Here is a 127638-nt window from a genome sequence, read left to right as displayed (position 1 = left end):
TCTAGAGTGTGGATGTAAACCTGCATGCAATGGTGAGCTCCTGAATGTGTTAAGGGTGGGGAGTAGCATGATTAGAGGTGTCCTTTCAAAAAATGGCTGTGATAGCCAACATGGAGGAGGAGTCAGGATCAGCAGCTGGGAGACCAGTTGTTAGATTTCAAAGTGTGGAGAGATGGGGACATGAGCCCGGGTAGAGGAAGCAGAGGTGGAGAAAAGAGGAGATAGTGAGAAGCAAGAAACCAAAGAATGGCCCTGACCTGCTAGGAGAAGGGGATGTGGGGGAGATAGATGTGAAGCCAGGCGTCTAGAAGGGTGAGGCATCATTACCTGGGAACTGAAAGGCAGGAAGTGCTTTTAAAAGCAGGACATGAGGCCAAAGGTCCTTGAAATAGGCTACCCCACTGCCTTTCTCTCAGCTTGGTTAGGCAATGAAGCCCTAAGCCAGAGCCATCTGAGAATGGGCCCTACCCTGAGGCCCGGCAGTTCTAGGAGTTTCCACAATAAGCATTTCCTTCTATGGGATGGTCTCACTCCATCCTCCCAACCACCACCATCTATCTGATACTTTCTCTCTTGCCTATTGTGCTGCCAGCTATAGCCAGAAGCACCACCACCCCAGCTACCCCATCAGGGCAGCCATGGACCTCTACCTGGAGATAGTAATGGGCAGGCGTAGGAAGGCCTGGTGGGAAAGCAGGAGGGTGGGGGGTTGGGAGTTGACATGGAGACCTTAAACCTGTGCTGGGCCAGCAATTTCCATTCCCGTTTCCCACATACCCAGCATCCACTCAAAGTATGTAAATACTGCTTGTTACTCACACAAAATTCCAAATCACCACCAGTCATACCCACAGGGATGCACACCATGTATACACAGAATCAGGAACACACTGCTGGTAATACAAAGGCACACACTGTTGCTAACACACACACATGCAGAAATGTACATTGTTTGCCACCTAGAGAAAACTGAAGTTATTAGACTCACAAGGACATTGTCGTCCATATGCACACTACTGGCCACACAGGAAACATCTCACACAAGTACCCAGATTAGTTCTTTGCACACAACGAGGCACGTCCACACTCACACTTTACTGGGCACGTTTTTGTGTTGGTTTCTCAACAGGAGAAACAATCAGACCCTATCAAGAGCAGACTTTGGGCCTAACTGCCCTGGCTTGAGCTCTAGTCCTATTTGCTGTCCTGCTCTAGAGGGACAGGATCAACTCCCTGGAAAACCAGCAATAAGTGGGAGCAAGGCTTCCCAGTGGTAGTGAGGCTCAAGGTGAGTAAAACTTAAAGAGGCAGGAGAGAGAGAATCTCCTTCAAAAGCATGGACCTCGTTCCACTTACTTTTCCAGGAGTGTTCTAGAAGCTGGCAGCTGCCACACCCCTTCCTGTTGGGCCCCGGGAAACCAGAGTGATGGGATTTGCCCAAGGTGAGTCAGGGTCACTATCTTCCCGATGCCTTTTGGCTATTCCTAGGGTAAGACTCCCCCTCTGAGTGAGATGGAAACCTAAAATGAAACTTTGCTAGACTTCCCGGATTGAAGCCTCATCACCATCACCCTCAGCAGCAGGAGCAGCACCAAATCCATCATCATCATCACCCCTCCTGAGGCCTGGTTTCCCCTTGAGGTTGGAATGCACGGCTTTCTCATGGGCAACTCACCTTCTCCTCACTGGGCCTCAGGCTCCCAATTTACCTACCTTGGAGGCTGTTGAGGAGCAAAATGAGATTAAGCATCTACAAACCCTGGCATGATGCCTGGCACACGGGACGCTCAGTCCCTGCTACTCGCCTTGCCCCTTCCCCATCTTTCCGAGTATCCTCTCCTCTTGTCCCTCTCCCATCCTGGGGTCCAGGTTAATTGGAGTGCAATATTTGCATAGACATGAGATCTCACCCCGGGGAAATTCCCCCTGGTGACCAGGCTTCCTTTCTGAGGTCAGGCCGCGTCATCAGACACTGCTTCTTCCTCTGGAGTGCGTTCCAGCCGCCTGCTGGTCTCAGCCCCTGTCATCTAGCAGGTGTAGATCCAGGCTCACAGATCTAGTTCCATCCTTTCACCTTGGGTGCTGTTGAGGAAGGTGGGGGTATAGAGGGTGGGCTGGGGCTGGGGACCAAACACTGTGAGGTGGTACGTGACTGAGGAGTGGAGGAAAGCGCAGCAATCGAGAGGTGGTCAGGAAGCCTGAATTGTAGCATTGGTGCAGTCAGCAGCTCCCCGCCCAATCTTACACACTTGCCTTCCCCTCCCTGGGCCTTAGTTTACCCATCTGTTAAGTGAGGCGGTTGGCCAAGATCATCTCTAAGATTTGTTCCAGCTCTGATGGGGCTAAGAAGTCACTTCCTTTGCACAATCTTGCAACATTTGTCTTGGATCCTTTTCCTTTGACAAGAGTCTTGCAACATCCCGCCCCGTGTCTGCTTCCTTGGAAAGCACAATTTTGCAAAACGCATCCTTGAATTCCATTTTTCAAATGCTGATAGAAGCACATGGACCTCTTCTCCCCATAGTGACTTACTTCCAGTTTTAATTTTTCCTTTTGCATCCACTATGTATGATATTCTGTGACCCACAAAAAGTGGGATAGAGCTCTCTTCTCTCCAGATACTAGAAGATTTGTTGACCTCACGGTCTTTGCCCCTGGAGCTGAGAAAACACCCTTCCCGGTACAAAAAGAGGAACGAATGGACAGGACCACAGTGGCACACGAACAGTGAGGTTATGGAACTATCTGCATTAAAGCCAACTGTGAAAAGAGCAGCATCTCTGGCAGTGGTCCCCACTTTGCCCGTTTGAATCACCTGGGCAGCTTTTTAAAAATACCAATGCCCAGGCCACACCCCTGGAGATTCACAGGGTTTCTCGACCTTGGCCCTATTGACATTTGGGACCAGAAAAGTCTTTGTCGCAGGGATCTTTCCTATGCATCATAGGATGTTTAGCAGCATCCCTAGCCTCTCCCCACTAGATGCCAGTAGCACCCCACCCCCGAGTTGTGACAACCAAGAATGTCTCCAGACATTGACAGATGCCTTCGGATATTGTCAAATGTCCCCTGGGAAGCACAATGGCCCCTGGTTGAGAAGCACTGCTCTAGCAGGAGAGTCAGGCATTAAACTGCACCAATCATCATTTTATTACAGTTGCTGTGAGAGAGAAAGAGAGGAGGCCTTGAAAGTGCAAAACAAGGGATCTGTCATAGCCTGGAGAGGGGCCATAGGGTTGGTGAAAGTCAGAAAAACTTCCCAGAAAAGGTACATTCAGGTTGAGATATGAAAAATAAGTAGACATTGGTGAAATGCATAGTGGAGGGGAGAACATTGCAGCCAGAGGCCAAGGCATGTGCAAAGCCCCTGTGGCAGAAAGGAGCTGGCACACTTGAGGAACAGAAAGCTGTCAAGTGTGGTTGGTTGAAGTGGAGTTGGGAAGGGGTGATGAACAGAGGCCAGACCACACAGGGCCTTGTAAGAGTTTGTCCAAGGAGCAACCAGCAGCCATTGAAAGGGGGCAGATCTGAGCTTTATGTAAGGGAGAGCTGACTGACAATGCAATGGACCACCTGTGAGGTAGTGAGATCCCCCTCACTGGAATTATATCAGCAGAACTTGGGTGACCACCAGCGAATGGGGAGGACACACTTGCTCTGGGTGGGCTATTAAGCCAGTGGACATTTGAAAATCGATGATTCTATGACCTCTTCTAGCTGCCTGCCCTCAAAGTTTAGATAAGAAGTTTACTTCACTGGCTTGAGTGGGTCTTTGCAAAAGTCATGAATTTGATGTCTGGGTGACCGGGAAAGTACAAGCACAACCATTACCTCCCACTGGTTCATGGCAGTGAGTTCTCATTGGCTGCCTAAATATAAGCATGTAGTTCTCACTTTGGAGTTGGAAGACCCAGCTCAGGGAGCTGCAGCTTCTCAAACTCCACTGAATACCAGGGTCACCCAGGGAACTTGTTAAAAATATAGCCTCTAAGAAAATGTTCTGCATTCTACTTCTGTGAGTGGGTTCTGGGGTCTTAAAAGCTAGCAAGCGGCCATCTAGGATGCATCAGTTGGTCCCAACCCACCTGGAGCAAAGAAGAACAAAGAATACTAAAGACAGAAGGAAAATATTCCAAGAGACAATGAGGGCCACATAAACAAAAGGCTCCATTAGCCTGAGACCAGAAGAACTAGATGGTGCCCAGCTACCATCAATGACCGCCCTTGACAGAGAACACAACAGAGAGTCCCTGACGGAGCAGGAGAAATGTGGGGTACAGAATGCAAATTCTAGTAAAAAGGCCAGACTTAATGGTCTGACTGAGACTGGACAAACCCCAGAAGACATGGCCCCAGGACTCTCTGTTAACCCAGAACTAAAACCATTCCCAAAGCCCATTCTTCGGACAAAGACTAGACTGGACTATAAGACATAAAATGTTATGAAGAGTGTACGTCTTAGTACAAGGAAATACACGAGACTAAAGAGGCAGCTCCTGTCCAGAAGTGAGATGAGATGGCAGAAAGGGATAGGAGCTGGTTGAACGGACACAGGAAATCCGGTGTGGAACGGGGAGCATGCTGTCACGTTATAGGGATAGCAACTAGGGTCACATATCAATGTATGTATAAATTTTTGTATGAGAAACTAACTCAAGCTATAAACTTTCACCTAAAGCACTACACACACACACGCACACGCACACACACACACACACACACACACACACAACCCTCTAGGGTCCCACTCCCAGAGAGTCTTATTTCTTAGGTCTCTTGTGGAGCCCTGCAGAGTACTTGAGCTAGGTCCTAATGGTGGGAGGAGTTCTTGCCCTTGGGGAGGTTTCAACAGAACTGGTGAATCAAGAAACCCACAGAGTTCAATTCATTCATTCACTAAATAAATACTGAATGGCTGTTGAGAGACCAGCCCAATGCTTTTTCTGCAACATCAACAGCAATCCAGAGATACCGAGGTAGGAGAGGTGCGACTGGATAACTAAGTATCAAAGGAATGGTCCTGCGTGAGTTTCCCTGGGTGTATCTAAATTTCATCCATCTTTTAAGGTCCAGCATAGGTCTCATCTCCTCCAGGTGAGCACTGGAGGTGTTACCTGAGTTTGAACTCCAGTTGTGCCACTTATTAGCTGTTGACTTAAACCACTATGACCCACAGTTTCCTCGTCTGTTAAATGGCAGTATCAGTCTTGTAGAGTTCTTATAAGAAATGCATGAGGTAATGCATTTAAGAGCTTAAAAATTAACTATTAGTGTTAATATTTCCTGACCACCTTGGCCCGCCTTGATTTCTCCTTCATCTGAAATTTTGGATTTCATTACAGTGTCAGAATGGAAGGCCCCTTGGTGATTATCTAGTCTGATTTCTCCATATTATAGAAGAAGCTGAGGACCAGAGAGGGGAAGAGACTTGCCTAGCGTCACACAGCACAGTAACCCTAAACGCAGCTTTTTTTTAAATATAATTTTTATTGTGCTTTAAGTGAAAGTTTACAAATCAAGTCAGTCTCTCACACAAAAACCCATATACACCTTGCTACACACTCCCAGTTGCTCTCCCCCTAATGAGTCAGCCTGCTGTCTCCCTCCACTCTCTCTTTTCGTGTCCATTTCACCAGCTTCTAATCCCCTCTACCCTCTCATCTCCCCTCCAGGTAGGAGATGCCAACAGTCTCAAGTGTCCACCTGATCCAAGAAGCTCATTCCTCACCAGCATCCCTCTCCAACCCATTGTCCAGTCCAATCCATGTCTGTAGAGTTGGCTTCAGAAATGGTTCCTGTCCTAGGTCAACAGAAGGTCTGGGGGCCATGCCCACTGGGGTCCTTCTAGTCTCAGTCAGACCATTAAGTCTGGTATTTTTATGAGAATTTGGGGTCTGCATCCCACTGTTCTCCTGCTCCCTCAGGGGTTCTCTGCTGTGTTCCCTGTCAGGGCAGTCATCGGTTGTAGCCGGGCACCATCTAGTTCTTCTGGTCTCAGGCTGATGTAGTCTCTGGTTCATGTGGCCCCTTCTGTCTCTTCGGCTCATAATTACCTTGTGTCCTTGGTGTTCTTCATTCTCCTTTGATCCAGGTGGGTTGAGACCAATTGATGCATCTTAGATGGCTGCTTGCTAGTAAACACAGCTCTTTTGAGGCCCAATCCATGGCCTCTTCTTTCTTGATGTCTATCACATGGCCTGAGTAGGGAAGGCAATTTCAGGGGACCCATAGCTGGAAGAGAGGAGAGGTGAGAAAGAAGGTAGAAGAAGCTTATTGCTCTTGGCATTTCAGTGGGGAAAGCCCAGAGCTAATCCCTCAGGATGTACAAGTGTTCCTAACTGGAGATTCTTGTCATGTTGGTCTGGCTCCTTGAACCTCCTTAGCCCTTTGAGGTCCCTCACTATTTAAGACTCTTTGGGCAAGAATGCGAGCCCTGGTGGTGCCATGGTTAAGCGCTATAGCTAGCTACGGCTGCTAACCAAAAGGTCAGCAATTCAAATCCACCAGCAGCTCCTTGGAAACCCTGTGGAGCAGTTCTTCTCTGTCCTATAGGGTCGCTATGAGTCGAATCAGTTCAAAAGCAATAGGTTTTGGTTTTTGGACAGGAACCAGTCCAAGCCAGGTACCCTGATTTCACAGGGGGTCTATGATGACTATGGCCTCTAGAGAGAAAACACCACATTTAGAGAGGCAATAGTAATCCAGGAACATCAGGGCTGAACTATACCTATGAAGAATCTGAAACTATGTTTCCTCAAGGAAGGGACAGTCTTAAATTTCATGGAAGGCTCTGGCTGACTCCGGGGCTGATACCAGGCCACCAAGAGGCTTCACTGAGGGAGCCAGGGACCAGGTCTCTCTCCCTAACTGCTGTCTCCTGCCCCCATTCCAAATGCTTGTTTCTAAGCTGTTGGGGAGGGGAGGGGAGTCAGGGAGGCTTTGGGACTTGGAATTAGAGGGCAGAGAGGGGAACGTGTGGACTGTGTAGTTGTGTGAAGGCGTGCTTTTACTCCCTGGGGAGAAAACGGTCCATGTGCAGGGAGGGGATCATGCTTTCCCCTCATCTAGCTCAAGGGTTTGTGTCATTTGTCCAGCAGAACTTTTTGCAATGATGGAAATATCTGTGCAGTCTGATACGTTAACCACCACATATGTGGCTACTGAACACTTGAAGAGTGGTCAGTGTGACTGAGGGACTGAGCACTGGACCTGGAGTCGGGAAGTCCCTCCATTTACTCACTTGATAAGTCACTTTCCTGCCTGGCCTTCACTTCCTTGTCTGTGAAGTGAGGCCTTTCGACCAAGTGGTCTCCCTAGCATTCCCTTGCAATCCCAGTCTGAGGTACAGAAGCAACTGAGTAAAGGCTGAAGTCACTGGACACCTCCTTTCCAGGGCTGAATGTAGCCCCCAGCAACCTGGCCCTGCTTTTAGCTTCAGGCCCACCTCTATTACTGTTCCCTCACCCCTCTTCAAGCCCCATGCTCCACTCAGAGTGAACAATTTTCGGTTCCCTGAATGTACTCTCTCTTCTCTTGCATATTCTATTCCCTTTGCTGAGAGAATCCTTGTTTATGCTCTTTCTTGGCGACTCTCAGGTCTCCGCTGAGGTGTCACTTCCTCCAGGAAGACTTCACGGGTCCCCAGATGCTGACCAGATACCCCCTTGTCCAGGCTCCCGTAGTTCCTTGTGTTTCTCCTGTCAAAGCACATTTCTACCACACTTTATTGTAATTACCTATTCATTTCCCTACAGCTCCCAGAGCAATGCTGTCCAATGGAACTTTCTGTGATGTTGGAAATGTTCTGTATCTTTACAGTCCCAGGTGGCTACTGAGCCCTTGAAATGTGGCTAGTGCTATTGAAGAACTGAATTGTTAGTTTTACTCAATTTCAACTAACTTATATCTATGCAGCGACATGTGGCTGATGGCTACTGTATCTGGATAGTGCAGCCTCACAGTCTGTGAGCTGAGAGGGAGGAAGCAGGTCTGACTTGTACATTCCTGGATCCTCATATGTTGTTTGTTGCAGTTGAGTCAATTCTGACTCATGGTGACCCCATATGTTCAGAGTGGAACTACTCCATAGGATTTTCAAGTCTGTGACCTTTTGGAAGTCTGTCTTCTGAAGTGCCTCTGGATGAGTTCAAACTACCAACTTTTTGGTTAGTAGTCAAGTGCTTAACCATTTGCACCACCCAGGGACTTCCCTGTATCCTCAATGGTTTATAAACGTTGCTATAAGAATGAGGGAACTCTGGGTACCAAGGATGGTAAAGAAAGACCAGCTCAGCCAGATAGCTCCCACCCCAACCCCTTCCCAGGCATCTTCACAAAGGATGACGACCTGAGGCCATATGTTTGTTTGTGAAGTAGTCAATAGTTTACAAAGAACATCGCAAACCATCATTTAATTGCCATCAGAGGAGGCAGGCAAGGCAGGACTCTGTCCCCATTTTACAGCAGGGGATCGCTGAGGCTCAGGATAGGGAAATGACTTGCTCAGGATCACCCCCTGCTAAATACAGACTTGGGCCTGCTCCCAGACCCGTTGGTCTCTAAGGTGTCACCCAACCTCCAAATAAGACCAGGCACAGAGGGAAGGAGTAAGTTCTTCCTTCCCTGCACAGAATCCACGAGAATAAATGGAAGTAGAAGGAATAGGGATGGGGGCAGGAGGATGTGGTCTGAGCATCTGGGGCGATTTCCTCTGGGCTCTGAGGACTGGAATCCCCCACCTTAGGTAAAAGAGGAAACAGAGGTCTTTGGAAGAACCCAGGGAAGCAGGCCAGTTGCCCCTGACTCTGGTCCCAGTTCCTAGTCCTGCCAGGGATCTTCAGGCTTCCAGCTCTTCCCCAGAGCCCCCTCCCCTCCCTAGAATTCACGGAGAGTGACAGCCAGTCTGGGAGGTGACAGGTGGAGAACTGACAAAGGGCCCTGTGCTCTGCCAGGGGGCGGGATGGGGCCTCAGCTGGGCCTTGTGGGGCTGCCTGGCGGCTGGCTCCTCTATCTCGGGGAATTCCCCTCCTGCCTAAAAGTCAGCCCAGCCCAGCCCTCCTTCCTGCAGAAGCGCAGCGGGCAGAGGAGCCTTCACAGGGACAACAGCCCCCTCTACACACACCCGCCATCTCCGTTCTTCCCCAGGTGAGTGACCCAGACGGACAGGTGGGCCAGGACTACGGGAAAGTCCTGCTTGCACAGGGATTTCTGGCTACCCAACCCTCCCAGCTCTGTGCCAAGAGCCACCTGGTCTCCTTCTTTCCTGCCAGCTGGGGTCAGTTGCTCCCCCAGCCCAGCTTATTCTTCCCCACTCGGGTCTTGGGCTCGGGCCCCCTGTCTCCTTGCCCGGCCTCCTTCTCCTGGTCTCTCCTTCCATCTCTCGCTTCCTCTTCCTGCTCTCCTCTTCTTGTCCTGTCTTCTCGGCCAATCTTTTTCTCTCCAGTTGCTACTGGTTTTCCCAAAGGGGAGGAAGTGAAAGGTCTATTTTTGTCTTATCCTTCCCTTAAGAGAAGACAGCAGGTTTGCAAGTGTAATCATGGATGTGTGTGTGAGAAAGCGTGCCTGTGTCAGATTGAGGTGTACACGTGTATGTCTGTGTGAGTGTAAGTTCGTCTGTGAGCATGTTTATGTGTTGTGTGTGAGAGTGTGTCTGTGTATAGAATCTGTGGGTGTGTGAGTGTCTGGGTCATTATGTGAATACATGGGTGTTTGAGTTTTTGAGGGTGTGGGTGTATGTTGGGCATTTAAGAGGTCTAAAGTAAGACAGGAAGAGACCAGGTGGGTATCCACCCCTGCCCACCTTGGGAACAAGTTGCACTGCTTTACTCCTGGCACGGCTTGGCTGGACTCAGTGGCTGAACCTTTAACAGTGAGTCCAAGGCCATGGGAGTGGGAGAAGGGCTGGCAGACTGTGGTGATGCGGCCTCCTTTTTGATCAAAAAGAGTCCCGATTTCCCAAAGCTGGCCAGAGGGCCTGCCCAGGGAAGTCCCTGGCTAGGAGGGGTGAGGAGTGGAGGCCAAGCCTGCGGCTTCTGGGCTGGAGAAGAATGGAGGGAGAGCCGGGAGGGGCCCCAGAAGAGGATTCCCGGAGACAGGTGGGAGGGGCTGAGAAGATTTCTCTCTGTGCCCTGTTAGGGCTTCCCAGGATTGGGAAATGCCCTGGATCCTTTGGGTCTGCCTCCCACAGTGTCCAAGCTGGGCCTGGCTGACCTTTTTCAACCTCCATAAGGATGACAAGGGGTGTGCTTGGAACCAAACCCAGGTCCAGGGTTGATACCCCCACCTGGGGACAGGGAGGCCAGAGGGAGAGAAGCTGGAGCAGGGGAGGCCCAGGGCTCCTAGGAACTGTGGGAGGGGCCTGGCTAGGCCACGTAGTCAAGAAGGCCGGGAATTTCCCCCAGTGTCACTCTGCCCTTTCCTCTCCTACAGCAGTGCCCTAGAAACCCCAGAGTAACAGGCAGGCCCAAGGACCTAGGGGGAAAGAGTTGGAATGGAGAAAGAGGAAAACAGGAAAGAAAGACACTGGAGAATAAATAAGGAGGAATACATCCTAGGTCTGGTTCTGCCAAGTATAGTCTGGGAGGTCTTGGATAATTTGCTCCACAGCTCGGGCATCATCATGATCCTCACTGGACAAAGGAGATAAACAGCGCCTGCCTACCTCATAGGGTTGATGATCATAATTATCATTTTTTTTTTTTTTTACCTTTCCCTGAGCTCTTATTACGGGCCAGGCCCTGTGGCATTTAATTCTCACTACCCCATGAAGGGAAATCCTGGTGGTATAGTGGTTGAGAGTTATGGCTGCTAACCAAAATTTCGGTGGTTCGCATCTACGAAGCGCTCCTTGGAAGCTCTATGGGGCAGTTCTACTCTGTCCTATAGGGTCGCTATGAGTCTGAGCTCAATGGGGTTTTTTTTGTTTGGTTACCCTGTGAAGGGAAACCCTGCGGGTGGGGAGGGGGTGTGGCCAGTGGTAGTTCAGCAGCAGCATTCTCACTGTCCCCGAGGGAGAACTAGGCTCGATTTCCAGCCAGTGTACCTCATGTGTAGTCACTACCTACCTGTCAGTGGAGGCTTGCTGTGATGCTGAACAGGTTTCAGCAGAGCTTCCAGACTATGACAGACTGGAAAGAATGGCCTGGCTAATGAAGACCCTGTGGATCAAAATGGCGTGATCCCATTGTACCCCGGTTGCCATGAGTTGGGCGCTGGCACCAAGGCAGCTAACAACAACGGTGGCAACACCCTGGGGACCCGGCACTGCTGTAAGCTTCATGTTATTAATGAGGAGACTGAGCTGCAGAGCTGTCACAGGTGTGTCAGGGATGGGATCTAAACCCAGGTCTGTCTGCGGGACAGAGTGAGATTGTGGATATAAAATGGTTTAATTGGCCATAAGGTGGTAAGGTACTGAATGATGTTAATCTTGGTGTTGTAACTAGTTATTCAAGGTGTGAGTAACCCAATTGCCGTCTAGTTGATTCCGACTCTTGGCGAACTAAAAATGCTTTCCCAGGCTGAGAGAGGGAAGCTGGGGCCAAAGACTCTAATCACTTACTATGTACAAAAAACACCATGATTACCTAGTACAATTTCAGTCAAAACCATGCACTTGAGATATATTATCTCATTTAATTATCACCAAAACATCTCTTTCATACACATACACACCCAAAACCAAAAAGCACCTAGAATCCACTCTAGGTTTTACATTCCTGAGACTGTCTCAGGCTGTGGAGAGGTGGGACTAGATCTGAGGAAAGGATCCAGGAGTGCCCTTTCCCCAGTTCATCAAAGGAGTTGTCCTGAGTTTCATCAACCCCTACCAAACCAAACCCGCTGCCGTTGAGTCAATTCCTCATAGCGACCCTATAAGACAGAGTAGAACTGCCTCATAGAGTTTCCAAGGAGCACCTGGTGGATTTGAACTCCCAACCTTTTGGTCAGCAGCTGTAGCTCTTAAGCACTACACCATCAGGGTTTCCCATCAACCCCTAGCCACCCAAAAAAGCCACTGCTGCTGAGTTGATTGCGACTCATAACGACCCTATTGCACAGAGTAGAACTGCCCCATAGAGTTTCAAACGCTGTAAATCTTTACGGGAGCAGACTGCCACATCTTTCTGCCCTGGAGCGCCTGGTGGGTCTGAACTGCCAACTTTTCTGTGTGCAGCTGAGTGCTTTAACCACTGCACCATAAAGTCTCTTTTCCCCTAGCTATAACCAAAAACAAAACAAAACAAAACCAAGCCTGTTGGTGTAGAGTTGATTCCAATTCATAGTGACTCTATAAAAAAAAAAATTTTTTTTTTTTTTATAGCCCTGTAAAAATGGTTGCATGGTGATATCTGACCTCCTCTAACTTCACAAGGGGGAGACCGAATCAGTATCAACATCAACAGCCCAAAGCTAATTCCCCGGAGGTGGAGGTCAGACATCCCTCCTCTCTCTAGCCTTTTAACCAATCCTGACACCAGCCCTCCCTCCCACGCACTCTCTACTTCTCTGCTGGTTCGATAATTCGTCATTGCAATGGGCACACAAAACTCACAGACCATACTCAGAGTTATGGGATTTATTAAGGAAGTAACAGGTAACAATTTCGGTCAAAAACAACTCCAGATACAGTTCTTTGATCAGGATAGCCCTCTCTGTGGGCCTCTGAGCCTCTTGGCCCTCTACCCCAAGGGCCCCTGGGCCAGCCCAGCCTCTGCCCTACTTGGGCAAGTGTTACAAAGCTTTTTAGCTCCACCGATAAGTACCCAGGGGTACCCTACTCTGCCAGCAATCCTCCTGCCCGAAGGCACTCAGCTTTCTCATTCCGTGGGCCATGAAGCCCATAGCACCATTTCCTACGAGTTTCCTGGTTCTGCTGCCTCTGCTGCCGCCATTTCTCTGCTGCTGCTTCTTGCTGTATCTCGCCACCTCCCATGTTACAGCCATCTCCAGTGTTACAGCTGTCTCTTTCTCTTTGTCTCCTGAGTCTAGGTGGTTCTCAGCATAGAGACCCTGGGTCCAAAGAACACACTCCACTCCTAGCTCTTCTTTCTTGGTAGTAATGAGGCCCTCCTCTCCACCTCTGGGATGCTCATTTTTAGCCTATCGGGATGGCAAAACTGACCAATCTCCTCATTAGGGTTCCATACAACTTATTTGCATGGTCCCATTCCCACAAGGGTGCCACGCACCTTATTTATATTATTAGCAAGCTGTCCAATCCCGTTGGTGGGCCACAAACCTCTTATTTTCATAGTCACACCCAATCTTTTGGGAGTTACAAGACCATGGCTAGAAAGGCCATGTATAATCGATTCATCGCACTGTAGCCCCATTCACTAATTCCCTTAATGGAACAAGGAATGTAAGCATTTTAATTAAGAAGCTCCCTTTCTAATTACTGGGGTGTGTGGAAATGGCATGGCTCTGGGAGCAGGTAATTTGGGTTCTAGTCCTGAATATTAACCATAAACTCCCAGGAACACCGCCTGTAAGCTCTGCCCCTCTCTGGCATTTGGAGGCTCCATTCCCAAAAGGAAAAGGCTGCCTTTGGTAATTTCTAAGGACCCTTTCAGGACTGACATTCTGAATTCTCAGTCTTGCTAGCTGGCAAGATTCCATAGTATAATGCTTCAAAGCATTAAGAGTTTAAGAGACTGGATCTTCATGCTCCAGTTCCCTGCTGGCTGTAGACCTTGGGCAAGTCACCTAATACCTCAAAGGTCCATCTGTGAAATGGGGCTGTTAATGGTACCAACCTCATAGGGTTGTTGGGAAATAGGTTGTACAAAAGCGCAGGCTTGGCACACAGTAAATGCTCTATAAATGTTATCTTTTAATGTTTTTATCACATACTTGGTTTATGGCTTTTTTTTTTTTTTTTTTTGGTATTTTAAAAATTTCCCTCCAATGTGGATTTGGGTCTGACTTTGGAGCAGCCTCCGTGAAGGTGGTAGAGGGGGAGGGAGTGAGTGGCAGGAAGGAGACTGGGAATTTGCGTGCTTTAAAACAGAACAAAATAAAACAAAACCCAGGCAGTTTGGTTCTCCTCCCAGGATGGGCTTTGTGAGGGTGCTTGTCGTCATGCTGGAAGAGCAAGAGGTTCCCAGCTGCTTGAGTCACTCAACTCCTAGTGTCAGGCTCTGCTTCCTGATTTGGAAATCCCCTGCCAGGGCTGGGGTGGCGGGGGTGCCAGGCTAGGGGCCTATCTCCCACCCCTGCCCCCAAGGCTTGAGTCTAGGGTTCCATAGGGAATGGGAATGCTAGGGGGTCGAACCTGGTGTGGTTGCCTTCTGGGTTTAACAATGAAGTTCTGCCCAGTGCATGCAACCCAGGTCTATGTACCATTAAGTGTCATTTCTCCTGTGTCTACTGTGTGCCAAGCCTTGAACTTCACTTGTATATCTCATGATGACCTGAAGGTCAGGTACAATTGTTATTCCCATTTTCCAGAGAGGAACCTAAGGCTTAGAGAGGCCTCCCAGGTTACGAGCAGGGCTTGGAACCCAGTTAGTGCTCGTCATGACTAAAGGTGTTGAGTTTCTGGGTGAAAATGAGAAATATCGTGACAATGTAAAGACAACACAGTGCAGTAGCAAGAGTGTACAGGACTGGGAGCCAAGGTTCTGGGTTCCGATCCTAGTTGTGTCACTCAATGTGTGTGGCCTTGGGGAAGTCTTTTTCTACATTAAGGTCTCAGTTTACCTACCTGTCAAACAACGGATTGTGATCAATGGTCTCCATAATCTCTAACATGGTGGGATGGTCTTAAAACCAAACCAAGACTTAAAATAATGGAAGGGGTAGCACTGCTCCTGACTCTGAAGAGAGAGATTTTCACACGAATGGTAACTGTTAAGAAAAAATTACCCAAAACTAGGAAATGAGGCAAAAAGATGACTGCAAAACCTTTTTATGTTATGCTAGAACATTGTCTAACAAGCCCACCTAGGAGTCATCTGACATATGGGGGAATGAAACTATTTGTCCAATTCTCTTAGGTCAGATATTTTACCAAAATGGTTGAACTAGTTTGAAGACAAAATGCAAGTAATTGGAGACCCTTCATTTTTAAAGTAAATTTCAGTGTTGGTGCGCAGGGGTGAGGGTGGAAAAGATTTGGGTTGTAATTAGGATGAAACCATCCTAGGAAGAGGCAAATGAGGATAGAGGCAAAGAGCTGAAAGACAACCAGCATCTGGGCTCTAAGGTGTGGAGGTGATAAGGAGAGCAGCTGTGTGAACCCAGTCCAAGATTCCCAAACTTCCTCTACCCTCCCCCTCTGCTGATGCTCAACGGTGCTTTGTCTGGTGTTTGCATTCCTTCCTCTCTTCCTCCCTTCAGACTGTGGAGTATATGTGTACTTATTTTCATAATTAAAATGAACTAGGATTAATACTGTTTTGAGAATCTGACAATGCCCTGAAGAAACTAAAGGTACTCTAAACCCGTTGCTGTTGAGTCCATTCTGACTCAGCACAACCCCATGTGTGTCCGAGTAGAACTGTGCTCCACAGGAGTTTCAATGGCTGGTTTTTCCAAGGATGAGGGCCTGTCAATGACTAAGTTTTCAACAGTTCCAGTGAAATGAGTCTTTTGCAATGGGTTTTTCATAAAGTTAAATTTACCTAGTTTATAGGGCTGTCCTTTATTCCAAGGTTATGTACGCCCTTCACATTTTAGAATTAAAACTTATCTTTCTTTTAAATAAAATGATGGGCTAAAAAAAGGAAAAGTGTTCCCAACCTTAAAGCGAGTTATTGCTGCTTACCTGTCCATGAATTCCCATAACCTATTGGGATCTTCTAGCCCATAAATACCGTAGGTACGGTGGGCAGCAGACTTTAGATTTCTCCACTTGGGTTTGACTCTTGGCACAGCCACTTACTGAGGTTATCTAACCCTTCTGTGCCTCCTATATTGATTACTTATCCTAACAAAGAGGATAAAACTCATCTCATTAGGGCAGTTGTGTGAATTAAATAGGGCAATGAATACAAAGCGCTTATGTTTAGAGCAGTAAGTTCGCAAAAAATGTTAGCAGTAACAGCAATAGACCCTGAATGAGATGGTACTGACAGTGGCTGCAACAATAGGCTGAAACCTAGCAACGACTCTGAGGACTGAGAGGACTGCACAGTGTTTCCACCTGTTGTACATAGGGTCGCTGTGAGGCGGAATGGAATCCACAGCCCCTAATAACAACAACAGCAATAATGAGTCTCTGGGTGGTGTTGATGGTAAACAGGCTGGGCTGCTAACCTCGGCGGCTAACCAAAAGGCTGGTAGCTCCAGTCTACTCAGAGACACCTCAGAAGAAAGGCCTGGGAATCTACTTTTGAAAAATCAGTCATCGAAAACCCTATGGAGCACAGCTTTACTCTGACACACGTGGGGTCACCAAGAGTTGGACTCAACTACGTGGTAACTGGTATTAACAGCAATATGATTCATCAAGTGTTCGTTCAGCTCGGAATTTCTTTGGGCCCTGCTAAAAAGAATCCAGGAGAGCCCCCGAAGGGACCCTGGGGATCCGAGCTCTAGTTCTGCTTTAGCTCAAACGCTTACGTGCTTTTCGGCTAGTCCCCTCCCCTCTCTGGCCAGTACCCCCGCGAGGAACAGGAAGGGGTTGGGTGGTCCTCTCCGCTCGGAAAATCAGGCTTCCAAGTTGGCCCCAGGGGCGAGGGATTTCCGGCGCGGGGAGTGCCGTGAGGGGCTGCCCCGGCCCGGCGGCGGCGCCAGAGCTGGGGAGGCTGCTACCTGACGTAAAGGTCGCCGAGGGGCTAGGCTGCGAGGTGGGGAGCCCAGTCGCCACTAGGCCGGCTCTCAGGTCCCCCTACAACCTCTGGCGGCCGCTGTTTACCCGGTTCAGCCCCACCTCAGCGGCTGCGGGCCCGCCCGGGGGCTGCGGCGTGATTGGGCGCGCGGCCTGTCAATCGCCGGGGACTTTCCCAGAGGTGGGGCGGCCTGGCCCCCGGCACTTCCTCGTCCACGGCCCACCCCTCCCCCGGCCGGGAGCGCGATAGGTGCTGCGGGGTCGGAGTTTGGCCCAGGCTGCTCTCCTCCGGAGCTCCACCACCCTCTGGTAAGCTGGCCTGGCCGGAGCGGGGACGAAGGAGGAGCTCGGGACCGGGGCCATTCAGAGCCGCGGCAGTGGCCGGGCGTGGGGTGGGGTGGGGTGGGGAGGTCAGGCCCGGGGAAGGTAGCCTGGGCCCTGGTGGCTCCGACGCGCGAGGCCCGTTGGGCGGTTGCCTCCCTAGGGCCGGGCTGCACTGGGGATCCCTGCCCCGCGGGAGGTGGTGGGGGGCGCGCGTGCGCACTGAGTGGGCGAGCGCGGCTGGGAACGGCGTGGGGGCGGTGTGCGCGGCGTCCGGACTAGCAGGGTAGGCAACCGCTGTGGGCGTGTGTCTGTTTACAGTGTGGGACCCTCGTTTACACGGCGTTTGTGAGCGTTGTACACATGTAATAATGAGGAAAACAGTAACCCTTATTAGGCGCTTTCCAAATGCTGATTTAAACGCTTTACATGTACTAAGTTCATTTGATTGTCACATCAGTCCTAAAAACAGGAATTATTATTATCCATATTTTACAGTTTAGGAAAGGCACTTGGAGATTGGGATCACACAGCTAGTGAGGATTTGAACCGAAGCATTTGGCTCCAGCATCCCTGCTGTTCTGTTTCTGTTGAATGTACCTCACACGTCGTTGGAGAAGAAATTTGTGTGCTTGTGCAGGAAAGATGTAGTGAACTTCTGGGAGCAATTTTAGGGGTGGGGTTTCTACCGTAGGACATTTTTGTGTGTGTGTGTGTGTGTGTGTGTTGTAGTGATTGCTTTATATGTTAATTAAGTGGGAGTGAGTGGGAATTTTCTGCAGCTGGGTGAGAGATTGCTGATGGGGGTGGCTTTTGTGGATGATGCAGAAGGATTAGCAGCGTCAGTCGCTGCCCCTCTTGCAGAATGACAGTGCAGGAAAATCTCTGGATTCCTAACCAGGGCTTCAGTCGGATCATTGTGGTTGGACCCCCTGCAGAGAATTTGCATTTCCACCCCAGATATACTGAATCAGTATCTACATTTTAACAGGATCCCCAGGTGATCCACCCCGGATTCAGAATCTTGTTAAAATGTAGATTCAGATTCTGGGGTGGAAATGCAAATCTCACATAAGAATCATCTGGGGAGCTTGTTAAAATGTAGATTCTGGTTCAGTATATCTGGGGTGGAAATGGAAACCCTGGTGGTGTAGTGGTTAAGTACTATGGCTGGTAACCCAAAGGTCAGCAGTTTGAATCCACCAGGTGCTCCTTGAAAACCCTATGGGGGTGGTTCTACTCTGTCCTATAGGGTTGCTGAGTTGGAATCGACAGCAACGGGTTTGGTTTTTGGTTTGGGGTGGAAATGCAGCTTCTCCACAGGGGATCGAACCAGAATGAACCCTTTCGAAGTCCTATTCCTAATGCATCCCTTTTATTTCACAGCATCATCAAAATGGGATGTAATCAGCACTTACTCATTTTCCAAACAATGGGACGTGGTGGTGGTGTTAGGTGCCATCAAGTTGCTTCTGACTCACAGCAACCTTTTGTACAAGAGAATGAAAGACTATTCCATCCTGTGCCATCCTCACAGTCCTTGCTATGTTTCAGCCCATTGTTGTAGCCACTGCGTCAATACAATGGGTAAAGTAGAGGGGAATTCAGCAGCTGATGAGATGTCAGAAAAAGGGGACTCTAAACATTTTTTTACCCCTGACAATGAATGTTGCGTTAGGAGGGGGTGGTAGTTATTAAAACAAAGTCATAGCAACTGTGATGTTGTATTAGTATCCATATTTTATAGGAGAGAAAACTGAGGCAACGAGAAAAACAATAATGGGGAAAATAACAGCTTACATTTATGAACATATACCATGGTGCTTAGGGAGCCCTAGTGGCACAGTAGTTAAGCACTCAGCTGGTAACCAAAAGGTTGGTGGTTTAAACTCACCAGCCGAACCCGCCAGCTGCTCCAGGAGAGAAAGATGTGACAGTCTGCTTGCCTAAAGCCTTAGAAACCCTATGGGGCAGTTCTCTGTCCTACAGCATTTGCTATGAGTCGGAATCAACGGAAATGGGTAACCATGGTGCTTTACATTCAGTGTTTCATTTAATGTTTCCAACAATCCTAGGAGGTAGGCACTATAACTAGCCCTAATTTTCAGATGAGAAAACTGAGGCCCAAAGAGATTAAGTAAGGCATAGTGGTTGTCCAGTAAGGCTTGGACCTTGGGGCCTGTGCCCTTTCTGCTGACCAAGGTAGCCATCCTGGCTGTGTCCTGGGGAAATAATGTGATTGGGAACTGCTACTTCATGGAACCACTTGGTATGTCCCTCCAGAAGCTGCAACAGTGAATGTCTTGTGTTATACATATGTATGTGCTCGTGTTTTCCCCCTACTCTAGTGATCATTTTCTGGGTGTCCCATGGGTACAGTGTGGCACTCATGCTGAGGGTTGGTGCTTGCCTCGAGGTGCCCACACCAGTCACTCAGGTCCCCAGGAAGCCATGGGGTCAGATTCGTCCCTTACCCCCAGTGCTGCCTGTGACATGGGGCCCAGAAGTCCTGGGTTGGGTAGGGCCAACCTGATTCGAGCACCACAGAATTATAGGAGGTCTTCTGCCGCCTCTCGACCCGACCCGCTGGTTCTACTTTTACTCCTGGGCTCACTGTGATTTAGCCACGCCCCTTCCAGCATTCCAAGCTTGTTCTCATCTCACGGCCTTTGTATGTGCTGTTCTCTCTGCCAGGAACACCTTTCCCCAGTGCTTCCCATGTCTGGTTCCTCCTTATCTGTCAAGTCTCAGCTCAAATATCACCATTTCAGAGGGGCCTTCCCTGACCTTCCTATGCAAAGTAGCCCCTTTTTTCACTTTCTGTCACATTACTGTTTTATTTTTTTGCATAGTATTTATCATACTCTGAAATAATCTTGCTTATTTGTGAATGACAAAATATCGTAAAGAATTCGGAACCTGGCACACTGTTATCAGAGTGCATTTGTTTATTGTCTGTCTTTTCCTAGAATCTAACAGTGAGAGCGTGGACCTCTTTAGTCCTCTTGCGTGTACCCTGATAATTGAGATGAGTGTCTGGAGCAAGGCTCAGGGTTTGTTAACTGAATGAGTAGAATAAAAGAACCTAGAACAATGGTGCATTTAACAGATGTGGAAACCGAGGCCTAGGGATGAAGAGGCTTATCCCAGGGTGTCTTGAGAGTCAGCATGAGAACCAGACCCTGCTCTCTCTCCCCAGATGGCTCCTGACAGGTTGCTGTGCCTGGCGCTGTGCTGTGCAGAGGGTGTGTGGTACTTAGGTTCAGAGGGAACCTGCTGTGCTCTCCAGGAACTTGCCGCCAAGTGTGGAGAAATGTGCTGTGAGCCCTGCCTGGAAGGCATTGATGTCCAGCAGGTGCCAGATGAGTCTGAACGGCAGTAACTCTGGCAGGAGGGCAGAGTGATCGGGAGGCATGAGGTGGTGGTGTTGGTGAGGACTTCTGGAGGGGTGAGTTCAAGGCCAGACCCCAGAAAGATAATGAGATGTTGAGTGAGCCTGGAGGTCTTCTAGAATTTAGTAGGCTGGGCAGAGAATTTGGGGTGAGGCTCCCCTGGGCAGGGGAAGCTGATCAGCTGGGCTGGGAAAGGCTCTAGCAGGCATAGAATTGTCAGGGCTTCCCTGCTGACAGCAGTGGGAAATTGTTAGAGCACTGGTCTCAAGCTTGAGCATGCATCAGAATCACCTGGGGGCCCTTGGTAAACAGAGCTTGCTGGGCTGTGGCCCTGGGATGGCTAATCCAGGGGGTCGAGATGATGCTGATGCTGCTGGTTCGGAGGCTACTTCTTTGAAAACTGCTAGTGCGGTACTTTGGGCAGACCTGGGTGGGTGCTGCCTTTGCTGCTCTCCAGGCCTCTGGTTCCTCAGCTGTAAGCTCAATATAACGTCAGTGCCACCTTCTAGAGTGGTGCAGGTAACAAGACAGTGAGCATCAAGTACTGAGCGCAGGACCAGCACGGTGTAAGCGCTCAGTAATTGTCAGCCGCTGCTGTTGTTAGTGATAATACTAAGGAGGACAGCGAAGGGTTTTCAGTAGGAGATGGTGTGGATGACCCAGTTTTTGGTGCTTCTGGAGAACTTGCCTTCAACCCTCTACCACCCTCCAGTGCTGCATTATCTCTGGATTAGTTGTCCTTTCCTTTGTCTCAAGTAACTTTCTGTCCTTGTTTGGAATAGTGGAAGCTCAGATGAGGGAGGGCCTCAGGGGGCATTTGGCCCCAATACCCTCAATGGCACCCAGCCCCCGAGCAAGCGATCATCTAGCCTCTGGTTGCCCTCCTCGCCCCAGGCTTAGAGGGCTTCCTACATCATCTGCAGCCCCTTCCAGTTTGTAAGAAATGTCTTCTTTTGTGGTCCCACGTCAGTACAGGTCCCTCTTTTCTTACCTCATTCTTTTTCCCTCAGCTGCTTTGGGGGAAAGGGTGTGGTGAAAAGAGTGCATGTTGGCCTTCAGAAGACCTGGGTTTGCGTCCCCTGTGTCACTACTATCCATGGGACCCTGGGCAAGCCCCTTCCCTTTGCCAGCTTTGGTTTTCCAGCAGCAAAATGAAGGCATTGCACTAGCTAGCATCTTAGGCCGTTCTCTGCCAGCTCTAAAGTCTCTGTAATTCAGTGACTGGCTGCCCCCTCTTTGGCTCCAGCGGTTCCTGAGCTCTTTCCTCTGGGCCAGGCCTTTGTGTGTCCACTCTCCTGGCTCCTCGCTGCTGCTGCACCCGGTCTCCCTGAGACATCTCCCTGCACTGTCTGCCCCTCCTGTCCATGAACCAGTTTGCCGGGGGGTAGCTAGGGGCCCTCAGAGAGTTGCCAGAAGGAAGGCGCTGGGAAGCAGGGAGCAGTTGCCCTTGTTCTGCAGGAGTAGCTAGCTCCACAACCCCCAGAGTCAGGCCTTGGCAGTAACCATGGCCAATTGCAGGAAGTTCTGATGTTTTTCCCCGTGACTGACCTGGGACAGTCACTCCTCCGATAGGAACGGATGACTGGCCTGAGGAGAAGCTGGCTCTTTGTCTAAGGCTGCCTCCTTCCAAGGACCTCACCCTGAGGCTCTTCTTGAGAGGCAGGAGCTCTGTATCTTCGAGCACTTACGAGGTGGATGAACCTGAGAGCAGACTGGGCATCCCAGGCAGATATGTGTGTATGACGTGTGTGTGTATGTGTGTGTGTGCATGCGTATGATGTGTATATATGTGTGTAGGGGTACTGTTGGAGTTGTGTCTCAAGGAGTCATGCTCAGGGGCCAGGGCTGTTGTTTTTAGGGCTGTGTGGGCATGCCCTATGAGTCAGGGCCCTTTGGTTTGGTCTCCACCCTCTCTGGAGGGTGCTTGCTCAGCTTTCTGCTGCCCTTCAGACCGTTCACCGGCCTGCCTTTGCCCTCACCCAGCATTGTTGGTGCTTCCTCCACACGTCCTCTTCTGCCTCTGCATGTGCAGTCCTTGGCCCATCCTGACCCCAGGGAAGAGGAGGGCAGCATGGACCCTCACCAAATATTAGGGAATCTTTCGGACACTGAGGGTAATGCACAGATGCCTAGGCACCCTCCCATCTGGTTTAAGAAATCGTACATTTTTGGTACACCTGAAATTTCTCCCTGATCACTCCCGCCCCTCCAGAAGTAATAAGTGTTCTGAATGTAGCATTTATTATCCTCTTGCGTTTCTTTACATAAATGTGGGTATCCCTAAATAATATATGGTCTTGCTTTGTATGTTTTTAAATGTTATTTAAGTGCTGTCATTACTGTCAGTATTCTTCTGCAATCTGCTTGCTTTGCTTAATATTATGTTTGTGAAATTTATCCATGTTTTTGTCTGTAACTCTGGTTCATTCATTTTCAAGGCAGTGTGATATTCTTTGGAATGAACTTGCTGCAATGTATTTATTCATTTATTTAGGAAGTGTCTAGACCTTTGCTGTTAGAAACAAGGCATATTTCTGGCTTTCATCTGAATAGTCTCCCACCCTCCAGCTGGACCTTTCCTAGTCCTTTAATCACTACCATCTCTCCTGTTTGGGTAGCACCTTAAGGTTTATAAAGAGCTCTGTGGTTCCTTTTACCAACATTTCTATGAGGAGAAACAAGGAACGCGAGACCTGCCCAGGATCACCGGTGAGGGAACAGAGCCAGGATTTGAATCTGTTAAAGCCTCTTTTCACCATATGTGGTATAAGGGGGGGGGGGTTCTCAAAACTTGGCGTCTTTCCCATTGGAGGGGGTAGTTACAGGGACCAATGTTGGATAAACCAGATCTGGGTGTGTTGGGGACTGTGGGAAACAGGACAGTCAGTTCCCTATCCCTTGCCTCACAAAGTTGGGCCAAGCAGCCTTCGTCCTGCCCTGCAACTGACAGTTGAGGCAGCTCCTCCTGTGCTAAGTGGGGACCAGCTGCTGGGAGAGAAGCTGGCTTTTAAGCATGGAGTGGATTCTGCCTCTGAATCCTGGGAGCTGAGAGGACATGTGCATGGGGTAAAGGAAAGTGGGTTGGGGGTTGCTGGGGATGGCTTCTCAGCTCTTCTTAGGGGGCTGTTATCAGCAGGGGAGTTCAGGGATGGGACTGGTGTTGTGACACCCAGATTTGGGTACCACTTTGTGGATTTGGGAACTGTGTGAACTAGAGCCACATTCTCCCCTCTTAGGTGTGGCTTCCTCATCAGCAAAGCAGGTGTACTGCTGGGTGTGGGGGCCCTGGAGGCAGTGGGGTGGAGGTGCTTGCTTTCCCTTGCTTACATATGAGGGTGATCATCCAGGGTCTGGCATTTCTGTTCCTGGCTTCCTAAGCTAGATCCTTTCTGGCAGGTTCCAGGTTGAAACTCTTCTCCACACTTGCTAACCTTCCACCCACCAAATTCTTGAACACTTGCCCCTGGACTTTACCTTGTATACATACATATTTTTTAAGTCAAATCCTGATAGGTACATAGTAAGGAAGTTCCCAGCCCTTCCCACAGCCCTCTAGCTGTGTTTGGTGCCAGGCTGTCTTGTCCTCCTAATCTTTTGATCTTGTCAAGCCACTTGAGTTTTTTCTTTTTTTTTTTTTAATCTGTCTTTTAAAAAATCACAGAATGCTCCTTTTGACCTGTACAAGCACAGGACTGAGCTACCCTTGAGCTTCCTCACAGCCTGAGATCTTAGCCCGGGGGACTTCTGTTGATAAGGGGCATCCCGGGGCCTGGTTTCAAACAAAGTCAGAGACACTAAAGGCTGGGGCTGGAAACTTGAGGGGATGTTCTGATAGCAGAGCAGCAGGAGTGATTTCCTCCCACAGGTACAGCCACTTGCTTGGCAGGGCCGGGCAGGGCAGTGGAAAGAGTACCGGTGTTAGAGTCCGCCAGATCTAGGCTGGATTATTTGTTCTGCTACTGACCAGGTGTGTGTCCTTAGGCAAGTGACTTAACCTCTCAGAGCCTGTTTCCTCATCTCAACAATAGGGATAGTGCTGTCTAGCTGAGAGGGTTGGTTTTCTCTCTGGAAAGCGGGGGTGATAGTTTTCATCTCAGGGAGGTAAGAAGATGAGGTATGGTGCACGATGATGCGCCCAGTGCCTGGCGGACAGTAGTGCTGAACACTGGTTGGCTCCTCTCTGGCTTTAGTTAGGTGCTCCTTCGTCTTTTTTTTTTTCCCCCAAATCAACTGGATGACAGTGGGTTTGGTAGTCTTCTTTTGCAGAGGTTTTAGCCAGCCTATACCCCTTTTATACCCCAGGTCCACCCTCCACCCCACCCAAGATGAATTCTGGCTCTGGAGTTTGGCATATGGAGTGTAGCCTGCTTCTTGGAGACTACTTGGCTTGGCAGTGGGGCTCCCACTGTGGGTGAGTGAGGGGAGGGGCAAGGAGAAAGGGCACAGGGAAGGCGTGTCCTATGTTTCAGGGACACAGAGTCCTCAGGCTTGGCTGGAGGAGGCAAGGACTGGGCAGAGGGCTGGTTTGTCCGCCGATGGTCTGTGACTGCTCTCCAGGAGGCAACAGCAGCAGTAGTGGTACTTGTGGGAGGATTGATGGTCAGGCAAGCTCACCTGGGTGTTAGGATGGATTGTAGCCTTCTTAAGGTCGGAAGGTTACAGAGGGAAGTGATGATAAATTGCAAATTCTAGAGTATTTGAACTAGAAGGGACCTTAAAGATGATCTAGTCCAACCCTTATGTTATAGTATTATTATTGTTATAACCCCCACATTTTAGAAAACTGAGGCCTAGCGAGGGGAGGACGCTGGTGTACCTTGTGGGTCAGGGTCAAGAGTAGAAACCAGGATTCCTGAGCCCCAGTTCTTTATGCCAAACCCTGTACCTGCAGCCTCTTTGTTGATGATCTAATTGCAGTGACTGTTAAGTCCTTGGCTCCTCCTTGGCAAGGCTGCCTGAGGTGGACTCCTTTACTACTAATTTGTCTAGAGTAGGTGCTGTGTTCTCATGTCCTCCCTGATGTGTGAGCCCAGTGGCCATCAAGAGGGTACAATCTGGTCTTTGATGCTTCCTCTTATCCTTGAGTGGAATCACAGTGGTCCTGTTTTGTAGTTGAGGAAAACGAGGCTCAGATGATTCCAGGTCTTTCATGAGCATGGTGCCTTGGTTCATGGGTTTCTTGTGCTACATCTCCGCTAGCTATAGGTTGTACCCAGTGACCCTGCTTAACTGGGCCAGCAGTCAAATGGTTATTTGCAGGCTACCAGAAATTAAGTGGAAGCCACAAGCTAGCATACTGAGCTGACAGAAGAATGAAGTACTCCATTAAAAGGGAATTGATGAAGGAGAAGCCTTGGCCTTTAAATCAACTGGGCACAGTTGTGGGGGCACCTCAGCCTTTTACTAACACGTATTATGTGTCAGGTCCTGAGCTAGGTATAATACTCGTTACCATTATTTTGGAGACTCTATTATAACACTAATACAGGTTTCTTGTTAAATCAAATGTTGTTAGCTGTTGTCACGATGGCCCCCAACTTATGGCATTGCTGTGCACAACTGAACAAAACACTGCCCGATCCTGAGCCAACCTCATGATCAGTTGTGTATAAAGCTGTCGTGATCCACGGGGTTTTTATTTGGCTGATTTTAGGAAGTAGATCACCAGGCCTTTCTTCCTAGTCTGTCTTAGTCTGGAAGCTCTGCTGAAACTTGTTCAGCATCATGGTAACACATAAGCCTCCACTGACAGATGGGTGGTGGCTGTGCGTGAGCATTGGCTGGGAATTGAACCCAGGTCTCCCTCATGGAAGGCAAGAATTCTACCACTGAACCAATGCCCATCAAATCAAATAAGGAAATATAAAGTAGAAGGTGAGAACTCCCTTCTAACACGTGCGCATATCGTTTCATTTAAGCTGTTTAATCTTACACCAGGCCTATCAGGTAGGTTCTATTACCATTATTTCTATTTTACAAAGGAGACCACTGAGGCTCAGAAAAGATGAGTGCCTAGCCCAGTGTCACCCGGCCTACAGGTGTTGGTCAAGGCTGATACTAGGGTGAGGCAAGTAGTGGCGAGACTCCAGGCACAGCATTGAAGGAGGTACTCATCTCAGGGCCGCACGCTTATACTCTGGGCGTTGTTTGCCCCTCCGTAGTCCTCCTTCCTGGTGGGACCCTTTCCTTCTGCCTTCTGGCTGTATTATCTCCAGTATGTTGGGTCTCTTCTCTTGACCTGCTGCTAGCTCTCAAGGCGTGGGTCTACTTCGAACCTTCCACCGGTATAAGGCATCACCCAGTTTCTATCTAGTCCAGGCTCCTCTCTGTACATATGGGGAAACTGAGATTCAGCTCACAGCTACCTATGGACAGCAGGCAAGAGTAGATGCTAGGACAGACCCCTCTGGCCTCCTCTTCTGTGTACTTTCCTGGCGATCCCTTCCCTTCATGCCTCTGCCACCCCACCCACCAGGATCCTTGGCAATCCCTGCTGTTGCCAGGGGAGGTAGATGGCAGCTGCTGTGGTTTGCCAATTCCCAGCATCAGAGATCTGTCACAGCTTCCCCACTAAGGCAGGGAGAATGTCACTGTCTCTGGGGTCACAGGCCCCAAGATGACCAGCAGCATTAAATCGTGCTGATCAGGTCCCTGAGCTGGGCCTCAGTTTCCTCATCTGTCAAACACATCAGCCCTGCCTGCCTTCCAGGCAGTGTTGATTAACCAGTAAACATGGTACAAACAGGCTCAATTGTGTTTACTTAGTAACCTGGAGTGAGCAATTTCACGTCATCAAAGACGTGGTAAAAAAACAGGTGAAACTGTGCACTACGGATTGATAAATAAGCACAATTAAGCCCCTACATACCTGTCCAGGGCTGTTGTGACAGTCCGATGGAAAAACAGTGCTTGGGAAACTAAGAATTTTGCAAATTGTTATCATTTCTGGGTCCTGGGAAGCCTCCTCCTCCCCACCAGCACATGGCTTATGGTGTGACAATATTAGATGGGTCAAGTATTTCAGTGTGGAAGCTGGAATTTAAATTTATTTCTGAATCTGGCTCTTTTCAACCCTATCCTTGGACAGATGCTGTGATTTGGGTCCCTGTTCCGCCCCCTCACCTGCCTTAGCTGCTCCCCAGCCACCGCCTCCTCTCTGGGCTCGTGGCCCCTTCAGTTTCAATAGCATCACTTCCATCTTCACGCCCTGTGGTCGCCGCCTGACCTGCTGTCTGCCCAGGCCTGTTTCTGCCCCCAGACAGGCCTTTCTGGTTCCGGCGGGCAGCCCCAGGGCCCCTCCGGGGCGGACTGTGGGAGGTTCCCCCCACTCAGCTGAGGTCTTGTTTTGGAAGAAGATCTGAGCTGGCTGCCTCTTCACCGTCTGTTTGTTTTTGACAAGGGAGGTGGTGTCCCACAGCTGGTAGATCACCTGCTGATTTGTAGCTTCTGGACCTGGCCCCAGGTGGATCTGGAGTCTGGAGCCAGACCCCATAAAGAAGTGGAAAGGGGCTCCCCTGTTTCGAAATGGCATTACAGAAACAGAGGGTGAGGGCAGTGGGGAGAGTGGAGAGAGAAGAGGGCACTCCTGGCCCAGCTCCAGCCTGACTTTTTGTGTGACCCTGCCCTACTCATGCTGGTGAGAGGGATCAGATGAGCTAATGCCAAAGGCTCCTGGGCTCTGAACTCCAGATCCCATACCATGTGAGGGCTAGGGCCAAGGCCTCTTGCCCCTTTCCACGCACACCGAGGGAGGAGGACAGGTTGTGACTAGCTCTTGTGCATGTGGTATAGGGGGATAGATGCTGCTGGCTGGCAGGCGGGAGGGTGGGGCTCCATGGCTGATGCAGCCCCGGTGCACTATGTGGCTCTGGGCAAGTCTCTCCCACTCGGTGATGTGGGACCTGCTCGTATCCTTGGAGAGTCCCTTCCAGCCCTATCATCCTGGGAATGAGTTCCCTCTCCAGGAGAGGATGAAAAAGCTACACTGACCAGGAAGAGAGTTCTGTCCGCCCTTCAGTCATCCTGGAACTGCTGTCTCTGGTCATCTGGGCTTGAGGTCAGCGGCCATGGAAATTCCCTGTTTCTCTTTGTGTCTCTTTCCCCCCCAAGTCTGAGCCCTCCATTGGGCAGCGCTTCTGACCTCCAGATAGGGTTTTCTCATGGTATACTGTTCCCTCTACCCATTGTCTGGCAGCCTGTGCCTCCTCCCAGCTCTGCCCATCAAGGCTGGAGTAGGGGGAGAACACCCCTGCCTACCCCCTTTTCTGCTCCCACAAGCCCCTACTGGCTCCCCAGTGCTGAGGCCCACTGAGTGTGGCATAGCTAGGGGACGTGGAGGTCAGGCTTCTGTTCCTGGGTCCTACCTCCTGCTGTGTGGCTTGGCCTTAAGTCTGGGCATCTCTGAGAGCATGGCTCTCCAGCCCTGATCCTAGAAGTACATGGCTTTCCTCAGCACCTCTGGTCTGGGTCATGGTCAGGCTCTCTGTCCCTGATACTTGAACATGGCCTCCGGGAGGCAGAGGCAGAGCCAAGGGCCCTTCTGGTTCTTTGAGTCTTTCTGCTCTGAACTAGAGGTTTGTTGGCCAACTCTCTAAAGGTACCCCAGAAAATAAGATGGACTCTGTCGCTGCTCCCATGGAGCTTCTAAACCAGTGGGTAAGTCAGACACAGGGTGAAAGAATGACCCAAATCACCGTGTAGTGTGAATTATGAGTTCCATTCAGCGGGAGTGTAGAGCAGTGAACAAATCCCTGGGTGGCACAGATGGTTAAGTGCTTAGCTGCTAACTGAAATGTTGACGGTTTAAGCCCATCCAGAGGTACCTCGGAAGAAAGACGGGGCGATCTACTCCCAAAACACCAGCCATTGAAAATCCTATGGAGCACAGTTCTACTCTGACACACGTGGGGCTGCCCTGAGTCAGTATCAACTCGATGCCACCTTGTTCATTTTAGAGCAGTGAACGGTAACCAGACTGCTTGCTACCACTTGATCACTAAAGGAGGCTACAGCCCTTCCCAGCTCTAAGTCTCCCTCCATTTGTGAAATTCATTCAGCTTTCGATGACAGCTCACCTTCCAAGTGTCAGACCTCTGCTGGTGACAGGAACCAAGAGATGAGTCAAGCATGCTCCTGCCTGCAGAAAGCTCACAGTCAATGGGAAAATGCTTGCATCAGTCAGATATATCCCATGCAGGGTGGGAGGTGCTGTGACGACCTGAAGGGGGAGCAGCAGGAAGCTCCCCCCAAGTCTACAAACATTTACGAGCACCTTACTGTATACCAGGCATTGTGCTAAGTGCTTTGCCCACACTGCCTCTTTTAATTCAGTGAACACACCAAGGCTTTATTGCTCTGCTGTATAACATTGACCTTTCAAGTTCAAAACAAGGCACTCCTAAGCTGAGTGATGACTTTTCTGTTGGGCATGTGGGCAGCTGTCCTTTGCCTCAGCAGGGCCCAGCAGTGTGTGGGTGCCTCCCGAACTGTGTGTTCATCTTGTCTTTGCAGTTCTAGCACTCCATTTGCTAGAACTTTGTTTTTCTTTCTGGTCCGTGTTGTCCCATGGTAACGTAAACTGCCTTGTTATCATGGGACAACACGGATTTTGATAATCAAAATCCTTGTTGTTATGCTGCAGGGCAGGGGAAACATAGCCCAGAAATTACCTGGTAACATAACTCCGTGTTTACTGTACCCATGGACTTGAACGCTTTCTCTGTGCACATCTGGCCTGAGTGAGGGTGCTCTGTGTCATGGTGTGTGAGTGTAGCCGGGGTTAAAGTCTGTCTTCATAGGCAGAGCCAAGATTGCATCTTGTCCCTCACTTGCTGGTTGTGTAAATAGTTGTGACTGAGTGACTTAACCTCTCTGAGCCTCAGTTTCCTCCCCTATAAATTGGAACGGTATCAGTATGTTTCTCAGTCATTGCACAGCTTAGCTGAGAGAATGCATCTGAAGTGTTTAGTGCCTAGCACATGGAAGACTAATGAATGATGGCTGTTACTATTAAACCTTCTTAGCCCTTTTCTTTCATCAAGGCACTGTAGGAGTTTGGGGCCTTTGGGGATTCCAGACGGTTTGCGCCTCAAAGGAGGTTTCCGTCCCCAAGTCCTGAGGGCCCCGGGTAGAGGCCTTTGGAGCTCTTTAATGTTGGTGAGCTGTTGGTAGGGCTGAAAGCTGGGCCAGTTTTTCAGCCTCAGGGCCTTTGCATTTACTGTTCTCTCTTCCTGGAATATTCTTCCTCCAGAGGTCCACGTGGCTAGCTCCCTCACCTCTCAGGTTTTTAATAAAATTGCTCCTTGTCCTTAAGGCCTGTCCTGACAGGGCTATTTAAAATTTAAGTCGTCACCTCTCTCTGGTACTACTTATTCTCCATGGACATTTTTTGTCCATAGACATTTTCACCACGTGAAATACTATCGTCTCCTCTCCTTGTCCATCCTTCTATCTGTCCATCCATTCATCTGTCCTTCCATCTTCTTATGGCCTGTCTCCCCATTAGAATGTCAGCTCCATGGGGGATTTCTGTCTGTTTTGTATGCTGATAATTCCCCAGAACCCAGACTAGTAACCGGCACAGAATAGATAATAAATAATTGTTGGATGGGTGAATGAAAAAATGATAGGAAAGAGAGTTGCTGTACTGGGTCACAGAACTAGGATTCTGAAATCCATTTGCAGGGTGGTTTCAAATGAAATCAAGCAATGATGGTGAACAGATTAATGTGAATAACCTGCTGCATGCGTAGGCAGGAGTTAGATGGAAAAACCTCCTGCTCATTAGCACTGGAAAGGACAGACCATCCGTGATACGAAGTTGAAGGAGAGTGATGTGTCAATTCATGTATCAAATATCAGGCTTTTCTTGTCTTTTTTTTTTTTTTTTTAAGAGAATAATGTAAATGTAGATGGAACTTTGGATTGGATCGATTTGCTTATTCCATAGAGGGCAAGCATTTCACTTCAGAGATCATTGATTTAGTTTAAGACTTTCATTTTACAAATGCGAAGACTGAATCCTCAGATAGAGGAAGGGGCTGTCCAATATCTCTCACTGAGTTAATGGCTAGGTCATTCTTTCATATGATAAGTGTTTGTTGGCCATCCTCTTCATAGCTAATTCTGAGCTGGGCACTGGAGATTCAGTGATGAGCAAAATAGACAGGGTCTCTGTCCTTCTGGACCTCACAGGCAGGACTTGAGCTCTGATGTTTTGACTCCAACCCAGTGTTCTTTATTGTACCCCACATTGCACCCACAGTCGGTTGCTGTTCCAAGTGAACCAGCAGTGTAGTGAGGCTGCTAAAACAAACTGGTGCCGTCTTAGGTTGCATTAATAGAGACAGAGTGTCCAGATCAATGGAGGTGACTGTCCTGCTCTGTTGTGCTGTGATCAGGCCAGCCTGGTCTGCTGTGTTCTATCCTGGGTTATGCAGACTGCCATCTGAAGCACTAACAGACTAGAGCTTGCCCAGAGAGGATGCCTGAATGGCCAGGCCAGCCCCATGATATACTGCTGTTGTCCTTACAGCCAGGCGGGCACCACGGCAGGGGCTGAGCCACCCCCATGGAAGGGAGAGGACCCTACCGGATCTACGACCCTGGGGGCAGCGTGCCTCCAGGAGAGGCATCCACAGCTTTTGAGCGCCTAGTGGAGGAGAATTCCCGGCTGAAGGAAAAAATGCAAGGGATAAAGATGTTAGGTAAAGCAGACCCTGCACCCTCCCTGCGAGTCTCCCCCTGCGGCCTGGGCTGGCATACCTCCCCGAGCCATCCTCTGTCCCTCTTGCCCATCGTTGGTGACAGTATTCCCCAGAACCAGGATGACAGGACACAGGGTGCCCTGCGGGACTGAGGGGTGGGAGAGAAGTGGGGGAGAGGGAACTAGAAGGCCTGGTTTGCAGACATGGAACCAGAAGGGCCTCATCTTACAGAGGCATCAAGAAATGGTGAGAACTGGTGTCACTAGGGGAGCCAGAGCACAGGTCCCCAGGCAGTAGAGTAGGGAGTAGAGCCTGGCTTGAAGCAAGGTGGGAGTAGGCCCCTTGATTTCTCCTCTGGCTTTTGCTTGAGCTCTTCCCACTGCCTAGCACAGCCTCACACACCTCCTCACAGCTGCATCGTCCCCACCTATCAGCCCCCAGCTCAGAGGCTGTCTCCTTCTCATACAGGGTCTTTGATTTCCCATCCAGACAGCGTCTCTCTTTTGTCCAAACTCCTAACACTCTTTGCCTTGCCTCCACCTTCTCTGATCTCAGGCTTTGGGGCTAGCATAGTTCCCTGATTTTAAAAATGCTTTCTCCTTGCTTGGCAGATCCCTGCTTGGGACCGCAGACTGTGGGGGGTGGGGGGAGAGGGTAGGGTGGTGAGATTTCTCCTCCACTGGCTGGAGAAGGAAAATTGAGGCCAAGAGCGGGTGGAAGCAATTTGCCCCTGGGTGGCTGGCATTATTCAGGGTTTCCACCCCTTAGACTGCCTCTGACTCTTGGGGCTTAGACTGTGGGTAGCCCCCAGGTTCCCTGGTGGTAGGCCCAAGACAGCCCCTGGTTTTCCCTGGAGCTCCGTGACTAGGTATGGAACGAGTGGGGCAGGGAAAGGGTGCTGGGGGCCAGTTTCCCTAGATTACCACCAATCCTGTTTTTCTCAATTGCTGGGCCCTTTTCCTTCCTCTGGAAACTCTGATGGCATAGTGGTTAAGAGCTATGGCTGCTAACCAAAAGGTCGGCGGTTCGAATCCAACAGGCTCCTTGGAAACCCTATGAGGCAGTTCTACTCTGTCCTACAGGGTCGCTATGAGTTGGAATCGACGACAACAAGTTTTTAGGTTTTTTCTTTCTCTGGCTTGCTTCTGGTGGTGGGTGGGAATGGTACTTACCCACTCAGCCCTTGAAGTGATGCTGGGAGTGAAATCCAGGGTCCAGAGCCTCTGAAGCTGGGCAGAAGCAGGCTTTGGGCCATGGTAGAGTTAAGAAAATCCTTTTTGCTCCTTCCTTCCCCCAATGTCTCTCCAGGAGAGCTTTTGGAAGAGTCCCAGATGGAAGCATCCAGACTCCGGCAGAAGGCAGAAGAGCTGGTCAAGGACAGTGAGCTGCTCCAGCCACCCTCTTCCTCCTTGGCCTCGTTTGACCACCTAGCCGAGCTGACAGGTACAAGGGGTACCTTTCCCTATGCCGTAAACTATCTAAACTGTTAACAGTGAACCCCATTCCCATTCTGAAACCCACAGTCCTCTTATTTACCCCTAAGCCACAGACTTCCTCCCATTCATTTTTTTTTGCCTACAGCATCCCTCAGAAAGTCAGATTTGGAAGGGACTTCAAAATAATCTTGCCCAGAAGTGGCTGGTGACTTGCCACCCCTGAGGCCCTGGCTGACATAAGTAACGGATCACAATCTGCTGCATCCCGACATGGCTGCAGGACCATTAGCAGCATAGTTATTCAATAGATAGTTAATGAGCAACTACTGTGTGCCAGGTATAGCGCTCTAGGCATGTTCTTTCAGCCACTCAGTTGAAAGCTTTCTTGTCCAGCCCCCTGCCTTCCATTTTACAAGTGGGGAAGCTGAGGACTAGGGAAGAATCTGGACTTACCTATTATCCTGCCACAGTGTATTTCAGATGTAATGTCATATACACTTCATAGTAAAAGAAAGCATTGGCTGTGACTGAGGGTTAAAGTCCTATGTGTGGCCACCATGCATTTACTCTGGCATATCCTCAAATCTAGGGCAAGGTCTGGGACTAGGAAGAAAGAGGTCCCCACACATGAGGTTCAGGTGCCTCCTGCTCTAGCCCTACATACATACGATCTTGGCCCAGGCCAGATGGTGAATAGCCTTACATTCAGCTAGTGCTTACTTTTGCTCAAAGGACAGATGGAGGCCAGTAATGACCTCAGAGTCTGCTGTGCTACAGTTGACGGGCATGTCTGGCCTCTACTTGTCCATTCAGCAGTGTCCCTGCTGGGTGTCAGGCCCACCCTGAGAGTGAGACGTGGAGCTCCCACTAGGGAATCCCTGTGACAAGAGCCCCAGGAGATCAGGGAGGGAGAACTGAGTTTGAGTCTTGATTTTGCAGTTGCTGGTGGTATAACTGTGGGCAAGTTGGTGACCTTCCGAAGCCTCATTTTCTTACCTTTAAAATGGGGTGCAGGGCTGCCATGAGAGTTGGCTGAGATAAGAGATGAAAAACGCTTTGTAAATTGTAAATCAGCATCCTTACCATTGTGGCAGGTCCAAAGTAGCAAGGAACAGTGGTCATTTTGGATTTTCCCAGTAAGTCCTGGGAAGAAGTCTGTCTGTCCCCATCATTCCAGGGCCAGTCATCCTTCCAGGCCTTGGTGGGCCCACCTCCCATTTTCCCAGACTCGCATGGGGAACTCTTTCTGGGAACTTTTCTGGCCAAGGCTGTCCTGAGAGGCGATATCTGGGCTTCTCCACGTAGCCTGCCGCTCATCCTTGCTCTCTTGATTCTCCAGGAAAGGACCCAAATATCCTGGCACCTCCCACTGACCCTGCAGACCCCAGTGACAAGCCAGAGCCAGTCCCAAAACCTCCATCCAGTGTAAGTTGCATCTGGAGTCATGGCTGTAGGCTTCCTGGACCTCAGGGTCCTCTTGACCTACAAGAATGTAGAGGATGAGGGTTGGGGTCAAGCAACCTGGGTTCTAACTTGCTGGGTGTTGTTGGGCAAGTCAGTCTCAATCTTTCTAGGGGCTCAGCTTCCCTACTTTCAGATGAAGGTCATAGTTAAAGCTTACCAGGAAGACCCTGGTATGCACAAGGGATTCCCCCCTCCACCCCATTTATTAAGATGCATAATGTTAAGTATGTAGTGACTGTGCACAGTGCTGGGAAAACAGATGGGCCTGACACGGAACTCGTGTTCTCAAAGCGGCTCAGAACAGTCTTCTTTAGATGTGGCTTGAGAAGTTTTGCTTGGAATCCTAGGTGTCCTAGTTATCTAGTGCTGCAGTAACAGAAATACCCCAAAATGGGTGGCTTTAACAAACAAATTTATTTTCTCACAGTTTAGGAGGCTAGTAGTCCAAATTCAGGGTACCAGCTCTAGGGGAAGGCGTTTTCTCTCTGTCAGCTCTGGGGGAAGGTCCTTGTCTCTTTTGAGCTTCTGCCCCTGGGTGTATCTTCATGTAGTTTGGAGTCTTTCTTTCCCCCATCTCTGCTTCCTTGTTTAATCTTTTTGTATCTTAAAAGAGATTGACTCAAGACACACCCTGCACAGTTACTGACTCATTAACATAATAACCCATTTCCAAATGGGATTATAACCACAGGTATAGGGGTTAGGATTTACAACACATAATTTGGGGAGACACAATTCAATCTGTAACACTAGGGTTGGACAAGGGATTATCTAGTTTAGCATCTTCAATCTACAGATAGGGTCCAGAGAGAGAAGGGCATTTTCCAAAGTCATGCAGATTACTGGGGGAATGTGGAGGTGAAAGGCAGACTTTCCAGGGTCCAAAGGCTTAGTTTCTTGGAGGTCATAAGGCTCAACCAGAAACCGAACACAGATTTCCTCCCATTCATCCTGCCTCTTTCTGGGATTAGGGAAGGCTGAAATGGTCTTTCTAGAGCAGGTTTAATAGGAATCGCAGAGCCAACTGCCGGCTCAGTGGACCATTGGCCTACCAATTGGTTGTGCGATTAGTGGCTTCTACTTGGAGTGGTAGAGATGTGAAAAATCTGGGATTCCTTGGCCACTCAGGATTTGGGTGAACCCTGAAAAAGTCTCTCCAAATTCGTTGAAGCATCTTTGGGATTTTTCTCAGATCAGTTCAGTTATCTGGGATCTTTGGGGCTGGGAGATGGCAGGGCCAGCACCAAGACCATATTTGGTTGTGGCCATCATAACTGCTGTCTAGGCAACCAGTTGGAGGCGTGGGCCTGTGAGATACTCTGGTGCAATTGCAGGAATGCTAGCTTACAGTCCTTGGGTTTAGCCCCTGCTTGCGTATTAGCTAACTGTATGACCTCAGTTTCCTCATTTGTCCAATGGAGACAAAACTCTCTGACCCACCCCATGGGTTGCTTTGGGAAATAATGGAATTGGTGAAAACGCTAAGTAAAGGTCTTTTTAAAGAAAATACAATCCTAAAGTGTTAGGGATTTCAAGGTCAGTTAGTCCAACATCATGTTTAACAGATGAAGAAACTGGGCAGAGAGGGGATGTGACCTTAGATCGGGCAGTAGGTTATAGCAGGTTGTGGGGACCTTGCTTTGTGGTCTCACATGAAGTGGTGTGTAAGGTCCCCTGTGAGCTCAGCCTGGGCTGGCTTCCCTTTGCACAGAGCGGGTCACAGAGACAAAGTGAGGGTGAGAAGAGGTTCTCTGTCCTTCTGTACTCTGCCCCTCCCTGCTCCCAGCTTCAATCCTCTGAGGAGGGACTGAAGTGTTGAGTCTCAGGCAGCCCCTAACTCCCTTTCTGCACAGGGCACCTCCTCTGAATTTGAAGTGGTCCCTGCTGAGGAACAGAATTCTCCACCGGAGAGTGGTGGTGGCCCCAGGAACACGATGGTGAGTGGATGGACAGGGCCCCGGCTCCCACCTCTCCCATTTCCATCCCTGCCCCTGCATGAGATTCACAGGACCCACTCAGATCCCTTGGGGACCCTGGGGTCATTGGGGACACATGAGGGGCTGGAACGGGGCAGAGGGGTACTTCTCACTCTCGTATGCAAATCCCTGGACTGGTGACTTCCCTGACTCAGGCCACACGGCTGTCCAACCATTGTGAAAGCCTGGGCACTCTGCCAGCCCTATTGGCCTCTGCCGAGCCCCGGTCACCTCCACACACACTGTGACTCAGCCCTGTAGGCCTCGGGGCTTCTGGCCTGAGTGATGTAGAAGAGATCAGAAAGGCCCAGGGTGGTTTAAGGCAGGTGATTTATTGTTTTGCACAAACTTTCAGTTCCTCCCAGGTTCCCCTCCAGGGCACGCAGGTAGGAGGTCAGACCTTCCACTTATATACAGGTTCACATGCACACACAGACACACACTCTCCATCAGCTTTGGGTGTCCACCCAGCATCCTCATTCCACACCTTACCACACTCACCGCGTTTATCTCAACTACAACTTCCTTCTGCTGTTGACTTTAAAATGGCAAGCTTATTGGAGAACCGTTCTAAGGTCTTAAAGTCTGCTTTTCCTTCTTCTCCCTCCCCTCTTGGAGATATTTTGTTGTTGTTAGCCAAGCAGTACATGGTCTAGCCCTATTTTGATGCCTTGGGCTTCTGCTCCCTCATCCCACAAAGGATTTGGGTGATAAGCACTGCTCTTTTACTTACTGATGGCTTCTTGTAGCTCTGAATCCCCAGAGCAGTGTCCCTGTCAGATAGCTGTTGAGCTTATGCTAGCATGCCTTCAGTGACGCCTAGCATGCCTTCACCTCACCAGGCAGCTCAGAGTATTAGAAAGGTTTTCTGCGTTTTGTATTCTGAGATCTTCTGTCCCTGAGGGCTTTGAGAAGCTGGCTGAGGAGGCAGGACCCCTGCTAGAAGGTGTTCTCTCTGCAGCCTTGGACCAGTAACTTTATCTGGTTAATACATTCCTGCTTAGCTTCTCCAATGTGCCTAGCCTAGGCTGAGCAAAGAGAAGACAGCATCCCTACCCTCCAGGAGCTTATAGACCAGTGGGAGAAATCAGACGCACGAAGCAATTCGTGAGTCTTACAGAGCAGCATTGGCCACCTCGGCTCCTGTGCAGAAAGAGGCAGCAGGAGAATGAATGCAGAGTTGAATAAGTAGCATCATTTCCTGCTAGAATGAGGCGATAATAATATTAAGTGAGCACTAGCTAAATGCCAGGTGGGGCTTCAGATGCTAGGCAGGGGAGCTGGACTCGACACGGTCGGTGTGAGGCGCCACCATGGGTCCTTGGGCACAGCGTTGGTGCAACAAAGGCAGTGTCTTCAGGAGGAGTGGTCTGGGCAGAGGAGAGAGATTGTACTACCTTGCCCCCACTGTGTCTCATTTCTTTACTTATATGTTTACTAGACGGGGATTTTTTGAAATCTCTAGAGCCGTGATTCTTAACCTGTTTTGAGTCTTGGGCCCTCTGAGAAGCTGATGAATGCATGGGCCATTCCCCAGAAGACACCCACTTACACATAAAATTCAGAGTTTTGGTCCCTGCATGGCTTTCCGGTTAAGACTCCCCGAGCTGAAGAAGTAGTACTGTGTATATAGTGCTGTGCCTTTTCTGGGCTTGCCGCTTTCCTGTGTTTATTCATCCCCATAAGAACCCTGTGAAGCAGAAGGGAGAGAAGGGGGGTATGTACATGTAATAGATGAGGACACTGAGGCCCAGGGGATGAGTGATTTACCCACAGGCCCTGAGCGAGGCCCAGAGCGTGGGAAGATGGTGGCTCCCACTGCTGTTAAGCCAGACAGTGGCCTGGAAGCCCTGGGTCCTGCCCTGTGAGTCAGCTCAGACAGGAAACCTGTGTAACTGGAGAATTTCCCTGGGCTGAGCTGGGACCAGAGGGGGAAACTGAGTCATGAGGAATGGGGAAGCAGAGGGAGAAGGGACTGGTATTGCCTACCCAGGCCTTGGTGAAGAGTAACCTGTGCCCCCCACCCCCCACAAGCAGGAGCTGGGCCCCCTGCCCCATGAGGACAGCAACCTGATGCTGCACCTGCAGCGGCTGGAGACCACCCTGAGTGTGTGTGCTGAGGAGCCGGACCACAGCCAGCTCTTCACCCACCTGGGCCGCATGGCCCTCGAGTTCAACCGGCTGGCCTCCAAGGTGCACAAGAATGAGCAGCGCACCTCCATCCTGCAGGTGAGGCCAGGGCCCGAGGAGTCTGTCGGGAGAGGCTTTTCTTGGAAATCCAGAGGTAGCCACGGGACTGCCAAGGATGATGTTGTGGGCAGACTCTGGGCCTCCTGCTCAGGGCGGTGAACAAGATAAGGAAGTGGTGAGAAGAGGAAGGAATTAGGAAATGGGGGAGCAGTGCAAATGTCATGGTCAGGGATACTCTCAGGGCTCACTGATGTGGGCAAATGAGGAGCAGTCCTTCTGCCTTTGTCGTCCACCTACAGGATGGGGAAAAGAAAAGGAACAGAGGTCAGCTCCTTATAGTTACTGCCACCGGCTCCTTAAGGTGGGAAGCACCATTATCCCCACTTTACTCGTGGGCAAATAGCCCTTAAGAGACTGTATTTTTTTGCCCAAAGTTATCCAGCTAGTACATGGTGGTGTTGGGATTTGAACCTAGATCTGTCATATTCTGAAGCCTGTGCTCTTTTTGTTGTACTTCAGATGAAGGTTTACAGAACAAACTAGTTTCTCATTAAACAATTAGTACACATACTGTTTTGTGTCATTGGTTGTCTACCCCATGACATGTCAACACTGTGCCCATCTCAGCCTTGGATTCCCCATTACCAGCTTTCCTGTCTGCTCCTGCTTTCTCGTCCTTGCCCCTGGGCTGGTGTGCTCCTTTAGTCTCCTTCTGCTTTATGGGCCTGTCTAATCTTTGGCTGAAGGATGAACCTCAGGAGTGGCTTCAGTACTGAGTTAAAAGGGTGTCCGGGAGCCATATACTTGGGGTTTCTCCAGTCTCTGTCAGACCAATAAGTCTCATCTTTTTCTGTGAGTTAAAATTTTGTTCTACATTTTTCTCCAGCTCTGTCCAGGACCCTCTATTGTGATTCCTGTCAGAACAGTTGGTGGTGGTAGCCAGGTACCATCTGGTTGTGCTGGACTCAGTCTGGTGGAGGCTATGGTAGTTGTGGTCCATTAGTCCTTTGGACTAATCTTTTCCTTGTGTCTTTGGTTTTCTTCATTCTCTCTTGCTCCAGATGAGGTGGGACCAGTGGTGTATCTTAGATGCAAAGACCATGCTCTTAGCCATCATTCCACCCTGCCTCCCTGATTGAATTTCCTTTTAAAAATCTTCCCTATGCCATTGGAATAAAGTCAGATGTCCTTCCTAGACCAGATCAGGCTTTGGAGTTATATGGTTTTTGGTTCTAGTGGTGACTTTATCGCTGTATGACCTTGGACAAGTCATTTAACATCTCTGCCCCTCACTGTCCTTATCAGTAACATGGAGCTAGGAATACCTCCCTCTTGGGATTGCTGTGAGTGTTAAGTAAGACAACATACATGAAGTACCATGTACAGTGCCTAGAACATAGTAAATGTGTGAAAAGTGGTGACTGGTATGATTCTCTGATAAAGGTCACCTATACTGGGCAGGGCATCTTAGCCTTGAAGGATTTGGGGGTAGGGAAAGATTCACATATAACTAGTGACCATTCTGCAGATGGAGAAACTGAGGCTTCTAGAGGACCTGCTCAGGATCTGAGCACTATTGCCTGTTAAACAACTTGAAGTCTCCTTACTCCCTCCTAGGCCCTCCTTATATGCCAGTCACAGGTGTGTGGCCTCATTCATGTCTGCGCACATTCAGGCGACCACTGATACAAGGAGGGAGTCCACCTTAAGTGACTTTGAGAAGGACTTGGGTTGACAAAAGCATCCAGGCTGACGACATAGCAAGAGGAGAAATGTGGGGAGTAGGCACAGAGTACAGAGGACTCCAGAGAGTGCTGTGCTCTCCTCCCACCTGGAGTGAAGGGGCATGTTGGGAGGAGAGGTTGGAGCAACCCTGTTGTCTTAGTTATCTAGTGCTGCTATAACAGAAATACAACAAGTGGATGGTTTTAACAAAGAGAAATTTATTCTCTTACAGTTTAGGAGGCTAGAAGCCTGAATTCAAGGTGCCAGCTCCAGGGGAAGGCTTTATCTCTCTCTCAGTTCTAGGGGAAGGTTCTTGCCATCAATTTTCCCCTGGTCTAGGAGTTTCTCAGCACAGGCACCCCAGGTCCAAAAGGACCTGTTCTGTTCCCAGGTTTTGTTTCTTGGTGGTATAAGGTCTCCTTCTCTCTCTGCTGGCTTCTTTTGTATGTCTCAAAAGAGGTTAACTCAAGATATGACCTAATCTTGTAGATTGAGCCCTGTCCATTAACTTAACTGCCTAAAATCCTGTCTCATTAACATCATAGAGGTAGGATTTACAACACACAGGAATCACATCAGATGGCAAAATGGTGGACAGTCACACAATACTGGGAATCATGGCCTAGCCAAGTTGACACACAGTTTTGGGGGACACAATTCAATCCGTAACAACCACGGAGGGCCTGAGAACCAGGCCGAGGGAGAGGACTTCGTTCAGAAGATGTCAGCAAGCCTTTGAGGGGTCAAAGCTGAGCATTGGGAAGGTGAACCTGATGAGATCACGGGGTGCCATGACACCGAGCATTGGCTTTTTGGCTTTGAAATGAGGATCAGTATCAGGCCTTGAAAAAAGGGGTCCCGCCAACCTCTGTTATTTTCATGCCAGGACCCTGTTTGTTTCCTTCTTAGCTCCTATCGTAGTTTGTAATAATTTTTATTTTTAGGTGGTTTATTGTTTTTTTCTTCTTGTGCTCCTTGCTAGAATGTAAGCTTCACGAGAGGGGTAGGTACCTTGTCTGTCTTACTCACCACTGTATCCTGCTACCTGGCACTTAGTAGGTGCTCATTACATATTTGGTGAATGAATGAATGAACACATGAACTCACAGGTGAGCCCCATTAGCACTTCTGGTGGGAGGTGTCAGTGATCTTGGTGACGTCTGAAGACCTCTACCCATTGGCCAGGTTGCGCCCAGACTCTGCCCAGGATCTCTGAGGAAACAGACTGGAAGGGCAGGACGGAAGGTGAGGCCTCATGCCGGCCTTCCCTTAGTGACCAGGAACAGGACATTTTGTTCCCTGGAGGCTCCGCCCACGGCCATGGCGTCCTGGGTACTTAGCCAGCCTGTGGGTGGAGGTGGAATAATCCTGTTCCTGTTCATTCATTTATTTGCTTCTTGGTTCCCTCAGCAAACAAGGCCAGGTATGGCGCAAGTCCCACTGTGAGGCCTGAGGGAACCAACAACAATAGTAGCTCATGCTGCTACAACCTCTGTGCATTTGTGCATTGTGTTTTCTCAGACTGGGATCCCTTGTGTCCAGCCACCCTCCAGTTCAAGGCTATCCGTTCCATTCAGCCTTCCCAAGACTCTCCTGCATTACTCAGAAAGGACTAGGTTTTGCTGTGGAAACAAACAGTTGTGAAATCCCACTATATAACAAAAGTGTTAACTTCATAGTCTGTGTTGGCAGGGGCTTGCTTCTGCTCCACAGTTATTTAGGGACCCAGGCTGACAGAGGCCCCACCATCTAGTACCCTTTGGAATATAAGGCATCCATTTAGCCATAGTGGGGAAAAAGATAATTGTGCATAAAACAAAGCAAATAAAAAAAAAAAAAACTTCCATCTGTCGATTCCAGCTCACGGCGACCGCATGTATTTCAGAGTAGAACTGTACTCCACAGGGCTCAAGGCTGTGACTTTTTGGAAAGGAACCCTGGTGACATAGTGATTAAGCACTCAGCTGCTAACCAAAAGGTCAGCGGTTTGAACCCCCCAGCCACTCTGCAGGAGAAAGATGTAGTCTTCTCCGGTAAAGATTACAGCCTTGGAAACCCTACATGGCAGTTCTCCTCTGTCCTGTAGGGTCACTATGAGTCAGAATCAACTCAGTCCAATGGGTTTGGTTTTTTTGCTTGGACCTTTTGGAAGAAGAGCTCCAGACCTTTTTTCCGAGTTGCCTTTGAGTTGGTTCAAATCGCCAGCTTTCCTGTTAGTAGTTGAGCACTTAACCATTTGTGCCACCCAGTTGTTGGCCAGTACTAGTCATGTGATCACCTAACTGCAAGGAACCTGGGAAATGGGAGGGCACAGGGCAGTGTTTAGTAAATACCACTGGCTCTGCCCCACGTGCACGCCTTTGTGTAGGCTCCCCCGTGTCTTCTGTCTCTGGCTTGTCATCACAGGGAGAGACACTGGTAAAGGGTCTGCCAGATGGAGTTTACTCTTAGTTAGGGTTCTTAACAGCTGTGTGACTTTTGCAAATTATTTTTCCTCAGCTTTCCTACCTTTAGAATAGAGATAAATTACTTAGCTTTGGGGAAGTTGTGAGGCTCCAATGAGACAGTGTCTGGGAAAGCACCTAGCCACGTACCTGGCACATGTTAGGTGCTCAGTATGCACTTGTTGAAAGATAAAATAACTTAGTCGTGGTAACATCGCAATAATGTCATCAGCACCTTATCTTCCCTGCTCATCTGGGAGGCACTGAGTCTGGCTGGTCCATCTTCCATGTCCCCCACCTCGCAGCTCTTCTGATGGAAGTCCTGAGATATTATCCAGTGACTGACAGTTCACAAGGATGTTCACCTTCAATGTCTTATTTGACCCTCACAGCAACCCTGTGAAGGAGGCAGAGAAGGGAAAATTGTCCCCATTTTGTAGAGGAGGGAACTCGGCCTGAGAAGTGCAGCCTCAGCCACACAGCAAAGACCTGGTGATGCCATCTGACATTGCATTTGACAACATGTGAAGCCTCCACACTCCACACTCCACACTCTACAAATTGGCTAACCTTGTAGGCCTTCAAGGACTCACTTGTTCATTTGTTCATTCATTTATTCAGCATTCATTGTTTTGTGTTTCTTCAACTAAGTTCAACTGACCCTGTGCTAGCTCCTGAGCTAAGGTCTGGGGATCCTGGGAATGTATGTGTGTGGGGGCGGGGAGGGGGTGGTCGTAGTCCTCTGGGAGCTCACAGACTACACAGATGTGAGGGGATCGGACATGAAGGAAATCATGACACAATTATATAGCTTTAACTGTCACAGAGATGTCACTTTGAGGACTAAAGTGTGCCTCACTCAAACCATGGTACTTTCAATTGCCTCATATGCTTGCGAAAGCTGGACAATGAATAAGCAAGACCGAAGAATTGATGCTTTTGAATTATGGTGTTGGCAAAGAATATTGAATCTACCATGGACTGCCAGAAGAACGAACAAATCTGCCTTGGAAGAAGTACAGCCAGAATGCTCCTTAGAAATGAGAATGGCGAGACTTTTTCTCACGTACTTTGGACAGTTATCAGGAGGGACAGTCCTTGGAAAAGAACATCATGCTTGGTAAAGTGGAGCATCAGTGAAGAAGAGGAAGACCCTGAACGAGATGGATTGACACAGTGGCTGCAGCAATGTGCTGAAGCATAACAACAATTGTGAGGATGGCCCAGGACTGGACAGTGTTTTGTTCTGTTCTATATAGGGTCACTGTCAGTTGGAATGGGCTCAGTGGCACCTAAAAACAATTGTCATAAGTACCAAGAAAGGTCAGAGCAGAGTGCTATGAGTGAAGAGAATGGAAATGACCTAACTTAGCTGAGGTGTGGGAATCAGGGAAGACTTCTCTGAGGAGTTGGCATTTAAGCTACAACTTGAAGGAGGAGTAGACATTAGCCAGAGGAAGGCTGAAGGGAAGAGCATTCTGGGCAGTAGGAATAGCCCTGAAGGGGAATGCTCACTCTTATTTGGAGGACCATAGGGCTCTGTGGCAGATTCTTGGTCAGGCATCCTCACAGCTAATCCCCAAGGGAGAAGACATCTAGAGGGCCTGGATGGCCTATTGGCCTGGCTCCTACCTGTCCCAAAAGGGGCCCAAGGAGGGCCAGGCCAAGGGGATCAGAGTTGGGACCTGGAATTGCTGCAGCCCCTCCTCTGTCCTCCAGTGTCTACTTCATTTGGGATGTACACCCACCCTCACTCTTGCCCCCATCTACCTGTCTGTCCTGTAGACCCTGTGTGAGCAGCTTCGGAAGGAGAATGAGGTCCTGAAGGCCAAGCTGGACAAGGGCCTGGAACAAAGGGATCAGGCTGCTGAAAGACTTCGGTAAGTCCAGGCTTCAGAAGTGGGGATGGCAGAAGGAGGATGGGTGGTGCACAGCACTGATTTCTGGTCTCGGAGGCCTAGATGCGAGCTGAAAGCTCTGCGGCCTTTTGCCAGAGCCCTGCTTTGGATGCTAGGCATCTTGGTCTTTCTCCCGGGGTGTTGGTATTTCCTATTTATTGGACAGAATAAACTCTGGCCTATTTTATACCTTGGGGAGTGTCTGTAAAGTGCCTTGAGAACTTCAGAAGAAAGCCTGTACAAATTGTACTCTTTCCTTGGGAACTCTTTTCCCTCAGCCTATTAACAGCCATCCAACTGTTTGAAAAGGCTGTCAGGACTTTGCTGCCCCCTGCTGGTCACCATTCTGTTCTGCTCTGTCTTCCAGAGAACAGCCAGGGCTCCTTCCTCTGAACTAGTGGGTCTTGAATTCAATTGTGCATCAGAATCATGGAGGGTGGGGCGTTAGAAGTTTCTACACCTGCCGCTCCCTCCACTGTCAAGATTCTGATTCAGCAGGTCTGAGGTGAGACCTAGGAGTTTGCCCTGTACCAAGGGCCTCTATGTTTCTGATGTAGGTGGCCCCAGGTCTTGGCTGTCAGAGCGGGAGGAACCCTTGGAGATGGTGTAGAGCAAACCCCCTATTTTGCAGATAGGAGACCGAGGACCAGAAAGGGTCAGGGACTTGCTTCAGGTCTCAACGAGAGCATGGTCTCCTTGCTCCCATTCACTAGAAGGGCCATAATCCCTGCCTGCACTGTGGTCCTGGATGATTCTGGTGATGAATTGTCTGGTGGGTACCAGCTGGACTCAGATACATGAGGAGGCCTGGGTTAAAGCCAGGACTTAGCCCTCCAGGTTTCCCCCCTCCTCTTGCTAATTGGAATCAACAGGAAAGAGAAAGAATATAAACATCTTGAGTGTGGCCACAGTAATCCTTAACTACCTGAGCTCCTGTGCCATTTTCAATCAGCGTGTGTTTATTTATTTTTGGATGGCCAAGTAGCTGGGGGTTTTATAGCCATAATGACTCAATTCAGGAATCTGAAAGCCCCAGGCTAGAGGAAAGACCCATGGATTGGAAAGCAAGAGCACAAGTCCCTGCTGTGTGACCTTGGGAAAGCCACTTTACTTCTCTGTTTTTCTGTAAAAGCAAAACACCAAACCAAATCCATTGCCATCAAGTTGATTCCAACTTGCAGTGGTGACCCTTTAGGCCAGAATAGACAGAGTAGAACTGCCACATAGTGTTTCCATGGAGCAGCTGGTGGATTCGAACTGCCCACCTTTTCGTTAGCAGCTGTAGCTCTTAACCACTGTGCCACCAGGGCTCCTGTTTTTCTGTTATTAAGGGGAAACCCAGCTGGCAAATAGAACCTAAAGAAATGGTTTCCGTATTTCAGTTAGACCTGAATCCACTTAACCACTTTTATTATGTCCTATATCGCTTTTCTTATTTTCTTCAGGTTTTACTTCAATGTGACTCGTGTTTTTACTTACAATTATTATAAAGGCAACTTTGACTAGAGTAAACGGAAAACAGCATCACCTGTCGTACATAGACGATAACTCTAAAAATACAGTGACAATGAAACCACATTAATAAATCCTGGCTAAGGCAGATCTCGTGTATACAGATATCCTGTAGCTGGGGAAACTCTGCTGTTGAGGATCCAAGACCCCTAGGGAAGCCGGCTTGCCAGTAAGGCAGCCTACAGATGCCTTTTTTAGTTCTACTTGAGTCAGATTTCAGGATTTTCCTTAATCCCGAAGATTCAGCTGCAGCTCATGTGAGTAGTGGATCTGAGGCCCCACAGCCTGGGTAACTGAGGGCGGCATTGTGACTTCTCTGTTTGTCTCTAACCCAGGGAAGAAAATGTGGAGCTCAAGAAGTTGTTGATGAGCGGCAGCAACAAAGATGGTGCCTCCAGGCAGCCAGACTCCCCAAAGATGGAAGGCACAGGGAAGAAGGTGATGACCGGCCAGCAGCAGGTACATGGTCAGAAATTCCTTCTACAGTATCCTTGATGCTGGTACCTAGCTTCTATTTGCTCATTCTGGGAAGTTTCTAGCTGTTAGATGGCCAGACATCCACCTCTCTGGAGCTTCCACTCTTCAGCCTTTATTCTGCATTCAGCCCCAGGGAGCATCCCATTCTCTGGCACCCACGCTCAGAGGCCGCTGGCAATGACTGGCCCCCACATGCTGTGGCCCCCACAAGCCTCCTCTTCTCTAGACTGAACAGCTCCAGTTCCTTCAGCCATTGCTCAGAGAAGGTAGCATAGCATCCTTTGCTCTGTCTTGGCACATTCCCTGAACACATTCCAGTTCATCGAGGTCTCTCTTAAAGCGTGACTTCCAAGATTAAGTTCACCATCTCAGGTGTTTCCGGCAGGGTTAGGGTGGTAGCTTGAGGAAGTGCCGTAGGGGATCTGCGTAGCACCTGTGATTACAACCACTCATCACCCAGCCCTCTTACTGCACCCTGGAGCCTCTGAAATGCAGAGGGAAACGGCCAAGCCAACACCAGCATGGCCCTCGTCCCCCTTTTCCCTACCTCCTGTCCCAGCCCTGGCTCATACTCAGTCCCCAAGCAGGAGCCTGACTCTGTGTTCCTTCCCTGTTTTTTCCTTTTTCTTTGCTCCGAGCTGAATCTCAGCTCCTTCAAACATGTCTTTCCCCTTTAATGAGATGCAGCATCTGCATAGCAGGGCTCAGTGTCTCTCAAGAAACTGGTACCTATGTAATGGTAGTAATTTTCTCAATAACTTAATTCCTTATTGCTTTGTGGCAATGCAGTTTACTGAGGACTTGGAAATTCAGTATCTTATTTGGGCCCCAACTCTGTGTCACATGGGCAGGGCTGGGACTATTATTCCATTTCATAGCTCTGGAAGTAGGTTTGAAACAGGCAGGTGACATCATGTAATCAAGGTTCATGCTCTCAGGCACACATGGGAGGTGGCCAGGGAACACTTTGGTATCTGGCCAGAGTGGGCTCACCCCAGTCCTCCTGAACCCCAGCTCACAGGCCTCTTCGGCCCTTGAGCCCTCACATTGAACCCTGCCTGTCTGCCCTCTCATGACTGTGGACTTTGCTGATCCCTGTCGTGTTCTGAGTTGCTCGGGTGTGGCATTCTCTGGGCAGGCCTCTGTGCTCATCCAGGGTCCTTTAACGTCAGCTCACCTCCTCTGACTCCCACAAAAGCGAGGCGCTCCTACCTCCTATCAGAGAGTGGAAACGACTTGCCCATCTACCCCGGGAACATAGGAGGCGTGTTACACAGAGCAGGGAAGTGTGTGCCCTGGAATCAGTTCCACCATTTACCAGTGTGGCGACCTTGGACAAGTCACATAAGCTCTCTGGGCCGTAGTTTCCTTCTCTGCAAAGTGGAAATAAATCTTACCTAAAAGCATTGTTGTGAGGATTCAGTGATGTGATGCGTGTAAAGTGGGCTTAGCTCCCAGCATGTGGTAAACAGTGAGCACTAACTGTTGCTTTTAACGGCAGACCTGGTGCTGGCAGACAGAGCTCTTTGCACTGCCTTTACTCCTCCACACTGACTCTTCTCTTCTTTATGGAGGTTAAGGGTACACCACCCAGGAGCTCAGCAGCCCCCCGGCTCTCCTTTCCCCAGTACCCCATTGATGCCCACGGCTGAACAGAGCTCCTGTCCAGGAGGCAGCAGGTTTCAAGGGTCAGGCCCGGCTCTCACCTTTCTCAAAGGAGGTGATCACACGTGGAAGCCTTCCCCAGCCCAGTCCCCCATTCTTGGTATTATGGTGTACTTCTAGACCTTAGCCCATAGGGGGCACTGGAGCTTCACAAATTCTACCTACATGTTCTGCCCAAGCAGCAGGGAAGTGTAGAGGGGAACTTGGAAGGCAGGTGAGGGAATAGAGAGAACGTGGGCAGTGGCCCCAGGACAAACTGGAGTCAGACTGTAGACTCCAAGCCAGTGCTCAGGGGAACATAGGATATCAGAGGTCCAGGTGGGGTTTTCAGAGACCATCTTCTGTTTGATCTTCTCATTGTACGAGGCCCAGAGAGGGCTTGGTCTTGGCCTACACCACACAGGGGCTTGGAGGTAGAGCCAGCACTCAATTTCTGGACCCCTGGCCTTGTTCTGCTGTTTGCTCGGCACTTTCTGTCTTTTTTATAAAACTTTTTATTTTGAGATAATTTTAGACTTCTAGAGGAGTTACACAAGTAGTCCAGAGAATTCCCATATACCCTTTACCTAGCGTCTCATGTTAACATTTTATACAAACTAGTTTTCAAAACTAGTTTTAAGTCATCTCATAGGCATGCAAAAGCTGGACAATGAATAAGGAAGACCGAAGAAGAATAGATGCTTTTGAATGATGGTATTGGCGAAGAATACTGAATGTACCATGGACTGCCAAAAGAACGAACGAATCTGTCTTGAAAGAAATACAGCCAGAGTGCTCTGTGGAAGTGAGGGTGGTGAGACTTCATCTCACATGCTTTGAACATGTTATCAGGAAGGACCAGTTCCTGGAGAAGGGCATCATGCCTGGTAAAATAGAGGGTCAGTGAAAAAAGAGGAAGACCCTCAATGAGATGAATTGACACAGCGGCTCCAGCAATAGGCTCAAATATAGCAGTGATTGTGAGGATAGCGCAGGGCCGGGTAGTGTTTTATTCTGTCGTACATAGGGTTGCTATGAGTTGGAATCAACTCGGTGGCACCTAACAACAACATTTTTCAGAACTAGGAAATGAACATTAGTACAATACTGTTAACTAAACTTCGTCAGTTTTTCGCTCTTTTTTTTTTTTCATACCAGGACACAATCCAGAATTCCACACTATATTTAGTTACTAGGTCTTCTTAGTCTCTTCTCCAACCTGTGGTAGAGTTCCCCAGCCTCTCCTTATCTTTCGTGACCTTGATACTTTTGAGTTGTACTGGCCAGTTATTTTGTAGGATGTTCCTCAATTTGGGATGGAGGTTGTCTTATCATTTAGTGCTGCTATAATGGAAAGGGAAATACCACGAGGGGATGGCTTTAACAAAGAGAAATTTATTTCCTCACAGTAAAGTAGGCTAAAAGTCCAAATTCAGGGCATCAACTCCAGTAGAAGGCTTCTCTCTCTGTTGGGCTTCTTATCAGTCTTCCCCTGGACTAGGAGCTTCTCTGCGCAGGAACCCAGGTCTAAAGGATACACTCTTCAAATGAGCATCCCAGAGGTGGACAGGAGGGGACCTCACTACAACCAAAAAAGAAGAGCTAGGAGTGGAGTATGTCCTTTAGACCCAGGATCCCTACACTGAGAACCTCCTAGACCCAGGAGACAGAGAGAGAGAGAGAGAGCTGTAACACTGGAGACAGTGCAAGACGTCGAGAAGCAGCAGCGGAATAAGATGTCGAGAAGCAGCAGCGGAATAACTAAGGCAGAAACAGAATAACGGAGGCAGCAGAACCGGGACTGCTGTCTTGGTGGTATGAGGTCCCCATTTTCTGCTTGCTTCTCTTTCCTTTTATCTCTTGTAAGATAAACGGTGGTGCAGGCCACACCCCAGGGAAACTCCCTTTACGTTGGATCAGGGATGTGACCTGAGCAAGAGTGTTACATCCCACTCTAATCTTCTTTAACCACAGGCAGAAATTATGATTTATAATACATAGGAAAACCACAAGATGGAGGACAACCAAACAACAATGGGAATCATGGCCTAAGCAGGTTGATACATATTTGGGGGACACAGTTCAATCCATGACAGAGGTTATACATTTTTGGCAGGAATGTTACAGGAGTGACATTGTGCCCTTCCCAGGATATCATATTAGGGGTATATGGTGTTGATAGGTTGTATTACTGGTATTGGCTAACCGTGTCACTTGGTTAAGGTGGCTTCTGTCAGGTTTCTTCACAGTAAAGTTACTATTTTTCCGTTTTTGATTAATAATTTCTGGGGGGAAGAAACTGAGACTACAAAAATATCCTAAATTTCCATCAATGTCGATTCACTAAGTTTAGCATCCATGAGTGGATTTCACCCATAGCAGTTGTTACCATGTGGTTCTAAGGGTGATTTTTCTACTCCCCTCACTCCCACCGGTAAGTGCCCAGAGGCGCCCCACTCTGCCAGTAAGCCTTGGCCCAAAGGGGCTTCGCTTTCTCGCTCCGTACCCTGAGGCACCCTGCTCCGCCAGTAAGTCTCTTGTCTGAAGGTGCTCAGCTCTCTTGCTGTGGGCCAGGAAGCCCACTGTGCCATCTTGAGCCAGTCTCCTGGTTCTGCTGCGTCCATTAATCTGCTGCTGCTTATCGACATCTTGCACTGCCTCCAGTGTTACAGCTCTCTCTCTGTCTCCTGGGTCTAGGAGGTTCTCAGCGCAGGAATCCTGGGTCCAAAGGATGTACTCTGCTCCTAGCTCTTCTTTCTTTGTGGTAGTGAGGTCTCCTCCTCTCTGCCTCTGGGATGGCTCATTTAAGCCTAATGGGGTGGAAAACTGAGCAGACCCTTGTTGGGGTTCCATACATCTTATTTGCATGGCCCCACTCCCACAAGGGTGCCATGCACCTTATTTACATTATTAGCAAGCTGTCCAAGCCTCTTGGTGGGCTATAAGCACCTTATTTGCATAGTCCCACCCAATCACTTGGTAGAAGGGTTACAAGACCGTGGCAAGAAAAGCTATTTAAAAGTGATCTACTGTACCACAGAGATGGAGCAGAAGCAGGGAAAGAAGTGGTTGTGGGAAGACGAGGGGATGGTAGAGGGTACACCAGTGGCTGTGGGCCAGGGATGGGGGTTGATTACCTTGATGGACTCATGGAAGGGGAACTTAGTCATGGCTGGGATATGTAGCCGCATCTTGGGGGCGGAAGTAGCAGGGAGATGGGAGACGGAGGGATGGGGCCTTAGAAGAACACTGAGTTAGTGAGAGGATTTTTATTTTGAGGCTTTGATAAAGGCCCTTCCATGTTTCTCCTAGGCTGGTGTGACAGCAGGCAAGGTACCAGAAGTGGGTGTCTTGGGCGCAGCTGAGAAGAAAGTGAAGATGCTGGAGCAGCAGCGCGCTGAGGTAGGTGGCCGGGAGGGAGTTGAGGGAAGACCCTTCTCTCTGGGATCAGCAGAACAAAGGCCCTCCCTCACCTCCTAGCTCTGGCTGGCCCCAGGTCACTGTGGTGAGTTGCCATGGTGACCGCTGAAACATCTGCCCAAGGAAATGATTTGCTGCCTTGCCCTGGGCTGTCCTATCTTGATCCCACGCCACCCTGAGGAGGCAGTGTTTGGGGAATGTCCAGAAGACTCCCATGATAAACCCTGGATGGTAGAGAGAGGTTGTTATAAGTTAGGCAGGTCTCGGCATCAGGGATGCGGAGCCAAGGGTTCACCTGCTGCCTTACAGCTGGGTCTGAGAGGGGCTGTCTCCCAACCCCACCCCCAAGGAGGGGATCCAAAGCCCTTTTGTGGGAGTGCTTCCAGCCAACTAAGTCTCCGTAAGTTCAGGTTACTCCCTTGGATCCCATGCATATTTCTCCCCACCCACCACCCCAGTGCTGTCCAGTCTTTCCAGACCTGAGGTGCAAGCCCACTTCCCTTTTGATGGGCATTTGTTTGTTTACACTGGAGTGGAGCGCACACCCGCTCGGCCTGTCCTCTCTATTTCCTTTTCTCCAGGAAGCTACGTCCTCCTCCAGACCCTGAGCCTCTGCCCTTCCTGGACCTGTAGCCCATTTGAAAGCCAGGCTGCCATCATTCTTTTATTTATGTACATATCCATTTTAGAATTCCTCTTTGGCGTTACTATGAGTTTGTTTTCTGATTATAAAAATAATATAATGCTCGTTATGAGAAGATTAGGGACTTTTACCTCCTAGAGATAACCACAGGTGGTAGCAGTTCATTGCGTATTCCTCAGATTTTTTCCCGTATACTTTCTGATGTATAATAAGCAGAAAAATAAGATTGTATCCTACATGCACTGCTACAGATTGCATTTTTCTTTTCTTTTTTTTTTTTTTTACTTTATCTTTGGGGGCATCTATTCGTATCTATAATACTTCCTCAATTCTGAATACTTTTTATCATATCTTAATGCTTTTAAAAATTGGGATGCTCTTTTTCCCATTGTTTTATTTATTTAATAACGTAGGGTTGTCTTTGTCTTTTGAGAAGCTATTGTTATATCTAGAGTATGGCAGATAATTAGTGTCATCTTAGAACTGAGGAAATATATCGGATGCCTTATTCTTCTTAATAATTTTACAATGTTTATACTGAAATTTACACTGTAATTTTATACTATAGTTTATTTAATCTATTGCATATACTTAGGTTGGCCCCTAGATTTGTCTGTAGTACAAACACTGCTAAGTTGATCAGCCTTGTGGGTACATATGTTTTTTGCACACTTGTGGAAATGTTTCTGTCGGTTAAAATCTACACAGATTGCATTTTTCCTTTTTTTTTTTCTTAACTATATCTTTGAGGGCATCTATTCATATCTATACCATACGGTACCTCCTCAAGATTTGTCTGTAGTACAAACACTGCTAAGTTGATCAGCCTTGTGGATACATATCTTTTTTGCACGCTTGTGCAAGTGTTTCTGTCAGTCAAAATCTTCAGAGTGGAATTATCGGGTTAAAGAAAATGAAAACATTTTGATGTATGAATTTTAATGCATAGTCCCAAAATTGCCTTCCCAAGAAGTGTGTGTTCCATAATTGTACACCTTAATTTTATGCTGTTTCCGTGTCTTAGCGTTAGTCTTGCTCCCTGGCAAGGGTAGAAAGAGGCAGTTGATAAAGGCGAATTGCGCTGAGGGAGGATGGGTTTGAGAAGTGAGGGTTTGAGACACAGTGTCTGTAGCCACCATTTGTGTACGCTCTCAGGGAACTGGTGTGTGTGGGAGGGGGTGGGGGGACAGGGGGCGATAGCTCTTTTTGTTCTTTCTCTGTTTGTCTCCTGCTTACCCCAGTCTCTCTCCACAGCTGCTTGAAGTGAACAAGCAATGGGACCAGCATTTCCGGTCCATGAAGCAGCAGTATGAGCAGAAGGTAAGGCAGGGGCCGACAGGACTGACTTCAGGCTGAAATGGTCCCTGGCTCAGTTCTCAGGGCCTTCAGCCTCCATCTTGCTGCTTCCCGGCAGCAGCTCCAAGCCTTGGAGCTGGCAGTGTTGGAGGGCCCAATGGGGCAGAGCCTTGCCTGTGTCCCGGTGCATCCTGCACCTCTGCCCTCACACCCCCCCGGCCCCCCCCACCACCTCTGCACCCAGATCACTGAGCTGCGCCAGAAGCTGACCGATCTGCAGAAGCAGGTGACTGACCTGGAGGCTGAGCGTGAGCAGAAACAGCGCGACTTTGACCGCAAGCTCCTCCTGGCCAAGTCCAAGATTGAAATGGAGGAGGCAAGTGTGACTGCCAGTCCCTGCAGTGTCTGCTCTGGCAAACCATTCGTGGGGAGCTTAGTGGAGTGAGCAAGCGAGGGCCAGGGAGTGAGGAGGCCTGGGGGTTCTAGCTCTGGCTCTGGTGCTGAAGGGCAGTGTGACCATAGGCAAAAACATTTTCTTTTCTGTGCCTCAGTTTCCCATCTGGAAATTTAGGAAGTTGGATTAGGTATTGCTTTTCAGACTTTCCTGTTTTCGTATAGAGAAACTTTTTGCTCAGTTAAAATCTTCTAGTCAGGGGAACCTTTTGGGGAAGCACAAAATGTGAAGGAGGTCCAGTCAGGTCCACTCTCTTGCACTTGGTGGGGATGGGTGCTGCTAAGTGTTTAAGGTAGCAGGGGCTGCTTGTGAGGGGGGCTAGCACATTAGACAAAGCTTCATGCATTCATTTACCTGGTCATTATTCCTTAGAGCGTGCCCCAGAGATTCAGTGATGAGCAGCCCAGTCGTACCCTTGTGGGGGAAAAAGATGCTAAGCAACTAATTACATAAGCAAATAAGTTAGTGACAATGTGGTAAGTGCCACAAAGGAAAAGTCACAGGGATCAGAGGGCATGAAGGGGGACCAAACTCAGCCTGGGGGACAGGCGCAGGTGCCCTGAGGAAATGGTGGTGAGTCTGCAGTGTGTGTGGCTGACACTAGTCAGGGCCCTTCGGGACCCTAGGGCAGCTTAAAGAAGAATGGCCATTTGGCTCTAGACTCTCAAAAAAACAAAATTAACCCGTTGCCATCTAGCTGATTTTGACTCATAGTGATACTATACAGGACAGAGTGGAAATGCCCCATAGGGTTCCCAAGGAGTGGCTGGTGGATTCCAACTGCCAACTTTTGGTTAACTCCTAACCACTGCGCCTCGAGGAGGTCACTATGAGTCGGAAGCAGCTCTGTGGCAACGGGTTTCTGGACTCGGGTGATTGTATTTGTCTGGATCCTTTCTCCATCACGGGAGCTGGGCATGGACTTCTGTTGAACTTAAGAAGGGACATTCCACACACACATTCCATTTCAGAGTCCCCTCCCATCAGCATGTGATACCGGCCTTATCTGTGCGGCCTGAGCCTGCCTCTGTGACCACCCCCTCGCCTTAAAGAAGGGTGTGTGTGAGGGAGGATGCTTCTGTCTCTTCCCCTGAGTGCATGGGCACATCTTGTGACTCGGAGCCAGACGGCCTGGCTCGTTCGCCCCTCCCCTCGCACACATCAGTGGGTGAGACAAATCCCTGGTATCTCACAGCTCTGCGCTATCGCTCAGGGGGTAAGGTGGGACACACAGGGCTAGAGGCCATGCTTAATCCTGGCGCCTCTTAGGCGTGGAGTCCAGATAACTCCAGCAGGTCCTGACCAAGGCTGCCGTCAGCAATTCCTTGCTGGAAATAGATCACCAACCTGATTGTAGAGTATTGAGTAAGGTCACACAGAGGAGAAATAGTACTTCCGGAATGAAAACTAACCCCTGTGGCCTATTTCCTAATCCATCTTATATGAATGTTGTTGTTATTAGCGGCTGTTGGGTCATGGTGACCCCATGCACAGTGGAATCAGACAATTGTAATCTCAGAGGGTTTCCTCTGGCTGATTTTCAGAAGTAGGTCGCAAGGCCTTTCTTCCTAGTCCACCTTAGTCTGAAAGTGCCACTAAAACCTGCTCAGCATCATAGCAGCACACACACCTCCACTGACAGGTGGCTGCGCATGAGGTGCGTTGGCCAGGAGTCAAACCTGGGTCTCCCGAACGGAAGGCGAGAGTTTTCCTCCTGATGCCCCCCTTGTATGAATACTTAGTTGTAAAATGTTTAAACGGTACAGATAAAATGGAAGTATCCCTGGACCACTTTTCACCCCCAACTCCGGGCCTTTCCCAGATATAGCTACTGTTACAGAGTTACCACTTGTCTTAGGGATCTAGTGCTGTTGTAACAGAAATACCACAAGTGGATGGCTTTATCAAGCAACTTTTCTCACAGTTTAGGAGGCTAGAAGTCTGAATTCAGGGCACTGGCTCTAGGGGAAGGCGTTTTCTCTCTGTCAGCTCTGGGGGAAGGTTGTTGTCACTTCAGCTTGTTTCCTGGTTCCTTGGAGATCTCCATGTGGCTTTGCATCAGGCTTCCTCCATCTCTGCTTCTTAGCTTGCTTGTTTAATCTCTTTTATATCTCAGAAGAGATGGACTCAAGATAACACCCTACACTAATCCTGCCTCATTCTCTGAGAAGGAACACTTTCTGCCTTACATTTATGTTTGTTCCTGTAAGTGGAATTTCTATACTCAGAAACTCTAAGAGCTGAATGTTCCTTTAGAGATTATCAAGTGGTTCCTAGCTTCCTGTGGGTCACAGGCCCCTGTGAGAAGCTAATGAAGCCTATGGCTTTTCTTCGTAGAAAACTGCACGCAAACAAAATTTTGCATTCCGTTTTGGGGCACACAGACCCCCTGCACCCACCTGGGACCAATGTAAGAACCTCTTACCTATGGCGGAGGGATGATAGAGCTGAAACATTAGTGGGCTGTAATGGTGCCCAAGGTCTCTGAGTTGGTGGCAGAGCTAGTGTTAGAATCCAGGGCCTTTTACTCAACCGAGCCTTCTTCCTCGAGGGTTGGGACCATAGGGGCATTGTCCCTCTGACCCCATCTGCCTGGCATGGCACTTGGCACGTGACCAGCAGGATGGCTGCTGGATGAGGAGTGAGAGGGAAGGTATGTGTGAACTAGGGGCAAGGCACGTAGTGCAGGCCTCCTGGAGAAGCCCCCTGCCTTACCCCTGTCTTCCCTGCAGGCCGACAAGGAGAAGCTGACAACGGAGGCCAAGGAGCTGCGCCAGAAGGTCAAGTACTTGCAGGACCAGCTGAGCCCCCTCACTCGGCAAAGGGAGTACCAAGAAAAGGAGATCCAGCGGCTCAACAAGGTGAGCAGCGTGGCCCTGGTCCCTGTGGAGGGTCTTAGCGCAGTCCCACAGCTCCAGCCCCTTCTGCTGCTGCCTCCTTCTACCCACTCAGTTCAAGCCCCTCGGGTGAGGCTGTGCTGGCTATGACCTCCAGGCCTTTGCCTACACTGTGTCCTCTAACAGTGCCACTCTGCCCCTTATACTTCACTTGCCTCACCCCTGCTTGATAATTCAGGTTTAGCTTTCACATCACGTCCTGAGGAGACTGTCCCTGACTCTCATCCAGGTCCCTTGTCACATACTCGTAAAGCACCAGGACCTTCTCCTCCCACACCCCTGCTCATATTATCTGGTTGTTATGGACTTACTTGTCTGCCTTCCTGTGCCATGGTGGGCCGGTGCTCCTCTTCACCAGCATGTGTCTGCAGTGCCTGGCACCAAGCTGATGTCCAGCAAACCCTTGCTGAAGGGAGTGGTTGAGCACAGGCCCTAGGGTTCCTGCCCTTGTGGGATCCAGGGAGACAGGGCACCCCGGGGTAGAGGCTGGGTAAGGCAGAAACCCTTTGGTCTGAGCCTGTGGGTTGGGTCAGGGATGGGTTTTGGTTCTAGCCCCGGCCTGGCCACCTTAACCTCTCTGAGACTTAGTTTTGCCATCTGAACCCTGGGTGGAATCACTCCAGCGCTGCCTGGCTTCCAGCACAGGGGCTAAAGAGAACACGCTACAGGAGGGAGCTTTGAAAGGGAGTGTTCTCTGAAGGCATGGAGGAGTTACTAAGTTTGTGGAGCAGTTTTTCCGTTTGTCCTGTCTGTTTTCTCTTCCTCTCTGCCACCTGGCACTGGTCACATGGGCTCTGAAGAGAGTTTGGTGTTCACTGGTCTCAGCCCTACTGGGAGTAAATAACCCTCTCTGTTTAGTGTATTGTTTTACAAGCATTGATTATGCTGAGTCTGGAACTCTTATGGCCTGTTCTCTGAGAGGGAAAAATGATCTATCATATGCTAGGGGGGTTGGAGCCCTAGATCTAGGCAGAATATTTTACATGGCACTGACCGTAGAGATGACCATGGCAGGATCCCTGCCTTCCACGTATTACTGGAGTTGCTGTTGGGGACAGAGATACTATGACTGCTGTGAGCCAGGTGGCCCGCTTTGCTTGTGCCCTCAGGCAAGTCCCTGCCATTCCTCAGTCTTATCTAAAAAATGGGCAGAGTAGGAAAATGAAGTGGAGCCATAACTTTCCCTCAGACCATCTTGACTTCACTCTGGGTTCAGCAGTTTCCTTCATTGCTGGGGAAGCCAAGGGGGGGCCAAGGGGTCCAAGCTGAGAAGGGTCTCTTGAGCCTCCCTATGGTTGGTTCCAGAGCAGCAGGCAGTCCGCCAGCCTCTGTCTGTGGGGCTCTGTGCCCTGCCCCATTTTAGGCATGCGTGCAGTGCTGACACATGGCAACCCAAGTCCCTACTGACCAGAGGGTGAAAGTCCAGATGGCGATTATTATGGGTTGAATTGTGTCCCCGCAAAATATGTGTTGTAAACCCTAACCTCTATGCTTGTGGCTATAATCCCATTTGGGAATTGGTTGTCCTTGTGATGGTAATGAAACAGGATTAGCGTAGGGTGTGTTTTGAGTCAGTCTCTTACAAGGTATAAAAAGAGCAGATTAGGACAAGCAAGCAAGCAGAGATGGGGGAAGAGAGATGCCAAGCCACATGAAGATCGCCTGGGAGCAAAAGCTCAGAAGAATCAAGGACCTTCCTTCAGAGCTGACAGAGAGAGAAAGCCTTCCCCTTTATGCAGTGGCAAAGAACTTGGCTGAATTATGTCCAAATGTTTGTTAGAAGGTAGAACTTGTAAGTGATGAACTTGGATATTTAGCTGAGGAGATTTCTAAGCAGTATCTTAAAGTGGCCACATGGTTTCTCCTTGCTGATTATAGTAAAATGGAAGAGGAAAGAGATGGACTTAAAAATGAGCTGTGTAAAATGAAAACAGAACTTAAAGATTGGAAAATTCTGTCCTACAAACTAAGGACATGTGCTCTAGAATTTTCACCAAGGATGTGGCTACACGATCTTTTGTTCAAGAGATTAAGCCTGTGACTGATGGATCTAACCAACTACCACAGCAGAAAACCCATCAGCTTAGACTGAAGGAGTCAGAGACAGGACAAAAGGAAACTGTCTGCCTCATGGAATTCTATAAGCAGGAAACCTGCCAAAGGAGCTACATCGGTTGTCCTCTGAGAAAAGAAAAGGACCATCACTAGAGCAGCTCAGAGATCAGCAGAACTGTTGGAAGGGGTATAGGAAGCAGAGCCTTCTTGGATTCAATGAGTGGGGCCATAGTCTCCTGGATCTCGAAGGATGAGGCCACAGTGTCCTAGGTTTCAAAGAGTCAGATCTTTGCCAACTCAGTTTTCGGAGTATGGGATTGCTGTTAAGGTGTGTCAGGAGAATGGGGCCGCTGCCCAAAGCTGAGGGTGTGGGGCTGCCATGCCCAAGGGGCAGAAGAACAGGGCCTGCTGGGGCCAAGGGGGTGGGGCCGCCACTCAGATGGACTAGGAGAATGGGTCACCCAAGACTGAGGGAGCAAAGTTGCCATCCCAGAGGGCCTGGAAGCCAAAGCTGAAGCCCAGAGCCAGGAGACCTCTGCCCAGAATCCAGAGGGCATGGCCAACACCTAGAGTCTGGAGAGCGGGACCATTGCCCAGATGGTTCCAAAGAGCAGAAGATTATTTAGAAGCCTTGAGAGCTAACGTAGATTGTTCTGCTGGGCTTCTCTCATTCGTAATGGAAATGTCTTCCTTGTGCCTGTTCAACCATTGTGTTTTTGGAAAAGACAACTTGTAGTCTAGATTTCACAGGTTCACAGATGAAGAGGAATTTTGCCCCAGGACGGAGTATGCCTAAAGTCTCACCCATGTTTTATTCTGATGATTCAGAAGATGAGATTTTGGACCTGGAGTTGATTTAAGACTTTTGGGATGATGTAATGGGGTGAATGTGTTTTGTATGTGGGAAGTACATGGATTTTGGGGGACCAAAGGATAGAATGTTATGGATTGAATTGTACACCCCAAAAATATGTGTTGTAAATCCTAACCTCTGTGCCTGTGGTTTTATTTCCATTTGGGAGGGTTTTGTCTTTGTTATGTTGATAAAGCAGAATTAGTGTAGGGTGCATCTGTAGTGGAAACCCTGGTGGCGTAGTGGTTTAAGTGCTATGGCTGCCGACCAAAGGGTTGGAAGGTCGAATCTACCCGGCACTCCTTGGAAACTCTTTGGGGCAGTTCTACTCTGTCCTAGAGGGTTGTTATGACTCAGAATCGACTTGACGGCACTGCGTTTGGTTTCGGTTTGGTTTGGTATCTGGAGTCAGTCTCTTTTGAGATATAAAAGAGATTTAACAAGCAAGCCAAGAAGCAGAGATGGGGAAGATTGATACAAAGCCGCATGGAGACCTGGCTTTGAAACAGAAGCTGAACAGACGAGGACCTCCCTCCAGAGCTGACAGAAAGAGAAAGCCTTCCCCTAGAACTTGGACTTCTAGCCTCCTAAACTGTGAGAAAATAAATTTCTGTTAAAGCTAACCACTTGTGTTATTTCTGCTGTAGCAGCACTGGATAACTAAGACAGTGATGAAGGGTGACCTGTTGTGAAAGTCTTGAGGGGCATTCCAAAGTAACGTGTTAACAGTGTCGAAGGAGAAAACAACAGTTAATAGAAACCTCTCAGAAGATGTGAGTAAACTGCTAGCAAGAAGGACAAGATTTTGTTTGCCTGGTAGATTAAGGGTACTTTTCCTTTAAAAAAAAAAAAAAAGTTATTGTGTTTCAACCAATTATTAGAATTAGAAAGGTAAAATAATAAATAAGTAGAAATTAATACCAAGTGTAATCTTACTGAATCCCTGGTGGTACAGTGGTTAAGCACTTGGCTGCTAACTAAAAGGTCAGTGGTTTGAATTTGCCAGCTGATCAGTGGGAGAAAGATGTGGCAGTCTGCTTCTGTAAAGATTTACGGTCTTAGAAACCCTGTGGGGCAGGTCTGCTCTGTCCTGTAGAGTCGCTATGAGTCTGAATCGACTCTCTGGCAATGGGTTTGGTTTTTTTTGTTTGTTTATAATCTGGCTACACAAGAGTTGAGGATGGAAATGTTGGTTGAGTAGAATGGGTCACTGAAGCTGAAGAATCCAAAGGAATTTGAAGAATCTTAGGTCAGGGCCTTCCCAAATGAGGGCTTATTCTTTCTAGCTGCAAGTGCTAAGAATTGAGCCACAGCTGTTTAAGGAAGGGGAGACTCTCCCTTCTACATGAGAGCCCCCCCGGGTAGCCTGGTGGTTAAGAGCATCCTCTGGATTTGAATCTTGTCTTTGGCACTTAATAGCTGTGTGTTCTTGGACTAGTCATTTCAGGTCTCTGAGCCCCAGTTTTCACATCTGTACGATGGGGATGGTAATTATAGTCTTGTCTTCAGAGGGTTGTGGAGAGGATCCAATGACATGTTGTGTTAGAGTGTTAATAAATAGGACAACACTTATTCAGAAGTAGTGGTGGGGAGTGATTATTATTATGATTAGTATCAGGAGGGGGTCCATGAGGATGACCACTCCAATGGGACCCGACTTCCTGGGGCTTCTGCTAATGGTCCTGTCCCCTCTCTCCCCGATTTTAGGCGCTGGAGGAAGTCCTGAGCCTCCAGACTGCTCCATCATCTCCACCAGCAGCATTTGGGAGCCCAGAAGGAGCGGGGGTCCTCCTAAGGAAGCAGGAGCTGATCACGCAGAACGAATTGCTGAAACAGCAGGTGAGCCTGGGGGAGGAGGTCAGGTAGAAGGGCCTGATGGGAGCTGGAGCGTTCCTGAGGGCCAGGATGGGGCTGGGAGTCACATGAAAGTTGGAATTAGTAGACCGTTGCTGGCCATCAGCCAGGACCTCTGCCTGGTTGTGGGTTTCTCCTTTCTGGAAATGTATCCCCGACTTATGTCATTGCTCTACGACTTTCACGATTTGGTCATCTTGATGCCCCACCCGTGCTGTTATTTACCTAGTATTTTTTTTTTAATGAAGGTGGAATCCACCTAACATAAAATCAGCTTTTAAAAGTGAGCAGTTCAGTGGCATTTGGTGCATTGGCAGTAGAGGTGGTGCAGCTGCCAGCCTTGGTCTAGTTCCCAAACCTTTCCATCACCCCAGTGGGAGCCCTGTTTAACGCCTCCTAAGTCGTCTCTCACCAGCCAGCATCACACTGGTTGCAGGAGGCTGGGACCGACAGGCTCGGGCAGTGCGGTGCACGCAGAGGCGGGCTTACTCCAGCCCTTCTGCCCGGACACCCCTGCAGTCTGCTCCCAGAGCCAGGAGACCTGAGCTCCAGTCTCCCACCCACACTCGGTCCTGTTGACCTCTGTCTGCCTGTCTCTCTGAGCAGAATGAGAGGGCTGGATTGGTGGATGGCTCTCAGCCTTTCTTTTTCAGTCATGAATTCTTTATTCAAATAAAGTCCTACTTCAAAGGCCAGAATATAAAACAGAGTAATGCAGAACTGCACTTACTGAAGTTGGGGATGGGCGCTGGAGGTACACCCATTCCACTTTCCACAATCACCCCGAGACCTGGTGAAACCAGCCCGATGTCTGGGCGCCCCCGCAGGACGCACGGGTTCTGGGCCTGAGTGGGTCTGAGCCTTCACGCCCACCCTCTCCACTCCCTCCAGGTGAAGATCTTTGAGGAGGACTTCCAGAGGGAGCGCAGTGATCGAGAGCGCATGAATGAGGAGAAGGAAGAGCTGAAGAAGCAGGTGGAGAAACTACAGGCCCAGGTCACCCTGTCGAATGCCCAGGTGAGACCCACTGGATGCAGGAAAGGGCAGTCGCCCTGTCCTCATGGGGAGGGCGTGGTCCCTGGCAAGGCTGGGATACTCACTCACTGGGTCCTTTCCCAGCTCTGCTGCCAGAGTTCTGTGTGATCTTGGCAGACCCTTCCATTGTCTGACCTTTTGTACCATGACGAGATTTAACTCCACTGGTTCAAGATACCTTCTAGCTCCATAATCCATGTTGATGTCTTCAAAGAGCAATTTAGAAGTTTTCCCTAATCTAACCACTCTCTCCCACGATGAAACTAAAAGACGCTAGGTACTGAAGCACCGACAGCAGCAAGGCTTACCTGGGCCCTCTTGCCGTGTAGGCAGATCACCCAAGATGAGCAGAGCTCACCTGCAGCCAACAGCTGGGCCTTGCCTGGGGCTGACCAACCTCTCATGCTAGGCCCTGCCAGGCACCACCTTTGCCAACAGTCTTCTCCCTCCTTCTCTCAGATAAAAGCATTCAAAGATGAGGAAAAGGCGAAAGAAGCCCTCAAACAGCAGAAGAGAAAAGCAAAGGTGAGGCTTGAGGGAGGAAGCAGCACTGCCTCATCTTACCTTCTTCAGAGAGCTACAGTGTGTGCTCAGAGAGATAGTGTGTGCTCAGCTGTCCCACACTCTGTGCCACCGACTAATGAGTCGTGAGTACAGGTATGGTACTTAGAACAGTACTTAGCACAGAGTGAGTGCTGTCATCATTGATATTCTTTGCCTGTGTGCCAACCTCCCATGCCCATGGACCAGCCTTCTGTGCTCATGTATCCCACTTTCCATACCCATGTACCAGCCTTCCCTACCCATGTACCCAGCCTCCTGGGCCTGTGTACGAGCCTTCTGTCCTCACGTACCAGGCTTCTGTGCCCACTTACTGTGTACCTAGCCTTCTGTGTCCAGGTATCAGCCTTCAAAGTGTTGAGATTCTAAATAGAGGGGGATGACATGGGTGTCTCCAGGGATGGCCTGTGCAATCTGTTGCAAGCTGGAGTTAGACATTGGCCTTTTTTGCAGTCCTCGGGAGAGCGCTACCACATGGAGCCCCACCCGGAGCACCTGTGCGGGGCCTACCCCTACGCCTACCCACCCATGCCAGCCATGGTACCACACCACGGCTATGAAGAGTGGTCCCAGATCCGTTACCCTCCGCCCCCCGTGGCCATGGAGCACCCACCCCCACTTCCCAACTCTCGCTTCTTCCACCTGGTGAGTCTCTGCCTCCTTCACTCCAGGACGCACAAAAGCCACCCCCTGGCACTTTCCAGAGGGGAAGGGCACGTGAGAGGTCGGAAACTGCATTCTCAGTGCCTTCCTGAGGAGCGCTGGTGTGCAGACCAGCAGCCAGGGCTCAGTTCTGGCCTGCCATCCCGGGTGAGCGTTCTCCAGGCCAGAGCCGGCCAGGATTACTGGTGAGGGACAGAAAAGGCTGAGTACAGAGCAGGACAGAAAGGAGGGGTCCCTCCAACCTCCCAGGTCAGGGATACCAGCTTGGGTTTGAGTTTTTCTTATAACCTCCACACGTAACCAGGTACTAGAGAGCCTCACCATTCTTTCTCTCTTATTCCTTTTCTTTTTTGCTCTCTGTCCCCACTCCCTTTTCCCCTTCCTTCCTCTCCTCTTTCTTTCCCCCTTCCTTCACTTCCCTTCTCTTTTCCTTTCTTGTGATCTTTTTCCAAAGAGCTGCTGTTGCCTGCCCCTTCTCCAGCCCCTTGCCACAGCCCCAACTCAGGTATTCACCCGCTCTCACCTGGACGAGCACAGCAGCCACCTATCTGCCCCCCTTTCTTCATTCTCCCTGTATAACTGTTCTTTATACTGGACGATAATGTGGTGCTTAAGTGACTGGCTCTGGGGTTATAGAGACCTGGATTCAAATCCAGGCTTTGCTACTTGACTAACCAGATGACCATCGGCAAGTTAATTAACCCCTCTGAGCCTCAGTTTCCTAACCTATAAAATGGGGATGATAACCTGGGTTGTTGTAAGGATGATGACCACATGTATAACAGAATGAAATGCCATCTGGTCCTGTGCCGTTTTCAAGATTATTGGTATGCTTGAGTCCGTTGTTGCAGCCTCTGTATATGTTGAGCGCCTACTAATTTAGGGGGCTCATCTTCCAGTGCCGTATCAGACAATATTCTGTTGTGATCCATAAGGTTTTCATTGGCTAATTTTTGGAAGTAGATCACCAGGCTTTTCTTCCTAGTCTGTCATAGTCTGAAAGCTCCACTGAAACCTGTCCACCACTGAGTGACCCATATTGGTGCAGCATCATAGCGACATGCAGGCCCCCACAGTACAACAGACAGGTGGTGGAAATTATACTTGCTAATATCTATTTAATATCATTTTTTGCATGGTAGCTGCTATTGTGATTGCCAGTATAATTATTGATTTCTAAGCATCAACTTTGTTCCAGCCAGAGTACACCTGGCGTTCACCTCGTGGAGGGATGCGGAATCAGAGTTCCCAAGTGATGGACACGCCTGCAGCCAGGCCTGTGGAGCCAGGTGAGCTCGCTCCCCCGAGTACTGGGTGGTCCCCACACACCCTGGAGAGAGAACTTCTGTCAGGGTTGCCCCCGTTCGGGAATGATGTTGTTACCTTATGATCTTGATGGAGAGGAGGCTTAGCTTTCCAAAATCCTGTTGAAAGAAGAGTGATGGTGACTGTGGGATGAGGGGATTCGAACTATATATTCATTTTTTCATCATAGCTGATTGTCCGAATGCTAGGCCCTGTGCTAGGTGCTAGGGATGCCAGAAGAGAGCAGAAACAGATACGATCCCTACCCTGTGGAGATGACTGTCTAGTGAGGAGGAAAGAGGTGAATTAAAAAGTCACGCAAACGAACATGTGATCACACTCCGGCAAGTGCTCTGAGGGAGGAAGAGCAGGTTTGTATGAAAGCAGATAACAAAGGGACCTGATCTAGACTGGGGCTGGGAAAGCTTCCGGGAGGAAGTGACGCTTGAGCTGAGACTGACAGAACCAGCGGCATGAACTAGGTGAAGAGGTAGGGGTGGAGGCATGTTTTCAGAGGACATGACAAGTGCAAAGGCCTTGGTGGGAGGGAGTGAAGGAAGGTGGCCGACCTGAGGACCTGAGAGAAGGCCAGTGTGGTTGGAGCAGAGAAGAAGGCGAGGAAGGAAAGAGGGGCCAGGCCATGCAGGGCCTTATAGGGCAGGGAAGGGGTTGGTCTTCTCCTAAGAATGACGTAGAGCCCTTGGAAGGTCTTAAAGCAAGGTGGCATGACCAGACTGGCATTGTGAAAAGCTCCCTCTCACTGCACTGTCTGCCATAGAAGTTTTAGGGACTGGGGCTGTGTTCTCTAGTCAAGAGAAGACCCTGGGCCCTTGCGCACTGCCTTCACTCTCTGAAAGGCTCTGGTGGGCAGAAGGCACTGCCTTGCCTGTGGGGCTTCTGGAAGCAGAAGCACAACTAGTGGGTGGGAGCTACAGGGAGACTAAGTCTATCTCAGCAGGAAGAGCAACTTTCTGAGAGTCATGTCTGTGCAGAAATGGAGTCAGCGCTGCCAAGAGTTAGCAAGTGCCACTCTACAGGAACTGTGTAGGCAGTGGCTACAGGACAACTAGGAGGGAGTGTGGTTTGGAGGATTTAGTGAGATTGGAAGGAGGGTTCAGCCTGGTCTGCCATTTTCTAATACTTCCCCACATAGCCTAGAGGTTCTGTGGAACCCCTGGGAAGCTGCTTTGATGAGGGGCAGAGGGCAGTTGTCTTAGAGGTCTCTAGAGAAACAGAACCAGTGAATTGCTGTTGTTGTTAGGTGCCGTTGAGTCATTTCTGACTCATAGCAACTCTGTGTACAACAGAATAAAACACTGCTCCGTCCTCTACCATCCTCGAAATCATTGCTATGTATGAGCCCCTTGTTGCAGCCATCGTGTCAGTCCATCTCATTGAGGGTCTTCTTCTTTTTTGCTGACCCTGTACTTTACCAAGCATGATGTCCTTCTTTGGGGACTGATCCCTCCTGATAACATGTCTTAAGTGAGAAGTCTCGCCATTCTCGATTGTAAGGAGCTTTGTGGCTGTACTTCTTCAAAGACAGACTTGTTCATTTTTCTGGCAGTCCATGGTATATTCAGTATTCTTTGCCAATACCAGACTTCAAAGGCATCGTTTCTTCTTTGGTCTTCTTGTTCACTGTCCAGCTTTCACATGCATGTAAGGCGATTGAAAATACCATGGCTTGGGTCAGGTGCACCTTAGTCCTCAAAGTGACATTTTTGCTTTTGAACACTTCAGAGAGGTCTTTTGCAGCAGATTTGCCCAATGCAATACGTCATTTGATTTCTTAACTGCTGCTTACATGGACACTGATTGTAGATCCAAGTTAAATGAAGTCCTTGACACCTTCAGTATTTTCTCTGTTTATCATGATGATGTTTATTGGTCCAATTGTGAGGATTTTTGTTTTCATTATGTTGAGGTACAATCCATACTGAAGGCTGTACTCTTTGATCTTCACTCGTAAGTGCTTCAAATCCTCTTCCCTTTTAGCAAGCAAGGTTGTGTCATATGCATATTGCAGGTTGTTAATGAGTCTTCCTCCAATCCTGATGCCCCATTCTTCTTCATATAATCCAGTTTCTTGCCTTATTTGCTCAGTATTCAGGTTGAGTAAGTATGGTGAAAGAGTATAACCCTGATAAATACCTTTCCTGATTTTAAATCACACAGTATCCCCTTGCTCTGTTTGAATGACTGCCTCTTGGTCTGTGTACAGGTTCCACATGAGCACAACAATTAAGTGTGCTGAATTCCCCTTCTTCGAAATGTTGGTCATAATTTATTATGATCCACACAGTCAAACGCCTCTGCATAGTCAATAAAACACAGGTAAACATCTTTCTGGTATTCTCTGCTTTCAGCCGGGATCTGTCAGACATCAGCAATGATATCCCTCACTCTGTCATTTTCTGAATCCAGCTTGAATTTCTGGAATTTCCCTGTCCATGTAGCACTGCAACCGCTTTTGAATTATCTTCAGCAAAATTTTACTTGCGTGTGATATTAATGATATTGTTTGATAATGTCTGCTTTCTGTTGGATCGCCTTTCTTTGGATTGGGCACAAACGTGGATCTCTTCCAGTTGGTTGGTCAGGTGACTGTCTTCCGAATCTCTTGGCACAGATGAAGTGCTTGCTTCCAGTGTTGCATCCATTTGTTGAAACATCTAAATTGGTATTCCGTCAATTCCCGTAGCCTTGTTTTTTGCCAATGCCTTCAGTGCAGCTTGGACATTTTCCTTTAGTACTATCGGTTCTTGATGATATGCTTCTCCCTGGAATGGTTGAATGTTGACCAATTCTTTTTATTACCAAAACCAAACCTATTTCCGTTGAGTCAATTCTGACTCATAGCAACCCTATAGGACAGAGTAGAACTGCCCAATAGGGTTTCCAAGGAGCACCTGGTGGATTCGATCTGCTGACCTTTTGGTAAGCAGCCAAACTCTTAGCCACTAGACCACCAGGGTTTCCTCTTTTTGGTACAGTGACTCTGTATTCCTTCCATCTTCTTTTGATGCTTCCTGCGTTGTTCAGCATTTTGCCCATAGAATCTTTCACTACCACAACTCGAGGCTTATTTTTCATCAGTTCTTTCAGCTTCAAAAATGCTGAGTGTGGTGTTCCCTTTTGGTTTTCTAACTCCTGGTCTTTGAACATTTAATTATAATACTTTGTCTTCCCAAGCTGTCCTTTGAAATCTTCCGTTCAGTTCTTTTACTTCATTTTTTTCATTCCCTTTAGCTGCTCTGTGTTCAAGAGCAAGTTTCAGAATCTCTTCTGACATCCATTTTGGTCTTTTCTTTCTTTCCAGTCTTTTTAAATGACATTTTGCTTTTTTCATGTGTGATATCCTTGATGTCATCCCACAACCCATCTGGTCTTTGGTCATTAGTGTTCAGTGTGTCAAATCTATTCTTGAGATGGTGTCTAAATTCAGGCGGGATATACTCAAAGTAGCGCTTTGGCTCTCCTGGACTTGTTCTGATTTTCTCCGGTTTCAACTTGAACTTGCATATGAGCAATTGATGGTCTGTTCCGCATTCGGCCCCTGGCCTCGTTCTGACTGATGATACTGAGCTGCACATCGTCCCTTTCCGTGTATTGTGGTCTATTTGATTCCTGTGTGTTCCATCTGGCAAAGTCTGTGTATATAGTTGCTCTTTATGTTCTTGAAAAAGGTATTTGCAGTGAAGAAGTTGTTGGTCTTGCAAAATTCTATCATGTGGTCTCCAGTGTCATTTCTATCACTAAGGCCACATTTTCCAACTACCAATCCTTCTTTGTTTCCAATTTTTGCATTCCAATCAGTAATCATCAGTGCATCTTGATTGTATGTTTGATCAATTTCGGATTGCAGAAGTTGGTAAAAACTCTTCAGTGTCTTCACCTTTGACTTAATGGTTGGTGTGTAAATTTGAATGATAGTCATATTTCTAATAGTTCCCTCACACAGCATAGAGGTTCTTTGGAACCTCTGGGAAGCTGGTTTGGTGAGGGGCAGAGTATGGCTATCTTAGAGCTCTCTAGAGAAACAGAACCAGTGATACGTGTATGTATGTGTGTGTATGTAGCTATAGATTTACTTCAATGAATTGGCTCACACAGTTGTAGGGGACTGGTAAGTCTAAGAGCCATAGCTTAGATGGCAGGCTGGAGACTCCTGCAGGCTTGTGTTCCAAGATCCGTAGAGCAGGAGATGGGAAAAGTACAGAGAAAAGTTCTGCCAAAATATTTATTTATATTCTGAAGGCAGACCATACCCTAGGGAAACTGCCTTTTTCGTTGATTGATTGATTGCATTAGATTATGGAAGGTGATTATATTACAATTATATTATGAAACAGCAGTTGACTAGTGTTGGGCCAAACAGCTGAGAACTATAGCCTAGCCAAATGGACACGTAAAATTAACCATCACAGTGGCCAAGTGCACAGGGCTCTAGGTCCCCATCTCTGCCCCCTTCCCCCAGAACTGCTCTACTTCTAGATTCTGGAGCCAGACTGACAGTGTTCAAATCCTGGCTCCATCACTTCCAAGATGTGTGAGTTTGGGCCCTCTCATTTTTCTAAACCTCTCCGAGCCCCAGTTGCCTCCTGTATAAAGGGATAATAATATGCCCACTCCGCAGGGCTGTAAATCAGTGCTTTATGTCCACCTGGAGGCAATAAACTCTGTTATTTGTACTGTTACTGTATTGGTGTCCATATAAGATTTTGAAGCCTATGCACCACATAATCTTCAAGTCCTCAAAATTTTTTTTTATGTAGAATCCACAAAAAGCGATCGAGAGGGCCCTCAGTGAGACCAGAGTGTATCCTTGGCTCCACCCTCGTCTTGCAGAGCCAGCTGACCTCAGATCACCAAAAAACTAGAGACGATGGGCTCCATGCGAACAGAGCCTCAGCTGGACGGGCAGCTGGAGTGGGGGTCAGTTTACAGACTCGGGAGGCTCCACCCGGAGGGCTCCGTTTGGGCCCTGCTTTTGGAGTGACCTTTGGAAGAACTCCCTACCCCACCTCCATGTGGAGAGAGGAGGCCTCATCTGGCTGTGACCTGCCATCCTTTGCCAACACCTCCAGGAGAGTCAGTTTCAAGAGTGGGGTGCAGACACGACCCCATCCTTTCAAAACTTTCTCCCAAGTGCTTCTGGCCCCTCCAGGTGCCACTTCAGTTCATGTGTGTGTTTCATTTTTGCTTCAAGTCATAGCAGGGTGTTGCCCTGCACCCATCCCTTCCCCTCTGTGAGGAGCTGCGGGAAGAGCGATCTGCCTCCAGGAGCAGAAGAGAATAACAGGATGTTTTGATGCCGGGGCCCTCTACACCTCCACCCACAGTCGCCTCTGCCAGTGCCACCCACAGCCTGGGATGAAGGTCACCCCAGCCACATCCGCCGAGGCTACAGCCTGAAGTTGCCAGGCCCTGACGTTCAGCCCTAGGCCCCGCAGCTGGAGGCTTGTGGCGCCCGGGGGCCCAGATTGGGGTGGCTGTCCATCCCTGGGTGGCTGTTTGCACGTTTTTCTTGAACATAAATACAAGTTGAAGGTCTGTATTCCATGACTGGTGTTCTTTTATGCCCTAAATAATATTCCCCTCCCAGACAGCCCAAGTGCCATTTTCAGGCCCTCTTCCTCTGTGTTCCACTCCCCCCACTCCCTGGAGAAGGTCACCATTACTTTAAACTGACAGCCCCTTGGGCTCTGCTCACAGCCACCAAATGAGGGTGGGGCATCCAGGGCAGTGGAAAGGCTGTGAGTCAGGGGCCTGGGTTTAAGTTCCAGCCCTGCTTCTCACTCATTAGGTGACTCTGGGCAAGGTCTGGGCCTTCTGTGTGCCTTAGTTTCCTCATCTGTCAAATGGAGCACCTCCCACCCACCCCAGCCTCCTTGGAGAATGGTGGGAGGGAATGAGAGTAGATATGAACCAGTTTTATAAACTCCAAATGCTGAGAAGGTGAGTAGGTCTAGGGAGAAACCCTAAACCACACCCTTCATTTCTTTGCCTCCCTCTTGCCCCTGCCCCCACGGCTGGGGCAGCCATCACTGAAGAACCACAGTAGACTCAGCTGCTGCAGAAAGGCCTTTACTGGGCAGACAGGGGCATGAGTCTAGCGCCAATGGACCAGGGTGAGGGTGAGGGCACGTGCCCTGAAAGAGCGGGGATGGCATCCCTGTCCAGGGCCTTGCCTGAATGCACTAAGGGCTGGCCCATGGGACAGGCTCTGGGGAGGTCCGCCACAGGGGCTTCGGGCCCCACCATCATGGAGATGCCGCTCTTGACACGGGGACGTAGCCTTTGCTCTCACCTCTGCCGTGGCTGATGTCAGGGAGCACTACTGGGTGGGGACAGGGGCTTGGGAGGGCCCTTCAGGAAGGAGAAGGGGCTGGGACAAAATCTGCCTATATGATGGAGGGGCGGTTGGACGGTGTGGTAGAACCAGAGGCTTCTGGGGACCCCAGTGGGGGGCTGTACTTGGAGGCAGTGGGAGATAATTAGCTTCAACATTGAGGTCCAGGTTTGAGCAGGACAAATGGACCTTGTAGCTCCTTTAGGCTCAGGTGAAAGTGAATGGTTATCATTGGAACAGAACTGGTGAGGAAGGAGTGTTACTCCCCAGCACTCTACCAAGCACACAGCTGTGGGCACACACGTGGGTACACATTTCCTGGATATTCACTCACTAGGCACACATGGTGGTACACCTTGCACACGTGGTTACACACACCTGTGGGTATGTGTGCAAAAACTGCACACACAGCAGTGCACATTATAGTCGGATGCACATATCTGTGTCAGGCAGGGGCCTTGTATAATAGGAGGGGTCCATGGTGGGTGTGTAGTGTGGTAGGAGATGGATTCCTTCCTGGACAGAGCCCCCCAGCCCCTGCACGGTGGACATGGGGTGGGGCGGGCAACAGTTACTTCTTGGCCCCCAGGGCCACCTGCCGCCTCATGTAGTTCAGGATGTCTATCTTGACGGTGTTGACTGTGGTCCGGTGGTACCAGCGCATGACAGGCAGACCATCTGGCCCCACCAGGAACTTCTCAAAGTTCCAGCGGATGTCATGGACCTTCATGGGATCCCAGAAAAGGCGGCCAGGTGAGCCCATGAGCTCTGAGGTGGGTGGACAGGAGTTCTGGAACAGGGATGAGAGGGTAGTGTCAACCCTGCTTGGAGTGAAGGCGGTAGAGTGGATGGGCCATGGCCCTGGCCCCTCCCATCCTCCTCCCCAGGCCTCCCTGTGGGGAGCAGAACAGCCTGGAACTGGGAAAAGAGCACCTGTTGGAAGTCAGAAGACTGACTCCCAGCCCTGGCTCTGGCTTTCATTGTGAGATGCTTGGCATGTCCCTTTCCCTGAGTGGGCCTCATCTGCAAAGCCATCTGGTTGGAAGAGTAGTCAATGCCAAGGGGAAGGTGGCACGGCCTTGCCTTCGCAGGGGGCTGGCTCCAGGAGCAGGTCTGCATCACTGTCCACCAGAACGCAGCCCGAGGCTGCTCTGAGCTTTGCTCGCTCACCTTCAGGAAAGTGTAGAACTTCTGCTCTTTCTCCCCGTTCACATCCCCTTTCTCGAAGAGCTGGAAGTTGGGGACAAAGCCTCCACCTGGGCGGACATATCTGCGAGGAATACCCTCATGTGGGTCCCAAGGAGGTGGGCACAGGGATGAGGATTTGGGGACGAGAGGGAGTCTGGATTTTATTCCATAGGAGACAGTGGGAGCTATTGAATGTTGAGAAGACACAGGGGTAATGTGTAATCTGCAGTCTTCTGGCTTGCTCCTTTGAGAGTACCCCCACTTCCTGTCCTCTGCACCCCTCCACCACCACCCCCACCATACACTTTACAACCAGTCATTCCTGTCCCTCTTCCTCTGTCCTCTCCCTTCCCCTCATTGCACTGAACAGGGATCCTGGAAGGGGAGAGTAGCTCTTGGTGGCTGATGAATGTCCATCATGAGTAGGGGAAACACAGAAGCTGCCTGAGGCTGGTGGGCAGGGGACAGGCTGGGCTGGTGGGCAGGGGACAGGCTGGGCTGTGCTAGAGGAGCTTTCCCAGGACGCTGAGTGAGCACTCACTTGAGGGAGGCTAGGATCTCGGAGTTCTCTCCTGGTTCCTGTTTTCCAAATTGGTTGCAAGGGAAGCCCAGAATGACCAGACCAAATGGTGCAAGCTCTTCCTGTAGTGCATTCAGTTCTGTGTCAGGGAGAGAAGGCAGAGATGGCGCCTGGCGATGAGCCCTGCCTCATTCACGCCACTCCATCTGCTCACCCACTACACAGTTGAGGACACGGAGGCCCGGAGAGGGGGAAGGACTTGCCCAAGATCACCCTGTGAGTCCATGGTGGAGCTGGAGTTCAAGCCCTGTCCTTCTGACTCCAGTCCGACTGCAGTCTGAAGGGATCGGAGGTTTTGACGAAAAGAGAAAAATATCCTTCCTCAAATAGCAAAGCCACCCACTGGGGCCAGTGGGTTGAGGGCTCATGCCTGTTGTGCCCAGCCCAGCCCAGACTCTCAGGATTTAGTTTCCTGAGTGGGAGTCATCACTCCCTGGGTAGAAGGCAGAAGCTTCCTTGGTGTGGGGTGGGACCCTCGTGACCCTCCTGTGCCCTTTGGTACCTCAGGACCCTAAGGATGGCCCTGGCCCAGCCCTTCCACTTCTGGGGGTACCTCAGGCCTCTGGTGCAGTGCCAGCTTCCAGCCCATCTGTTGCATAAACATACTCCAAGGGCTGGACAGAAGCATTCTGTCCCAGAGCACTCACTGCCCACTGGGCCCTGCAGCCCACTGCCATTCCACTTCCAGGAACTGTGCCTGCTGTTGCCAGCTGATGGCAAAGTGGGTAAGGGCTCAGGCTCCCAACCAAAAGGTCAGCAAATCCACCAGCTGCTCCTTGGAAGCCCTGTGGGTTAGTTCCACACTGTCCTATAGGGGGTCTCTATGAGTCAGTTCACTCGCTGGCAACGGTTTTTTTTATTGCCAGCTGATGGCTCAGGGTTAGGTTGCCCCTGCCTCCCCTGCCAGCCAGCCTGCACCAGCCTGCAGGCTGTGCGTAGCCAAAGCCTCGCCCTGGGGGTGCAGTCAGATGCCCTGGGCCTGCCTGTTCCCTCATGCTCTTTACTCTGCCCCATCTATGAAGACAGGAGTGAGGGAGGACACTGGGGGTCAGGAGACCTGGGTTAAACACCTGGCTCAGCCACTAATAGCTTTGTGATCCTAGTTAACTTGTTTCTTCACCCCGACCCTTCTTTTTCTTATCTGTAAGTTGGGGAGAGGGGAAGGCTGAACCGATCATCTTTAACGCTTATTTTAGAATGGTCTTGAGAAATATAACCCACCGCCCTCCCACCCCCACTTCCCCTGCCGCACACACGGGGCCTCCAGCCAATTGCCTGTTTCCCAGAGAAGCCCTATGGCAGATGGGCTGAGGGAAGATAAGAAATTCTCAGCAAGATGGAGCACAAACCCAATCTCCTTTATCCCTCTGCTTTTAGTGTAGTTGAGGTACCCAGGAAAGAAGGATAACTGGGAATCTCCTAGAATACAGCAAAAGGCTATCAGAATTCAGGCGTAATCATTTTCACAAAACGAATACAGGGTTTGGAATCATGATCACTGTCACCCCTTCCCCGCTTGACAGCAGAAAAGCTCCTGTGATAGTACTATATCCAACTGGCAAACAGTTCCAAATGAAGCAGGGAGGCAGGGTAGGTTCTTACCAATGTACTGGCCTGTCAGGCCTCAGTAGCTGGCCACGTTGACAAAGAGGATGTATTTGCCAGCATACTGCTTAAAGGGGATGTACTCCTCCCCATCAATGGTGAGGGCTCCGTACTCATAGATGGTGCCGCTCATGCCGCCATGACAGTCAGTCTGGAACAGAAGAAGATCAGTGCCAGCAAACGGTTAGAGCTGGAAAGTAACTTGGACATCTCCATATCCAACATAATAAAAGATCCCAAAAGGGACAGTGACTTACCCAAGACCACACTGAGCGTTGGAATTGCACTAGAACCCAGGTCTCCCAATTCCTTGTACGTGATAACAATTATGAAAGCACTTAATTGCCTGATGAGTGCTACAGAGAATTACTGTAGTAATTACTTCCACATCACTTTGCCAATTTATAATCATTTACCAGGTGGTTGGGTTGTTGGATGGGCCGGACACATTGCGATTGGTTGGGTGGCAATAGTTCAGGCAAATGATGAGGAAGGCCTGAGCTAGGCCATTGTGAAGGGAGAATTGAACAGGAAGGAGGAAGCAGCAGTATGGCCAGTGGTGATTCAGAGACTACAAATCTGGAGGATTGGAAAGATGAGACTGTTGTTATAAACTAAGAAAGTAGAATGGGAGCCAGGTACGGGGAAATGCTGCGTGAGGATTAAGGGTAAAGCAACAGCGCCTCCCATATGGTAGATGGTCTGTGTAAACAAGCAGTTACTATGATGACCATTATACCTCCCTCTCTCCCCAACCACTGCTCCACAGTCAACTTCCAGAACAAGGAGGCACAGTGTGCAGTGAACTGTGAGTTGAAAGACCTGGGTTCCACTTCCAGCTGGGCCACCAACTCCTTGTGTTGTCTTGGGCAAGCCCTTTCTCGTCTCCAGGCCTTGGTTTCCTCAATTTATAAAGTGAGAACCTTGAACTGGATCACCTGTTGTCAACCACAATGGCTTGACAATGTCACTGTTGATAGGGAGTGGAGGGAATGGGGTTGCTGCTAGCAGGTGGGGTACTGCACACGGCCCACTGCCTTCCTCATCTCTGCAACAGACGACAGAGATCTGGGACTACTCCTGAAAGTGTGTCAGTACGGAAGGTGGGTTGTGGTGGGAAAGGAAAATGTTCAAAGCCATTGCATTAGGTGGCCTACAAGGTCCTTTCTGGCCCTGACATTCCTATGAGAGATGAACAGATAATAAACGGAGCCCAAACTAGCAGGCCAGGAGAGGACTGGGCAGGGTTGCAGTGAGAGAAGCAAATTCACTCCACCTCTTCCCATCAGCCCCGGAAGACTTCCTGGTGAGGCAAGGTACCTGAGCCTAACTGGGTGAAGGGAGTGATCTAGGCATGGCAACAGTCCAGTGCAGAAGAGTTGCCTAAATCAGGGACAGATAACCCAATAAGCAAGGTACTCACAGGCTTACTTGTGCTTACTTTCTAATCTATAGCGCACAATTTCACCTGTTTTTCACCACGTCTTTTGTGAAACCCATGTGAAATTGTGTACTACAGATTAGTAAGTAAACGATTAAGCCCCTGCATACTTTGCTTACTGGTTAATCCACCTCTGGCTGTCTTTGTCACCAAGGTGCCTCAGGCCTGCTGAACCAGGCTAGGCTGGGCTCCCTCCACCAGGCCAGTCCCTGACAGCGGGACTCTTGTTGGCTCTGGCACAAATTCTGGTGCTTTACATGAGCCTAGTTTTCCACACCCGCATGACTTTCGGTGGATGCTGGAAGCAGGCCCCAGACCTAAGCTCAACACTCCTGCTCCCACCAGGGCCTCTTACGGCCCAGCTGGGGTCAGTTCCACCACAAAATGCAAACAAGCTTAAACACAATAAACACATCCAGCTGGCTGCGGAGACCCAGCAGCCAGCCGGAATGGAGGCCTCCCTACACGCCCCTCCTCCCCCCTCTCCTTATTCCTCCCTGCTCCAAAAATAAACTCCGGGAAATGGAGAGAAAAATAGCCAAGAAGTTGTCCAAGTCCTCATAACTTGTAAACACAGGAGGACCAGCTTCTGGGCACAGTATGAGGGTGGGATAACGGGAGCCCATTCTCAGGAGGTTTAAATTCTTGCCTTTGCTGGCTGTGTGGCCCTGGGCACATCATTTTCACTCTCTGGGCCTCAGCCTGCTGACGGATGAGGACACTATTACCTGCCTTTGTCAGATCAAAACAGGCTTGAAAGCCTCTTTGAAATACAATTTCACAAGGCAAGGAATAGTGATTATCCTGGCTGTAGCTAGAGTACATGGCCCTGATGTTCCTGCATCACTGTGAAGAGGCCTGTGATGTTCCTCTCAGTAAGATGATGGAGACGATGTACTGGGCAGGGTGTCTCCGGGAGGAGGCATGAGTGCTGAAACTTTCATGCTTTCTACTGGGACCAGTGAGGCTAGTGCTGTGGGTTGGGGTTAGCGGGGGTCAGAGGGTGACCTGTAGTGGGGAAGCTACCCCTCGGTCACCACTAAGCACTGCAACTCAGTCCTTATAGGAGCCCCCTCCCCTCCTCTGGGCTCATGGAGTCAGAGGAGACAGGGGAGAGGGAGCAGGGGTGTCTCAATCCTCCCACAGTTGGACCAAACGGAAGAGTTCTGATGGCTTGAGATTTGGAGGGTGGGACTCAAGCAGGACCCTGTGGCCTGGACTGCTGATCTGGGATCTTTCTCCTCCCTTCTACCACCTCACTGATGTGATGCTGTGAAAGGAGAGCTGGACTGGGAGGCAGGGACCTGAGTTATGGGCCTGGCAGAACCACTGACTCTGTGTGACTGCTCCTTTCCCTTCTCTGCAGCTCAGTCTCCTGGATTGTGTAATGGAGTCAGAGTCAACACTGTCATAAGGGTCCTTCAGCTCTGATTGTCAGCCTGTGGTTCCGAGATCCTCTCTGACTAGTTTAGTCACCTAGAAACCGGTGGTTACTAGGATCCCATGCACGTCAGCAGTTGTTACTCTCTCCAGCTTCTGCAACGTCCTTTTGTAGAGCGAGGACAGGGGGCCTGAGCAGCCTTGAGATGTACTGCGGAGGGGACATAGCAAGGAAAGGAAGATTCTCTTTGTTCACCAGCTCCTCCCTTTGAACCAGGAGGAGGCAGACATCCCTCAGGGCTGAGTCAGCTTTTGCCTATTGAATTCTCTACATGCTGCACCCCCATCCCTTTGCCCTGGGGCTGGGGGGAGGGGAGTGGTTGGGTCCTAGAACCCAGGGATATGACATCTGAACTCTCTAAGGACCTCGGAGGAGAAATGGGCTTGCCTAGGCTGCCAGCAAGTCCTGGCTGGTAGCATCTGAGATGATCAAACCTTATCTCACCCTTTTTTGCTAAAATTTTTCTAGACCATATCTATCCTGTTTTTTTCTGACTCCAACTATCACTCCACAGAGTCCTGCAGAGAACATAGGGCTATGATGAGTTGTTCACAGGACCCACGTTCTGACCTCCAACCTTCCTGAGGCAGGGCCCAAATCCTCCCTTCTCTGGCTCTCCAAACTGAGAAGATAGGACTGACTCCATGGTGCTGGCCTGGCGGTGATCCACCCCTACCTGTACCCCACACTCCAGTGTTGAAACTCAGCCCCATCCCTGCCCTGGGGCAGAAGCGACCCAACTGCCTTCTGAGTTGGGGATTATGAACAGAACTGGATAAAACAGTGGAAGCTTGAAGAGAGTGGCTTCTCAGCCATCCAGTCTCTAGGCTGACTCCAAGGAAGGGCAGACAGAGTGGGATTTAGGCTGAGGCTAGAAAGGGGGTTAGAAACGAATGGAAAGAACCCCATGCTGGGGATGGATTTCCTGAGCAATGGATAGAATTTTGGTAACAGAATCATAGACTCAAAACCTTAGAATAAAGACCCAGAGGATTATAGAAAAACAGAAGCTCAAATCTTGAGGAGCTTACTTGTGTGCAGGTTGTGGTATATGTGTGTGTGTGTATGTTTTAAGAGGTTGGATCTATTCCTCCCACTGGTTTCTACCTGCCTACCCTGGGAGAGAGGAGAGGTCTACAGACCCACCCCGGAGCATACTGTCCAAAGAGATAAGCATGCTGGGTCATCCCCTCTCCTCGCCAGCATCCCCACTCTGCCCCATTCAAAGCTGGCAGTCCCCAAACTGTCTCCAGCTGCCAGGTTTGCCCAGGCCAATGTGGGCAGTAGGTGGGTGGTGGGTAGTGAGGCTGCCCAGGGCAGGAAACTCTTCAGAAAATAGCTTGTGAATTGTTCAGCTTCTCCAAGTGTCCCCTCTGAAGCCTTCAGCTTCCTTGTACCCCCCACTTCAACCCTCCTGCAGATGGTAAAAGAGAAAAGAGTTAAGGACCTCGCCAGGGTCCAGGGGGTTCTGCACTGCCAGCTCAGAGCTCCTTCTGTCACAGGTCGTTTCCTCTTTTACCAACGCCCTGGAATCCAAGCGACATTTACACCTGCGTTTATTGTTCTTGGACTAGAAGTGCCCCCATCGCAATTCTACCCAACTGCTTTCTCCTTTCCTTTCGTCGTCTAGCCTGGCAGTCTCCCTGGGAATCTGCGCAGCCAATCCAGACGCCAAGCCTCCACGCCCTTTTCTGTGCCCCCGTCCACCTTCAAACCCCACAGGCAGGGAGAAACTCGGGTACAGACGTGGCATGGATGTAGCAAGGCGCCCCCAGGTAGCTGTGGGGAGAAAGCGCGAACTCGAGAGCCCTTACTCCCTTATCCATTCTGCCCACCCCGAGCAACCACGTCTCCAATAGATAGAACTGCGCAAAGACTGAGAGAGGAGGGTGGGGGTCCCGGAGGAGACAAGCACAGTTAAAGGCGTCGTCCTTCTGGAGGGGAGCCCGGGAAGGGAGGGTGCCTCGCCATGGAGAGATGGACACCTAGGGGCTATGTTCGTTCTCCCGGTCCCCCACTCCGCACACTCACTAACCTTCGACTTCTCCTGACCCCAGCTCGGCGGGACGAAGCCAGCCAGGAGCAGGGAGAGAAGGCAGGATGCCCGCAGCAGCCGGGCCATGGCTGGCTGGGGGCGCGCCTCAGGCTTACGCGTGAAGCTGTCTGAGCGCGGGCCAAGGTCCGTCTGAGGTCTCCGCGGCTCTCAGCCACCCTTCAAGCCCGCGGTGATGACCAATCCGCGGCCAGGCCAGAGCCCTTGTAGCCAATCGCAGGGCTGCTGGGATTTCAGGGGCGGGCACAACTCACCCTCCGTCTCTCCCCCTTCTCAGGCCCAGGGCAACAGTGACATAAGCAAGTCTGGGCAGAGAGATGGGAGTCAGGTCCTTGTGAACAAGTGAGGCCACCCCTTTCTCTTTCGGCTTTAAAAGGGTGGGGGGAAGGGGGCAGGCGCAGCGAGGGCAAGGAGTTAAATAGCACTAAGAGCTGATGGAAGACTCGATTCGTAGAACCGTTTCTTATTCCTAGAGTTTAAAAACATCCCGTTGTGGCGTTCCCTCATCCCTACTGCCTCTGTTCCGGTTGAAAGGAATGAGAATTTTAAAATTTCAGCAAGGTCTGAAGTCGGACTTCCAGGAACATTTACTATATGTAGGTTTCCTGCTTAAGAAGTAAACTGTGGGTGTCTTAGAATTTAGAATGCAGTCTTTTCTTGGGAAAGGCCTAGGGACACCTCATCTGTTCTGGGAGCAGAAAGTCCATTTGATCAGTCATTTGCCCCCTCCGGGGTCTTGAACACGTTGCTTTCCTTATCTGGGCCTCAGTTTCCTCCACTGTGTAATGATGGGATTGGTCGATGATCTCTATGGCCCTTCTGGCTCTAGCTGGGTGACTTGCTTCTAAAATAAGTGGCATACCTAGATCGGGAGTCCCTTGAGGGCAGGAACCATGATCACCACCTGGCACAGGGCCTACCACACAACAGGTGCTTAATAGTTGCTGAATTAATCAATCAGTGAATTCTTTTTTCTGCTCGAAGATATACTTAGGATCAGGGTAGGCAGCTCTAGGTGTGGGCTGTCTGGGTGTGATCCTGACCACAGGTAGGGAATGCTTTGGAATCAGTGGCTCCCGAATCTGCCTGACCACCATAATCACCTGGGAAGCTTTTAATACAGATTCCTGGGCTTCACTTCAGAATCATTCTATTAGAATCTCTAGGGGCAGAGCCTGAGAATCTGCCGTCAGACAGGTTCCAAAGATGATTCTGAAGCAGCCGGCCTGGGTAGAGTCTTGGTGATGGGAGTCCCAGAATGAAGTAGCTTCTAGAAATTGCTTCCAACCCAGCAGTGCCTTGAGATACCATGTCTTTAGAGTATGTGGGTGTTCGGAAGATCCACCCCAATTTCTACATTCTCCACAAAGCCTTCCCTACCTCATTCCACAGCCTGTTAGATGTAAAAGGAAACCTGGAGGCCAGGAAGTCTTTAAATGAGTTAAAATACAGAAGCCTTTGAGCAGTGGCTGGCACAGAATATATGTTCAACTAATGTTAGCTAGTTCGATTAATGTTAGCTAGTCCAATTAATGGAAACCCTGGTGGCATAGTGGTTAAGTGCTACAGCTGCTAACCAAGAGGTCGGCAGTTCAAATCTGCCAGGCGCTCCTTGGAAACTCTATGGGGCAGTTCTACTCTGTCCTATAGGGTCGCTATGAGTCGGAATCGACTCGACAGCAGTGGGTTTGGTTTTTTGGCTTAGTCCAATTAATCACCTCATGTCACTGAAGCCTAAAGATGGGGACAAATAGCAAATCATTGACAAAGAAGGAGCCAGAATCCAGGTTTTTAGACTCTTGTCTAAGGAGCTTTCCACTTTGTTCTCTTGTCTTCTGAGGGTCACATTTACCCAAAGATACAAACATCTGTATAAACATCAGTTCGTTAGAAATCCATTGTTCATTAGTAAAAGGCATCTAAACAAAACCAAACCCATTGACACTGAGTCAATTCCGACTCATAGCGACCCCCAGAGTAGAACTGCCCCATAGAGTTTCTAAGCATCGCCTGGTGGATCCGAACTGCCAGCCTTTTGGTTAGCAGACATAGCTCTTAACCAATATGCCACCAAGGCATCTAGTGACCCTCAAAATATATGCCTAACATCATGAAGGATGTCGAAGAGTTTTCTAGAAGCTACAGTTCCTATCTTCAAAGGTGTGCCCAGCACCTAGGTGTGAGACCCTGGGGTCGTGCAAGTATAGGGCTGGTGCCTCCTGATATTTTGTACCCTATGTGCCTCATTTACCTCATCCTAGTCCCAGTCCTGGTGTCCAGATTCTTTGGGAGAGACCTGAGGTGCTACCCCTGGCTCTGCCAGTGACTTGCTGTGGGACCACAGACCAGTTACCTTCCTTCTCTGGTCCTCAGTTGGTCCATCTGTAAAACAAAGGTCTTTGCCAGTCTCCCAGTGGTGGTCTCTGTGGCTCTACAGTTCCAAGGGTCTGAGGAAGGACTGTGCTGCAGAAAACTCAGGAGCACCTGACTGACATGGGCTGGGGGCGCTAGGGGAGCATGACCTGGCATTGAGGGTGCTGTAGTCCACTGTCAAAGGAGGTCTGAACACTGGTGCAAAGAACCTGAAGAAGACAATTAAAACAGTGCTTGCCAGTCTTTTCACTATCTGCCTTTCTAGCACTTTTGGTTGACTTGTTCTCAGGGACCCTATGTTTTGAAAGATGTTGTCCTCTGCCGAGCTGCTTCCTCTTGCCCTCAGGATAAAGTCTAAATTCCTTAGTGCTTTAGACAATGCCCTCAAAATCCAACCTCTTTCCTCACCTTTGGCCATGTTGCCTCTTGTTTTCTCTCCCCTCAGCTGTGCTGGACTTTTTTCTGTTTTTCCAACATGCTCTCCTTTCTCACCTTTAGGTTTTGCCTATAGCTACTCCCTCGGCCAGGAGCACTCCACATGCTCTCCCTGTAATTGGTTCTCACCTACTCATTTGTTATTTCTCAACTTAAACGTCACTTCTTCAGGACAGAGTTGCGTTCAGGTACCCTTGCTTTATTACACTTCCTAGAATATTTGACACCTCCTACATTAAACCTTAAACCCAAACCAAACCCATTGCCGTCAAGTTAATTTCGATTCACGGTGACCCTACAGAGTAGAACTTCCCCATAGGGTTTCCAAGGATGTCGTATTTATGGAAGCAGACCACCACATCTTTCTCCTATGGAGTGGCTAATGGGTTCAAGCCACCAACCTTTCGGTTAGCAGCCAAGCGCTTAACCACTGCGTTACCAGGGCTCCTCATTAAACCTTAATTGTACTTTATCATCATTTCTTGTTTGTCTGTTTTCTGCACTAAGAATGAAGTCCACAAAAGCTTCATTCTCAGCACCTAGTACGGGGCTTAATACATAACAGATGCTCAGTAAATACCTGTCAAATAAATTAATGTCAAATAGAATACTATTAGGCAGATAGAATCAGCAGAGCTTTGGGTTGGCATGTGCTAAGAATTTTGAGCTCACGCAACTGGTCTGATTCCAGTAAGACTCAAGATGTGTAAGTTAGACTGGATAAGCTCGTTAGAGGCAAACAGTTGATCAGGGCTTCAGGAGGGGTGGTGTGGAGACAGACGCTTTGTAGGGATCATAAGCTAGTTTTGCTCCCAATCTGAGAAAGCTCTTTACCTGACAAGTGGGCACCCAGTACCTTTTCCCCTTCTTTCTTTTGAGACATATATAGGGAGGTCACCACCTACTTGGTTGATGGGCGAATGCAGGCTGCAGATGACTAAAATGAGGTTTTTAAAAGAAAGTGCTGATACTCTGTGTCTTCAGGATAAGACAGGACATTAGTTAATAAACAGGAAGGAACCGTGAAAGCCCAACAAGAAAAGCTGGCCCTATCATTGCTGATTACGTGCTTCAGGACCTGGACTCAGTGATGGGGTCAACCAGTTCAAATGAGGTGCTGTGGTCTCTAGTTGGAATTCCAGTGTGGACTGACTCATCCTTCCAGCAACAACTTGGCTAGTGCTCATTCTCTTCCTTTGGAGGCACCAGAGTGGGCAAACTCTGGAGGGGATTGGGGTCTATGGGAGCAAGGAGAGGAATGCCTGATGCAGCTTCTTCTGGGTAGGCCCCCATGGGGCAGCAGAGGAAAGGTTCAGCACCCATTATTTCAGTGCCAATTTCAAACAGTGGCCTCATTTTGCAATTAAGAAGGAATCGCAAAACCCAGGTGAGGGTCCTGGGGCTGCTGCGGAGCCCAGCAAGGGGAGAGGTGGCTACAGCCTTTGCTTCTGAAGCTAGTGTCTTCAAAACTCTGGGCCTCATCTATGGAATGAGGAGTTAGATGAGTTTATCCTTAAGGCCCAAGCTTTAGGATAATAGGAGTAACAGTTAACATTCACCAAACATTCTGTGTGTACCAGGTCCTGCCTTAGATTTATTAACGCCTTAAAAAATCCTGCAACTTCATGATGTAGCTAACACTGTTATCCGCATTTTCCACATGAAGAAACTAATATATAAAGGGGTTACAGTCAGTAAGTGATAGACCTGGATTCTAACTGGGATGTTCTGTCTCCAAAGCTCTTGACCCCAGTACACTAGTTCCTTTTTATTATTAGATATTGTTTCACAAACAAATTTATATACTGAGTTTCCTTAGGAAGACACATCTTTGTAGAAATGACCTTATTCCCTGACCCCTATGGTGGGTTAAACGGCTTTCACACTCACTCCCAAAGCCCCTGTGAATTACCACGGCATTTCTCAGTGTGAGGTAGCTGTTGGTTTCCTTGCCCATTGCCCACTCTGTCAACACTGTCTCTCCGCTCTGAAAAGCTAGCACCTAATACAGTGTTTGACCCATGGCAGTAGTTACTGTGTGTGTTGTTGGATCAATGGGTGATGAAATAGAAAAAGACACTACATTCACATGTCCCCTTACAAGTAATGTATAGGTAAGTAGCTCTCATTCCAGAGCAGAGATTCTCACAATTCGATGTGTGTAAGAACTGCCTGGTGAGTATGTTTAAAACATGGATGTCCAAGACCCAGCCCAGAAACTCTAATTTAAGAGCTTCCCAGTGGGGCCCAGGATTTAGCCCTTCCAGCCAGCACCACACACAAACCATCCCTATGCAGACACCCCTCTCCGATGGGATAGAAGCATTCCAGCAATGTGGTTGGTAAAGATAATGCTGCTTGTCTGTGGATTTGCAGCTTCTTGGTGAGGAAGGGCACAGAGACAGGTGGGAGCCAGGAGAAGCTTTCTTATCCTCATTACACACTCAGTCTGTGATGTCCAACATGGCAGCCACTAGCCACATGTGGTTATGAGCACTTGGAATGTGGCTAGTAGAATTGAGAGGTGCTATGAGTGTAAACCCTGGTGGCATGGTAGTTAAGAGCTATATAGCTGCTAACCAAAAGGTCTGCAGTTCAAATCCACCAGCCACTCCTTGGAAACTCTATGGGTCAGTTCTACTCTGTCCTATAGGATTGTTGTGAGTTGGAATCAACTCGACGGCAGTGGGTTTGGTTTTTTAGTTTGGTGAGTGTAAAATACACACTAGTTTCTGAAGATTTAGTATGAAAAAGAACGTAAAATATCTCAATAGTTTTTACATCATTACAAGTTGAAATGATACTATTTTGGATATATTGGGTTAATAGAATATATTGAAATTAATTTCACCTGTTTCTTTGTATTCTTTAAAATGTGGCTACTAGAAAATTTAAAATTACATGTGTGACTTGCATGATATTTCTATTGGACAGATCCTCATAAGGGATTGGTGTAGGACTATGATTGTCCCTTTGAAATCTAGGCTTATCTCCTGTTGGGGGCCCACACCACCACACCCAGGTTCAGTCATTTGCTAGGAAGATTCACAAGACTCAGCGTATCATCATACTCATGCTATAATCTATTCTATAGAAAAGATACAAAACAAAGTCAGCAAAGGGAAACGACACACAGGGTGAAGCCCAGAGGAAGCCAGGCACAAGCTTCTAAGAGTTCCCTCCCAGTGAAGTTGCACAGGACACGATTCCTCCAGCATTGAATTGTGACAACACGTGTGAAGTATTATCTACCAGGGAAGCTCATCAGGTACTCAGTGCCCATGGTTTATTGGGAACTGGTCACGTACCAAAATTCCAGATTCCTGGAAGGAAAGCAGGTGTTCAGCAGGTGTACAACCACATTGTACAAATAACTTAGGCACAGCGAGCCTCTCTTATCAGTTCTGGGGAAGGTGGGAATTCTCCTGAAATCCAAGTTCTCAGCTACCAGTCAAGAGCCAACCTTGCAAGCAGGTAGGTCTTTCCAAAAATATCAGCCTCAAGCCTGCTATGTTAACTCTTTTTTTTTTCTTTATTTTTGTTGTTGTTCTTGTTCTACATGTGCAATTTAGTGACATTGACTATGTTTTTCCAATTGTGCAACCATTCTCACCCTCCTTTTCTAAGTTGTTCCTCCCTCATTAACACAAACTCACTGCCCCCTAGGGTTTCTATCTAATCTTACGAGTTCTGTTGTCAATTTGATTCCATATAGCTAGTTCTTAATGATCAAGGCAAACACTTTTTACCAGTTAAGCTAGACTATTGCTTGGTTTTAAGATTTCAGCGAATGTTTTTGGTTTAAGGTTTAAAGATTGTCTCATGCCGTGTTAACTCTTTTCTTCTGTCCGTCTTCCAGTTAAACTTCAATAGGACCTGGCCTTGCAAGACTAGGTTTGTTGAGTTTACCTGAAATGGAGTTAATGACTCTCACCCTTTGTCCCATCACTTAGTAACAGGGAGCCCTACCTATGTCTCTGCTAGCCTCATCAAATACTCTCCCCATTTACTCTTCATCCTTTCTAGGTTATTGGTCAGCTGCAAGACTAAAGTGTTGGAGTAGCAACAACAATCTTCATAAACAGTCACTGAACAGTGAACTACCCTTATCCTACTTCCTGTGATCTGTAACTACAAGCACCCCAAATGCACAAAACAAATGAGGACTACAGGGAACTATCAAACTCTAGAGTAGAACAACCAGATGGGGTGGGTAGCTTATCACAACCCTGCCTCTCTTCTCCCTACCTGACCACAACTAAAAAAAGGCCAGGTGAAGTCCATATGCTTTCCCAACTCAGAAGGTTCATCTTAAAGGGACTTGTGAGGTATACTTGAGAAAGCTCTGGACTGAGAGTGAGGAGTCCTGATTCTAACTCAATAGATGTCATAGACTAGTCCCTTTTTGTCTTTAAGCATTAGATTCCCCCAGTTGTAGGCTGAATTATGTCCCCCTCAAAGGAAAAAAAAAAAAGATATTTTGAAGTCCTAACGCTAGGTACGTTGAATGTGACCTTTTTTTAAAAAAAATGGGGTCTTCAAAGATGTAATCAAGTTAAGATGAGGTCATACTGAGTTAGGGTAGATCCTAAATCCATTAACTGGTATCCTTATAAGGAGAAGGAGATTTGGAAATACAGATACCCAGAGGAGACACAAAGAGGGAAGACAGCCATGGAAAGACAGAAGAAGCCATAAGCCAAGGAACATCAAGGATTGCTGCCAATCACCAGAAGTTAGGAAGAGAGGAGGGAGGATTCAGAGTGAGCATAGCCCTGCTGCCATCTTGATTCCTGACTTCTAGTCTCCAGAACTGTGAGAGAATAAATTCATTGTTTTAAACCACCCAATTTGTGGTAATTTATTTCGGCAGCTCTAGGAACCTAGTACACCTCTAACTGTGGAAAAAAAAGAAAGTAAAATTCTAAGGTGTCGGCCCTAGTCAGTCAGGAAACAGTTTCTCATGAAATGGCTCCAGGGATGGAGTCCCTGAGGACAAATGGGATAGTGTCCTGGAGAGTCTGCCCAGTAGGAGTTTGAGTCAGAGGGTGAGGATGAACTGTGGGTAAATCCTTTGTTTGCTCTGTGGCTACTATTGCCCTCAAATGGTTATTTTGAGCCTTAAATGAGCAGGAACACTTAGTTCAGAGTCTGCATATTACCAGTCCCACCCACAACCCCCGCGGGATGTCTCAGCGGCCATAATTTTACTTGGACACACTTTGCCACAACCTGGCTGAGTAACTTCAGCCGCAGCAGATTTACCCCTTCCCCAGCTGTTCAGTGGGACCCATAATTTCTGCCCTGCCTGCCCAGTAAAGCTTTCAGGAGCCTCTAAAACAGCATTGGAGCTGAAAGACACTGGCATATGAGCTCCAGAAAAGGAAAGGAATTTTTATTTTTTTTCTTTCAAATTCATTCTTTGTCTCCAAAGTCTAGTGTTGTTAATTCCTTTTCCTCATATTGCTGAGTTCTTAAATTTACTAAACTAAGAATTAATTTCAAAAAACAACCAAACCCGCTGCTGTCAAGTAGATTTCAACTTACATCGACCCTGTAGGACAGAGTAGAAGTGCCCCACAGGATTTCAAGGCTGAAATCTTTATGGAAGCAGACTACCACATCCTTCTCCAGAGGAGCGGCTGGTGGGCTCCAACTGCCTACCTTTCGGTTAACAGCCACAAACTTAACCACTGCGCCACCAGAGCTGCTTATTGACTTATTAAAAAGGTGTTAATTAAGCACCTACTGCGTGCCATGTTGAGCCCTAGTGGCACAATTGTTAAGAGTTCAGCTGCTCACCAAAAAGTCGGCAGTTCGAATCTACCAGCCGCTTCTTAGAAACTCTTTGGGGCAGTTCTTCCGCTATGAGTTGGAATTGACTCGACAGCAACAGGTTTACGCGCCTCATAGGAGTCCTTTAAGATGTAAGATGTCACTTTAAGGACTAAAGTGTGCCTGACCCAAGCCATAGTGTTTTCAATCACTTCTTATACGTGAGAAAACTGGGCAGTGAATAAGGAAGACTAAGAAGAACCAACACTTTGAATTATGGTGTTGGCGAAGAATACTGAAAATACGATGGACTGCCAGAAGAACAAACAAATCTGTCTTGGCAGAAGTACAGCCAGAATGCTACTTAGAAGCGAGGATGGCGAGACTTTATCTCACATACTTGGGATATGTTATCAGGAGGGATCAGTCCCTGGAGAAGGACATCACGCTTGGCAAAGTAGAGAGTCAGTGAAAAAGAGGAAGACCCTCAACGAGATGGATTGACATGGTGGCTGCAACAACTGACTCAAGCATAACAACTATTGTGAGGATGGTGCGGACCGGGCAGTGTTTGTTCTGTCACTATGGGTCAGAGCTGACTCGACAGCACTTAACAGCAATACTTCCTTTGGCTACCTATTTATGGCCTGGAAGTCCCTGGGTGGTGCGAATGGTTAAGGCACTCAGCTGCTAACCAGAAGTTTAGAAGTTCGAGTCTACCCAGCGGTGCCTCAGAAGAAAGGCTTGGTGATCTACTTTCAAAAAAACTGCCATCAAAAACCCTATGGGACACAGTTCTACTCTGACATACATGGGATCGCCATAAGTTGGGGGCCACAAAAAGGCAACTAACAACAACGTTGATGGTCAGTCCCATTCTCCTCCCAAGTAGGATGTAAGCAGCATGTGGTCAGGGACCTTATCTTATTCTCCACTGTAACCCCACCCTCTGGCAGAGCACCATGTAGAGGGTACTCAATAAATAGTTGTTGAATGAATGAATGAAAAAGAGCAAGGAAGGAGGGACATAGATTAAGGAGTGTACCTTAAGCCTTGCCCTTTGCCTTAAATTATTTAGGGATAAGCTTATCGGGGGAGGATTGTGGCTCAGAAAGGTTTGTCAGGAAGTAAAGAGCAGGTGAGGGTGAGAAATGGGCCAGGGAGGAGGCTGTGGGAGAGCTGACTCTGACGCCGAAAGTCTGACTGATCACGGACATCAAGTTCCTTTTATAGGGGGCTGTGGTTCAAGGGAAGTAACCCTGTCCTCTCACTGGACCCCAAACTATGAGGGCATCTGGGGTAGAATCAGTTCTTGTCCTTACTTCTCAGGCTTTGGTCTATCACCCTCACTGAGACCGTCAGCCCTAGAAGTGTCCTTAGAAATGATCCACTTCCTTGCTACTCAAAATGTGGATTTTGAATCAGCAGCACTGGCAACACCCAGGAGCTTTTCAGAAATGCAGAATCTCAGGCACCTCCCAGGGCCTGATGAGAATCAGAATTTGCATTTTAACAAGATATTGGGGTGACTCATGTACTCATTCAAGTTTGAGAAGCACTGGCCTAGTTTAAACTTTCAATGTACAGATGGGGAAACTCAGGCCCAGAGAGTAGCTTCGGGCCCTAGAGTTAAGCAACAACACAGATGTTTCTGGCACCCAGGGTTCCTGCCTCCCTGTGGAGGACTTATCCTTCTCAGCTCCTTAAATCAGAGATGAAGCAAGGTTTGTTCTGACTGGGCTCCAAGCTGACTCTTGTTCAAGGTTGGAAATGCTTCCACAGCTACCAGAACCTTGGCTTTGTGACTGCACTGTCCCCTGGGCTCCACTGAGGTTGTTCACACTGCTGCCTGCCTGCTCCCCGATTCTGATCTTCCTGCCTGGAGTAACAGGCAGAGCACTGGGGTGCTAGTTCCAGCTTTGCTGCACATTACTTAGCTATTGATCTTGGGTAAGCCAATTCTCCTCTCTAGGCCTTAGTTTCCCCATCTCCATGGTGAGCCTAATAATAATCCTACCTTTTTATTTATTGTGTGGATTAAGTGAGAAAAGCCCTCATAACTAGTAATAATAACTAAGAGTATGTTATGTACACAGTATGTGCCAGGGACAGTGCTAAATGCTTTAAATATATTATCATATTTCATTCCCTCCATGTCCATTTTACATGAGGAAACTTAGACACAGAGAGATGACATGAGTGGTCAGTCACACACCTGCTGATGGTCTGTCTGACTGCAGGCTCCTCACTCGTGACTACCTTGCTATGTGGCCCATTTGTAGGGCATTTTATGGAGTATGCAACCTCCCTCCACATCTATTACCTAAACTGATCCCTGAGGATCAGCTCTGTGGGAGACTACGGTGGTCTATTTCTGGCTTCTAGCCTCCAGGACTGTGAGAGAATAAATTTCTGTTGTTTTAAGCCACTATCAGTACTGAGGATACCTGGTGGCACAGTGGTTAAGAGCTTGGCTGCTAACCAAAAGGTTAGCAGTTTGAATCCACCAGCCACTCCTTGGAAATTCTGTGGGGGAGTTGTACTCTGTCCCTTAGGGTTGCTATGAGTCAGAATCAAGTCAACGGCAACGGGCTTGGTTTTGGTATTAGTAGTGAGGCACTATTGTCCTTGCGTTTCAAATGATAATTCTGAGGATCGGAAGAGGATTCACTCAAGGTCAAGCACGGATTGAATTGTGTCCCCCCAAAATCTATGTCAGCTTGGCTAGGCCATGATTCCAAGTGTTGTGAGGTTGTCCTCCATTTTGTGACTGTAATTTTATGTTAAAGAGGTTTAGGGTGAGAGTGTAACATCCTTACTAAAGTCACATCCCTGATCCAATATAAAGGGTGGTTCCCTGCAGCACCTTTTATATTACAAGAGATAAAAGGAAAGGGAAGCAAGCAGAGAGTTGATGACTTCAGACCACCAAGAAAGCAGTGCCGAGAGAGAGTTGGGTACCTCATACCACCAAGAAAACAGTGCTGGGAGCAGAGCTCGTCCTTTGAACCCAGGGGTTCCTGCACGGAGAAGCTCCTAGTCCAGGGGAAGATTGATGGCAAGACCTTCCTCCAGAGCTGACAGAGAGAGAAAGCCTTCCCCTGGAGCAGATGCCCTGAATTTGGACTTCTAGCCTACTAGACTGTGAGAAAATAAATTTCTCTTTGTTAAAGCCATCCACTTGTGGTATTGCTGTTATAGCAGCACTAAATGACTAAGACAGTCACCCAACTTAGACATGACGGAGCTGGGACATGAAAATGGGTTTTCCGACTCCCCATCAGTAACTTTCCACCATAAAAAAAAAAAAAAAAAAAGGTGCCATTGAGTTGATTCCAACTCATGGTGAACCCAGTGGTGTCAGAGTAGAACTGTACTTCAGAGGGTTTTCAAAGGCTGATTTTCAGAAGTAGATCACCAGGCCTTTCTTCTGAGGCACCTCTCGATGGACTCCAATCTCCAGCTTTTCCATCAGAAGCTCAGCATGTTAACTGTTTGCACCACCCAGGGCTCCACTCTCCACCATATGACCACACATTTAGCCAACTGATCCACTGAGGTGGCTTTGAAACATAATCCATACAGGCATAAGGAATTAATCTTGAATCTCTTCCTCCCCCTGCTCCTCTTCTGTTCTTCTTCCTCTTTATCATGATGTCTATTTTGAAGCCCCTTTTAAACAGTTGCTACCTGGAATCATTCTCTCCGCCAGCTCATTCCGTTTCTCGACTGTGGCCAATAGATCTGCCTTACCTCTCATCCCTTCTGATTGTGGTGCAGTGGGAGCAGTAACTGGCTGGGGCTTAGAATAAACCACAAACCAAACCCATTGCCATTGAGTCCCTTCCTATTCGTTGTGACCTATAGGACAGAGTAGAACTGCCCCATAGGGTTTCCTAGGCTATAATCTTTTTTATAATCTTTGCAGAAGCAGACTGCCATATCTTTCTCCCTCGGAGCAGCTGATGGGTTCAAACCACCTATCTTTCAGTTAGCAGCCAACGGCTTAACCACTGTGCCACCAGGGCTCCTGGGACTTAGAATACCTGGGTTCTTATCTCTCACCCCTTAACCCCTCTCTGGGCTATTGTCTTCTGATCTGTGGAAGGTGGGGGAGCACTGTGGATTAGATGATCTCTAACATCTTGTGACTTAAGTTCTTCTGTGCTCCAGCCAAGGCTAACAGATGCCTTGCACGGGCAAGGCAGAAAACTCTCTGCGGGGCAGAGTACCTGTTATGCATGCCTGATTTATGGTTCTCTTCCTGAATGCTACATTTCTCCAAGTAGTTTTGCAATCTCTTTCGTCTTTAATCTCATTCTTAGAACCACACCTCCAGCCCTAGTTCAGCAAATCCCTTGAACAGATTGCTAAACCCAACCTCACGTCACGTTGGCGTGATCTTCAGTGTTTAGGTGACCAATGCTTCCGCTGAACTCAATGATTTCAAAGCTCTGTGAAGCAGAACTACCACTGTATCTATTTTAGAAATGCAGAAACTGAGGCTCATGAGCCCAAGTGACTTGTCCAAGGGCTGAAATGCAGGTCTTCTGATCAAGTTTCAGTGCTCCTCTACCTATCCATCCACTTTTCCATTCTTTTTCAAATATTTTTGGAGCACTGACTACAGTCAGGCCCTGGGCTGAGCACTGAGTGAGTACTTTGTAGTGAACATGACAGATGTGTTCCTGCCCTCATGGGGAGACCAAACACCAAAACCAGACCCGTTGCTGTCAGTTAATTTCAACTCATAGTGACCCCATATGTTACACAGTAGAACTGCTCCATAGGGTTAATCATTACTTAGCTTAGTTAATCTTAGCTATAATCATTATGGAAGCAGATTGCCAGGTCTTTCTTCTGCAGTGCCACTGGGTGGGTTCGAACCATCAACCTTTAGGTTAGCAGTAGAGAGCAAACCATTTGCACCACCCAGGGACCTTCACAGGGAGGCAGAATGTATTAAAGAAATCCTATGTTTCTCATGGGAATCCTGGTGGCTCAGTGGTTAAGTGCTCAGCTGTTAACCAGAAGGTCGGTGATTTGAACCTATCAGCTGCTCTGCAAAAGAAAGACTCGGCAGTCTGCTTCTGTAAAGATTATAGCCTTGGAAACCCTGTGAAGCAGTTATACTCTGTCCTATAGGATAACTATGTGTCAGAATCGACTCAATGGCTATGGGTATGTTTCTTATACTACATTAAATTGAAAAATTTATGCCAATCATAAATTTTATGTTTTTAAGGAGAGAAAGAAGTCCTCTTTCACCTCACGCCCTTTCTTGCTTCTCTTCCCACTTCCCAACGTTTGTTCATGCTGCTTCCATCCGAGTCAAGGTGTTGGCTGATTCACGCCCATAAGCCAAAAACTTCACCCAGGCTTTAAGCCCTCTTTCCCTGCCTCTTCTGAGAACAGCCACTGCCTCTTGCCCTGACAGTGGGGACAGAGGGCAAAGAGGCAGGGCCCCTGGAGGAAAGGCCCTGCCCTCCCACACAGAGTTCCAGTCCCTCATTTTGACTTGGAGGTCAGGTGGACAGGGTTGGAAAGACGATCAGGAGTTCGGGCTCATCCATTGGTGTTATCTGCTCAGCCAGCTCAGTTGGACAAATACAAGATCCTCATTTTCTGGGTGGTGAGTTCAAGCTCCATGTTAGTCACTAGGAAGCATTAGAACAGTGTGGTCTGAAAACCCTGGCTTTGGTATCAGAGAAACTTGGATTCAAACCCCAGCTCTGTCCCTGACAGTTGTTTCACCTTGGGTAAGGCATCTTTCCTCATCTGTAAAAGGGGGATTTTCCACAGGTTGAGATAATACATTCAAAAGCATCTGGTGCAGTGCTTGGGGCAAAGGCCCTGCTCATTTCATGGTTATGATTGTTATTAAAGATGCCAATGTGACCCCAGCATCTTAGCCATGGTGTGTGTGCCTGACCTAGGCATCCCAGAGGGCATGGAGCTGGGGAGCTTGACCCTTAGGAGCTTACCATCCCCTGGCATTGCATCTCATTATCCCCTTCAAATCATTCCTCCCCTGCAACACTCTCTACAACTCATCCAAGCACTGTGACCACAGACAGGTCCTCGAAGTCTCTCTGGTCCTCCCCTTTCAGCACTACAAGAAGTTGGACCAAATAACTTCTAAGGGCTCCATCCAGCTTTTTTTTTTTCTTTCCCCATCCAGCTTTGCAAATCTTTGACTAGTCCCTTTAGGTCTTGTAGGAGAGTCAAGTACTTTGTGTACAAGACTCTGACCTGTTCTTACCCAGAGGTCAACAAAGAGGAAGAATGTGAGGTTTCATGACGCTTGAATGCTCTTAGAGAATATCCAGTCCTTCCTACTTGCACGCATATTCCTGTTCTACTCCAGCATTTATGTATAATAGCTAAGATTAATTGACTTCCTACTATGGGCTGAACTGTATTCTAAGTGCTTAAAATGGACTATTTAATCTCCCTAACAACCTCATAAGGTAAGTATAATATAAATTCCATTTTGCTGTTGAGGAAACTGAGGCACAGAGAGGTTAAGTAGCCTGAGCTACTGAGTGGTAAGATGGGCTTCTGTTTCAGGCAATCTGGCTGCAGGGCCCATGCTCTTCACTTCCATCCCACACTGCACTGAAGCCCCAGAGTGAAGAGAACTTGCCCAAAGTCACATAGACATTTATGCAATGGTCTCTAACTATTAAGCCATTGAAAGAGTCAGGCTGAGGGCAAAACAAGCCAAATCTCAAAATATTTTGGCCTCTCTCAGTCTACATCATCCATCCACCTCCAAATCCTGTGGGCTATTTATTAAAAGCAAGGAAGCTTAGGGCGTGACCTGGTGGGTCATTGCCAAGTCTGGCCTGGCTGGGTTGGCCCCAAGTGGTCAGCTCTCCTTGTGTCAAGCCTGGCTTAGTCTTCTGCCCTCCCAGGCAGCAGAAAGACAGTCAGAGGGGTGGAAGTGTCTGGGGAAGGAATGGGGACAGGGCTAGAGCAAGCAACAGAAAGGGAAAAGGATAGGGGCAAGGAATAGAGACAAGGAATAGGGTGAAGAGAAAGAAAGGGAAAGACAAATATATTTTCAATACTCACTGTGTGTGCTAAACACAGTGCAAGGCACTTTCACATAGTCTTATGAGGAGGGCCCTATTATTACCCTATTTTGCAGAGGAAGAAACTGAGACTCAGAGGGATAAGTTACGCGCCCAAAGTTATCAGGTGAGTCTACTGTCAAATCATATGCTTTTTCCACTACAGAAGAAGGGGAAGGAGTGAGGGGAGGGGAGAGGAAAAAGGAAAGAGAAGGAGAGCCAGGGTGGAGTGAGGGGAAGTTAGTGAGTAAGGTATGGGGGCCTTTGTGCTCTGCTCAGCAAGGGCAATGGGCCCAGAGCTGTCCTTGCTCCATCCTGAAGGCTCATGGGGGAGTGTTTATGAGAAACCTCCACATTCAGAAAGAGCGTGACCTCCCAGCCTGCTGGTGCCTGCCCCGTGACTGCTCCTGGCTATAAACAGCCTGTTTATTAACCCCAGGAAACCGGCTCCTCTGCCACTCAATGCTTTATCTCCTGGGAAGGGCAGGCTGGTGAGCAAGGGGGTGTCTGGCCAAGAGTTTCCAGGCTGGGAGGAACTCCATAATCCCTAAAGAGTGGGGCCAAAGGGGCCACAGAGCATACTTTCCAACCACATCCACCCCTTGTAGACTTGCTTAAGTTTGTATAATGGGGATTATGGAGTTCCTAGCAGCCTGGAAACTCTTGGCCAGACACCCCCCTTGCTCACCAGCCTGCCCTTCCAACCACATCCACCCCTTGTAGACTTGCTTAAGTTTGTATAATGGGTTAATGGGCCGTGACAGCCTGTGACCCAGAGTTGGTGATTATTTTGGCCATTTCAAGGGAGTTACAAAGCTTGACTCACCTCATTTTCCCTAATAACTCTCATCATTAGAGCACTGTGGTGAAATTAAATGAAATAATGGCTATAAAGACACTTGGAAAACTGCACCCCCCTGGACACCTGAGAAGCTGTTGTTCCTTTGTCCAGCCCCTCACTCTCCCACCCCTATGCTCACCTATCCTACCACTTGGAAACTCAGGTACTTCTTGAGATACACACTCACCCATGACATGCTAACCATTACTTACCAGCTGTGTGACCTCGGTCAGGTCACTTAACCACAACAAGTCTCACCTGTGAAATTAGGGTTATACTAATTCCGGCCTACTAGTCGATTCCGTCTCATAGCGACCCTGCTAGGAGGATTAAGTGAGAGGCTTTCTCTGAAGTTGAACACATTACTTAGCACCTGTAAGTGCTCAGTCAATGCGAGCTTGACATTCAATAAGTGCTCAATATGCAGGGTGTCCCTTGAGAAATTTCATAAAAGGCCTTCCACAGCAGTGCTCTTAAAAGTGATCTAAAATGGAAATTTTTTGAATGGGGGCAAAGAGGAGGCAGGTATTTGCTGGGGCTACAATAGGAGGAAACGGATTTCATGGGCAGCTTGAAGGATTTCAGTGGAAATACCGAGAAGAGCTCTGTGGAGTTTCTGGGAAAGGGAGGGCATGTCCAAACCCGAGAATTGGATGAAAAGTCTTAGGATATTTACAACTTAGAAAATAACAGAACAGACGCAGTCTCATTCCAAGGCAAGAGATGAGACTTGGTGACCTTTCAAGGACATAGGGGTTTGTGGTGTAATTGAAAGGTGTTGAAAACCAGCTGAGCTCACTGGGCTCATCCCGCTGGCTGTCTCTGCAGGGTCGGTGCAAGTGTGGACTCCCTCCACCTTGTATTTCCTGAAGCCCCTTCCAGCAATCCCAATAATATTGCCCTACCCAGAATCTCAGAGTGTGTCCCTGTCTCTTCCATTCTTCCTTCCTCCCATTGAATTTATTTTTAAAAATAGTTTAAGAGTGTTTATTCACGCAAGTAATAAATGATTACGTTCTTCAAGTAAAATGAAAACTTGAACTACTACTGCCAAAAGCCCGTTTCACTGCTTCTGCTCTTTGTTTTTGTCCCAGCCCCCCTCCTCTAGCATAGTTAGCAATGTGTTCATCCTTCCAGAATTTTCTATATGCCTACACACAGGGATGGTGCAAATGGTTAAAGGTTGGCAGTTCATGTCTACTAGAGGTGCCTTGGAATAAAGGCCTTGTGTCTACTTCTGAAAGATTATCCATTGAAAACCCCATGGAGCATAGTTCTACTCCGACACATGTAGAGTTGCCACGAGCTGGAATCAACTCCATGGCAACTTTTTTCTTTTTTTTAAACACACAATTTAAAAAATATATTATACAGTATTGTGCTGCAACTTGCTTTTTTCACCCATTATACATTTTGGAGATCTGTCCCTGTCAGTGTCTATAATCTATTTAATTTTTAACTGGTGCAGATGTGGATGCTTTATGGCTTATTTACTTGCCACTCCCTCCTACCCCCAGCCTATCACTACTACAAACAATACTACAGGGAACCTCCTTCATGCACCTCTTTGTTTCTGTAGGACAGAAGCTTGGTAGTAGAATTGCAGCTTATCAAGCCATGAACATCTCCTGCTAAGTCTGAAGCATAGGTTCTATCTGGCTAGTTCCCTGGGTCATTTCTTCTGATTCTCAAGTCAATGTCTAAATCATGAGCTTCCTATTTCCAACTCCTTACTCAACTCTCTCCACCCAGACACACCTTGGACTCCTCACCCTCATGTAAGAAAAATGAGCTAATCTCTTCCTGCCCCCATTCCCTTTCCTGGTGTAGGACACTCACATTCTCCCAGTTGCCCAAACGTGGAAACTGTAATCATGGTTCTCTCCTTCTCTCCCCAACATCTAATGAGATGCCAAATCTTGTGGGTTTTATCTTGGTAATATCTTTGGTTCTTATTCTTTCTCTAGTTATCTCTGACCAGGGTTATTTTACCAGCTCTCTAATTGGTCTCCCTCTTCCCTCATGTATGTATCAAATTAACCTTCATAAAACACAGATGATGTCATTCTCTTTGGTTGGTTCCCATATGAATTCAAAATGCAGTCAAATCTCCTTAGCTTGCTACTCACAGCCTTCTCAAGTGTGGCTCACATTTTTCTTTTTAGTTTTTATCTCTTCAGATTACTCCTCTTTCAGTCTCCAGGCACACTAATCCCTTTGCCATTCCCAATTGTGCTTGTGTTTCTTGCCTCCAAGACTTTGCTCCTGTTGTTCCCTCTTGTAGAATTTTCTCCCCGAGCTCTCCCTGTTGAAGGTCTACCAATGCTTCCAGATCCTACTGAATTGGCTCTATACTACAGGCACGAAGGATGAAGGTTCTGGAATGTTCTGCCCTGAGTAGCCAGTTTCTTAACCTCTCTATCAGTTTTATCCTCTAGTAAAAGGGAAAAGGGGATAATACCTCCCAGGGCAGCTATGGAGAAGTTTTTATGAGATTATGCGTGAAAAGCACTTAACTCTTATTATCGTCATACCTACTCCATGGTGCTATGCCCAGTCAAAGTGAATATCCTGCATTCAGAGCTCTCCCCTTATTCAGTTATTTATGTTAAGCCTGTCTTCACACCTGGTATTGGCCCTCTGGGAGGCCGGGACGCTCTTATTTATTTCTGTATTCCTCCTAGTGTCCCCAGCACAGTGCCTAAAAGTAAACTGAATGTAGAGGGAATGTCATACTGTGAAGTGCTCTGAAGAGAAAAGAGACAGTGATATGGAATCCAAAGATAGCTTTGAATTCCATCCTGGCTCTTACTAGCTGGTGACAATCTACACGGGACACACCTAGCTTTTTTATGCATAAAATAGGGATAATACAAATACTAACACTAACCTCACAAGGCTGAAGTGAGTTTACGTATGTGAAAGGACTTTCTAAAGAGCCCTTAAAAAAAAAAAACTTAGCCTGTCTTCCCACAGTTGCTGACTTCCCCCTTGTGGAGAAAATTCAAATAACATATTAAAATCCAAACCAAAAACCAAACCCTTTGCCATCAAGTTGATTCCAACTCATAGCGACCCTATAGGACAAGGTAGAACTGCTCCACAGGGTTTCCAAGGAGCCAAACTGCTGGTCTTTCAGTTAGCAGCAGAGCTCTTTCCGTCAGTATAAATAACCTAGTCACCAGAGGTTTATCTAGGACTTGTTTACATTGCTGAAAAATCAGAAACAAGGTAGGCCCTCAAAGAGGAGTTTGGCTAAATATATTATGGTTACAGCCACATAGGGGAATATTATTGAGCCATTTGGATATGATGAAATAGATGCCCACGATGTAATACTAAATTATAGCCTAGTTATCATCAACACGTAGGCTATACCCTGTTTTTCTAAGTACGTGCACACACGTGAAAGGATATACATCAAATGTTAATAGTTTTTATGCTGGGTGGTGGAACTGAGTTGATTTTCACTTTGTTGTCACACTCTTTACAGCTTTATATCTGAGTTTTAAACAATAAGCATGTAATATTGCTCTTTTACCAGCTGCTGTTGAGTCAGTTCAGACTCACGGTGACCCCACGTGTTTCAGAGTTGAACTGTGCTCTGCATGATTTTTGGTGGTTGATGTTTCTGAATTAAATTGCCAGGCTTTTCTTCAAAGGCACCTCTGGGTAGACTCAAACCTCCAGCCTTTCAGTAAGCAGTCAAGTACATTAAACCATTTGTACCACCCAGGGACTGTATTATTGCTATTAGAACAATTCAGCTCTTCTACTTTGGGGGGAACTTACCAATAAAGCAAGAAACCCACAACTTGCCTATTTTGAGAGGCCAATCTGAACCAGTGAATAATCTGAATTATATATTTTTAAAATATTTCATGTTCGAGTACAATATAGGCACATATGTAGTAAACTGATGTTGACATCAACTCAAGACAAGTGGAACACGTTGAGAGCATTTGTCAACAGTGGTATTTACCTGCTCTTTGTGCCTGCTCCATGCAGAGAAACCCGGGTGGTGAGAAGGGAGAGTGTACCGAAAATGAAGAATCCTTGGGTGGATTCTGGGGGCACCTCAGAAGTGGGCTGGGTCGGGGCTGTGCTTCCACTTTTCTTGGCTAGGTAGATCTGAGTCCTGAATTTGACTCTCTGTTTCCAGCCCTAGTCATACTCACAGCCTAGAGAAAATTCTAGATCTGTCACAGGCTGGACTGGAGACACTGGAGGGTAAGAAATAGTCTCTGTCCTCCAGATCTCAGCCTAGATTGGAAGAAGGACATACGTGTAAGGCAGGTAAGGGCCAAATGTGTTAAATGTTAAAGGTCAGAAGCATTGTTGGAGCTCTGGGTATAGAAAAAACGTCCTAGGTCAGGAGTTGGGACAGTTCCTGGAGGGGGTGACAAGGAAGTTGGACTTTGAATGACAACAATACACATTTGTTCAGTGATTACTCAGCATTTCTCAAATATTCAACACCTGAGAGAGCCACTTACTTGACATCCAGCGCACATTAAAATTATAAATTTTAAGTTAAAATGATTAATCACTGCTTAAAACGAAATTTAAATTATAATTAATACTAATACTCTCATATCAGTAAAAGGGATGATACTGTTTTCAGTCTTTAAAAAACCAATAAATCTGTTGCCATTGAGTCAATTCCAACTTATAGCAACCTTACAGGACAAAGTAGAACTGCCCCACAGGGTTTCCAAGGCTGTAAATCTTTGAAGAAGAAGACTGCCAGATCTTTCTCCTGCTGAGCGGCTGGTGGGTTTGAACCATCAACCTTTCGGTTAGTAGCCAAGCACTTAACCACTGCACCACCAGGGTTCCCAGTCTTTAACTAGGGTATGTATATCTGGCTCAGTGATGAACTGGTCAGTTCTACTTCTAGTTATTTTGTTTTTATTTCTGCTATGTTAGGAAGTTGGACCTTTAAAAACTGTAGGTCATCATAATGGCAACAAGTATTTGGTGATAATGCCACATAGTTCAGGACATCTGACCCAGGACGGACCTAGAATCGTGGAGAGACTGCCCTTCTTGCTCTAGCAGATGCAGCCACGTTGAGAAGCAGGTCATTCTCAGGCTGGAAGGCTGTGCTTTGCACCTGGGTGATGGCAGAGAGTGAATGCCTAGGCCAGCCCGGCCCTCAGCCTTGTGAAGTACTCATTGTGTTCAGTTGCAGTATTTTGAATACAGTTTTTACTTACACCCCATAACAGAGCATCCATTTCTCATTTCTTTCTCTAAGTAACTCAAATCCTAAGAGTCAAACTCTTTCAAAAGGTTCTACATTACACTTTGAGCAACGTTCCAAATTGTGAAATTAAAGCCCTGATGTGATAGCTGAAGCTTGTCTAAAAAAAAAAAACGAGGAGACAGGCCGTTTGAAATTGTGGTCTTGACTGGCTTTATCCATGTCACAAAGAAATTTGTCTCACCCTTCATGTGAGCACCTTTCCCTTCAAAGCCATTTTACTTAAGAATGCAAACAAAGACTCTCTTCTCACCATTCGTTTGCACGTATGCTGGAAAGATCTAAACTTAGTAGCCATGACTTTACTAGAGTCATGATTTTTGTCAGTATGGACTCAGGACCAGGAGGCATATTGCTGACTGCCAATTATTCAATAGATGGGCTTTTATTTACTTATTTTTTTAAGAACAACACTCTTCCCTGCTGCCCACGTGCTCTGTTAGACTTGATCCCAATACACTTTTTCCAGTCTCCATCATAGTCACCAAGTATTTAGCTTGTGGTACAATGGACCGCTTTTGTATGGCCTTTCTCTTCATGGTCTTGTAACTCCCACCTAAGTGATTGGGCGGGACTGTGCAAATAAGATAATTGTGGCCCACCAAGAGGATTGGTCAGTTTTTCCTTAAAAGAGATCCAATTCCAGAACAGAAAGAAGATCCCACCACCACCAAGGAAAAACAGCCAGGAGCCAGCACACCCTTTTGACGCAGGATCCCTGCCCTGAAAACCCAGGAGACAGAGAGAAAAAGATCAGGCAGCAGGAGATGGCATGGTGGGCTTCCTGGCCCATGGAGCAAGAAAGCTGAGTGCCTTTGGGCAGGGGCCGAGAGCCAGGGAGGGCCAGAGAGCTGGGAAGAGGCTATTCTGGGCATTCCTGAGACTGAATTGTAGCCTGTTACTTCCCTAATAAACCTTATAATCACAAGTATTGTCTGCGAGTTCTGTGTGGCCACTGCAATGAATTAGTGAACCCAGAAGAGAAGTAGAGGATACCATGGGAGGGAGGACGGCTGCTGTCAGAATTGGTAAAGATGGCAGAGAGGAGGCGTGTCTGACCTCTGCCTCACTGGAACCAGCTTTAGGCTGTTGATCTTGAGTCTCCTTCCTCCTTGTGAAGTTAGAGGAGGTCATATACCACCCCACACCATTTTTATACAGCTTAATGAAAAACTCTTCTAACTTCCCTGTGTGTAAACAGTTTGCACTCATCTGCTAACCTAAAGACTGGTAGTTAGAACCCACCCAGCAGTACTGTGGAAGAAAAGGCCTGGCAATCTGTTTCTGTTAAGATTAGAGTCAAGAAAACCCTCTGGAGCAGTTCTACTCTGTAACACCTGGGGTCACCATGAGTCAGAATCAACTGAATGGCAACTAACAACATAGCAGTCTAACACAATGATGAGGTATCACTTTCACACACTTGGCTGGCAGATACAAAGCAATTAATTACCACCCAGTGTTGGATAAAATGTGAACAGATGAGCACCAACAAACCCTGTGGACGAAAGTAGAAATCAAACTCTCTGAAGAATATTTTGGCTGTGAGTATCAAACCAAAAACTTTATGCACTTTGGTTCAGCAGCCGCACTGTGAAACCTCTGCCACCTTTAAGATACAAAACACTTTCTTCACTCCCAAAAGATTCCTCAGGCCTCTTTTCAGTCTGCCCCTCCCCCTGCCTCCTGGCCTGGGGCAACCACTGATTTGATCTTGTCACCATTGATTAGTTTGCATTTTAGCCTAGAGGTCAACAAGCTCTGTTACGGTCATATATGTATATGTAACTTTATACCCTAGAAGCAGATAGTACACGTTCTGTTTTTATGTCCAAGGCCACAGAACATTTACAATGTTATCAACAAAAATGTTAAAGGATAGCTTTTACCAGGTACATCTCTGACAATAAACCAAAAAACTTTTAAATAAAAAGATTGTAAATATTTACATTGTTTGATATGATTAGCCGATATGGTTAACTACCAGTCTGTTATCTTTTGATTTCTGTTTCTAGAAGAAAAAAAGTAACTATAATTCAAAGATATTCTTACTAAGAATATGGTTTTATTCCAACTGACTCTCCATTTTTCTGACATTTACATCATATCCCTAATATTTAAATTTTAGGTGATTTTAACCTTTCACTTACTGGAGGAGACAAAATGGCAGAGTCTTTCATAGAAGGAAAGTTTATGACGGTGGGAAAAATCCAGCAAATAATTTTGTAGAACAAGCACTGCAAACACATCAACAGTATCTGCATTTACTGGACGCTGCTAGGGCAGGTTCTTGGGAGTGGGGTGGAATAGATACAGATGTCAATGAAGCCGATAATGACTTCCAGGTGAGTAAATTGAACAGGGGTGCGGAGAATTTCTTTGAGAAAGTAGAGCAAAGGTTATAGTGGTGAAAACTTGGCGTCAAACGTGAGGTTTTTAGATCAAGATGCTCATACTTTAAGGGTTGCTCGTGGCAAGACCATCGGTCAGGTGAAAGCTCATTACCATAGGTACCTCGAAGTCCAAAAACAGACCTTTCAATTAAAAAGATAGCACTCATAATTAGTGAAATAGACATGACTCAGTGATTATATGATTGCTTAACTATGACAAGTAGAAAAAATCCTGAAAAATAGTTATAACTAACAAGTTTCGTCAGGTGGCCTAACGCCACATAAATCCACTAAAATCAATAGCTTCTCTAGACACAACAATAGTCAGTGTAAAAAAGAGTAATGATTTCCTACTCCCCAGCTTCTGGCCATCCAGGACTGCCAGGACCAGAGATCAGAACAGGGCTAGTCAGGCAGCTGCCCCTGGTCTAGAAAGGATTGTTCTCTTTTACTTCCACCAGAAACTCCATCTCTCGATTCTTCTTAGCTTTGGCTTGAAATGCATCATCAAGGCCTTCAAATGGGAGGTGAACATGGCCCTAGATAATGGGGCTCTATCTGCAAAAGTTTTTGAGGCTTTAGATGGGAGAACTGTGCAATGTCAATTCAATATTGGGTTCTTTGAAAACAGATGAACTACCAAGGTTGATAAACTCCAGGAGGAATAACCCAACAGCATGCAAAATTAGAAAGAAAAATGGGAATAACGTCAAAGGCCTGACAATTATTAAACTTGGTTGTATAGTTAACACTTTTTAAGCAGCAATCTGAAATAAATGATTCCTAGAGAAAGAGAAAATAACTGACTTAAATGTTTAGTCATGTTTATAACATTTCCAATAGCTATTTTCTACACGTTCCAGGTTCAGATGGTTTCCTGGGTGAATTCTTTCAAACACTTCAGGTTCAGAGAGAGTGTAGGGAAGGAGAATCTTCTCGGTTTATGTTTTTAAATCCAGCAAAAAGCTGAGATACCAAATACTATAATGCTGCGGTACAGTGAATTACTTAATACGGCCCTTCTAGCCATAGTCTTTTTAACATCCATCAAATGACTGGGTGGGACTATGCAGAAGAGATGCTTCTGGCCCATCAAGAGGATTGGATAACTTGCTAATAATGTAAATAAGGTGCATGGCACCCTTGTGGGGATGGACCATGCAAATAAGATATATGGAACCCTGATGAAGGAACTGGTCAGTTTTGCTATCCTGTTAGGCTTAAAGGGGGGTGGGGGGTGGGAGGAAGGAAGAGAGACAAGGAAGGAGGGAGGGAAGGAGAGAGAGGAGCTGTAACACAGAAGACAGAGACAGATGGCAAGAGCTATAACTGTGCAAGACAGCAGGAACCAGAATACCGGCACAAAATGCCTGCCGTAGGACTTTCCAACCCATGGAGCTAAGAGTTGTAACACTTCTCTGAGAAGCCCCCAGCAGGGCCCAGCAGCAGAGGGCAAGAAGAAGGTGTCCTGATCAAGGAACCGCGTCCTGAGTTGATCCTGTTGCTTCCAAGTTGATCCTGAATCCCGAGCTGTACCGTTACTTCTCTAATAAACCACTTAACTGTAAGTACAGTTCCTGGGTTCTGTGAGACATTGCAGAGAACTAGGGAGCCCAAAGACCAGAGGGAGAGTACTGAGGGGAGGGGAATAGCTGATGTTAGAAATGACGGCGTGGACATTTGGGACATCTTTAACCTTCACCTCATAGGAACCAGCTTTGTGCTCATCCTAATAAAAGAAATTATTCATCTAGATGCATACAAAAGCACCAGGAAAAGCAGGCATTAGTGTCAGTGGCTTTCAGTCTTTACCCCTTGGAACCTGAGCTGATTGGAGCTGGTGCTCCTCTTTCTGGATTGAGGCTGCAGTTTATACCAGCCACATTTCTGGGTTGGGGTGCCTGTGTTCTTCATAACTGAAGGCAGCTGAAAATTTTCTTCCCTTTTGTCTCTGGAGGCTGAGTTGCCCTAGAAAATTCCTTTAAGTGTTTCAATGATCCTTCTAATGCCTAGACTTTTTCATCATTTTACTCCAACAGGAACTAATTGACCCTCGGTTCACTAATGATTATTTCATTAGTAAAACTAATACTTGTTTCCGTAAGTCATTTATTAACACTCCTACAGAATTGTGATGCCAAAGGGGAATTTATTATTATTTTTGAGTAAGACACTTGCAGAAAGAAATTTAAAGTTCTAAAAAGCAGTTGCCCTTTAGGATAGCAATGGAGATCTAACAACGACAACAAAAAGCTGGGGCAAATCTTTGTATCTCAATTCTTACAGCTTTCTGTGCCTTTTAGTCCCTGAAAGCTGTTAACTGATGTAGTCAAAAGTCTCAGTTTTACATCTAGTCCCTTTTTCTACTTGTACTTATTTGGTTGCAAGAAACAAGTTGGGTTGTAAGACAAGCTGGAATGAAGGTGCTAAGTCAGCTGCAGAAGAATAAGCTTATTTTGCCAGTGAGAGCTGATGGCAATTTGCCCCAAAATGCAGAGCAAGAAAATTTATGGACACAACTTTCCAAATAGCTCTTACCTCCCAGGTGGATTACTCAAGAGCTTATGGTCCTGGATGGTGACTGTGTCTATTAGTTTTACTAAGTGGTTCTTAGCAGTGACTACCCTTCAATTACCTGGGAATCAGAAAGTATTGATGCTAGGGACCCATCTCCAGGGACTCTGATTTAATTGGTTTAGGGTGAAATCTTGGCATTGGTGTTGTTTTAAAAACAACTCAAATGATTCTATTGCAGTGGTTCTCAATCCCTACTGTGCTTTGGAATCAGGTGGGAAGTTAAAAAAAAAAAAAAAAAAATCCAGATGTCTAGGCTGCACCACAGACCAAATGAATCAGGATCCAAGTATTAGAATATTTTAAAGCTCCCCCAGATGATGCATTTGAATTATGGTGTTGGTGAAGAATATTGACTATACCATGGACTGCCAGAAGAACGAGTAAATCTGTCTCGGAAGAAGGACAACCAGAACGGTCCTTAGAAGCAAAGATGGCAAGACTTCATCTCACATACTTTGGACATGTTATCAGGAGGGATCAGTCCCTGAAGAAGGACCTCATGCTTGGTAGAGAATCAGCAAAAAAGAGGAAGACTGTCAACGAGATGGATTGATACAGTGGCTGCAACAATGGGCTCAAGCATAACAACAAGTGTGAGAATGGTGCAGGCCTGGGCAGTGTTTCATTCTGTTGTACATAGGGTCACTATGAGTCAGAACTGACTTGATGGCATCTGACAACAGATGATTCCAATGTGCAGCCAAAGTTGAGAGTCACTGGTATATGAGGTGGCCAAACTTGAGAACTATTGGTCTAACTCAGTGGTTCTCAATTCTGTTTGCATATTGTTTATATGGATTCTGATTTAATTTGTCAATGCTTCAGCCTGGGCTTTGGGAACTTTAAATGCTCTCTAGGTGATTCTAGTGTTTAGCCCTGGCTGCAAACCCCTGGTCTTGTCTAACCCTTGAGAAGGAGCACTCCTTTTGTAGCAACAGTGAGTACTTGATGTCACACCTGTGACTTTCCACTCAACAGAGAAGTCAAGCCATGTGTCACTGAGCAAGCCACTGTATTGGTAACTTTGAGACCCCTGACTACTGAGTACCAACTAGGGCTAAATTTTCTGGCTAAACAAATGGAATTGTGTCCACAGAATTGTGTGAGGATGTGTATAGGTGGGTAGTAGAGGGAGGCAGAGAGGCTTCTTAGGTTGAACTAGGGTGAGGAGCTGGATAAGTTGATTACATTGGAACAATTGTAAGTACATGAGCATTTCTAAAGTCTGGAAGACTATTTAGCTAACTTTTCACAGATGCTGTCTTTCAGGGTTGGAGTCTCTGGGTGATGAAATTGTTGATACGCTTGACTGCTAACCGAAAGGTTGGAAGTTTGAGTCCACCCAGAGATGTCTTGTAAGAAAGGCCTGGTGATCTACCTCCGAAAAATCAGCTATTTAAAAGCCTGTAGAACGCAGTTATACTCTGACACACAGGGTTGCCATGAATCAAAACTGACTTGACAGCAACTGTTTTTTTAATTTTCTAGGGTTAGATTCAACGGTGACTATACTTTATAATGTGCTTCTGAAACATTGGTTGGTATCAGCAACACCTGGGGGACTTGTAAAACTACAAAGGCCCAGAGGCTATCCTGCTTCAATGATCCTGACCCTCTGTGTACTTTATTAGCTTTCCAGGTAATTCTGAAACACACCAGTGTTTGAGAATAGCATTCTGTAGTGTTAAAATTTTTAATACTAAGTTTTTAAAAATTATTTTTGTAAACATTTAAAGGACCCAAAAAACCAAACATTTAAAGGAGTCCTTATAAAATATATAAACAAACACTGAACCCAGAAGTTCTACTTCTTGAAATTCATCTTAAGGATATTCAGTGCAGCATTTTTTATAAAATGGGAAAATGGAAAAAATGTTCAAATGTTTAACAATTAGTGTTTTAAAAACTACTAATGTATGCTTAAGTAAATCACCATTTGGTAACACACATTATTAGTTAGTATTACCAGATTCAGAGAAAATGTAAGACCTGGATTCAAATCCTAGGTCTCCTGCTAATATGCTGTGTGACTTGGGCACATCCCTTGACCTCTCTGAGCCTCCATTCCCTGGTTCTGTGACATGGGAATGCAAATCCCTGTCTACCTCCCAGGCTGCTGTAAGAAGGGAGGTGGTACAGATGAATGGTAATGTGTTTTGCAAACTGCAGTGGGCTGGGCCCTCATACCAAGGCAGTGTCACTCCAGAAAGAATGAAAATGGAAAATCACAATGTCCATTATTAAAAGTCTCTAAAATCTCTCTGTTTCTTTATAACACATACAAATAAATGCATCTATTTTTTCTGTAACGTATACATATATGTGTGGATCTATGTTTGTGAGTATGCGTGTGTACTACCACATACACTCAGAGACAACCACTGTTGATACTTTGCTCTCCTAGCTTCCAGATAGTGTTTGACAATTAGCATTTTAAAACTACAAATATATGTTTAAGTAAATCACCATTTGGTAGCCCACGTTATTAGATATTTAGTATTTCCAGATGAAGAGAAAAGCAGGAATAATTGTATAAAAAGTAATTAGAAATAAAATTGTAGAAAACTAGAAAAATGCTGAAGAAATATGCTGTCCTTTACTGATAAGGGAAAAACCACAGACTAGGGATTTGACCAATTTTGAGGGAAAAAATCACCAGAAATATATTTTGATAGAGTTCCACTTTCTAAATCATTCTTTCTATGTTAATCCAGGCATCTACGGACTGAGATTACGGTGATGGAAAGCATGGTTTTGTTTTCCGCTTTAGTTAAAGTCACATATATGTCATTATATATTTCTGGAAAACATGATTTTCATAAGTAAATAAGAAGGCCTAGTGTGATGGTTAAAGTTGTGTGTCAACTTGGCTGGGCCATGATTCTCAGTGATTTGGCAGTTATGATGTAGTTTGGAAGCTATGTAATGACGTAATCACTTCCATAATGAGATCTGATATAATGTAATCACGTCCATGATGAGATCTACTATGAGCATCCAAGCAGCTGAAAGAGAGTTTCCTTGGGGCTGTGGCCTGCATCAAATATCTGTGGACTTTCTGGCAAAGCTCACTAACTTTGGCTCACTCTAGATCCTACATCTGGCAGTTGAGCTAGTAGCTTACCTGATGATCTTGGAATTTGGTGGACCCTGTAGCCTGTGAGCCTGAGGCCTGCTGTCTGACCTGCTGATCTTGGGTTTGCCAGCCCCTTTAGCTATGTGAGTCAGGAGAAGGCTCCAGCCTGACCCAAGAACTTTGGACTTTCCAGCCTCTACAATTGCCTGAGCCATTTCCCTGATATAAATCTCTCTCTCTCTATGTATAAATACGTGTCTGTGTGTGTGTGTGTGTGTATAATGTACTTTTCACTGATTTTGCTCATCTAGAGAACTCAACCTAAGACTTATAGCATGGATGTAAATATTTATTTGGCATTTTAGTTAAACATTATGTTGTTTCAAATTTGCCTTGCTATAAATCACATTTTAAAATTTATGCAGCCATATGTGTTTCTATTGTCAATAGATTCTTTTTAAAGAAACGTACTGTGTTAAAGGACTTGAACATTTCTAACAGTACTGATACCTAAGGTTGATTTTTAATGAGGCTTAACAATTTATTCCCAACCAGGAATAGATGAGATAATTGCCTTAGACTCCTCTGCAACCGTAATGTCTAGCATGTATCCAGCACATTGTGTGAATAAACTGTTGATGAATCAACATTGAGGAAATATTGATTTGTAAATATTACATATTTTCTGTTGGTTTTGGAAACAGCTAAATCATAAATAATGATAATATAAAAAAACAGCTGTTACCATTTGTGGAGCTTATTAAGTGGCAAGCAGTCTGATAAAGGCTGTATATGTGCTTCTCTTCCTTTAGTCCAATAAGAACCCTATGTGATGGCCTTTGTTTCCTGCTTTTTACTGATGTGGACACTGAGACAAAGTTATGTAACTTTCTGAAGACCACCCAGCTACAGAGTTATGCAACTGGGGTTCCCACCCAGGTCTTTAAAGTTGAAGCTGGCCCTTAGATCTTGTGCTGTTATCCACTGAGCTATACTACCTCCTCTGGAGTCCGGAGATGTTTTAAAATTTGAATGAAAAAAATCGATCTACCTTAGTACCAGAGGGCAAGTGAATATCACAAATGACAGTGATGTTTAGTGACTCTGGGGAGATTGGTTATTAATATACCCATGAATATATGGGGCAAGTTTAAGAGCAGGTGTTTGGTGTCTTCACTGCAAACGTAATTATGAATTTACAAGATTTCCAAACCTTTCAGATATTATCTTGATTTCTTAGTGTCCTAGACACAAGGAAAAGGCAGAGAACACTTGTGTCATAAATCCTAGGGTATAGGCTAACTCTGCTCCTTGTGTATGTCTGATTTAGAACCCTGAGATCAGTCTCCCTACTTAACGGGGCTCTCCTTGTGCTCCTTCCCTCATGTTCTGAAGTGGGGACAGGAGAGCAACACCTCCTTGTACATCTAGAACTTACAGGAGTAGGCTGGATAGACTAGGTTGTAGGAAGACTTCAGCTTAAACCATGCTTCTGGTCAGTGTTTTTCCCTAGCTGACGATCCCCAGTTGGGGATGAAGGTCTGGGGAAATTCAGTCCTTCTTGGGTATCTTCACCTGGGTTCAGAAGGTAAGAAAACCCTGTGAAGAATGTGGATGTGGTTACCCTCCAGCTGTATCGCAGACAGTTTCTGGGTATGGGTGACAAACTGACCACTAGGCTGGAACAATTGGATGTCAAGATGCAAAACAAAAACAAAAACAAAAACAAAAGAACCCAGACACCTACCTTATGCAAAAAAAAAAAAAAAAAAATCTCAAAATGGTCCACAGAAATAAATGTAAAATGAAAAACTTCTAGAAAAAAAGCATAGGTAGGACAAAATCTCGGTGGCCTTGGGTTTGTTGATGAGTTTTCAGACACAACTCTGAAACCATCACCCAGGAAACAAAAATTTGATGTTAGATTTTATTTTTCAAAAACATCTGCTCTGTGAAACACATTGTTAAGAGAATGAAGAGACAAGTCACGGACTGGGAGACAATATTTATAAACTACATCTGATAAAAAAGGACTTGTATCCAAAAAATATAAGGAACTCTTAAAAGTCAAGATTAAGAAGACAAACAACCCAGTTAAAAAATGAGCAAAAGGCTGATGCTGCTTATGTACAACCAAACACCTCATGGGATTTCATTCTTTGGTTTGGAGGTTTAAAGTCATGGTTTCATGGGATAGCCCAGTTAATTGGTCTAATATTGTACTTAGTGCTTCTGTTCTACCTCCTAGTTTGATAAGTAGTCCCCGGAGTCTTAAAAACCTGCAAACAGCCATCCAAGGTACAACAATTGGTTTCTATCCAACCTGGAGCAACAGCAGAAGGAGAGTCAGGTATAGGAGGAGGAAATGAAATGTGTGGCTAATTGCCTCCACGAACAACTGCCCCTTTGCCATGAGACCAGAAAAACTGCATGGTGCCCAGCTACAATTACTGAATGTTTTGATCAAAGATTCTGTAGGAGAATTCCAACCAAAGGGGGAAAATGCAGAATTTCAAATTCTCATGGAATCCAGGCTTTCTGGAGCCACTGAGGCTGGCGAACCCGTCTTAGTTATCTACTACTGCTAGATAACAGAAACACTACAAGTGGATGGCTTTAATAAACAACTTTATTCTCTTGAAGTCTAGGAGGCTAGAAGTTTGAATTCAGGGTGCCAGCTCCCAGGGAATGCTTTCTCTCTCTGTCCATTCTAGGGGAAGGTCCTTGTCCTCAATCTTTCTCTGGTCTAGGAGTTTCTCAGTACAGGGACCTCAGGTCCAAAGGACTTGTTCCTCTCTGGGCGCTACTTTCTTGGTGGCATGAGATCCCTCTCCTCTCTGGGTGCTACTTTCTTGGTGGCATGAGATCCCTCTCCTCTCTGCTGTCTTCTCTCTTCTATACTACAATAGAGATTGACTCAAAATATAACCTAATCCTGTAGATTGTGTCTCTCATTAACATAACAGCCTCCAATCCTGCTGTCATGGACTGAATTGTGTTCCCAAAAAATATGTGTATCGATTTGGCTAGGCTGTGATTCCCAGCATTGTGTGATTGTCCACCATTTCATCGTCTGATGTGATTTTCCTATGTGTTGTAAATCCTACCTCTGTGTTAATGAGGTAGGACAGGCAGTAGTTATGTTAATGAGGCAGGGCTCAATCTACAAGACTGGAGTGTGTTTTGAGCCAATCTCTTTTGAGATATAAAAAAGGGAAGTGAGCAGAGAGACAGGGGGACTTCATACCACCAAGAAGCAGCACTGGGAGCAGAGCATGTCCTTTGGACCTGGGGTTACTGTGCAGAGAAGCTCCTAGTCCAGGGGAAGACTGATGACACAAGGACCTTCCTCCAGAGCCAACAGAGAAAACCTTCCCCTGGAGATGACACCCTGAATTTGGACTTCTAGTCTACTAGACCGTGAGAGGATAAACTTCTGTTTGTTAAAGCCATTCACTTGTAGTACTTCTGTTATAGCAGCACTAGATGACTAAGACACATGCCTTGTTAACATCATAGAGGTTAGGATTTATAACACATAGGAAAATTGGATCACAAAATGGAGGACAACCACACAATATTGGAATTCATGGCCTAGCCAAGTTGACTATATTTTTGGGGGACACAATTCAATCCATATTACAACCCCTAAAACTATTGCCCTGAGGTAATCTTAAGACCTTAAATGAAAAATGTCCCCTGAGGTCTTCTTAAAACCAAACAATAGTTTAGCTTTACTAGTAAAGAATGTGTGCCTTGAGCACTGTGCTCTCTTAAGAACTATCAATATGGGATCAAACTGACAATAGCAATTCAAAAGACTAAATAGGAATTTTAGGGGCCAGTGAGCTTATATTAATGGTTGAGGAACAATTTGGAAAAGGAGGGTGATAATGGTTGTACAACTCAAAGAATGTAATCAATGTCACTGAATTATACATGTAGAAATTGTTGAATTGATATATGTTCTGCTGTGTATATTCTCAACAACAAAAAATAAATTTCTTAAAATTAAGCAAAAGATCTGAACACATGCCTCACAGAAGGAGATATACAGATGGTAAATACCCATGTTGAAAAGATGCTCAAAATAATTTTCATTAGGGAATTACAAATTAAAACAACAGTGTATTACCATTATTCACCTATTACCAAACAACCAAACCCATTGCTCTGGAGTCAATTCCAATTCCAATGCATAGCAACCCTAGAGGACAGAATAGAACTGCCCCATAGAGTTTCCAAGGAGAGCCTAGTGGATTCGAACTGCCAATCTTTTGGTTAGCAGCTGTAACACTTAACCACTACGTCACCAGGGTTTCCCTTCACCTATTAGAATGACTTAAATTTAAAAAACAACAAAAAAAAAACCCACTACTTGCTATCCAGGATGTAGAGCAAGAAGAATCATAATTCATTGCTGGTGGGAATGCAAAATGGTACAATCACTTTGGCAGATAGATGGCAGTTTCTTACAATGCTAAACATAGTCTTACCATATGACCCAGCTCTCCTCGATATTTATCCAACTGTTATGGATTGAATTATATCCCCCAAAAGGAAATGTTGAAGCCCTAACCCCTGTATCTGTGAATGTGAACTTGTTTGGAATAGATCTTTCTTTGAATATATTAGGTTAGGTTTATACTGGAGTAGAGTGGATCCTAATCCCATCTGAGTGTTGTTTTATATAAGCAGAGAAAAGACACAGAGACACACACATGGGGGAAGACTCCACTTAAAAATGCATCTATAAACCAAGAAACACCTAGGTTACCAGAAGCTGAAAGAGACAAGGAAAGAACTCCCCTAGAGCAGGAAAAGAGACCATGATCCTGCTGATGCCCTAAATTTGGATTCCTGGCCTCCAGAATTGTGAGACAATAAATTTTTTATTGTTTAAAGCCACCCAAGTTATGGCAGCCTTAAAAAACTAAGACACCAGCTGATTTGCAAATTTATATCCACAGAAAAACTTGTATACAAATGTTTGTAGCAGCTCTATTCATAGTCTCCAAAACCTGGAAGCAACCAAGATGCCCTTTAACAGGTGAATGGATAAAACAAAACAAAACAAACTATGGTACATTCATAGAATGGAATATTATTTATTAACAAAAAGACATGTGCTATCGAGCCATACAAAAATATGGAGGAATCTTAAATGCATATTGCTAAGTGAAAGAAGCCCATCTAGAAAGACTATGATTCCATTTATATGACATTCTGGAAAAGGCAAAATTACAGAGAGATGGCATCTTAGTCATCTAGTACTGCTATAACAGAAACACCACAAGTGGATGGCTTTAACAAAGAGAAGTTTATTCTGTCACAGTCCAGTAAGCTAGAAGTCTGAATTCAGGGCACCAGTTCCAGAGGAAGCCTTTCTCTCTCTGCCAGCTCTGGAGGAAGGTCCTTGTCATCAATTTTCCCTTGGTCTGGGAGCATCTCAGTGCAGGAACCTCAGGTCCAAATGACACGCTCTGCTCCTGGCACTGCTTTCTTGGTGGTGTGAGGTCCCCATGTCTCTCTGCTTGCTTCTCTCTTTTATATCTCAAAAGAGATTGGTTTAAGGTACTATCTAATCTTGTACATCTCATCAATATAACTGCCACTAATCCGTCTTATTAACATCACAGTGATAAGATTTACAACACATAGGAAACTTTCATCAAATGACAAAATGGTGGACAATCACACATTACTGGGAATCATGAGCTAACCAAGTTGATGCATATTTTGGGGGGACACGATCCAATCCATGACAGACAGTAAAGATATCAGTAGTTGCCAGGGGTTTAGAGGAATGGGGAAGGTTGAATGAGTGAAGCACAGGTGACTTTTTAGGGTAGTAAAGCTATTCTGTATGATACTGTAATGGTGTATGTAGACACTAAGAAATTGTCAAAACCCATGGAACTTTATAGCACAAAGAATGAACTTTTAATGTATGCAAGTTGTGTAGGAGTACCCCAAAACTGATGGTTCTGGCTATAATGGGATAGCTAACCTACCCCTGTTTGAATCAAACTCCATATTGTTAACTAAACTCCATTTTGAATCAAACTGTAGCTTGTCCTAAGCCTGCTTTCCTGACAATGCAGCCTGTAACCTCTTGTGAAACTTTAACCATTCTAAGCAAATAAGGGTGAGGGTCAGGAATGTGGTCTGTGAAGATAACGCTCCAGGAAATGTTTGTTAAAGATGTTGATCAAGAATGCTTGTGTACAGAGAACCCCTGAGGGAGCAGGAGAGCAGTGGAATGCAGACCCCAAATTCTTGTAAAAAGACCAGACTTAATGGTCTGCCTGAGACTAGAAGGACTCCCGTGGTCATGGTCCCCAGACCTTCTGTTAGCCCAAGACAGGAACCATTCACAAAGCCAGCTCTTCAGACAGGGATTGGACTGGACAATGGGATAGAAAATGATACTGGTGAAGAGTGAGCTTCTTGGATCAAGTAGACACAAGAGACTATGTTGGCATCTCCTGTCTGGAGGAGAGATGGGAGGGTGGAGGGGTTCAGAAGCTGGCTAAATGGACTAGAAAAGAGAGCGTGGAGGGAATGAGAGTACTGTCTCATTAGGGGGAGAGCAATTAGGAGTATATAGCAAGGTGTGTACAAATTTTTGTATGAGAGACTGACTTGGTTTGTAAACTCACTTAAAGCACAATAAAAATTAAAAAAAAAAGAATGCTTGTGTAGCTTACTCCAAGGAGAATGCATAGATTCCAGGAAGGAGGTACGTTTAAACAGAATTGCTACCGATAAAAGATCATGATCAGACGAGCTCCCCCCACCCCCTTTATGGCTCTAATCACATGCTTACTCTATGCCTAAAGTCACTAGGCTTTGTTTACTTCACTATATAAAAGCCCTCACTCCACTCAGACTTTGGAGTACTTTGTGATCTCTGCATTGCACTGTGTTCCTGGTTTGAACAGTTATACCCCTCAATAAAACTCTGTTTTTTATTCTATACAGAGTAAAGACTTTCATTTTTGCACTACAACCAAGTCAAAAATAATTTATGAGGTAGGGGGATCTCAGGATGGAATGTAGACTGTGACAAAAGAATCTAACTGTATTATAAACTTATGACCCACTTAAGTGAGTGGGGGAGGTGTTGACCTAAGTAACTTTGGAAGTGAGTAGAAACAGTAAGGCTAAAGGCAAAGGAACTGTACAGAAGGACTGTACTCTAGCTGCGATTTTTTTCCCCACAGGTGTGGTGGTTAACAATTCTAAATCTACTATACATGTGTAAAAATGGCATAGAGCTGGCGATGTCTGACCTCCTCAAACTTCACAAGGGAAGGAGAATCAAGATCAACAGCCCAAGGCTGATTCCTATGAGGCGAGGTCAGAAATGCCTCCTCTCTCCACCATCTTTACCAATTCTGACACCAACCATCCCTCCCACAGCACTCTCTACTTCTCTACTGCATTCAATAATTCATTGTAATGGCCACACAGAGCTCACTGACCATACTTACCATTATGGGGTTTATTAGGGAAGTAACAGGTTACAGTTCAGGCTCAGGAACATTCAGGATACAGTTTTTCAATCAAGATAGCCTCTTTTCAGCTATGCTCACAGGCACACCTCTCTCTGGCCCTAGGCCTCTCTCCTGTTCTGGCAAGTGTTACAAAGCTTTCAGCCCCTGCCAATAAGTCCTATGAATCTGAATCGACTCCACAGCGATGATTTTTTTTTTTTTTTTTAAATAAGTCCTCAGAGGCAACCTAGGCACTCAGCTTTCTCACTCCATGGGCCAGGAAGCCCACTGCTTGGTCCACTGCCAGTCTCTCCTGCCACCACTTCTCACCATCTTCAAGGCTACAGCTCGCTGTCTCTCTGTCTTCTGGTTCCAGGAGCTTCTTAACGCAGAGATCCTGGGTCCAAAGGACTAGCCCTGCAGTCCTGGCTGTTCTTCCTTGGTGGTGGTAGGATCCTGGGGTAGCTCATTTCAAACCCAGTGGGGTGGCAAAACTGACCAATCCCTTTGGTGGGCCACAATTACCCCATCACCACAGTCCTGCCCAATCACTTGGGTAGGAATCACAAGACCATGGCTAGAAAGGCCACACAAAAGTGATTCATCACACTGCAACATGTATACTGGAACTGAAAAATGAAGTAATTGACAGATGGTAGGAGCCAGGTTTCTCATCGTTGGAGTGAGAAGTTACAGACAAACAATGAAGGAAGGCCAGAATGATCCATGTGGTACTAGATTAGAGTTGGAGATATTAGTATAAACTCATGTTTAATTTAATTTAGACACAGATGGATACATACAGAAATATTTATAGCTATGTGTATATTACATGGGTTATTAGTACCTGGAAGCAAATGTTACCAATGGAATTTAGAAATGATAGATCTGACTCCTAAGGACTTGGCTCACTGGATACATAAGGAAATGCAAAATTAAAAAGAAGCCAGATAAATATATAATCCCTTGGTTACTGTCACCTAGCTAAAATGAAAGTGAAGTGCTAAGGTGGATCCTGATGCTGGGCCAAGCTTGAATTTTTGCCAGTCTGAACCATAGACATTAGCCTCAGGGCTGCTACCAAAGCAAAAAATTTTGCTAAAACATCAGATTGCTAAGCAAATTTGAGTGATTTGCAAGAGAATGGGGAAAGACAAAGGAGAGAGTCAAGCAATTCATATCAGCAAGACGGAATCTTTAAACTGTTAATAAGAAATGGGATGAATGAAGTAGATATGATGAAGTCAAAACTAGAGTCTTAATGCAGCACTGTCAGAGGTTCAGTGGACTGATGGGAGCTCCTGCTGGTTCCCCAACATTGAAAGGCACTAAACAAGTCTCTATCGGGATTGGAGGAAGACTCATTAACAACCTGAGATATGCAGATGACACAGCCTTGCTTGCTGAAAGTCAAGAGGATTTGAAGCACTTCCTGATGAAGATCGAAGACCACAGACTTCAGTATGGATTATACCTCTACATAAAGAAAACAAAAATCCTCACAACTGGACCAATAAGCCACATCATGGTAAACGGAGAAAAGATTGAAGTTGTCTAGGATTTCATTTTACTTGGATCCATAATCAACAGCCATGGAAGCAACAGTCAAGAAACCAAAAGATGCATTGCATTGGGCAAATCTCCTGCAAGGGACCTCTTTAAAAGTGTTGAAAATGAAGGATGTCACCTTGAAGACTAAGGTGTGCCTGACCCAAGCCATGGTGTTTTCAATCACTTTACATACAGGCGAAAACTGGACAATGAATAAGGAAGATCGAAGAAGAACTGATGCCTTTGAATTGCGGTGTTGGTGAAGAATATTGAATATACCGTGGGACTGTCAAAAGAACGAACAAGTCTGTCTTGGAAGAAGTACAACCAGAAAGCTCCTTAGAAGCAAGGATGGTGAGGCAACATCTTAGATGCTTTGGACATGTTGTCAGGAGGGATCAGTTCCTGGAGAAGGACATCATGCTTGGTAAGGTACAGGGTCAGCGGAAAAGAGAAAGACTCTCAACAAGAGGAACTGACACAGTGGCCGCAACAATGGGTTCAAGCATAACAACCATTGTGAGCACGTCACAGGATGGGACAGTGTTTTTGTTCTGTTGTACACCGGGTCGCTACGAGTCGGAACCAACTTGACGGCACCTAACAACAACACACAAGTCTGCGGAGCCCTGGTGGCTGATTTAGGAAATAATATTGGAATCATTATTGCCTGTCCTTGAGCATAGAGAATGTGACCCAGCTGAAGCTGGACTCACAGGGACACATCAACTGGGCCCTGAGATATAAAGACAATAGCTAGGACAATCTTGGAAAATATCTTTTAGGGAACCTTTCACATAAACCAATCAAACAGAACACAAAAGACTTTCCACTCTTACCTTTTTCTATTAGCATTTAGTGAATAGAAAATTTGTTGGACCAATGAAGACCCTCCTGACTGTCCTTACTGAAATCTCTAATCATGATTATTAAGAAAGATGATTCAAAATGTAGAATCACATTGATCTAGCAGTTTTTATTTTATTGTGCCTTAGGTAAAAGTTTACAGCTCAAGTTAATTTCTCATACAAAAATTTATACACATATTGTTATGTGGCACTAGTTGCAATCCCTATAATGTGACAGCACACTGCCCCTTTCCACCCTAGGTTTCCCATGTCCATGCAACCAGCTCCTATCCTTTCCTGCCTTCTTATCCTCCCTCCGGACAGGATCTGCCATTTTGGTCTTGTGTATCTGCTTGAACTAAGAAGCACACGCTTCATGAGTATTATTTTATGTTTTATAGTCCAGTCTAATCTTTGTCTGAAGAGTGGGCTTTGGGCATGGTTTTAGTTTTGGGTTAGCAGAATGTCCGGGGGCCATGGCTTGGAGGGTTCCTCCAGTCTTAGTCAGGCTATTAAGTCTGGTCTTTTTACGTGAATTTGCGTTCTATTCTATACTTCTCCTGCTCCATCGGGGACTCCCTGTTGTGTTCCCTGTCAGGGCAGTCATATGGTAGCTGGGCACCATCTAGTTTTTCTGGTCTCAGGCTAATGAACTCTCTGGTTTATGTGGCCCTTTTTTCTCTTGGGCTAATATTTACCTTGTGTCTTTGGTGGAAACCCTGGTGGTGTAGTGGTTAAGAGCTACAGCTGCTAACAAAAGGTCAGCAGTTCTAACTCACCAGGCACTCTTTGGGAACTCTATGGGGCAGCTCTACTCTGTCGAATAGGGTCGCTATGAGTTGGAATTGACTCAACAGCAGTGGGTTTGGTTTTTCGGTTTTGCTCCAAGTGGGTTGGGACCAATGGATGCATCTTAGATCGTCACTGGCAAACTTCTAAGACCCGAGACACCACTCACCAAAGTGGGATGCAGAATATTTCCTTAATAAATTTTGTTATGCCAGTTGGCCTAGATGTTCCCCTTAACCATGGTTCCCAGACCCCAGTCTCTGTCCTTCAAAGTGTTTGGATGTGTTCAGGAAACTCCTTAGACTTTAGGTTTAGTCCAGTTGTGCTGACTTCCCCTGTATTGTGTGTTGTCCTTCCTTTCACCTAAGGTGATTCTTGACTACTACCTAGTTAGTGAATTCCCCTTTCCCTCCCTGCCCACCCTCATAACCATCAAAGAATGTTTTCTTCTGTGTTTAAACTTTTTTTTTGAGTTCTTATAATAGTGGTCTCATACAGTATTTGTCCTTTTGACACTAATTTTACTCAGTATAATGCCCTCTAGATTCATCCATGTTGTGAGATGTTTCAAGGATTCAGCATTGTTTTTTATTGTTGCATAGTATTCCATTGTGTGTATGTACCATAATTTGTTTATCCATTTGTCTGTTGATGGGCACCTAGGTTGTTACCATCTTTTTTGCTATTGTGAACACTCCTGCAATGAACATGAGTGTGCATATATCTATTTGTGTGATAGATCTTATTTTTCTAGGATATATTCCAAGGAGTGGGATTGCTGGATTGTATGGTATTTCTATTTCTAGCTTTTTAAGGAAGCGCCAAATCAATTTTCCAAAGTGATTGTACCATTTTACATTTCTACCACCACTGCATAAATGTTCTAGTTTCTCTATAACCTCTCCAACATTTATTATTTTGTGCTTTTTGGGTTAATGCCTGCCTTTTTGGGTGAGATGGTATCTCATTGTAGTTTTGATTTGAATTTCCCTAACGGCTAATGATCATGAGCATTTCCTCATGTATCCCTTAGCCACCTGAATGTCTTCTTCAGTGAAGTATCTGTTCATATCCTTTGCTCAGTTTTTAATTGGGTTATCTGTCTTTTTGTTGTTGAGGTGTTGCTGTATCCTATAGTTTTTAGAGATTAGACCCTATTGGATATGACATAGTCAAAATTTTTTTCCTGGTCTGTATGTTGTCTTGTTACTCTTTTGGTGAAGTCTTTTGATAAGCATAAGTAATTTTTAGGAGCTCGCAGTTATCTAGTTTTTCTTCTGGTGTTTGTGTATTGTTAGTTATGGTTTTTATTCTGTTTATGCCATGTATTAGGACTCCTAGGATTGTCCTTATTTTTTCTTCCATGATCTTCATCATCATTTTAGATTTTATAATTAGGTCTTTGATCCATTTTGAGTTAGTTTTTGTGTATGGTGTGAGGTATGGGTCTTGTTTCAGTTTTATGCAGATGGATATCCAGTTATGCCAGCACCATTTGTTAAAGAGACTGTCTTTTCCCCATTTAACAGACTTTGGGCCTTTGTCAAATATCAGCTGCTCAGAGGTGAATGAATTTACATCTGGATTCTCAACTTTGTTCCATTGGTCTACGTATCTGTTGTTGTACAAGTACCAGGCTGCTTTGACTACCGTGCTGGTATAATAGGTTCTAAAATAAAGTAGTGTGAGGTCTTGCACTTTGTTCATCTTCTTCAGTAATGTTTTACTTCTCTGGGGCCTCTTCCTTTTCCATATGAAGTTGGTGATTTGTTTCTCCATCTCATTACAAAATGGCATTGGAATTTGGATTGAGATTGCATTGTATCTATAGATCACTTTGGGTAGAATCAACATTTTCATAATGTTGAGTCTTCCTATCCATAAGCATGGTATGTTTTTCCATTTGTATAGGTCTCTTTTGGTTTCTTGCAGTAATGTCTTACAGTTTTCTTTGTACAGGTCTTTTACTTCTCTGGTTAGATTTATTCCTAAGTATTTTATCTTCTTGGGGGCTATTTTAAATGGTATCGATTTGGTGATTTCCTCTTTGACCTTCTCTTTGTTGATGTAGAGGAATCCAACTGATTTTTGTATGTTTATCTTGTATCCTGATAATTCGTTGGAATCTTCTATTAGTTCCAGTAGTTTTCTTTTGGATTCTTTGGGATTTTCTGTGTATAAGATCATATAGTTTTTTTTATTTAAGATCATATCATCTGCAAATCGGGATACTTTTACTTCTTCCTTACCAATCTGGATGCCCTTTATTTCTTTTTCTTGCCTTATTGCTCTGGTTAGGACCTCCCGCACAACGCTGAATAAGAGTGGTGATAAATGGCATCCTTGCCTGGTTCCCATTCCCAGGTGGAATGTTTTTAGACTCTCTCCATTTAGGATGATGTTGGCTGTTGGCTTTGTATAAATGCCATTTATTATGCTGAGGAATTTCCCTTCTATTCCTATTTTGCTGAGAGTTTTTATCATGAATGGGTGTTGAACTTTGTCAAATGCCTTTTCTGCATCGATTGATAAGATCATGTGGTTCTTATCTTTTGTTTTATTTATGTGATGGATTACATTGATTTTTTTTTTTTTTCTTAATGTTGAACCATCCCTGCATCCCACTTGGTCATGATGAATTATTTTTTTGATATGCTGTTGAGTTGTATTTGCTAGAATTTTGTTGAGGATTTTTGTGTCTATGTGCATGACAGATACTGGTCTGTAATTTTCGTTTTTTGTAGTGTCTTTACCATGTTTTAGTTTCAGGGTTATGCTGGCTTCACAGAATGAGTTTGGGAGTATTCCATCCTTTTCTATGCTCTGAAATATTTTTAGTAGTAGTAGTGTTAACTCTTCTCTGAAAATTTTGTAGAATTCTCCAGCAAAGCCATCAGGGCCAGGGCCAGGGCTTTTTTTGTTGTTTTTTTGTTGGGAGTTTTTAATTTACCTCTTCAATCTCTTCTTTTGTTATAGATTTAGTTTTTCTACCTTGGTTTGTGTTACTTTAGGTAGGTAATGTGTTTCTAGAAATTTGTCCTTTTCCTGTGGGTTTTCAAATTTTTTGGAATACAATTTTTTATAACATTGTTATGATTCTTTTAATTTCAGTTGGGTCTATTGTGATATTGCCCAGATCTAGCAGTTTTTAGCCAGTCAGTAAAAACGTGAAGTTTTCTATGATTTTACCCATTTGTGATGTTAATATATACCGATGATTCTGTAATGTTCCTCGGATTCAGGCAGACATTAGCCCTGCAGCATGCTTGTCTGCTTCCCACTTTTGCCTTTTTGAATATATGCCAAATAAAACTTTATTTTTGCTTTACTAAACTTTGTGATTTTTTTTTTCTCCTTATAATATGAAGCAGTGGTTAAAAGCTTGGCTGTCAATCAAAAGGCTGGAATTCTAACCCACCAGCTGCTCCTTGGAAACTCTATGGGGTTTAGATTTTTTTTTTTTTAAGCAAGTCTGCTTTATTTACCCTAGTTTGGAGGAATTTAAAAAGCTAGAAAGCAAAGATACTAATGAGAAGCTGATTTTGAATCACCTGGGGTGAAGGTCCAGCAAAGTAATCAGGATGAGAATTGAGGAAAGGGTCAGAGGACCCTCCCCGGGGCCTCAGAGCCACATACACATGGGTGGGAAAATGTCCTGAGCCTGGAGAAGAAACTTTTCTGGGTCTCTTTAACAAGGGAACTCCATGCATTGTAATCCCAATATCTGTTGGTGAAGTCCTAATGGAGGCTATAATTAGATTGAGAGGATATGGGAACGCAAAGGTTAATGAATGCATTTAAGATGAAAGTTTGGATGAAAATTGGAATGTCTGAAGGAACTTTATGTAACATGGTTGTGTCTACTTTACCTAAAGTATTATGGAAATGGATATTATGTCTGAGTGAGGAACATTTCCCCTATCCAGTATTGTAAGAAGGAGACTTGGTAGTGCAATGGTTAAGGGCGAGGCTGCTAACCAAAAGGTTGGGTAGTTTGAATCCACTGGCAGCTCTGCAGGAGAAAAAAACCTGGTGATCTGCTCTGGTAAAGATTACAGCCTTGGAAACCCTATGTTATACTCTGCCATATAGGGTCACTATGAGGAATTGAGTGGACAGCACACAGCAATACCAGTGTTGTAAAACAGAAGGCATGTAAACTTGCTCTTTCAGCTAATATTTATTTGATTTGCTAAATGGGAACCTATAAGATTGCCCAAACCAACACAGGTTAATTTGAAACAACGTAGGATACCTGGTGGACAAAAAAGAGATTACTACTTTAATTAATGAGATGTTTCAACAAACGGATGCAACACTAGAAGTGCTCACTTGTCCATGCTAACAAACTTAGAAGACAGCTACCTGGCCAAATGACTAGAATACATCCACATTTATGCCTATTCCTAAGAAGGATGATCCAACCAAATGTGGAATTATCGAACAATATCATTAATTGTGATATTAATGCAAAATTTTGCTGAAGATCATTCAAAAGCGGCTGCAGCAATATTTTGACAGGGAACTGCCAGAAATTCAGGCCAGATTCAGAAGAGGATGTGGAACCGGGGATATCACTGCTGTTGTCAGATAGATCCTGGCTGAAAGCAGAGAATACCAGAAGGATGTTTACCTGTGTTTTATTGACTATGCAAAGGCATTTGACTGTGTGGATCACAGCAAATTATGGATAACATTGCAAAGAATGAGAATTGCAGAACACTTAATTGTGCTCATGAGGAACCTGTACATAGATCAAGAGGCAGTCGTTTGAACAGAGCAAGCAGACACTGCATGGTTTAAAGTCACGAAAGCGTGCGTCAGAGTTGTATCCTTTCACCATACCTATTCAGTCTGTATGCTGAGCAAATAATCTGAGAAGCTGGACTATATGAAGAAGAATGGGGCATCAGGATTGGAGGAAGACTCATTAATAACCTGAGTTATGCAGATGACACGCCCTTGCTTGCTGAAGGTGAGGAGGACTTGAAGCACTTCCTGATTAAGATCAAAGACCACAGCCTTCAGTATGGATTATACCTCAACATAAAGAAAACAAAAATCCTCACAACTGGAACAATAAGCAACATCATGGTAAATGGAGAAAAGATTGAAGTTGTCAAGGATTTCATTTTACTTGGATCCACAATCAACACCCATGGAAGCAGCAGTCAAGAAATCAAAAGACGTATTGCATTGGGCAAATCTCCTGCAAAAGACCTCTTTAAAAGTGTTGAAAAGCAAAGATGTCATGTTGAAGACTAAGGTGCACCTGACCCAAGCCATGGTATTTTCAATTGCATCGTAAGCATGCAAAAGCTATACAATGAATAAGGAAGACCGAAGAAGAATTGATGCCTTTGAACTGTGGTGTTGGTGAAAAATATTGAATATACCATGGACTGCCAAAAGAACGAACAAATCTGTCTTGGAAGAAGTACAACCAGAATGCTCCTTAGAAGCAAGAACGGCAAGACTTCGTCTTACATACTTTGGACATGTTGTCAGGAGTGACCAGTCCCTGGAGAAGGACATCATGCTTGGTAAGGTACAGGGTCAGCAGAAAAGAGGAAGACCTTCAAGGAGATGGATTGACACAGTGACTGTAACAATGGGCTCAAGCATAACAATTGTGAGCATGGCGCAGGACCAGGCAGTGTTTTGTTCTGTTGTACATAGGGTCGCTATGAGTGGGAACTGACTTGATGGCACCTAACAACAACTTTAATTCACAACATGCTAGAAGCTGGAGTACTAATACCTACAAATTCTCCGTACAATAGCCCTGTGTGAGCCACTTGCGGGGGCTTAGGGTTGTTAGTGCTACCCAGTGATTTTGGATCAGAAAATTTCCATTTGAGAGAAAATTACTAGCTGGCAATTGGGCTTTAATTGAAACCACCTCTATTTCTGAAGCCCTGGTGGTGTACTGGTTAAGAGCTTGGCTGCTAACCAAAAGATCAGCAGTTTGAATCCACTAGCTGATCCTTGGAAGCCCTGAGGGGTAGTTCTATTCTGTCCTATAGTGGCACTATGAGTTGCAATCAACTCAATGGCAATGGGTTTGGTTTTTGGTTTTACCCCTATTTCTACTCTGCCCTTTAGGGTCTGTGTAAGTCAGAACTGACTCAATGGCAATGGGTTTGTTTTTGTTCTTACCCCTATGACTAAGGAGCCCTGGTGTTGCATTGGTAAAAGCACTCAGCTGCTAACTGGTTCGAACACACCAGATGATCTGTGGGAGACAGATGTGGCAGTCAGCTCCTGTAGAGATTACAGCCTTGGCAATCCTACGGGGCAGTTCTACTCTGTCCTATAGGGTCACTAAGAGTTGGAATTGACTCGACAGCAATGGGTGGGTGTATCCCTAGGACTGAAAGACATTATATAATCCTAAAGCCTGAAGCACTTACAATGTTTTGGGTGATGGCAAAGAAACATTCTAATAAGGAAGGCAGTGCCCAGAAGAGTTCCATAATAAA

At 46.9% G+C, this 127638-nt stretch overlaps 2 protein-coding genes across 8 annotated transcripts; one reads left to right on the top strand and one right to left on the bottom strand.

Moving 5' to 3' along the window:
* The first annotated feature begins 8808 nt into the window (after positions 1-8808).
* TNIP1 (TNFAIP3 interacting protein 1) lies at positions 8809-71554 on the top strand. 7 transcript variants are annotated; one of them, XM_064278435.1, is made up of 18 exons: positions 8809-9144; positions 32021-32192; positions 33501-33635; positions 34968-35053; positions 36946-37029; positions 39103-39297; positions 45213-45307; positions 47173-47296; positions 52271-52360; positions 54276-54341; positions 54562-54693; positions 57504-57632; positions 62284-62415; positions 63322-63447; positions 63925-63990; positions 64480-64671; positions 65892-65978; positions 70773-71554. In XM_064278435.1, the coding sequence occupies exons 2-17, from the start codon at positions 32057-32059 to the stop codon at positions 65943-65945; spliced, it is 1842 nt and encodes a 613-aa protein (XP_064134505.1). In that variant the 5' UTR covers positions 8809-9144; positions 32021-32056; the 3' UTR covers positions 65946-65978; positions 70773-71554. The 7 variants fall into 7 exon arrangements, with proteins under 7 accessions (XP_064134505.1, XP_064134495.1, XP_064134513.1 ...); XM_064278425.1 differs by having other exon boundaries at positions 8810-9144; positions 65888-65978; XM_064278430.1 differs by having other exon boundaries at positions 8811-9144; positions 39106-39297; positions 65888-65978.
* A 517-nt stretch (positions 71555-72071) lies between these two features.
* Positions 72072-80810, bottom strand: GPX3 (glutathione peroxidase 3). The gene is made up of 5 exons (XM_003404609.4): positions 80640-80810; positions 75720-75873; positions 74079-74196; positions 73520-73619; positions 72072-73139 (listed from the first exon to the last, which is right to left on the bottom strand). Exons 1-5 carry the CDS (start codon positions 80724-80726, stop codon positions 72921-72923), a joined length of 678 nt encoding a protein of 225 aa, XP_003404657.2. The 5' UTR covers positions 80727-80810; the 3' UTR covers positions 72072-72920.
* Between the last annotated feature and the right edge of the window lie 46828 nt (positions 80811-127638).

The sequence above is a fragment of the Loxodonta africana genome, chromosome 2 (genome assembly GCF_030014295.1).
Source record: "Loxodonta africana isolate mLoxAfr1 chromosome 2, mLoxAfr1.hap2, whole genome shotgun sequence".
Taxonomy (NCBI): Eukaryota; Metazoa; Chordata; class Mammalia; order Proboscidea; family Elephantidae; genus Loxodonta; species Loxodonta africana.
This window is presented reverse-complemented; position numbering and strand designations above follow the sequence as displayed.

Coding starts and splice junctions, on each gene's coding strand:
- TNIP1 (XM_064278425.1), top strand. CDS start 32,057: ATGGAAGGGAGAGGACCCTACCGGATCTACGACCCTGGGGGCAGCGTG. Junction 52,361..54,275: donor TGGAGCAGCAGCGCGCTGAG/GTAGGTGGCCGG, acceptor CTCTCTCCACAG/CTGCTTGAAGTGAACAAGCA. Junction 63,991..64,479: donor AGCAGAAGAGAAAAGCAAAG/GTGAGGCTTGAG, acceptor CCTTTTTTGCAG/TCCTCGGGAGAGCGCTACCA.